Here is a 144179-nt window from a genome sequence, read left to right as displayed (position 1 = left end):
TCTTAATAGAAACCTTCATTTAAAACCTGAACTTTGTGATTATTTGTTATCTTTGTCTATTATTTACATTTGTTTTATGATCTGAAACATTTAAGCGTGACAAATATGCAAAAGAATAGGAAATCCAGAATGGGGCAAATACTTTTTCACACAACTGTATGTAGATTTACACTCTAGTGATGAGCGAACATGCTTGCCACTACTCGGTACTCACCCGAGTATCGCTGTACTCGCCGAGCACCGAGCATTTCTGAGATTATTCGGCGGGAGCATTAGAGTGCCAATCAACATGCAGGGACTGTCTGCCAAGCCCTGTAATTCCACAGCCATCTTTGTTGTATTAGTGACTGGCTGGCCGCACAGCGTCATCAGGTCTATAAGAGACCTGCCGCCACCCTGCTCGTCAGTCACGTCCGGAATCAGACAGTGTAACTATAACTTTTTTAAAAAAAGGCTACAAATATCCTACAAAATACATGAAAAAATTATTAGGTAAAATATCCAGTGCAAAACAGTAGGTTTTTACATATAATAATAGGCAAAAACCCTAGAAGGATTCTAAACCAAAGATTTTATAGCAACCATAAATAAATAAACAAAATGTCTTTGTGCAAAAATACATTCCTATATAACAGCACCATATCAAACTACTGCTACATGGGGTGGGTAAGTATGTTTATACCTGGATAGTTTAAGTAAATGATGGCTATATCAGAGATATTTCTCCTGCCAAAAATTCATTAAATAAATGTTATAATATAATTATACATAATAATTAATTGGCATAGATAAACCACCGGCTATACTGCCATATCCTCCCATGTCCACATGAATAATTTGTCCCAGTAAACAGAGAAATTAGAAAAATTAAAAAAGGACAGACACATATTACCTGAGCCTATAAAGTTCTCATGGACACCATTACACACTGTCTCCCTGCACCCCGACACGCGTTTCGCCCGTGCTTCTTCCACCCCCAGGAACTTGGTAAACAAAACACTGAAATTTTGGGTCCATGACCAGGAAATTCTCCAGTCCTCAGTACCATTGAGAACCTATTGTCAATTCTCAAAAATGGTTGGACAAACAAAAGCACAGAAATTGTGATAACCTCCAAGCACTGATTAGCCAACAATGGGTTGTCATAAGTCAGGATTTGGCCTAGAAGCATCCCAGTATCCAGCATCCCAGGGCAAATTGCAGAAGTCTTTAAAGGTAACCTGTCAGCAGTTTTGTCCGATATAAGATGCGGCAACTGCCTTTTAGGGCTTATCTACAGCATTTTACAGTGCTGTAGGTAAGCCCCCGGTCTGATCTGAAAGATAAGAAAAATACGTTATATTATATTCGGGGGAAAGTACTGCAGTGTGCAGGCACTGGGCCTCTCTGACCTTTACCGGCAAATGTGCACTGCAGTACTCTGCTCTGCCCTCAACAGGATAGATAAGTACACCTGCGCAGGAGCGCAATTCCAGGGAGCCATGAAGCAAGCAGGAGGGTGGCGATCATAAGATGGGAGGCACTGAGACTGAACCTGTGATACCCATTGGATGGAAACCGCCCCCCCCCGGTGAGTATAATAAGTTATTCTTCTTATCTCTCAGGTCGGATTGGGGCTTATCTACAGCATTATAGAATGCTGTGTATATAAGCCCTGAAAGGCGGTAGCCATATCTTATATCGGCCAAAACAGGTGACAGGTTCGCTTTAAAAAATAAGAGTTAAAAACTGTAAATATTGAGTCTGCATAAACTTGATGTAACTGTTTCTAAGAGTTAAAGAATGATGTATAAAATACTTATAATTGTTCTTCAGTATACCATAGACATATTTGGCTAAAAGATTTAAGATTTAAAGATTCTAAAGATTTTTTCCCAATGTCCAAAAATAGCCCTGCGCTGCCGCGAAACGCGCGTCGGGGCACACCACATCTTCCACTGCTTCCCTGCCTTATCCCCCTGGTAAGTTTGGGCACCTTATTAATCCTTAACAGGCTTTGCTGCTATTTTTGGACATTGGGAAATTGTGCAATATGGCTCTATTTATGGAACCTATAATTACTATGGTAGCCACTACACATGCTGATGTTCTCTTTGTATTAGCCTATATGCTTGCTATAATACCGACCACTTGTTGATATTATATGGGGTATTTATGAGGGTATGGGAAACCAGGGTTAGGTTTTCTGCATTTTCACTGATTTTGAAATTTTTTATATTGTTGTCAGTATTTACTAAGTAAAAATCAATTTTATGAATCTACTTTTGAGGACACTATTTGGCTCCTTCTTTTCTCCCTGGTTCTCTAGCTATTCATAATGTAGACTGTTGACAGGTCACTGATCCCTCACTGACCTGCCCCCTTGTTTGCCTAATGAATACCATCACATACTGAATAAAAAAATGCTTCTGCAGGCAGCTGCCGGCCGTGGCACCTGCACTGCAGCATAATCCCATGTTACTGTGCACTTGATCCCTTTTGCAGATTTACTTGAGTGAGGGAAAAAAAGTCATTTTGAAAATGGCAGCTATCTGTTTGTATAGAGATCCGATACCTGCTGTTGCGCAGCTGGTGGCGGTGCCATCTTGCTGGAGAAGAAAAAAGTCCTCCACCAAGATGGCACTGCCCACACATGCGCAATAGCAGCTGTCGGCAATTTTTTAAGAACATGAAAGTTAATATCATTTTTATTATACAATCTTCAGTTTTACTCAAATTAGCTGATACGAAAATGAATACACCCAACATAAAAAAAACAAATCCATTGAGTATTTTGTTTCACTTAGATGGTTTTTTAGGACAGCACCAAGTCTTATAGACATGGAATGAACAAGTTGTCCAAATATTGCAATATCTGTCTTTTTTTTTTTTGCTGTGTCCAGGAATGATCTCTTTTAGAGCCTGGATGCTGGATAGAGGATGATGCTTGACGTGTCTCTTCAAAATTCCCTATAGATGTTTTGGTTGGGTTTGGATCAGGAGACATACTTGGCCACTGAATCACTTTCACCCCGTTCTTCTTCAGGATTGTAACACATGTGTGTTTTGGATCATTCTCGTGTTGGAAAAGTGCACGTCTACCAAGGTCACGGAATGATAGTAGCATCTTCTCTTTTAATATAGGGCAGTAAATCTGTGAATTCATGATGGCATCAATGCAATATAGCTCTCCAACACTAGCAGCACTTATGCAGCTTCACATAAGGACACTGTCACCACCATGTTTCACTGTAGACATCCCAGATTTAGATAAATGAATTTAGAAAAATGCATGGAGCCTATAGTAAAACATGGTGGTGGCAGTGTCATTATGTGACATATGGCCTCCAAACAAAATAATTACAACAATTAACAGTTTACGTCGTTTAGCTGCTTCATAGCCTTCGAAGCCTGAAGCAGTTAGAAGAACTAACAAAAGACTGAACATAAGCACAGTATGTCATTCTGACATTGCTGTATCTTATGTTCAATCAGTATAGTGCTTTTAGTGCTTTTTCAGGTGGGTTCCAGACAGAATACACTTGAAAAACACATAGTGATCACATACCCTAATGGGGTTTTCTTTGATTCTCATATTTTTCTGCATTAATTTGATGTGACAGCAGATGGCCAAATCCTGACAGTGTACATTATGTACACAATCAAGTTTCCCCTCTTGACAGCTTGAGAGGTGATCAGGTGACTGCTAGAATGTGATTCACTGGTGGTCACATTGGATCATTTCTAATTCTCTTTTGTTCTTTTGAAAGAAACAGATGAGAAGCTAATTGTCACATGACCCCCAACTATGCAAATCACATACATTCAAGCGACCAAAAGAACAGAAACCTGACACTGTGCATCATGCACACTGTTATGATTCAGCCATCTGAATCTAAGTTTATGTTCAGCCTGGAAAACTCCTCTAATTTTGACTGCCAAGGACACCTTTAGAGATAGTAATAACAATCAGGCACGCTCGATGCTTTAGGGAGAAAAAAATTCTGACAGGTTGCCGTTATGAAAAAGGTTACTATGTAAAAGAAACAAAGCCTTATTAATACATTTGGTGGTCATATCTTATAACTAGCACTCTTATCCCTCCACAGGCACATCATAAGGTCGTTTTATATTATCTGTCATCTTTTAAAACTGGTGTTGCGTCTGCGCAATACATCTGATTGAACTTTAATAACTGGTTTAATTTATTGAACATTCACTTAGAAATAGGAATTGTGTTACTTGGCTCTCACGTCTGTGCAGCACTGGTTCACACCGTCATCTGACAGCACTTACAAACTGATTTGTGACACCTGAGACATTGCAGATTTGTTTGACATGTGTGAAAGGGAGAGAAGAGATACTTGAGAAATGTATACAGATAGCTTTCAATATATAATATATGTGTGAATCATTGAAAATATGATGTTTATGTATTAGATCATTTTAAGTACACTGGTGTATAGGAATTTTAGGGCGTTGTACCAAACATAACACTTCTGCTAACACAGAAATACCTTTACAGTATTTAAAGAGACACTTTAGGGTCCCGCCTTATTGAGGATGATTTACAACCATATTTGTTAGTCAATTGCTTGATAAAGTTTTCTCACTAATGGTTTAGTTTGTATCCTGTCTGATGATCATTGTATCCTCATTGTAATGTAAAACTCCCTATAGTCTGATTTCCAGGTGAAGCTTGTGGTGGGTTTGAGTTTACCCACAGCCACCATCAGGGCTGGACTGGCCATCTGGCAATTCTGGCAAATGCCAGATGGGCCTGTGTCAACTGTGGGCCTCTCCTTCACTCCAGAGATGTTGTATTTGTTCTATTTAGAATCCTACTATGGGCAGAGATTAACTCCAGTAGTGACCTGACCTCTGCTTCAGCAGCATGGTGACAGTTCTGCTCAGGGGGGTCTGCAGATTATATACTCTTTCATTTCTAGTTACAGGGCCCTGTAGGTTTGAATTTCTTTTTCCCTTAATAATAAAGACTATCATTTAAAAACTGCATTTTATGTTTACTTGTGTTATCTTTGTCTAATATTTAAATTTGTTTGATGATCTGAAATAATTAAGTGACAATCATGCAAAGGAATTAGAAATCAGGAAGAGGGCAAACAATTTTTCACATCCTTGTATCTCGAGAAATCCATAAATCCAAAATTGACCAGTATATATCACATTCATTTCATATAAATTGGGCCTGTGTGCTCTCAAATGCAAGGGCTGAATTTGAGTCCAAGTCCAACACTGGCCACCATTCTGAAGAAGGCAATCTGCAATGTAAGGCACGGAGGAAGAACATTACAGAATCCCGAACTTCTGACAAGGGGAATGCTTTAGGCTATGTGCACACGTATGCAGAAAATTTCTGCATAAAAACAGGACTCCTTCCCAGAAAACGCGCGTTTTTGCTGCGATTTTGCCATGATTTTTGCACATTTTTGCCGCAATTTTTTTTCACGCGTCCCCAGACACATAGAAAATAGCCAGAAATGTGGAATTTACAGCAAAATTAATGAGTGTGCTGCGTTTTTTACCGCAAAGCGTTTTTTTCGCAGAAAAAAATGCATCAATATGCACAAAAAGTGCAAAATGCATTAAAATGAATGAAGCTTCTTTTAAGCATTTTTTTGAGCGGATTTTTTTGCAACTCCGTGGGAAAAACGCGAAAAAAAAACGCAACGTGTGAACACAACCTTATACTAAGAAATATTCATAAGACAATGCAAAGCTAAAGAGCTAAAGTCAATAATTATAGATATTTGCTCCCAGAAAGAAAAGTGTGCAGGGAGATGACCAAAAAAAATTACAATTTTTGAAGAAACTTATTATTCTAGAAGCCTATGTTTAGTTGGAAAAACAATGCGTCACATTTATAACTTTCTCATGGTAAGACTCATTATATTTCATATGATGTCCTCCTTTCTGTACATCAGTCTTCAGTCTGTAGTTGACTGCGGTAGTCACATGTTGTGTCGGGATATCATTGATGAGAAAGTCCAGGGACTTACCTGTGGCCAGAAACAACAGAAATGTAGAGGATATGTAATGTGAGTAGGAGATTCTAACCTGTACAGTATGTGTTTAAACACAAACATGAAAAAATGGTTCCAGTGTCATCAGTATTTTAGATCGGTGTCATCCAGGTGTCCAGTTTTACCATCACTGTGTCATCAGTGCTTTGTATCAGTGTCATCCGGGTGTACGGCTTTACCATCAGTGTGTCATCAGTGTTTTGGACCAGTGTGTCATCCGGGTGTCCAGTTTAACCATCATTGTTGCATCCTTATTTTGGATTAGTGTGTCATCCGGGTGTCCTGTCTTACCTTCAGTGTGTCATCAGTGTTTTTGATCAGTGTATGATCCGGGTGTCTGGTTTTACCATTAGTGTGTCATCAGTGTTTTTGATCAGTGTGTCATCCGGGTGTCCAGTTTTACCTTCAGTGTCATCAGTGTTTTGGATTAGTGTGTCATCCAGGTGTCCTGTCTTACCTTCAGTGTGTCGGTGTTTTGGATCAGTGTGTCATCCAGTTGTCCAGTTTTACCATCAGTGTATCATTAGTGTTTTGGATCAGTGTGTTATCAAATGATCTGTATCTCATCAGTATTTTTCACTACAGTGATGCCATCCGTGTGTTATTCACATAACCATAGACTTATATTGGCTCTTTTCATCTGTGATATTGGAGAAAAATGGACGTGTACTTTGTACAGAAGCTTGGTGCGTGAAAAAACACCAGCAAAATCAGACCAGCGCACGGTCAGCGCACGATCAGCGTATCCAACGCTAAATATAGGATACACTGATCGTATGCAGCCTCATGTGGTCAGAGGAGGAACTGACCGGAGGGGGTGCAGCCGGGGGGCGGGCTTAGCGGCGGCCCTGCACTGCGCCCAAGAACGCTGGTCTGAAACTAGCCTAAGTAAAATAGATTACTTGCATTTTTCCAAAATACGCAGCATAAAAAAATCACTAGAAAATCATCATGGGAACAAAGCCTCAAAGTATATTTTCTAGGAAACACTGCAATTTTTTGGAGTAAGACCTCATTCAAACATTCGTGTTTATACAGAACTAGCTGAAGAGCCCGGCATTGCCTGGGCATAGTAAGTAACTGTGGTTAGTTATAACAAATTATAATGATTATATTGCACATAAATTGTCGCTGTATCTCATCTCTTCCTGTATATAGTATATACCTGTGTGTCATCTCCTCCTGTATATACTGTACTATATACCTGCATGCCATCTCCTCCTGTTTATAGTATGTACCTGTATGTCATCTCCAGGGTCCCTGCCATCTGTACACGGTGGAGGCGCAGTGTACCCGCAGCAAAGAGCATTTCAGTGCGGCGGCTCCTCCCCCTGAGTGTAATACCATTTAGTTAGAAATTGTAAAGAAGGACTAATTTAGGGTGGTTTCACATTAGCGTTTCAGGGCACAGCGACGGCCTGTGCACGGCCGCCGCTAAGCCCCGCCCCTTGCCGAACCTCCTCCGGTAGCTCCGCCTATGGGCGCATGACGCTGCATGCGTCCCCTATCTTTATCACTGGGGACGCAGGCCGTGTGCAGTATGCGTTTGGCAGTGCATGCGTCCTTTTGACGGTGCGCCGACCAGCGCCAAATGCAACCTGTCGCTGCGCCCTGAAACGCTAATGTGAAACAACCCTTAGAGTGGCATTATTTGCAGCTGTATCAGTAAGTTTAAGGCGAACCAGGCATTGTCCGTCTTGTGTTTTCTTGTTTTAATCTGTTTGAATTTTTAAGTTGATGAGATGCTTCATGCCAGACAAAGAAGTTCATGATTCTGGGCATTCCCTGCAGTCTGTCAGAGGGTGATCTGTGTCGGCACAGTAATAAATTGTGCTATTTCCAGCTTTACAGAAGGACTATAACACCATAGAAATGATAAGAATAATAGGCCTCAGTTACCACAACTGTCTACAAGGAAAACTGTTATTCATAGCAACCAATCACAGCTCAGCTTTCATCTTTTAAACAGCTCTGGTGAAATGAAAGATGCTTAGTGATTGGTTGCTATGGGCAATCTAATATATAAAGCTGAATGTGTGTGTGTGTATGTTTGTATGTATGTCCGGGATTGGCATATGCAGCTACAGCCACAAAATTTTGCACAGTCACACGTCTGGACCCCGAGAGCATCATAGGCTATGTTGTGAGGTGAAATTTTAACCCCGCACGTTCCAATTCACCAACAATTTTGCCCCTAGGTACATAATGGTGAAAAAGTGTATGTATGTATTGGCATCTGCACCGCCGTAGCTACAGCCACAAAATTTTGCACAGTCACACATCTGGACCCCGAGAGCATCATAGGCTAAGTTGTGAGGTGAAATTTTAACCCCGCGCATTCCAATTCACCAAACAATTGTACTGTATGTATGTATGTGTGTACAGTCATGGCCAAAAGTTTTGAGAATGACACAAATATTATATTTTCACATGATCTGCTGCCCTCTGGTTTTTATGTGTGTTTGTCAGATGTTTTTATCACATACAGAAATATAATTGCAATCATATTATGAGTAACAAAAGGTTATATTGACAGAATGAGTTAATGCAGCAAGTAAATATTTGCAGTGTTGACCCTTCTTCTTCAGGACCTCAGCAATTCTCCCTGGCATGCTCTCAATCAACTTCTGGATCAAATCCTGACTGATAGCAGTCCATTCTTGCAAAATCAATGCTTTTATTTTGTCTGAATTTGAAGGTTTTTGTTTGTCCACCTGTCTCTTGATGATTGACCACAAGTTCTCAATGGGATTAAGATCTGGGGAGTTTCCAGGCCATGGTCCCAAAATCTCTATGTTTTGTTCCCTGAGCCATTTAGTTATCACCTTTGCTTTATGGCAAGGTGCTCCATCATGTTGAAAAAGGCATTGTTGATCGCCAAACTGCTCTTGGACGGTTGGGAGAAGTTGCTCTTGGAGGACATTCTGGTACCATTCTTTATTCATGGCTGTGTTTTTAGGCAAGACTGAGAGAGAGCCCATTCCCTTGGCTGAGAAGCAACCCCACACATGAATGGTTTCAGGATGCTTGACAGTTGGCATGAGACAAGACTGGTGGTAGCGCTCACCTGGTCTTCTCCGAATAAACCGTTTTCCAGATGTCCCAAACAATCGAAAAGGGGATTCATCAGAGAAAATGACTTTACCCCAGTCCTCAGCAGTCCACTCCCTGTACCTCTTGCAGAATATCAGTCTGTCCATGATGTTTTTTTCTGGAGAGAAGTGGCTTCTTTGCTGCCCTCCTTGAGACCAGGCCTTGCTCCAAGAGTCTCCGCCTCACAGTGCGTGCAGATGCACTCACACCTGCCTGCTGCCATTCCTGAGCAAGCTCTGCACTGCTGGTAGCCCGATCCCGCAGCTGAAACACTTTTAAGAGACGGTCCTGTTGCTTGCTGGTCTTTCTTGGGCGCCCTGGAGCCTTTTTGGCAACAAGGGAACCTCTCTCCTTGAAGTTCTTGATGATGCGATAGATTGTTGACTGAGGTGCAATCTTTCTAGCTGCGATACTCTTCCCTGTTAGGCCATTTTTGTGCAGTGCAATGATGACTGCACATGTTTCTTTCGAGATAACCATGGTTAACAGAAGAGAAACAATGATGCCAAGCACCAGCCTCCTTTTAAAGTGTCCAGTGGTGTCATTCTTACTTAATCATGACAGATTGATCTCCAGCCCTGTCCTCATCAACACCCACACCTGTGTTAATTGAGCAATCACTGAAACGATGTTAGCTGGTCCTTTTAAGGCAGGGCTGCAATGATGTTGAAATGTGTTTTGGGGGATAAAGTTCATTTTCTAGGCAAATATTGACTTTGCAAGTAATTGCTGTTAAGCTGATCACTCTTTATAACATTCTGGAGTATATGCAAATTGCCATTAGAAAAAATGAAGCAGTAGACTTTGTAAAAATTAATATTTGTGTCATTCTCAAAACTTTTGGCCATGACTGTATGTCCGGGATTGGCATCTGCACCATCACAGCTATAGCCACAAAATTTTGCACAGTCACACTTATTCATTCACACTTATTACTAGAGTTGAGCGATACCGTCCGATACTTCAAAGTATCGTATCGGATGGTATCGGCCGATCTTTAAAAAAAGTATCGGTATCGCCGATTCCGATACCGGAAGTCCCATTCAAGTCTATGGGACTTCCGGTATCGGAATAAGAAAAACCCTTTCCTGCCCTTGTACAGCCTCTCTGGGGTCTGTACGGGCCTTTCGGGGGGCTGTGCCGGCCTGCCAGGGGGTCTGTGCAGGCTCCGGTGGTCTGTGCCGGCCTGCCGGGGGTCTGTGCAGGCTCCGGGGGGCTGTGCCGGCCTGCCGGGGGGCTGTGCCGGCCTGCCGGGGGGCTGTGCCGGCTTCGGGGGTCTGTGCAGGCATCGTCCGATGGGACTACAAGTCCCATCGGGCGATGCCTGCTACCATGACAGTGATTGACACATTAGCCAATGATGGGACAGTAGTAGTCCCATCATCCGGCTAATGTGTTAAATGTTAAAAAAAAAAAAAAAAAAAAAAATACTACATACATACTACATACATGCTACATACATACTACATGCTACATACATACTACATACATGCTACATACATACTACATGCATACTACATATATACTACATGCATGCTACATACATACTACATGCTACATACATACCACATACATACTACATACATGCTACATACTACATACATACTACATGCATACTACATGCATGCTACATACATACTACATGCATGCTACATACATACTACATGCATGCTACATACATACTACATACATACCACATACATACTACATACATGCTACATACTACATACATACTACATACATACTACATACATGCTACATACATACTACATACATGCTACATACTACATACATACTACATGCATGCTACATGCATGCCACATACATACTACATACATACTACATGCTACATACATACTACATATATACTACATGCATGCTACATACATACTACATGCTACATACATGCTACATACATGCTACATATATACTACATGCATGCTACATACATACTACATATATACTACATGCATGCTACATACATACTACATGCTACATACATACTACATATATAGTACATGCATGCTACATACATACTACATACTACATACATGCTACATACATGCTACATATATACTACATGCATGCTACATACATACTACATATATACTACATGCATGCTACATACATACTACATGCTACATACATACTACATATATACTACATGCATGCTACATACATACTACATACATGCTACATACATGCTACATATATACTACATGCATGCTACATACATACTACATATATACTACATGCATGCTACATACATACTGCATGCTACATGCATGCTACATACATACTACATACATACTACATGCTACATACATACCACATATATACTACATGCATGCTACATACAATACATTCATACAATACATACATAGACATACAGTACATATAACATAGAGTAACATACTTACCAATACTTGTCACATTGTTCCCCGAAGCCATTGTCTTTTCCGGAATAAATATTAACATAACAAACCACAAAAATACTCACCCACGATCCGAAGCAGTCCACGAGTGTGTCCCACGACGATCTTGGGTAGAGAACTGCAGCATCAGCTGTTGCTGCCGTTCTCTACGGGCTGCAGGAATCCAATGACGGAAGGTAGGTATCCTTCCGCACTGTATTCCTCCGCCACTTAAAAAAAAAAAAGTCCCTAGTCTCACTTTATGCCATTGCTGTGTGGGAATTTCCCACGCAGCAATGGCATAAAGTGAGACTAGGGACTTTTTTTTTTTTTAAGTGGCGGAGGAATACAGTGCGGAAGGATACCTACCTTCCGTCATTGGATTCCTGCAGCCCGTAGAGAACGGCAGCATCATCTGATGCTGCAGTTCTCTACCCAAGATCGTCGTGGGACACACTCGTGGACTGCTTCGGATCGTGGGTGAGTATTTTTGTGGTTTGTTATGTTAATATTTATTCCGGAAAAGACAATGGCTTCGGGGAACAATGTGACAAGTATTGGTAAGTATGTTACTCTATGTTATATGTACTGTATGTCTATGTATGTATTGTATGTATGTAGTATATATGTGGTATGTATGTAGTATGTATGTAGTATGTATGTAGCATGCATGTAGCATGTATGTAGTATGTATGTAGCATGCATGTAGCATGTATGTAGTATGTATGTAGCATGCATGTAGTATATATGTAGCATGTATGTAGCATGTATGTAGTATGTATGTAGCATGCATGTAGTATGTAGTATGTATGTAGCATGCATGTAGTATGTAGTATGTAGTATGTATGTAGTATGTATGTGGTATGTATGTAGCATGTAGTATGTATGTAGTATGTATGTAGTATGTATGTAGTATGTATGTGGTATGTATGTAGCATGTAGTATGTATGTAGCATGCATGTAGTATGTATGTGGTATGTATGTAGCATGTAGTATGTATGTAGCATGCATGTAGCATGTATGTAGCATGCATGTAGTATGTATGTAGCATGCATGTAGTATGTATGTAGTATGTATGTAGTATGTAGTATGTATGTGGTATGTATGTAGCATGTAGTATGTATGTAGCATGCATGTAATATGTATGTAGTATGTATGTAGTATGTATGTGGTATGTATGTAGCATGTAGTATGTATGTAGCATGCATGTAGTATGTAGCATGCATGTAGCATGTAGTATGTATGTAGTATGTAGCATGTATGTAGTATGTATGTGGTATGTATGTAGCATGTAGTATGTATGTAGCATGCATGTAGTATATATGTAGTATGTATGTAGTATGTATGTAGCATGTAGTATGTATGTAGCATGCATGTAGTATGTATGTAGTATGTATGTAGTATGTAGCATGTATGTAGCATGTAGTATGTATGTAGCATGTATGTAGCATGTAGTATGTATGTAGCATGTATGTAGCATGCATGTAGTATGTATGTAGTATGTATGTATGTATGTAGTATGTATGTAGTATGTATGTAGTATGTATGTAGTATGTATGTAGTATGTATGTAGTATGTATGTAGTATGTATGTAGCATGCATGTAGTATGTATGTAGTATTTTTTTTTTTTTTTTTTTTTTAACATTTAACACATTAGCCGGATGATGGGACTACTACTGTCCCATCATTGGCTAATGTGTCAATCACTGTCATGGTAGCAGGCATCGCCCGATGGGACTTGTAGTCCCATCGGACGATGCTTGCACAGACCCCTGGACATCAGCACAGCCCCCCGGCAGGCCGGCACAGCCCCCCGGCAGGCCGGCACAGACCCCCACAGGGTGCACAGCCCCCCGGCAGGCCGGCACAGCCCCCCGGCAGGCCGGTACAGACCCCCACAGGGTGCACAGACCACCGGCAGGCCGGCACAGCCCCCCGGCAGGCCGGTACAGACCCCGGGCAGTCCACACAGCCCCCCGACAGGCCGGCACAGCCCCCCGGCAGGCCGGCAGAGACCCCCGGAAGGCCCGAAATGACGGCGCATCATGATGCGCACACACCGCGCATCATGATGACGTCAGGCTGTCAATCAACTTTGAACTTCCGATGCCGAATTCCGATATTGAAAAAATATCGGAAGTCGGTATCGGAATTCCGATACAGCAAGTATCGGCCGATACCCGATACTTGCGGTATCGGAATGCTCAACACTACTTATTACTCATTTAAGGTGTAATCGATCTGTAAAAAGCTGGAAATAACACAATTTATTACTGTGCCAACACAGACCACCCTCTGACAGACTGCAGGGGGAGCCCAGTATCACACAGGATAGGAATAGATACATGGCTCAGCAGACAGTATCACACAGGAGAGGATTAGGTACACAGCTCAGCAGACATTATCACACAGGATAGGGTTAGATACACAGCTCAGAAACAGGATGTGCCAAAGGAGAGGACATTTTCATTCCAAGAATTCCACTCATTCCATCTGATTTGTTTTTTGATTTTAAATGCCTCCAGTTTCCAGTTCAACTGCTATTTGCAATGTCCATTAACAATGCTCAGGGACAGTCCTTGAAAGTAGTAGGGATCGATTTGCAATCTCCATGCTTTTCTCATGGTCAACTTTACGTGGTCTGTTCAAGAGTTGGAACTGCCAAAGATCTGTTCATCTTTGCACCGAAAGGAAAAACCAAAAATCTTAAATGAGTTGAAAATAAAATACTATCAATACTTGGGTAATCATTTAGCTAATTTGTGTTGCAAATCTGTAGTGTTGAATATATAATGTGAAATGTTATTATGTGCAATATAATCATTATAATTTGTTATAACTAACAACAGTTGGTTACTATGCCCAGGCAACACCGGGCTCTTCAGTTAGTATATAATATTGCCTATAACCTATTGTGGTCAAGAAGAAGTGCCTATGAAATTTATATAATATATATATATATACTAATATTTATATAGATGGTTATATATATTATATATAATATATAAATGTATAAATATCTATATAAATATTAGATTACATATATATATATATATATATATAATATATAAAGCTCAAAGTGTGTATGTGTGTATGTCCGGAATAGGCATCCGCACCGTCGCAGCTACAGCCACAAAATTTGGCACAGTCACACGTCTGGACCCCGAGAGCAACCTAAGCTATGTTGTGAGGCGAAATTTTAACCCCGCGCGTTCCAATTCACCAAACAATTTTGCCCCTATCTACATACTGGGGAAAGTGTGTGCGTATCAAGCCCCGACCTCATTATGATGTCACAATGGTTGCCATGGCGACGCTGATGTCATCATAGGTTGCAAGTCCCGCCGCTCATTATGATGTCATAATGGTTGACTATGGAATGGAGGATGTGTGATGGGTATATGGGCACTGGACTATGGGATGGAGGATATGTGATGGGTATATGGGCACTGGACTATGGGATGGAGGATATGTATGATGGGTATATGGGCACAGGACTATGGGATGGAGGATGTGTGATGGGTATATGGGCACTGGACTATGGGATGGAGGATATGTATGACGGGTATATGGGCACGGGACTATGGGATGGCGGATATGTATGATGGGTATATGGACACTCGACTATGGGATGGCGAATATGTATGATGGGTCTATGGGCATGGGACTATGGGATGGAGGATGTGTGATGGGTATATGGGCATGGGACTATGGGATGGAGGATGTGTGATGGGTATATGGGCACTCGACTATAGGATGGAGGATATGTATGATGGGTATATGGGCATGGGCCTATGGGATGGAGGATGCATGATGGGTATATGGGCACGGGACTATGGGATGGAGGATAATTATAATTTGTTATAACTAACCACAGTTAGTTACTATGCCCGGGCAGCGCCGGGCTCTTCAGCTAATATATATATATATATATATATATATATAATATTTTATTATACGGGGCTTTGCGTGTGGAGTGAGTGTGGCTATGTGTAGTGGGCATGGCTTGATATACACACATACATACAGTACATACAGTTTTATATATACAGTGGGGCAAAAAAGTATTTAGTCAGTCAGCAATAGTGCAAGTTCCACCACTTAAAAAGATGAGAGGCATCTGTAATTTACATCATAGGTAGACCTCAACTATGGGAGACAAACTGAGAAAAAAAAATCCAGAAAATCACATTGTCTGTTTTTTTTTCATTTTATTTGCATATTATGGTGGAAAATAAGTATTTGGTCAGAAACAAGCAATCAAGATTTCTGGCTCTCACAGACCTGTAACTTCTTCTTTAAGAGTCTCCTCTTTCCTCCACTCATTACCTGTAGTAATGGCACCTGTTTAAACTTGTTATCAGTATAAAAAGACACCTGTGCACATCCTCAAACAGTCTGACTCCAAACTCCACTATGGTGAAGACCAAAGAGCTGTCAAAGGACACCAGAAACAAAATTGTAGCCCTGCACCAGGCTGGGAAGACTGAATCTGCAATAGCCAACCAGCTTGGAGTGAAGAAATCAACTGTGGGAGCAATAATTAGAAAATGGAAGACATACAAGACCACTGATAATCTCCCTCGATCTGGTGCTCCACGCAAAATCCCACCCCGTGGGGTCAGAATGATCACAAGAACGGTGAGCAAAAATCCCAGAACCACGCGGGGGGACCTAGCGAATGAACTGCAGAGAGCTGGGACCAATGTAACAAGGCCTACCATAAGTAACACACTACGCCACCATGGACTCAGATCCTGCAGTGCCAGACGTGTCCCACTGCTTAAGCCTGTACATGTCCGGGCCCGTCTGAAGTTTGCTAGAGAGCATTTGGATGATCCAGAGGAGTTTTGGGAGAATGTCCTATGGTCTGATGAAACCAAACTGGAACTGTTTGGTAGAAACACAACTTGTCGTGTTTGGAGGAAAAAGAATACTGAGTTGCATCCATCAAACACCATATCTACTGTAAAGCATGGTGGTGGAAACATCATGCTTTGGGGCTGTTTCTCTGCAAAGGGGCCAGGACGACTGATCCGGGTACATGAAAGAATGAATGGGGCCATGTATCGTGAGATTTTGAGTGCAAACCTCCTTCCATCAGCAAGGGCATTGAAGATGAAACGTGGCTGGGTCTTTCAACATGACAATGATCCAAAGCACACCCCCAGGGCAACGAAGGAGTGGCTTCGTAAGAAGGATTTCAAGGTCCTGGAGTGGCCTAGCCAGTCTCCAGATCTCAACCCTATAGAAAACCTTTGGAGGGAGTTGAAAGTCCGTGTTGCCAAGCGAAAAGCCAAAAACATCACTGCTCTAGAGGAGATCTGCATGGAGGAATGGGCCAACATACCAACAACAGTGTGTGGCAACCTTGTGAAGACTTACAGAAAACGTTTGACCTCTGTCATTGCCAACAAAGGATATATCACAAAGTATTGAGATGAAATTTTGTTTCTGACCAAATACTTATTTTCCACCATAATATGCAAATAAAATGAAAAAAAAAACAGACAATGTGATTTTCTGGATTTTTTTTTCTCAGTTTGTCTCCCATAGTTGAGGTCTACCTATGATGTAAATTACAGACGCCTCTCATCTTTTTAAGTGGTGGAACTTGCACTATTGCTGACTGACTAAATACTTTTTTGCCCCACTGTATATATAGATGGTATCGGTGTCATCAGAATTTTGGATCAGTGTGTGGTCCTTTAGTCCATTTTTACCATCAGTGTTTTTGACGGATATAAATAAATTTCAAAGCTTCACCTATCCTTTACAATGTTTAATACAGACATTTGACAGATGTCATATGGATACTACTCATCTGCTGTACATGGTTTTTCATGGACCCATAGACTTGTATTGGCCGTGTCGCCCGTTCTGCCAGAAAGAAACAGACCTGTCTCCATGAATTTTGCATGGATACACTGTCTGTGAGAAAACACGAACATGTGAATAGCAGCATAGCTTATAATGGGTACATGTTCTATCCCTGAAAAAATATGTATTGAACATGTGCAAGACGGACTGTGAATGAGGTCTAAACCATTAAATGTTGTGTCATGTATCAGATCCCCTCTAAAAATTGCTACTTCACAATACAAAATTCATATCAAATTTAAAGGGTCATCCTGTCCTGTCTACAATACGTACATGCAACACGGACGTCTGAATGAGGAGGAAACCTAAGAGTTATTTTAACTCTTTGTCTAATTTTCTTAGTGATGTCAGGGCCCTGAGTGAATTAAAAATTGGTGCTGTTAACCTATAATTTTCTAATTTTGCTTTAAAAAAAAGCCCCATTACATGTTGTCAACTTGTCAAATGTTTTTTTTCATTTCCAACTTATGAATTCATACATATGCAACAGCCCTGGTATGGGGCCATTCCGTTCACTGTTATCCACCCCCACGCAGTGTCCACAGCCAATTGAATAACCACAGACAACGGGTCTCGGGGATAACAGCTGCTTTACTTCAGCAGAACGGGGAGAAATAACATGGAGTAACAGTAACAGTTCATGTGGGGAATCCACGGCCAATACAGTTCAGGATTGGATTCTGACACAGAATTGAGGTTCTGGAGCTTTAAGAACCTGTATTAGTTAGGAGCAGTACTTGCAGGTAATTATAAGAATCTCAAAGTCTCTTGGTGGCATAAAGGCAGAAGAGGGAATATATGGCAATATTTACAGACCTGAAATCCCATATTCATTTCTTCAGCTGGTCACCGTATGTGCAGAAATATACTTGAAGTAAATAACAGATAATTTGCAGTGAGGTGGGGGACCATCGATTTCCTCAACACGCAGAGCAATAGGTTTTTCTGTACACATTTAGTGCGACCTAATGCTGCAGAAGCATACCTTAAACCGGACAGCGGGGATCCAGGATTAAAAAAAAGGTTAAAAGTCTACAGCCATCTTGGCTGTAGAAGTCAGAGGAAGATCCAAGGCATTAGGCCTGGCTGTAAGTCTTGAGATGAAGAGGATGAACCTCCACGCTTGGAGCCTGGAGGGGGTCAGGAAACCCCTCACATGAGGTCTGCTCTGGGTCACATCTTGAACCAGACTCCACAGGGAACTTTTCAAAACCCTGTCTTGTCTCCACAGAGACTGGAGGTAGCTCCTCCCATTGAACCTTGGTGACAGGGTCACTGACCAATAGGATAACTCTCAATTCTTGTGTCAGATGTCACATTGTGAGATTAATATGTAAATCATCAACATATGAGATTAGTGAGTAATGGATTCATTTAAACCATATAACAGTAAAAGGGATAACTTAGTGGTGAGTTGAAGTGCACAAAAGCTACTCACGGTCCACGGTTACTTAAAGGGACATACCGGGTCACTACACATACACTGTCAGTGTGTGGTACAACAGTCACATATCCATTATTCTGTCTGTTGTATTTTTTGCTTGATTTGTCCAGAACCGGTATATCACCGTCAACTAGTTTTAACATTTTTTTTATTTTCCTTGTTATCTAATAAAGTAATGTGTTTATATTATGCTTTTGGCTACATAGTGCAATTTATTCAATATCAGAGGATGCAAGCATTTAAAACATGAAATCACTTTATAATTATGGTATGTAATATTGGCAGGGTTACATGTCTAGAATATGGTTAAATCTGCGTATTGTGTTTTGCTTATTTCCTTACTTTCTTAAAATTTCATAAAAATGGACTTAAAAGTGCTCATAGACTAGTGAGGAACAAATTGAAGAAATGAAAAGGTGATAATTAAAGAGTCAGCTGATATTATTTATGCAAATAAGTATTCACAGGACACACTAGCAACCAACCATATGATGATTAATTAACTGGTAACTAAGGAATGACTTGAAATCATGGCAAAACAGTAGCTTGTATGCTATAATATATTTTAACACTGCAAAGGAACCAAAGTACTGAAAAAAAAACATAAAAAATGGAACATGTATCTAAAGAATGCAAAAAAACAACCATATAGTACTGTAGTGCAGCAGTATTCACACTGAGCAATGATGAGGCAGTGACCCAGCAAAGTTCAAAACAAAAGTCTTTTTAATGCTCCACTCACAGCAAAATACAGCACACAATATCCTGCGGATCGCAGCATGGAAACATATCCTCCTGATTGCAGCCAATAAACATGCCAGTCCACCTCTGGTTTACAGCCAGGCACATGACAGTCTACCTCCGAGACCTGTTGCCATGGGTGACTGTGTAAGGGGGATAAGATATGATGTCTCTTATGATTCCCTTCCCTCTGACTGTCTTCCAGTTTCTAATGTTTACAGACGTGTTTTTATGATTATTGCCCGCAGTACTGTTACATGTATAACGATGTATTGCCTCTCATTACTTATGGTATTGCCACTTGTGTGTGTTGCCATTGTATAGATAATTGTATATATTCCCTCATGTTTTTGTAAGATAATACTGCAGGTACCGTATATACTCGTGTATAAGCCAACCCGTTAGAGATGAGCGACTTTGACTTTTTCCGGGTCGAGTCGGGTTTCATGAAATCCGACTTTCGCAAAAGTCGGGTCGAACGAAATCGGCTGACTATAGGGAAAAGTCGGAGGCCGACTGAAACACGAAACCCAATGCAAGTTAATGGGGAAACAAAGTCGGCAGGGAGTGGAAGACAGTAAACACACCTACAGTGCCCATTTCAATGCCAAAAACATCAATTCTTATAACTGAAACTTGTCAGCCTTAATTTACTTCCTAATAATAGTTACACATTGAAAACTGGGGGTTATTTGGCTAAAGTTGTGGGGGGGTTGGGCTCGCTACAGGTTTTCGTGTGCCCTGGGCCAAAGAGTGTCAGTGCGCCCCTTTAACACATACCACAACTCATGATGCTCCAATACGCCACAGAAATATAGGTATAGTACAATGACACTGTAACGAGGTCAGCTTACACTGAGACGACTTTTTCTTTAGAATGGACCCTCTGGGTCGTGGAACCCACCCACCTAGGGCGAGCTATGAGGAACCACCCCCTATACAGGGAGTGTCAGGGGCAAGACCAAGGGGGTGAGCCACCACGACTGCTGGCACCAGACGCCCGGCTCAGATAGACACTAGGTACGAGTTTCTGATGACAAGGACGTGCAGGAAACAAGACAGGACAAGACGTAAGTTCAAGGTATCTTCATTAAGACAAATTCAGGATAACATTCATTGCAAAATATGATAACAACCAAACATGGCAAGGTCCGTGTGTGGCACGCCAAGGTCCATGGAATAGTACATGCTAGAAGGCAAGCCTGGATACCGGCAAGGACACGATGACATCGGACTCCGGACAGCTGGCAGGGATCAGGGCATCAGGCTGTAGACTTCATGCTTACGATCTCTGGCGGGGATGGCAGGCTCTGGGAATCCAGCAGGCAAACCAGGATGGATCTCCAGGCATGGTGCGTGCTAGGGAACACACCGAGGTCCAAGGCAAGATTCCAGGCAGGGTGCGTGCTAGAGGCACACCAGGGTCCAGGGCAAGGTGCGAGGCAAGGTGCTTGTGAAGGGAACACGCCAGGTTCAAAGTGCGAAACACGGTGCATGTGTAGGGGACGCACCAGGGTTCGAAGTTCAAGATACAAGACTGGATGCGTGTGTAGAGACATGCCAAGGCACAAGGTACAAGGCAGAGTCCTGCGCATGCAGAGAGACACGCAAGGGTCAGGGTTCAAGGCAGAGTCCTGCGCGTGCAGAGAGGCACACTAGGGTCAGGGTTCAAGGCAGAGTCCTGCGCGTGCAGAGCGACCAACAGTGTCAGTGTTAAAAGCAGAGTCCTGCGCGTGCAGAGGGCACGCCAGGGACAGAGTACAGGCTAGGACCTGTGCGTGCAAGAGGGCATGACAGGGGACATGGCAAGACCTGCGCGTACTTTTACAGAAGCCCTGGGAGGTATGCCATGGGGCAGGCGAGGGCCTGCGCATGCTAAGAGAAGCACGGAGAGCACAGTGCAGAGACAGCGTGGGTGCAAGGAAGCACAGAGAGCACAGCTGGGGCGCTAGCTAGCTGGACGGGCTGCAGCACAAACAGACGGGTAAGACTCCAGCGAACCCGACTGGGGCATAGCAGGCGACACAGCTGTCACTGACCAACTAGCACGGCTGAGGCACAAGCAGGCGGCTCGGCTAGGGCGGGCATGGCTGAGGCACAAGCAGGAGGCTAGGAAGGCCAGGCGCATGCAAAGGGCACACAAAGAAACAAGGCAAGGCAAAGCAAGAAACAAGGCAAGACTAGACGAGAAACAAGGCAAGACAGGGTACGGAACACGAAGCTGAACATAGGCAGAGCCAGGTCAGAGCGAGAACAGAGCTAGCAGCAGAGTGTAGGCCGAAGCCCAGAGCCAGGTCAAGGGAGCACCTTGAGACTAGCGTGGAAATGTGCAAGAGAGCACAATAGGACAGAGTCTAGCAGCGGAGCGTAGGCCGTAGCCCAGAGCCGGGTCAAGGGAGCACCTTGAGACAAGACATGGAAATGTGCAAGAGAGCACCATAGGACAGAGTATGGAAAACCAGGCAGAGACAAGAAACATGAGAAGCACTACAAGGCTCAGAATATCAAAGACCAGACATGGCGAAACAGGCAAGGCAGAGAACAAAGGAAGGACTAAAAGTCCAAGCATGACACGGACAAAACATGGCACGAGAGACAACACAAGACAAGGCATGAGACAGGAGGCAGAGTACAAGCACAGAGCGTGTGGAGAGACGCACTACAGAGCAGAGTGCAGGGGCACAGAATACAGGGAGCGACCGAGCAGACCAAGCAGCCATGCAGGGAAGCAACACGATCCTCAGGTCCCGACCATAGGAAGGGGCGGTCTGATATAGCACCATAGCACCTGCACTTCCGGGTGAGGATCAGGGAAGGACTTCTGGTTCAGATCCTCCAGGATCATAGAGAGCATTGCTAGATCAGACTATGCTGAACCATAGAGAAGGTCACATAATCAGGGGTTCCAGGAATACCTAGAGGATTGCAGAATCAGACAGTGCTTGAACATGGGAAAGGTCACATGATCAGGGGTTCCAGGACTACATAGAGAATTGCAGAATCAGAGCAGAGATGGATGGTTACCTAGCAACGGCGTGCAGCCATGAGGTAAGGCGCACGTGCACACCGCTCCAGGCATCTTGCAGCATGAGACATAACGTGCATGAGAATTCAGTACACGTGCACACCACTCCAGGAGTCATGCAGCATACCAGACATGGCGGGCATGATAGTTCGGTGCACATGCACACTGCTCCAGGGGTCATGCGACATAACAGACATGGCGGGCATGATAGGCATAACGGACATTGTGGGCATGACAGACACATACTTCACTGCTTACATGACATGACTGATCTATTTTAATTGTACAATAGCTCAAAAACAGGACAGTATATTACTCCATACAGTGTTAAGGCCACCACATTGTGCACCATACAGAATAATGAGCCCCATATATTTCTCCATACCAAATAATTAGTCACATATAATGTTCCATACAGTATCTGATGAGCTCCACATAATGCTCCATATATAATGGGCCCCATTTGTAATGCACCAGTGTATAATGTGCCCATTAAATGCTGCTCCAGTGTCTGATCTGCCCCATTTACATTGCTCCAGTACATGATGGGCCTCATGGATGATGCTCCAGTGTATGATGGGCTCCAATAATGCTCCATACATAATGGGCCCCATTTGTAATGCTCGTGTATAATGTGCCCCTTATGCTGCTCCAGTGTCTGATCTGCCCCATTTACAATGCTCCAGTACATGATGGGCCTCATGGATGATGCTCCAGTGTATCATGGGCCCTAATAATGCTCCATATTTAATGGGCCGCATTTGTAATGCTTCAGTGTATAATAGGCCCCTTAGATGCTGCTCCAGTGTCTGATCTGCCTCATTTACATTGCTCCAGTACATGATGGGCCCTATTTTTATTTAAACCAGGCATGGTATGTGAAAAGAGCTCCATGGAGTAATCTGAGGTGTGTGCTTCCACATCCTTCACTTTTCGTGTGGGTGAAGGACACAAGGAAAGTGGTTGCTCCTGACCAGAAGCCTGCAGTTACGACTCAGTGCTTGCATTTTTTACAACTTCAGAAGAGGAGGCGATAGAGCTGGAGGCTGTTTCAGCAATGTAAGCCATAAACAGTTCCAGATACTCTGGCTTTAAAAGCAGTCTACCTACTCCCAGAAAAGGGAGCCGTACAGGCCTTCCAGAGCTACACCATGATGCTGGCTCAACACCTCTTGCCTTAGCTGCTATTGTGTTTTTGGCACTACCAGCAGATGCACCACCACCACCATCAGTACCAGGTGGCTCTCCATGCCCACATCCGTGTCCTCTTCCACCATACTTCCTCATGTTTTTGAAAATGGACCCAAAATACCAGCAGATATATGGTACTGTATCAGAAGCGTACAGCTCTATACAGTCTATGGATACCAATAAATCTCCGTATATATTTCATGAGGCATACACAGACACTCACAGACTCAGTATGGATTACCCACTAAAATAACAAGTTGAAAAAGGGTACAGTATCACCCAATACAAGGTATATATAGTATAGTGTATACATTCTGATTCTCCGTATACATTTCAGGAGGCAGACACAAACGCTCTCAGGCCCAGTATGGATTACACAAGAATATGAAAAGCTGTAAATGGGTTATGTAACACAAGCGTACAGCTGTATACAGTGTTGGGGTCATCTTAAAGTTCCAAATATATTGCCGGAGTAACAGACAGACGTTTACAGGCTCATTATGGATTACACCAGAATCTAAATAGCTAAAAAGGTTACTTGAAAATATTGGTATATATTTCCGTAGTCACCCTCAGACGCTCACTCATTTTGGTTTTGACCATAATAAAAAATGTTTGTGAAAAAGGTCTTGGATAACAAGATAGCAAGTATATATTTTTTAGGGTACAATTGAAATCTCCGTATAAATAGTCCCGTAGTCACTCTCAGACGCTTACACAGTATGGATTTGACCGTAACGCTAAATGTCGAACAAAGGTACTGTATAACAAGATACAAGCTGTATCGAGTATAGTGTAAAAATTTGTTTCTCCAATTCACCGTATATATAGAAGGTGTAACCCACACACGCTCGCTCACTATGGATGATGTAGGGAAGGTGGACTGACAGGCAAACCAGCCTGTAGTGAGAAGCAGAGGTGTAGCGCAGTGTAGGTGTGAAACCGCTAAGATACAGAGAAAGGGTGCAGTGTTTTAGCTTGCCCATTAGAGGGCAGTTGAGAGTTTAGGAGTGGGACTGAATAACTGCCATTGGTCAGAGAAACTGTTAGGTGATGGTGGGCGGAGTTACCAGAACTGGAAGTATAAAAGGCTGAGGGAAGGTTCTGGAAGAGTCAGTCAGCGAAGGGAGCACAGTAAAGAGGAAGTTCTGATGAGGAAATAGAGACAGTGGAAAGGCTCCAGAGAGGACTGACAGTTGAGGCGGTCACAGGGGGGTGGCCCAGAGGACAGTAGCTGCAGACGAAGACGGCCTGGGGCTATCATACAGACGGTGTGCTGAGACTGATGTAGTGCTGTGGTGGTTGGGCCTAGGCCAGCCACAGTGTAAGAGCCACAGAGGACGCCACGATTATAGTTACAAAGGAAGTGACGGTACCGGGGCCTGTGTATAGAGAAATGTGAAACAGCTGTGGTGAATTGCTGTTGTCGACAGAAGGATGGGCACTAAAAACGGACCTGTTCAATACAAACTCTGTCTCAGTCTCGTGTTTGTCTGCGGCAAGAAGAGGGTCCCACCCCCCACAGTTGGTTATCCTACAGATGATACCTTAACACAAATTTTTGAAACAAGGTTCTATATCAGCACATACCAGGTGTGTCCAGTCTAGGGTTAAATTTCCGTCTATACTTCCGGAGTCAGACACAGACACTCACAGGCCCACTATGTATTACACCAGAATTAAAAAAGTAGAAAAAGGGAAAGGTATTCATAGCGTACACCAGTATACAGTGTTGTGGTACTTTTAAATCTTCGTATATATTTCAATCTCAGTAAGCCAGTCAAGAATCTCCGCTACTGGAAACTACATGGATACAAGTATAGACGCAAAGTCCAGTGTTAGCAGAAATTTTGGTATTACTCACCGCGGGAAAACCTCCCGGTAGATGTTGCAGAGGCGATGCAGACCCTCAATTACTGTGTCTGTGGAGAAAGCGAAAAAGGTTCTTTGTGAAGAAAGGATTGCTTTATCGCAGTAGCGAGGATCACATCACCTTTACTCATCTCCATCAAATTGTGATCACAGGGAGAGATGTTCCCATGGTCCTCACTGCCTATCATTATGTGTCTGGTCATTTTGGAGTGCAAAAGACAGAATCCACAGGCCCTAGGCGATTCTATTGGATTGGCATGAGAGGAGACATTGAAAAATGGTGGCAGAAATGTCACACATCTGTGACTATCACAACTGTGAAAGGTGATCTTAAACCACCACTGCATCCGCTTGTAAGTTGACGTCCATTTCAAATGGTAGCCATTGATCATCTGAAGGTAGAGGCCAGCAGGACAGGCCATAGCTACATCTTAACCATCATTGATCAATACACCAAATTTATAGTGGCCGTCCCTGTGAAGGATTTAACTGCCAAGACTACACAGCGGTGGAGCAGGGAGACGTAAGTATTGCAACTTGCAAGTGCTGTGGCCATGACCAAGCGGGGGGGGCACAATCATGGTCGACGGTGCTGGCACAGGGCCCCTCATAGTACGCTGGTGTGTCGGACAGCGAGTGGGCCCTCCCACCGTCTGAGACACTGTATTGTACTATGAGGAGCCCTGTGCCATTGCCGTCGGCCATCATTGGGCCCATCCACCTGTTGAGAGCAACGGCACTTGCCCGGGTGCGCCAGGTCTTGACCCCAGCCATTGGGGGAGGGGTGGGCAGCCAAGTTAGAGAAGTTTAAAAATTGGCATGTGTAGATGTGTTTGCTGGACATTCAGCTGCTGCAAAGGGCATAATTGGGCAAGTCCAAGGAAGAGGAGGAAAAAACCGAGGCACTTTTCTGGTAACCTAAGTGTCATCAGGGGAAGGTGGGACAAAATCCTTTGAAACCCATGCATGGTTCATTTTAATGAAGGTTAGATCATCAACATTTTGGGTCGACAGACGGGTCCTTTTTTATGTCAGGATTGATCCAGCAGCACTGAAGACTCTTTCAGATAATACACGAGCAACAGGGCAAGCGAGCTCCTGTAAGGCAAATTGTGCCAATTCAGGCCAGGCATCCAGTTTAGAGGCCCAATAGTCAAAGGGGAATGACCTGTGAGGGAGAACATTGATATGGGAGGAAAAGTAGTTTGTAACGATAGTTGACAATTGCTGCCTCCTGTCACTTTTAATCGATGCAGTATTAGCAGTCGTGTGAGCGGTACTTGAGAAATCATTCCACAACATGGTCATTAAACCCGTGTCTCCAATGCCACTTCTGCTGTGTGCACCGTGAACACCTCTTCCATTGTGCCCACTATGGCTCGTGGGAGAACCAGTACCGCTGCTGTGTGCTGGGAAAGCCTCAAACAAACGGTTTACCAGAGTTGCTTGTTTGTCTGCCAATATTATCTCTAGGTTCTCCTGTGGCATGATGTTGTATAATTTGCCTTTGTAGCGTGGATCGAGGTTCCTGGCCAGCCAGTAGTCGTCATCCCTCATCATTTTGGCAATGTGGGGGTCCCTTTTTAGGATCCGCAAGGCATAATCGCACATGTGGGCCAATGTTCCAGGTGTCAATGATGCACTGGCAGTGGTGGGTGGAGGAGCAGTTTCTGGCAAATCCACATCCCTACAGTCACGCACAAACACTGTCCCTGACCTTGGAACGCCAACATTTTCTCTTGCCCCCTGAGAAACATCCTCCTGCCCAAAATAATCATCCCCCTCATCCTCATCATCCTCCTCCTCTTCCTCTTCTTCCTCCACCTCATCCAGGACAGTTCCCTGACCAGACAATGGCTGACTGTCATCAAGGCTTCCCTCCTCCTCCTCCGCTGCAAATGCCTGATCCTTAATTTGCTTCAAACTTTGCATGAGCAGATGCATAAGTGGGATGTTCATGCTTCTGATGGCGTCGTCTGCACTTACCAGCTGTGTGCATTCCTCAAAACACTGAAGGACTTTACAGAGGTCTTTCAGCTTTGACCACTGCACACCTGACAATTCCATGTCTTCCCTCAAACTGCCTGCCCGTGTATCCTCCCACCAATGCATTACAGCCTGCCTCTGTTCGCTCAGCCTCTCAACCATGTGCAGGGTGGAGTTCCACCTTGTTGCAACGTCTATGATTAGGCGGTGCTTGGGGAGGTGGAGCAATCGCTGCAGCTTCTGCATACGACTGAAGTGTACGGCCGAGCAACGGATGTGCGAGCACAGTCTTCGCACCTTATGGGGCAGGGATGTTAACTCCGGATAATTATTAAGGAAGCACTGCACCACTAGGTTCAAAGAGTGAGCCAGGCAAGGTATGTGTGTGAGTTTTGAATGGGCAATGGCTGACACAAAATTATGGCCGTTATCACTGACTACCTTGCCTGCCTCAAGATGTAGACCGCCCAGCCATGACTCTGTTTGTCGCTGGAAGTAGTCGGCCAGTACCTCCGCGCTGTGTCTGTTGTCACCTAAAGACATCAACTTTAACACAGCCTGCTGATGCTTACCACTAGCTGTTCGATAGTGGGACACCTCGTGTGCAACACTGCCAGCTGCGGATGGAGTGCTCATGCGACTGCGCTCTGTGGACGAGCTTTCGCTGATAGACGAGGAGGAGGAGCGAAAGCCTACAGCCAACTGTTTCCTATACCGTGGTCTAGGCAGCACTATTCCACCACCGCTGTCCCTAGTGGAGCCTGCATCCACCACATTAACCCAGTGAGCAGTGATGGACACGTAACGGCCCTGACCATGCCTACCGGTCCATGCATCTGTTGTGAGGTGCACCTTTCCACTCACTGACTGTTTTTAGTGCATGGACAATGCGGTCTTTCACATGCCGGTGGAGAGCAGGGATGGCTTTTTGAGAAAAGAAGTGCAGACTGGGTCGGTCATAGCGTGGGACAGCGTAGGCCATGAGGTCGCGGAAAGCTTCGCTTTCAACCAAACGGTAGGGCATCATCTCTAATGAGATTAGTTTGGCAATGTAGGCGTTCAAACACATTGTACGCGGATGAGAGGATGAGTACTTTCTTGTCCTACTTAGAGTGTCTGGTAGGGTGAGCTGGACTGGAGAGCTGCATATGGGGGAAGTAGCGGTGGACCGGATGGAGTGAGAGGGGGTTGGTGATGGTATTGGTGGTGATGGCCTAGATTCAGTGTTGTGTTGCAAAACCATTGTGATTCCCTGAGTGCTTTGGCCTTGCGACGACACCTCCACATTTAGTGCTGGTGGTGTGCTTAATGGTGGCGGTGGTCTTACAGTGGGGGTAGCGATGGAGCGTTGTTGGCTACCTTCAGTCAGAGCAAGTGCACATGTGCTACCTGAGGTTTTGTAGTCCGTCCACGCTTGCAAGTGCATGTTGATTAAATGTCTAAGCATGCAACTGGTATTCAAATTTCTGAGTTGTTTACCTCGGCTAAAGGTCCTTCCGCACTTCTTACAGGTAACCTTTGCCTCATCAGTAGGATTTTGGACAAAGAAGTGCCACACTGCACTCTTCCTACTATGGTAATCATTTTATGACCTTGCACGCTGTGCTTAGTTGACCATCCAGTCAAGCTGTCCTGCAACTCTTTTAGTTTTTGTTCCACGTTTTAGGACAGCTACGGGCCTGCTAGATAACCACTGCTGTGATATCAATGCCTGCTGCGGATCCTTCTCTTTATCTGAACTAATGCCAGCACCACCCTCCTCCCCCAGTGGATGCCAATCCGGGTCCAGAACTGGGTCATCCATCACCTCCTCTTCAAAGTCATCTGCACCTTCCTCTTTACCTTCCTCTGTGTCACCATGTAAGGTGGTATAGTATGTGGGAAGGGGCACCTGGGTTTCATCAGGGTCAGATTCTGGTTCAATAGACTGCGAGGGCAATGTAGTGCTGTGGGTCAATGTACCAGCAGACTCATCTAGCAGTGGCTGTGCATCAGTGCACTCCATGTAAGATTCATCTTGGACTGGGAAATTCAGGATTTGACTGGATAACCCAGGCATGGTATGTGAAAAGAGCTCCATAGAGTAAACTGAAGTGTGGGTGTCACGCCGTTCTGTTTGTATTTGGTTGTCGGCCTGATAATGCATGGGTTTGCTTTAACCCCTTACTCCTTTCCCCCTAATTGAGCTGGGATGCTGCTGGCTGTTACCTGTATGGAGCCTGCTCAGTTCCCTGCTCTGCTGCGTAGCTGCACATGTGTTGTTAGGTCTTTGCTTTGCTGCTTGACCATCCGCATGTGCGGTCCCTGGTTGCCGCTGTGGAAGCTGTCCGCGGGTTGTGAGGTTATTTGCAGCTGGTGCCATGGCCAGGTGCTCTAGGCTGCAGTTCCTGCACTGACTGTGCTGTAATGGTTTCTGTGTGTGCTTAGGGCGTGCGCAGCCACACCTTCCCTGCTTTTATCAGGGTTAGTGTATGTTCTTGAAATGCTGTCCCCAGCCAATTGCTGAGGGACAGCCCCTTTAAGCTGACCCTGCCCTATGGGTGGGGCCAGAGCTACTCAGAAAGCTCCTGGATTTTGCCATGTGTGTCTCGTGTCTGTGGACCTCGTCTGTCTTGGTTATGGTACCAAATTCCCTGCCTTGATTCCTGCTTTGTCCTGTTCCCTCGCCCTGCCCCGGAGGCGGTATATCCGGGTCTGAATCCCTGATCCTGTACCTGTCCTGTAGCTGACCCCGTCTAAATTTGCCCTGGCCTGGAGGTGGTGTATCCAGGCTTGAATCCTTGATCCTGTACCTATCCCGTACCTGACTATGTCTGAACGGTCTGCTGTGTTATGTTCCTGGAATCCCTCTGTGTTTGAAGCCCCGCACCCAGTGACTCTGAGACTCTTGTAACCAGTGTTCCTGCTAAGCATCTACTATCCTGTGCTCTGACTACCATGCGGTGCTAGCTCCATGAAGGCCCAGCAATCCTGCGGTGTTAGCACCATCACGCTTGATTTCCTTCCCAGGTCCTATGCCTGGAGCCTGTCGACCGCAGTCTGGAACCTGATGACCGCTGCCTGGAGCCTGGAGCTGGATGACTGCAGTGGTGCCTGTAGGTCGTGTTGGATGTTCGGAACCAAACGACTCCTGTCTGATGTCTGCTGGTGACTCTAATGTCCTGTGGGTGACCCTGATGTCCTGATGACCTCGTGTGTCCTGATGTCCTGATGACCTCATGTGTCCTGATGACCTCATGTGTCCTGATGACCTTGTGTGTCCTGATGTCCTGATGACCCTGTGTGTCCTGATGTCCTGATGACCTCGTATGTCCTGATGATCTCGTGTGTCCTGATGTCCTGATGACCTCGTGTGTCCTGGTTTTGTCTATGTACTGTGACTTTAAGTAAACTTTACTTTATTTATACATGAAGTTGTGCGGTGTCATCAAGTCCTACGTGTCCTTGTCCACATGCTCAGCTGCCACAGTATCCCGATCGCTGCCCTTCCCTAGTTCGGGTAGGCCCGGGTCCCCCACTGTGGTATAGAGGGTCCATATTGCGCCCCCGGGAGATGCCCGCCCCTCGCCAACGTATATATTATGTTAGTCACAGTCGCTCTCACAGTATGTATTGGACCGTAATCCAACAAGCAGATATACAGAACTGTATCAGAAGTGTACAGCTGTATACGATTTTTGCGCAACTAACAATCTCCGTATATGTATTCACGTAGTGTCATACACACACGCTGACTAGGTATAAAAGTGACTGTAATGCGAACGGCAGATATACAATACTGTTGGAGAATCGGATATCTCTATACGATGTGTGTAAGGAAAAATGTCAAGCTCCGCGTATTTGTATACGGACTGACACATGCTGTCTCTGTCTAGTTTTGACCGTTATCAAACAGCAGATATACGAAACTGTTTGAAAAGCGCACATGACTCTAAGGTGTAGGTCTAGAAAAATGGAAAAACTCATCGTTTTTTTTTTCCAGTGTCACACACACAGGTATTTGTCTGTGCTAGAAGGTGGTACACGGTAGTGTGTGAAGAGCGTACACCGCTAGACGGTGTCTGTATGGAAAATTGTCAAGCTCCCTGTATTTGTATACGGACTGACACACGCTGTCTCTTTCTAGTTTTGACTGTAATCAAACAGCAGATATACGAAACTGTTTGAAAAACGGACACAACTCTAAGGTGTAGGTCTGGAAAAACGGACAAACTCCTTGGCTTTTGCTTCCAGAGTCACACCCAGATAGGTTTTCTCTTAATCTGAAAAGCTGGATAGATCACAAGAAATTCTTCTACATGGCATTAAAATCACACAGTTGAATTACCTGTTCAACATTTTTCAAGATAACTATAGTTTCTTTCATTCTTAGAATGATTCCGACAATATTACTTCTCTGTTTAGCATACTTTTCAGTAGAATGAAGATTCGGAATATAATTTTTAGCTTAAAATCTTATGCAAGAGAGAAAAACCCTAGAATAAAGGTTGGAAAAGTGAAACTTGACTTGATTGTTCAATACTCAATGTGAATGTAAGGGAGATCCAGGACCGTAGCCGAGGACACCGGGACTCTGGTGTCCTGGCTTCTCCTCACAGAAAAATCATGCCCACTAGTCATCATACCTGTGTCTCCGGATTCAGCTCCTACAGAGTCCTCCCTATGCATTGGAAGACCGTTTCCAGGAAAATTCACATCAACTGAGACACAGTCCATCATAACTTCAACAAAGACATACATTGCTTGGTTCATTACACAGCACTTACAAACTCTTAACAGCGTTTACAACAGACTTAATATTACACGGTTCCTTCTCTTTCCCTGCACTGTTTCCACGGTCACTTTGCACGTGCCCTGGTCGGACCATCCCTGACAATTTCTCAGTTTCCTCTCTGTTCAGCTCTGCCACATCCAAACAATCCTCGGTCTGTTTCGCCCCAGACACAAGATCATTAGTTGCTGGAGTCAGTAGCCACTGAGGATTAGCCCTGATCTGATGTACTGCCCTCTGTACTGGCCCCGCTTTTCTAGTGGCCAACGACGCGCCAACTGCACTTTCCTTAACCTTGTGCACATCAGTGTAACAATATACATGTCATACATTATACACTTAACAGTAAATGGTAATACACTTAGATGTGTAGCAGTACCACAACTGAACACTGGTAGTACACCTAAGGGTGTAACAGTACCAGCATAAAGATAAACATATTTTTCTCATCCCCTTACATGAATGTGAAGCATTGTGAGTTACAACTTGTTTTATACCTTTTAAAAGTTGTTGTTTTTGAGTATAGAACTACCTTCAATGTCAGAATACTGCATCAACTAAGGTGGTATGCTATGATTGTGCTATTTGTTGTTAACTTTTAGATAAGAATTTGATGGCTATATCCTAGCTTAAGAGAGATCCATATCACTAATTTATGAAGCATTCAAGAAGGAAAGGAACAATACCATGTGGACTAACGGCCCCCATACAGATTAGACTAAAGTAGGTGAAACGCTATGTTTATTGTACCCCCCAACTCTTTACACTTACAGATGTGAAAAGGATCAAGCAATTTAAATTTAAATTTCTAATCCTTAGTTTTAGGCTTATCTTGTATAGTGCATCCACTAAGACCCAGGTCCAGGTGGATACACAGATGCCGGGTGTTGATGCAACCGGTAAAATGGCATGTGGGGAGTGAGGTCATGGCACACACAGAAGTCTTGGGAGCACGAAGGCGGATGAAATGAAGTCAGCAGGATTAGAAGCAAGTTAAGCACGGTGTGCGCAGGAGGTGGAGTACATAAAACTAGTCTTAAATCTCAATCTGAAGACACAGGTTTGTATCCTAATGGGCCTTAAACAGAATTTTGGAGATGATATCACTGAGCCATGAAAAATCTAACATGGAACAAAACAGAGGGCAGCGGAGCGAGGTGAAGGAAGCCGAACCCAGTACACCTGGGACAGGTGTGTAACACTTATGTTCTCAGTGACAATAAATTAGCACTAGGTGTGTCTGGCAGAAGTTTACTCCCCTCTGCACATTAATGTTTGTGTATGAAGGAGAACTCGACAAATAGCTGTCAGTTGAACAAGATTATTTGTTCAAAAACTACTCAAAAGTTTATGGGCACATTTAGTTGAAGGTGAATGCACTGAGTGCTCTTAATACTTCATAATATGTACAGTGTATATATGTATACACTTTCAGGCAAATATATTATTTTCAAGTTTCCTTTTGAGAAGCTTGCAGCTTTGCAGTCTCCTTAAAGTCTTCTTCCTTCCTGGTTGCTTGGGGAAGTGGACACTACTCCTTGAGTGACAATTCTTGTCTGGAGCTCCATCCTGTTGCAATACATTAATGGTCTTCAGTAGACTGTAGAGATGAGCAACTTTGTCTTTTTTAGGGTCGAGTCGGGTTTCATGAAACCCGACTTTTTCAAAAGTCAAGTCAAACGAAATCGGCCGACTATAGGGAAAAGTCGAAGATCTGACTGAAACACGATACCCAATGCAAGTCAATGGGGAAGCAAAGTCGGCATTGAGTGGAGGAGAGTAAACACACCTACAGTGCCCATTTCAGTGCCAACAACATCAATTCTTATTACTTAACCTTGTCAACCTCTAGTTACTTTATAATAAGAGTTATGCATTGAAAACTGGAGGTTATTTGGCTAAAGTTGTGGGGGGGTAGGGCTGGCTCCAGGTTTTCATGTGCCCTGGGCCAAAGAGTGTCAGTGCGCCCCTTTAACACATACCACAATTCATGATGCTCCGATGCGGCACAGAAATAAAGGTATAGTACAATGAAAAATACTTCACTTCTTACATGACATGACTGATATCTATTTTAAATTCTACAATAGCTCAAAAAACGGACAGTATATTACTCCACACAGCATTATGGCCACCACATGGTGTGCCATACAGAATAATGAGCCCCATATATTTCTCCATACAGAATAATTGGTCCCATATAATGTTCCATACAGTATATAATGAGCTCCATATAATGCTACAGTATATGATGGTCTCCATGGATGATGCTCCAGTGTGTTATGGGCCCAAATAATGCTCCATATATAATGGGCCCCATTTCTAATGCTCCAGTGTATAATGGGCCCTGTAAATGCTGCTCTAGTGTCTGATGTCCCCCATTTGGAATGCTCCAGTATATGATGGGCCTCATGGATGATGCTCCAGTGTCTTATGGGCCCAAATAATGCTCCATATATAATCTGCCCCATTTTGAAAGCTGCAGTATATGATGGGCCCCATGGATGATGCTCCAGTGTCTTATGGGCCCAAATAATGCTCCATATATAATGTGCCCCATTTAGAATGAACTCAGGCATGGTATGTGAAAAGAGCTCCATGGAGTAATCTGAAGTGTGGGCTGCGACATCCTTCACTTTTGGTGGGGGTGAAGGATCCAAGGAAAGGGGTTGCTCCTGACCAGAAGCCTGCACTGACAACTCAGTGCTTTCATTTTTTGAAACTTCAGAAGAGGAGGTGATAGAGCTGGAGGCTGTTTCAGCAATGTAAGCCAAAACCAGTTCCTGATGCTCCGGCTTTAAAAGCACTTTACCTACTCCCAGAAAAGGGAGCCTTACAGACCTTCCGTAGCCAGACCATGACGCAGGCTCATCACCTCCTGCCTTAGCTGCTATTGTGCATTTGGCACTACCAGCAGATGCACCACCACCACCATCAGTACCAGCTGGCCCCCCATGCCCACGTCCGCAGCCTCTTCCACTATACTTACTAATTTTTGTTAAAATGTACCCAAAATGCCAGCAGATATATGGTACTGTATCAGAAGCATACAGATCTATACAGTCTAGGGATAATTGTAAATCTCCATATATATTTCATGAGTCATACACAGATGCTCACAGGCTCAGTATGAATTACACAATAATCTAAAAAGTTGAAAAAGGGTACAGTACCACCAGATACAAGGTATATATAGTATAGTTTAAACATTCTGAATCTCCGTATATATTTCAGGAGACAGACACAAACGCTCTCAGGCCCAGTATGGATTAGACAAGAATATAAAAAGCTGTAAATGGGTAATGTATCACAAGCGTACAGCTGTATACAGTGTTGGTGTAATTTTTAAATCTACATATATATTTAATGAGTAACACACAGACTCTCACAGGCTCAGTATGGATCACACCATAATATAAAAAGAAGATCCACAAGAAATAATCACACATGTGGGCCAATGTTCCAGGTGTCAATGATGCACTTAGCGTGGTGGGTGGAGGAGGACTTTCTGGCTCAAAGGGTACTGTATCAGATACAAGGTATATATAGTTTAGTGAAAGTAGAAAAAATATCCGTATGTATTTCAGGAGGCAGACACAGACGCTCTCAGGCCCAGTATGGATTCGACAAGAATATAGAAATTTGACAAAGGGTACAGTATCAGCAGATAATAGGTATATATAGTATAGTTTAAGCATTCTAAATCTCACTATATATTTGAGGAGGCAGACACAGATGCTCTCAGGCCCAGTATGGATTACACCACAATATAAAAAGCAGTAAAAGGGTAATGGATCAGAAGCGTACAGCTGTATACAGTATAGGGGGCATTGTAAATCTCCGTATATATTTCCATAGTCAGAAACAGACTCTCACTGTCTCAGTATGGATTATACCAGAATATAAAAAGCAGTAAATGGGTAATGTATCACAAGCGTACAGCTGTATACAGTGTTAGTGTAACCTTAAATCTCCAAATATATTGCTGGAGTAACAGACAGATGTTCACAGGCTCATTATGGAATACACCAGAATCTAAATAGCAAAAAAGGGTACTGTATCTGAAGCGTAGAGCTGTGTACAGTGTTGGGCAAATTTGAAAACTCGGTATATATTTCCGGAGTCACCCTCAGACGCTCACTCAGTCTGGATTTGACCATAATACAAAATGTTGAAAAAAGGTACTGGATTACAAGATAGCAAGTATAAATATTATAGGGTACAATTTAAATCTCTTTATAGATATTCCCCTAGTCACCCTCAGGCGCTCACTCGGAATGGATTTGACCGTAATACTAAATGTCGAACAAAGGTAATGTATAACAAGATAGAAGCTGTATATAGTATAGGGTAAAATTTTTATCTCCGTATATATAGAAGGAGTAAACCACACACGCTCACTCAGTATGGATTATACCGTAATAAAAAATTTAGAACAAAGGTACTGTATCAGCAGATACCAGGTGTATCCAGTCTAGGGGTAATTGTAAATTTCCATCTATATTTCCGGAGTCAGACACAGACACTCACAGGCTCAGTATGGATTACACCAGAATATAAAAAGTAAAAAAAGGGAAATGTATTCGAAGCGTACACCAGTATACATTGTTGGGGTACTTTTAAATCTTCGTGTATATTTCAGTCTCAGTAAGCCAGTCCAGACTCTCCACTACTGGAAACTAGATGGATACAAATACAGACGGAAAGTCGAGTGTTTGCAGAAATTTGGGAATTACTAATCACGGGAAAACCTCCCAGTAGATTTCGCAGAGGTGATGCTGACCCTCAATTACTTTGTCTGTGGAGACAGCAAAATGGTTATTTGTGAAGAAAGGATTGCTGTATCGCAGTAGCGTGGATCCCATCACCGCTACTCGTCTCCATCAAATTGTGATCACTAGTGTTGAGCATTCCGATACCGCAAGTATCGGGTATCGGCCGATACTTGCTGTATCGGAATTCCGATACCGACTTCCGATATTTTTTCAATATCGGAAGTCGGCATCGGAATCGGAAGTTCAAAGTTGATTGACAGCCGAAATGACGTCATCATGATGCGCGGTGTGTGCGCATCATGATGCGCCGTCATTTCGGGCCTTCCGGGGGTCTCTGCCGGCCTGCCGGGGGGCTGTGTGGACTGTCCGGGGTCTGTACCGGCCTGCCGGGGGGCTGTGCCGGCCTGCCGGTGGTCTGTGCACCCTGTGGGGGTCTGTACCGGCCTGCCGGGGGGCTGTGCCGGCCTGCCGGTGGTCTGTGCACCCTGTGGGGGTCTGTACCGGCCTGCCGGGGGGCTGTGCCGGCCTGCCGGGGGGCTGTGCTGATGTCTGGGGGTCTGTGCAAGCATCGTCCGATGGGACTATAAGTCCCATCTGGCGATGCCTGCTACCATGACAGTGATTGACACATTAGCCAATGATGGGACAGTAGTAGTCCCATCATCCGGCTAATGTGTTAAATGTTAAAAAAAAAATAAAAAAATACTACATGCATGCTACATACATACTACATGCTACATACATACTACATATATACTACATGCATGCTACATACATACTGCATGCTACATACATACTACATACATACTACATATATACTACATACATACTACATGCATGCTACATACATACTACATACATACTACATACATACTACATACATACCACATATATACTACATACATACTACATGCATGCTACATACATACTACATACATACTACATACATACTACATGCATGCTACATACATAACACATATATACTACATGCATGCTACATACATACTACATGCTACATACATACTACATATATACTACATACATACTACATGCATGCTACATACATACTACATGCTACATACATACTACATGCTACATACATACCACATATATACTACATACATACTACATGCATGCTACATGCTACATACATACCACATACATACTACATACATACTACATACATACTACATGCATGCTACATGCATGCTACATGCTACATACATAACACATATATACTACATGCATGCTACATACATACTACATGCTACATACATACCACATACATACTACATACATACTACATACATACTACATGCATGCTACATACATACTACATGCTACATACATACTACATATATACTACATGCATGCTACATACATACTACATGCTACATACATACTACATATATACTACATACATACTACATACATACTACATACATGCTACATACATACTGCATGCTACATACATACTACATACTACATACATACTACATACATACCACATATATACTACATACATACTACATGCATGCTACATACATACCACATACATACTACATGCATGCTACATACATAACACATATATACTACATGCATGCTACATACATACTACATGCTACATACATACCACATACATACTACATACATACTACATGCATGCTACATACATACTACATGCTACATACATACTACATATATACTACATGCATGCTACATACATACTACATGCTACATACATACTATATATATACTACATACATACTACATACATACTACATGCATGCTACATACATACCACATACATACCACATACATACTACATACATACTACCTGCTACATGCTACATACATACTACATATATACTACATGCATGCTACATACCGTACATACTGCATGCTACATGCATGCTACATACATACTACATACATACTACATGCTACATACATACCACATATATACTACATACATACTACATACAATACATTCATACAATACATACATAGACATACAGTACATATAACATAGAGTAACATACTTACCAATACTTGTCACATTGTTCCCCGAAGCCATTGTCTTTTACGGAATAAATATTAACATAACAAACCACAAAAATACTCACCCACGATCCGAAGCAGTCCACGAGTGTGTCCCACGACGATCTTGGGTAGAGAACTGCAGCATCAGCTGATGCTGCCGTTCTCTACGGGCTGCAGGAATCCACTTAAAAAAAAAAAAGTCCCTAGTCTCACTTTATGCCATTGCTGTGTGGGAATTTCCCACGCAGCAATGGCATAAAGTGAGACTAGGGACTTTTTTTTTTTTAAGTGGCGGAGGAATACAGTGCAGAAGGATACCTACCTTCCGTCATTGGATTCCTGCAGCCCGTAGAGAACGGCAGCATCAGCTGATGCTGCAGTTCTCTACCCAAGATCGTCGTGGGACACACTCGTGGACTGCTTCGGATCGTGGGTGAGTATTTTTGTGGTTTGTTATGTTAATATTTATTCCGTAAAAGACAATGGCTTCGGGGAACAATGTGACAAGTATTGGTAAGTATGTTACTCTATGTTATATATACTGTATGTCTATGTATGTATTGTATGAATGTATTGTATGTAGTATGTATGTAGTATATATGTGGTATTTATGTAGCATGTAGTATGTATGTAGCATGCATGTAGCATGCAGTATGTATGTAGCATGCATGTAGTATATATGTAGTATGTATGTGGTATGTATGTAGCATGTAGTATGTATGTAGCATGCATGTAGTATGTATGTAGTATGTATGTAGCATGCATGTAGTATATATGTAGTATGTATGTAGTATGTATGTAGCATGCATGTAGTATATATGTAGTATGTATGTAGCATGTAGTATGTATGTAGCATGCATGTAGTATGTATGTAGTATGTATGTAGTATATATGTGGTATGTATGTAGCATGTAGTATGTATGTAGCATGCAGTATGTATGTAGTATGTATGTAGTATATATGTAGTATGTATGTAGCATATATGTAGTATGTATGTAGCATGTAGTATGTATGTAGCATGCAGTATGTATGTAGCATGCATGTAGTATATATGTAGTATGTATGTAGCATATATGTAGTATGTATGTAGCATGTAGTATATATGTAGTATGCATGTTGCATGCATGTAGTATATATGTAGTATGTATGTTGCATGTAGTATATATGTAGTATGCATGTTGCATGCATGTAGTATATATGTAGTATGTATGTTGCATGTAGTATATATGTAGTATGAATGTAGCATGTATGTAGTATGAATGTAGTATGCATGTTGTATGTATGTAGCATGTATGTAGCATGTAATTTTTTTTTTTTTTTTTTTTTTACATTCAACACATTAGCCGGATGATGGGACTACTACTGTCCCATCATTGGCTAATGTGTCAATCACTGTCATGGTAGCAGGCATCGCCCGATGGGACTTGTAGTCCCATCGGACGATGCCTGCACAGACCCCCGAAGCCTGCAAAGACCACCGGCAGGCCGGCCCAGCCCCCCGGCAGGCCGGCACAGCCCACCGGAGCCTGCACAGACCACCGGCAGGCCGGTACAGCCCCCCCGGCAGGCCGGCACAGACCACCGGAGCCTGCACAGACCCCCCGGCAGGCTGGCACAGCCCCCCGGCAGCCCGGCACAGACCACCGGAGCCTGCACAGACCCCCCGGCAGGCCGGCACAGCCCCCCGAAAGGCCCGTACAGACCCCAGAGAGGCTGTACAAGGCAAAAACAGGGTTTTTCTTATTCCGATACCGGAAGTCCCATAGACTTGAATGGGACTTCCGGTATCGGAATCGGCGATACCGATACTTTTTTTTAAGATCGGCCGATCCATTCTGATCCGATACTTTGAAGTATCGGATGGTATCGCTCAACTCTAGTGATCACAAGGAGAGATGTAGACATGGTCCTCACTGCCTATCATGATGTGTCTGGTCACTTTGGAGTGTAAAAGACAGAAGCCACGGGCCATAGGCAATTCTATTGGATTGGCATGAGAGGAGACATTGAAAAATGGTGGCAGGAATGTCACATGTCTGTGACTAGGAAAACTGTGAAAGGTGATCATAAAGCACCACTGCATCCGATTGTGAGTTGATGTCCATTACAAGTCTTATCAGGACAGGCCATAGCTACATCTTAACCATCATCAATCAGTTCACCAAATTTGTAGTGGCCATCCCTGTGAAGGATTTAACTGCCCAGACTACACAGCGGTGGAGCAGGGAGAGGAACGTATTGCAACTTGCAAGTGCTGTGGCCATGGGCAAGCAGGGGGGGCCCACTCATGGGTGACGGTACTGGCACAGGGCCCCTCATAGTACGCAGGTGTGTCTGACGGTGAGTGGGCCCCCCACCATCAGAGACACTGTATTGTGCTATGAGAGACCTTGTGCCAGTGCCATCGGCCAAGAGTGGGCCCACCCACCTGTTCAGAGCAATGGCACTTGGCCGGGTGCGCCAGATGGTGACCCCGGGGGGGCAGCCCAGTTAGGGAGGTTACAAAAATTGCATATGTTGATGTGTAGGCTGTACATTCAGCAGCTGCAAATGGAGGAATTGGACAAGTCCAAGGAAGAGGAGGACAAACGCGAGCCAATTTTCTGGCAACCTATGTGTCATCAGGGGAAGGTGGGACAAAATCCTTTGAAACCCATGCATGGTTCATTTTAATGAAGGTTAGATCATCAACATTTTGGGTCGACAGACGGGTCCTTTTTTCTGTCAGGATTGATCCAGCAGCACTGAAGACTCTTTCAGATAGCACACTAGCAGCAGGGAAAGAAAGCTCCTGTAAGGCATATTGTGCCAATTCAGGCCAGGTGTCCAGTTTACAGGCCCAATATTCAAAGGGGAATGACCTGTGAGGGAGAAAATCGATATGGGAGGAAAAGTAGTTTGTAACCATAGTTGACAACTGCTATCTAATTTAAAGGGTTAATTTAGCCCTCCCTAAATGGCTCCCTCGATAGCTGGCGCCTAACGTGGGTCCCCCGAATAGGGACGCCTCTGCCCCCGGAGGACAACAAGACAAAGGACCCTCAGAGCGGACACAGGTGCTGGAAAATTGGGACTGATCATCCCCCACAACAACCACGGTAAGTTGGCAGTTATACTGTTCAGACTGGCCATTGGTGTGGTTTTCCTGTGTCTGTTGCTGTAAAGAGGATCTGAGGTTTGTCCTTGATGGTGGGGTGATTCATGGGTGGAATCATATAGAAGTGCAGTCCCATTGGGGGCCCAGTGCTCGAACCGTACCTCATAAGGGACCGACACCCCGGATTGACCAGTGATTGTGGCTCTCTTTATAGTCAAAATATCCTGAAATCCTGATCACTGTTAGTATCGGGCGTGGTGATGTAATCGAAGATTGGGTAGGATACATAATGCAATAATATATATATATATATATATATATATATATAACCAGAGGTGTCTGGAGGGATAGTCTGAGACGCCCTCCTCCTTTCACTGAGTACCGCATTGAATTTTGGACATCCCAGAGGGGGATTATTGACCCAGTTGAACAGAGACTGATACGGCTGCCAGTACTATGCACAACTGAAGTAAGGATATTTAGCTCTAAATGAGAGAATCCGTGGAAAAGAAGAATTTTGTGGCTTGGCACATGAATTGTGTGATGAAGGTGTTAGGAAGAACAGAGGAATTGAATTCTAATAGTTTCTGTTACTGCTATGTTGAAGAAGAAAAATTGTCTATTATGACAGGGACTGGAAGTTTTGTGGTACAGGAAAGAATTGTGGAAGTGATTAAAGAAGACACTGAGATCGAGACTAATGTGTCAGGCAGACAAATAGTTAAGTATGATTTGAAACAAGAAGTTTCCCTGCTAGATGATAAGGTCCCTCCCCAGGAAACCAAGCCTCTCCTCCCGACTGTAAGCTCTGTGCCCCTTAACCCTAAAGCACCAATATGTCCTGGACTACCAAAGCAGCCCCCACCCTATGATCCTGCCAGGTGGATCTGTGCTGTATGTGGTGTTACTAATCCTCAGTGGAGAGAGGTCTGTTACAATTGTACAAGGAGACCGGGAGAAGCAGCCCCCACCTTTCCTTTGTTAAACACTGACGGTACCTATTATCATCTGTCGCCAGCCTCAGTCCCTGCTATGCCTAATATTGTTAGTGGTTAGGAGTATACTCCCTTCACCCCATCCCAAATAGGCACTCTTTGCAATCCATTACCCAATCCAGAGACTTCCTCCATGGCTTTCTACAGGCAAATGGCAGCAAATCGAGAGATTTATTCCACTCCCCGAAGAGATCTATTACACATACTTCGAGTAAAAGCTGGGGAGGGGTAATTTCCAATTACTGAGGGTGGCATAATGTATAATGTGAATCTGGATGGGGGAAGCTATGAGAGTGGTGTTGATTTCTACAATGCTTTAAAGGTTTGGGCACAAGATAGACTATCGGACCATGCTACCTCTCTCACAGATGTCACACAGGACAAGGGGGAGACTGCGAGAAGTTCTATGGGCGTCTTATGGTAGTATTTAGAGATCTGGGATTCTCACTGTATAATAAAGCCCATACACATCTTTTTGTGGCAGCTTTGATGTCTGGTCTTAAACCCGAATTGCAAGAGGCAATAATGTCAGTTAGACCTGACGTCGAGAATTCCACTCCGGATGATGCATTGAAAGTAATAAAAAGTTTTCAGAAGAATTTAGCCCATTCTGCAGCAGCAGGGAAACAGAAAAATAAACCAACAGCGGCTGCCCTAACAGCAGCCCCCACCATCACGCCCAGCACGGCTGCGAGTACACAGCCAGTCCCTTATCAGTGGAGCACACAGCAAATTCTGGCCCCCCTCAGACTTCAGCTCCCTACTCTCCTAATCCTATGACAAAGAACCTTACTCCCCAGATCCACCGTGCCAATTCTCGTCTGCAATGCTGGTGCTGTGGCCGACTCGGTCACTTTCAGAGAGACTGTCACACTCCCGCTGATAGATGCTAGCCTCAAGTTCCCTCTTACAATCGTAATCTAAATACTGGGAACCCTAGAGGATACCCTGGTTACGGACAGCCCCAAAATCCTGATAATTGTCCATACTGAAGGGGTGGCCAACCAGGGTCTGCTATTACAATGTCCTCCACCAAACCTGGGGCATGCTCATCCATCACGCTCCCTGTAGGGGACACCCTTGTTAAGTTCCTGGTAGACACTGGGGCAGCCAATTCTATAATCAAATCATTAGATGTACATACGGATATCCCTATTCAATTCTCAGATCAAGAGCTTGTTTTAATTGGAGTAGATCGCAGACCCAATTAATATACTTTTACAAAACCCATCCCTGTGGAACCATTCCCCGAGGTTACTGCTCAGTTTGTAATCTCTCCCACATGTCCAGTAAACTTACTGGGGGCAGATTTATTATCACAGTTCCGCTCCAGAATACAATTTCAAAATGATGGTCAGATGGTTCTCACATTACATAATTCCCATGTAGATGAAGACAGTGAGGAAATCTGTATTTTGCATGCCTTTCCCACAGTTATGCCACAAGGGGCCCAAAACAGTCCCAACCAGTTTGCAAAAAAATATGAGCGAGTGTCTTTTGCCATTGCCACCACTATTAGCCTCCTCAAGCATCTGGCAGCACTGAACTGTCGGGTTTCGGCCTCGAGACTTCAGTTCTGCCTTGGTCAAGTGATATTCTTGGGTCACTGTCTCCTTCAGGGTGCCAGACACCATGCAGAAGAAAGAAAAATAGCTGTCAGCTCCCTTCCTTTCCCAAAAGATGAAACTGAACTCCAGCGTTTTCTTGAACTATGCACTTATTGTTGTCAGTGGATACCAGATGCATCCCGCATAATGCAACCTCTTTACAATGCCTTGAAAGACGGTATAATGAATTATAAGGAAAGATGGCAGTGATGAGGATTACCTCCAATATGATTGTTCCCAATTTCTGATAGAAGAAACAGCTACTCCACCAAATGCTAGTGAGAATCCACTTCCAAATCCTGTATCTGTTATACATGGATGGTTCAAGATATGCTGACGAGTTTGGTAGATTCCACACGGGATACGCTGTTACCACAGAGGACACTGTAGTGCACGCAGCTGGTCTCCTGCCCTCACAGTCAGCACAAGAAGCAGACCTCCAGTTTCTGTCTACTGCATGTATTTTGGCCAAGAACAGAATGGCTAATATATACACGGACTCACGGTATGCATTTGGTATTGCTCACGATCTTGGGGCTCTATGGGCCAATCGAGGGTTTATTACTACTGCCGGAAACCCAGTGAAAAATGCTGAAGCTGTTAAAACCCTCATGGACTCGATCAAATTACCTACTCAGGTGGCTATTATCAAAGTTAAAGCGCACGGTCCTAGGAACAGTCCACAGACTGTTGGCAATGCATTTGCAGATATGCAAGCAAAAGCCGCCGCTCTTTACCCGTTGAACCAACCATACCAACAATGGTGACCACACGCTCTCAGCGTAAACAGTTGCAAGAAGCATTGACCCTACAAGAACCTGATGATCTACAACAAACTGAAGTTCTCTGTCGGACCCCGCGAGATCGCTTAATGACGATGCAGAGAATGTCTGCAATGGAAGACTGATGGGGCACGAATGGATAATGGTCTCTGGAAAAAGGACCAACTCGTGTGTCTCCCTAAGCGGATGTACCCTGCTATTGCCATATGGGCCTACATATCGATGTAAGAATCAGGTCCTCGCCCTGGTGCAAAAATTCTACTGGGCCCCCGGGAATTTCCACAGTTTTGCCAGCGCTCAACCGTGCCTGTAATATTTGTCAGACTTGTAATCCCGGTCAACTTCAATGTGTACTCCTGAAGCATCTTGCTAAGCCCGACTATCCTTTCCAAAGGCTCCAGGTGGACCATATCACGTTGCCTAAGTCTGGAAGGTATGAATACTGTTTGGTTGTTGTTGACATGTTCTCCAGTTGGCCAGGAGCATTCCCTGTTACCAACATGACCGCAAAAACCACAGCGAAGAAACTGGTGATGGAAGTCATATGCAGATATGGGGTTCCAGAAGTTGTTGAAAGTGATCGAGGTCTGGCCTTTTCTTCTCATGTGTACCAAGAAGTTCTGACAATGCTTGGATTCACTGTAGCCCTCCATACTCCGTATCACCCACAATCCAGTGGGAAAGTTGAGAGGTTGAACGGCACACTGAAGGGACAATTGACCAAAATAATGCAGGAGACTACGGCTCCATGGCAAGCGCTCTTACCCATCGTACTATACCACGTCCGAACTACCCCTATTGCAAAACATGGCCTGTCCCCATATGAGATATTGTTTGGCACTAAGCCCCCAATTGCAAATTTCCAGCCTCAGTAGTTATCAGAAGAAACTGACCGTGCTGTTCAATATGTTATTCAGCTTAGTAAAAATCTTGCTAACACCCATGCTCTAGTTTCTTCTTCTCTTCCAGATTCAGCAGAAACCGATACCTGTCATAACCTGAAGCCTGGTGATTTGGTAGTCGTGAAAAGGCATGTCAGAAAGCACGGACTAGAACCCTTGTATGACGGTAAGCCAATAGCAAATAAAGGGGGCATAATGTTTTGGTTTTTTGCATTTTCCATATTATTATTGGTAGAAATTAAAAGTTAAAGTTAGAAGATATTCAAAGACTCAGAGATCAATACAATAAAGATAATGATTGTAATAAGGACAGTTGGTGGTCAGACACTTTCTCTTTTCTCAATCCAGCCAATTGGTTTAAGGGAATTGGGGGCTGGATAGCTGGGATCTTACAAAGCTTGTTGCATATTGATGCCTGTATCCTTGTTGTATATGTGATACTAAAACTTGCTTTTTTCGTGTATTTCTGTATGTATTAGGAAATTCTGCACTAAGACAGCTAATGATGATACCAAAGGCGTCGTTGCCCCTGCTCTTCTCTGCATCGATCTCAAAAGGCTGCTTGATGAAGATGTTGAAGCCAAGCGCATGGCTACCTACAAAAGATCTCCACCACCGTCATCAAAAATTTGTTATTCGTGAATTACAGTATACAGGGGGGATGGGTGCGCCGTGACAGCCATGACTGGTAACACGGCATCAGTCATGTGAAGACCAGTACCCCTCAAGCTGTTAGCTTGAGATAGCAGCTCTGATGCTGTATATGTGTTAAAAAAAATTATCTAGGGGGGATTGTGAAGGGCTAAAACTAAAGTCAAAGCTGAAGTTTCATTTTCTCCATTCTCTGAAGGTTTCGTTTCTCCATTTTTGTTGCTTTAAGATAAATTTTTTGTAATTGGGATGAAAAGTTCAGACTGTCATGAAACCAGACTGTTCCTCATCAGGTACAAGATAAGGACCCGGGGGTGTACTACTCTGATGAATATGCCATTACACTACTTTCTATGTTATTTGAATACGGACATATACGTATGTACTTTCCGGTTTTCTTGCAATATTATTGGCTTATAAAGTGAAGCATTACCATGATGCTATTGGTAGTTGAGAACTTTGCTTAATTAACAAAATATTACAAAAGAAGTGACTAAAATAAACGGGTTTAGCGATCTCTTTGGATCGTCCCATACAGAGACACGTCTCCATTTGGTCATTTGAGTTGCTAGCAACACTCTGTGGAATAATTTTGAAATCGCTGGATCAACTGTGAAGGGTTAATTTAGCCCTCCCTAAATAGCTCCCTCGACAGCGTTGTGTAATTTGCCTTTATAGCGTGGATCGAGGATGCTGGCCAACCAGTAGTCTTCATCCTTTATCATTTTGGCAATGCGGGGGTCCCTTTCTAGGATCCGCAAGGCATGATCACACATGTGGGCCAATGTTCCAGGTGTCAATGATGCACTGGCAGTGGTGGGTGGAGGAGCAGTTTCTGGCAAATCCACATCCCTCCTGTCACGCACAAACCCTGTACCTGACCTTGCCACGCCAACATTTTCTCTTGCCCCCTGAGAAGCATCCTCCTCCCCAAAATAATCATCCCCCTTATCCTCCTCCTCCTCTTCCTCTTCTTCCTCCACCTCATCCAGGACAGTTCCCTGACCAGACAATGGCTGACTGTCATCAAGGCTTCCCTCCTCCTCCTCCTGTTCCTCCTCCGCTGCAGATGCCTGATCGTTAATGTGCATGAAGCTTTGCATGAGCAGACACATAAGTGGGATTCTCATGCTTATGATGGCATCGTCTGCGCTTACCAGCCATGTGCATTCCTCAAAACACTGAAGGACTTTACAGAGGTCTTTCAGCTTTGACCACTGCACACCCGACAACTCCATGTCTGCCCTCAAACTTCCTGCCCCTGTATCCTCCCACAAATGCATTACAGCCTGCCTCTGTTCGCACAGCCTCTCAACCATGTGCAGGGTGGAATTCCACCTTGTTGCAACGTCTATGATTAGGCGGTGCTTGGGGAGGTGGAGCAATCACTGCAGCTTCTGTATACGACTGGAGTGTACGGGCGAGCGACGGATGTGCGAGCACAGTCTTCGCACCTTATGGAGCAGGGCTCTTAACTCTGGATAATTATCTAGGAAGCACTGCACCACCAGGTTCAAAGTGTGAGCCAGGCAAGGTATGTGTGTGAGTTTTGCAAGGGCTATGGCTGCCACAAAATTCCGGCTGTTATCACTGACTACCTGGCCTGGCTCAAGATGTAGACTTCCCAGCCATGACTCAGTTTGTCGTTGCAAGTAGTCGGCCAGTACCTCCACGGTGTGTCTGTTGTCGCCCAAAGACATCATCTTTAAAACAGCTTGCTGCCGCTTACTACTAGCTGTTCGATAGTGAGACACCTCATGTGCAACACTGACAGCTGTGGATGGAGTGCTCGTGCGACTGCGCTCTGTGGATGAGCTTTCGCTTCGGGAGGAGGAGGAGGGTCAAACGCCTACACCCAACTGTTTCCTATACCGTGGGCTAGGCACAACTGTTCCACCGTCACTGTCACCCGGGGGGCCTGCATCCACCACATTAACCAAGTGCGCAGTGATGGATACGTAACGGCCCTGGCGATGCCTACTGGACCATGTATCTGTTGTGAGGTGCACCTTTCCACTCACTGATTATGTGAGTGAATGGACAATGCGGTCTTTCACAAGCAGATGGAAGGCAGGGATAGCTTTTCAAGAAAAGAAGTGCCGACTGGGTAGGTCATAGCGTGGGACAGCATAGGCCATGAGCTTTCGGAAAGCTTTGCTTTCAAACAAACGGAAGGGCATCATCTCTAATGAGATCAGTTTGGCAATGTAGGCATTCAAAGCCAGTGTACGCGGATGAGAGAATGAGTACTTTCTTGTCCTACTCAGAGTGTCTGCTAGGGTGAGCTGGATTTGAGAGCTGCATATGGGGGAACTAGTGGTGGACCGGACGGACTGAAAGGGGTTTGGTGATGGTGATGGTGTTGGTGGTGATGGCTTAGATTCAGTGTTTCATTGCAAAACCATTGTGATTCCCTGACTGCTTTGGCCTTACGACGATACCTGAACATTTATTGCTGGTGGTGTGCTTACCGGTGGTGGTGGTCTTACAGTGGGGGAAGCGAAGTGTTGCTGGCTACCTTCAGTCAGAGCAGGTGCACATGTGGTACCTGAGGTTTTGTAGTCCGTCCACGCTTGCAAGTGCATGGTGGTTAAATGTCTAAGCATGCAACTGGTATTCAATTTTATGAGATTTTTCCCTCAGCTAAAGGTCCTTCAGCACTTCTTACAGATAACCTTTGCCTCATCAGTAGGATTTTGGACTAATAAGTGCCACACTGCACTCTTCCTACTATGGTATAAATTTTCAGGGCTTGCACGCTGTGCTAATTTGACCGTGTGGCCAAGCTGTCCTGCAACTCTTTTGTTTTTTCTTCCACATTTTTGGACAGCTATGGGCCTGCCAGATAACCGCTGCTGCGATGTCGATGCCTGCTGCGGATCCTTCTCCTCATCTGAACTATTGCCAGCGGCACCCTCTTCCCCCAATGGATGCCAATCTGGGTCAACAACTGGGTTATCCATCACCTCCTCTTCAATTTCATCTGCACCTTCCTCTGTGTCGTCATGAAAGGTGGTATAGTATGCGGGAAGGGGCACCTGAGTTTCATCAGGGTCAGATTCTGGATCAGTAGACTGCGAGGGCAATGTAGTGCTGTGGGTCAATGTACCAGCAGAATCATCTAGCGGTGGCTGTGCATCAGTGCACTCCATGTCAGATTCATCTTGACTGGGGAATTCAGGATTTGACTGGATAACCCAGGCATGGTATATGAAAAGAGCTCCATGGAGTAATCTGGTGTGGGCTGCCGCATCCTTCACTTTTGGTGGGGGTGTAGGACACAAGGAAAGGTGTTTTTCCTGACCAGAACCCTGCACTGATGACTCAGTGGTAGCAGGTTTTGAAAGTTCAGAAGAGGAGGCGATAGAGCTGGTGGCTGTTTCGGCAATGGAAGCCAAAACCTGTTCCTGATGTTCCGGCTTTAAAAGCGGTTTTCCTACTCCCAGAAAAGGGAACCTTACAGGCCTTCTTGTGCCAGACGATGACGCAGGCTCAACACCTCCTGCCTTAGCTGCTATTGTGCTTTTGGCATAACCAACAGATGCAACACCACCACCATCAGTACTAGCTGCCCCCCCCGCCCACGTTCGCAGCCTCTTCCACCACACTTCCTCATGTTTGTGAAAATGTAACAAAAATACCAGCAGATATATGGTACTGTATGAGGAGCGTACAGCTGTATAAGGTGTAGGAAAAAATTTAAATCTCTGTATATATTTCCTTAGTCACAGATGCTCTCCCAGTATGTATTTGACCATAATCCAACTAGCAGATATACGGTACTGTATCAGAAGCGGACAGCTCTATACGGTGTATGTTTGGAAAAATAAAAATCTCCGTCTATTTTCTTACAGAGTCACACCCAGATAGCATGTATTTGTCCGTGATATCAGCCGGTACACGGTAGTGTGTGAGGAGCGTACAGCTCTATACGGTGTATGTATGGAAAATTTTAAATCTCAACAGCTGATATACGATACTGTTAGAGAAGCGGACAGCTCTATACGGTGTATGGAAAAATGGAAATGTCCGTCTATGTATTTACAGACTCACACACACATGCTGTCTCTGTATAGATTGGACCGTAATCCAAACAGCAGATATACGATACTGTTTGAGAAGCGGACAGCTGTATATGGTGTATGTATGGAAAATTTTAAATCTCCGTCTGTTTTTTTACGGAGTCAACAGCAGATATACGATACTGTTAGAGAAGCGGACAGCTCTATACAGTGTATGGAAAAATGGAAATGTCCGTCTATGTATTTACGGACTCACACACACACACGCACTGTCTCTGTATAGACTGGACCGTAATCCAAACAGCAGATATACAATACTGTTTGAGAAGCAGACAGCTCTATATGGTGTATTTATGGAAAATTTTAAATCTCCGTCTGTTTTTTTACGGAGTCAAACACAGATAGCATGTATTTGTCCATGATACCAGCTGGAACACGGTAGTGTGTGAGGAGCGTACAGCTCTATACGGTGTATGTATGGAAAAATGAAAATCTACATCTATTTTTTTTCCGTAGTCACACACAAACGCTGTCTCAGTATGGATTTTACCGTAATCTAAACAGCAGATATACGGTACTGTATCAGAAGCGGACAGCTCTATACGGTGTATGTATGGAAAAATGAAAATCTCTGTCTATCCTTTTATGGAGTCACACACAGATAGCATGTATTTGTCCGTGATACCAGCCGGTACACGGTAGTATGTGAGGAGCGTACAGCTCTATACGGTGTATGTATGGAAATTTGTAAATCTCCATCTAATTTTTTCCGGAGTCACGCACACATGCTGTCTCTGTCTAGATTTGACCGTAATAAAACAGCAGATATATGATACTGCTTCACAAGCGGACAGCTCTATATGGTGTATGGAAATGTCCGTATATGTATTTATGGAGTCTCACACACACAAGCTGTCTCTGTATAGATTTGACCGTGATTAAACAACAGATATACGATACTGTTTGAGAAGCGGACAGCTCTATACAGTGCATGTGTGGAAAATTTAAAATATCCATCTATTTTTTTACGGAGTCACACACACACACGCTGTCTCTGTATAGATTTGACCATAATCAAACAGCAGATATACGATACTGTTTGACAAGCAGACAGCTCTATACGGTGTATGTATGGAAAATTTTAAATCTCCATCTATTTTTTTACAGAGTCACACACACACGCTGTCTCTGTATAGATTGAACCGTAATCCAAACAGCAGATATACGATACTGTTTGAGAAGCGGACAGCTGTATATGATGTATGTATGGAAAATTTTAAATCTCCGTGTTAGCGTGGGTAGTCTGGAGCCGGAAACTCCAGGAGTGGACCCTCTGGACCGTGGCACCGAGGGGCCCCGGGCGAGCTGCTAGGTGGAACCGACCCCTATACAAGGACCGTTAGGAGCAGGCCCAGGGGTTCGAGTACCACGGTAGCCGGTACCAAGAGGGGCGGCTCAGGATGGACCGGAGTAGGACTGTGGGACAGAAGTATAGATGACGGAACAGGAACACTGGAGGCAGGACTGGAGTAGGACGGCAGGACTGGAGTAGGATGGAACAGGAACACTGGAGGCAGGACTGGAGTAGGACGGCAGGACTGGAGCGGGATGGAACAGGAACACTGGAGGCAGGACTGGAGTAGGACGGAACAGGAACACTGGAGGCAGGACTGGAGTAGGATGGAACAGGAACACTGGAGACAGGACCGAGAGGCTGCTGCGGAGAGCAGGCAAGAACAGAACTGCAGGAGCTGAGAGCACACGATGCAGCGAGGCCAGTGTGCTTGGAAACACAACAATCAGGCACCTCCCACAGGGGGAAGCGGCCTGATATGCTCCTGTCTGGTCTGCCATTGGTCAGGGAGGTGCTTCCGGGTCAGGGCATAGCCGGAGCACAAGAAGCAGGAGGGAGGCGCGGCCGCGGCCTATGGCGCATGCGCATTGCATGCAGGGATGCCGCCGACCGCGCACCTGCCGGAGGCGACCTCCGTGGATGTCGGGCGGCGGGAGGCTGAGGCGTGAGAGCGATGGCCGGGTGAGTACAAAGGGACGGTGTAACAGTACCCCCTCCCCTAAGCTGCCCTCCCCGGACACTAGCAAGAAATCTTTTGAGGATACGGGGAGCATTGATATTCTCCCGAGGCTCCCAGGATCTCTCCTCAGGACCAAAGCCCTTCCAGTCAACAAGGAAAAATGTCCTACCTCTAACCCTCTTCATGGCGATAATGTCCTCCACTTCAAAGACATCATCGGCACCCACCGGCTGAGCACCGGAATCAGGCAAGGAATGGAAGCGATTCAGCACCACAGGTTTCAGGAGAGAGACATGGAAGGTGTTCGGGACCCGGAGCGAAGCAGGCAACCTCAATTTGTAGGCGACTTCATTGATACGTCCAAGAATTTCAAACGAACTGATGTAGCGTGGCCCCAACTTGTAAGAAGGCAGTTTCAACCGGATGAATTTGGATGAGAGCCAGACCTTGTCCCCAACACGATAGGGTGGAGGATCCAATCTCTTCTTGTTGGCAAAATTCTTCATCCGATCAGCGGATTTCTTGAGTGACGTGTTGGTCTCGGCCCAGATCTTGGAAAATTCGGAGGACAAAGTGTTGGCCGCGGGTACCTCGGAGGCAGGAGTTATCGGAAGAGGAACACCAGGATGTCTGCCGAACACAATGAAAAACGGAGACTTGGCCGAGGACTCACCGGAATGATTGTTGTAAGCGAACTCTGCCCAGGGAAGTAAGTCAACCCAATCGCTCTGGTGGGCGTTGGAGAAATGACGTAGGTACCCAGTCAACGTCTGGTTGGTGCGCTCCACCTGCCCGTTGGACTGTGGATGGTAGGCTGAGGAGAAGTCAAGGGAAATGTTCATGAGCTTACAAAGCGATCGCCAGAACTTGGAGGTAAACTGAACCCCTCGGTCCGACACAATGTGTTGAGGTAGTCCATGGAGTCTGAAGATTTGGTGGACAAAGACTTTAGCCAGCTCCAGAGCCGAGGGGAGACCGGGCAGAGGGACGAAGTGGGCCATCTTGGAAAAACGATCCACCACCAAGATGACTGTGCAGCCAGAAGAACAGGGCAGGTCGGTGATGAAATCCATGGCAATGTTTTCCCAAGGGACCGCAGGAATGGGCAATGGCAGCAACAAGCCGGACGGAGGTCTTCGTGGCACTCTGTTTTTTGCACAGGATGGACAAGAGGCCACAAAATCGAGTACATCTTGGCGAATTGTAGGCCACCAATAGTGACGCGAGATAAGATCCAGGGTCTTCTTGATCCCGGCATGGCCAGCCAGTTTGGAGGAGTGCCCCCATAGGAGGACTTTTCGCTTGAGGTTCTCAGGCACAAGCGTTTTGCCAGGAGGAGGAGCAAGCCAGTTCATTGGAGCCACTGTGATGATCCTAGTGGGGTCAATGATATGCGAGGGTTCCTCCGTGGTTTCGTGTGGCTGAAAGACCCTGGACAGAGCGTCGGCTTTGGTATTTTTGTTGCCAGGACGGAAACGGAGCTCAAAGTCAAATCGGGTGAAAAACAAGGACCATCTGGCCTGACGAGGGTTAAGTCTCTGGGCAGACTGGAGATAGGCCAGATTCTTGTGATCCGAGAAGATGACAAAGGGATGGACAGCTCCTTCCAGGAGGTGACGCCACTCCTCCAAAGCCAACTTGATGGCCAGGAGTTCCCGGTCGCCGATCGAGTAGTTACACTCGGATGGAGAAAAGGCCTTCGAGAAAAAGCCACAAGGGTGCAGACGACCGGAGGCGGATCTCTGGGACAATACTGCCCCGGCACCTGTCGAGGAAGTGTCCACCTCGAGTACAAAAGGTTGGTTGCTCTCGGGGCGATGCAGAACCGGAGCTGTGGAGAAGGCCCGTTTTAGGGTCAGGAAGGCCTCTTCAGCCTCCGGAGGCCAATCCTTGGGAGTAGCCCCTTTACGGGTGAGAGCAGAAATAGGTCTTGTGATGGCGGAAAAGTGAGAGATGAATTGCCGGTAATAATTGGCGAATCCGAGAAATCGTTGAATTGCCCTTATTCCAACGGGGCGAGGCCACTTGAGAATGGCAGACAGCTTCTCGGGATCCATCCTTAGTCCAGCGTCGGAGATAATGTATCCCAGAAACGGCAGGGAGATCTGTTCAAAGAGACATTTCTCAATCTTCGCATACAGGTGGTTCTCCCGAAGACGCTGTAACACCAAGCGGACACTCTTTCTGTGGGACAAGATATCTGGTGAGAAGACGAGGATGTCGTCCAAGTATATGACCACACAAGAGTACAAGAGGTCCCGGAAGATCTCGTTGACAAACTCTTGAAACACCGCAGGAGCATTGCAGAGGCCAAAGGGCATGACCAGGTACTCGTAATGGCCGTCTCGAGTGTTGAAGACCGTCTTCCACTCGTCTCCAGCCCGGATGCGGACCAGATTATAGGCTCCTCTGAGGTCCAGCTTGGAGAAGACCCGGGCTCCTCTAAGACGATCAAACAGCTTCGGAATGAGTGGAAGAGGGTACCTGTTCTTAATGGTAATTTCATTCAGACCCCTATAGTCAATGCACGGCCGTAAAGCTCCGTCCTTCTTTTTGATGAAGAAAAACCCGGCTCCCGCGGGTGACGAGGATTTCCGTATAAAACCTTTGGCGAGGTTCTCTCGAATGTATTCGGACATAGCTGTGGTCTCAGTGGGAGACAGGGGGTAGATTCTGCCCCTGGGGGAGTTGAACCAGGAACAAGTTCAATTGGGCAGTCAAAAGGCTGGTGTGGAGGAAGGACCTCCGCTTCCTTCTTATCAAAGACATCGGTGTAGGAACTGTAGGCTGGAGGAAGACCCGGAAGGTCTGGGAGCGGCCGAGGAGCGGCCACCAGGTGGACAGGAATCAGACAGCGAGCTTGGCACGGGTGCCCCCAGCGGAGTATCTCCCCAGAAGACCAATCGAGGACAGGCTGATGAGTCCTTAACCATGGGAGACCGAGTAGAATGGCATGGGAGAGCTTAGGCAAAACGTAAAAGGCTATCTTCTCTCGATGTAAGGCACCAACTTGCAACTCCACTTCCTCAGTGACCAAGGTGACGGTCACCTGTAGCGGTTTGCCATCCACCGCGGCAATCTGGAGAGGGTTAGATAGGGCCACCACGGGAATTTGGTATTTGTCCACCTCTTCTGGCCGAATGAAATTACCTGCCGAACCCAAATCCACGTAGGCCACCTCGGACCCACGTCTCTCCCCTGAAACCAGAAGCACAGAAATAGTAAGAGGTTGAGAGGAACCATCGTCCCCTAGGGAGGCCTCTCTTACCTGACCTAGGCGGAGGAGTTTCCCTGTCTCTTAGGACAGGTGCGGATATAGTGCGATGAAGCTCCGCAATAGCGGCACAGACCTTGTGCCCGCCTCTCTTGCTGACGCAACTCGGTCAAGTTGAGATGGTCAATCTGCATGGGCTCGACTGACCGATGACTGGCAGAATGGATGAAAAAGGGGGCTGGCCTGGTGGATCTCCTCTCTCTCTCTGACTCCCGAGCGCGCTCCTGGAAGCGTAGGTCAATGCGGGTAGCCAGCGAAATAAGGTCCTCTAAGGAGTTCGGGGTCTCTCGACCTGCGAGTTCATCTTTTATTCTACCTGAAAGACCGCGCCAGAACGCCCCTACCAAAGCCGTGTTATTCCAGCCGAGCTCGGAGGAGATAGTGCGAAAGCGAATAGCGTACTGACCGACCGTGAGAGAACCCTGATGTAGATTAAAGAGTGATTCAGTGAGGACAGCTAACCGACCCGGCTCATCGAAGACCCTGCGAAAAGTATCCAAGAAAACCGGAAGACTCGAGACAAAGGGATCGCCACGTTCCCAGAGGGGATTCAACCAGGACAGGGCCTCTCCCTCCAGATGGGACATAATGAAGGCTACTTTGGCCCGGTCAGAGGGATATTGCTGCGGCAACCATTCAAAGTGGAGACTACACTGATTTAAGAACCCCCTGCAGAGCTTAGGATCCCCAGTGAAGCGAGGCGGTTTGGCGAGGCGGGGTGTTGGGAGAGCTGTAGGAGCAGGGGGAGGAGTCAGAGCTGCGGCGGCAGAACATAGGGCCGACAGGCGGCTATCAAAGGAGGCCATGTGAGATAAAATATGGGCTTGGGTCTCTTTTTGCTGGACCAGCTCCTGTTGAAGACTGGTCAGTAACGTGGCAGTTCCAGGATCGGTCACCTGCAGGGCCGACAAACGAATGTCCATGGACTTCATGATGGACATAATGCATCCCTGATTCTCCCGCAGGAAGAGTAACTCTTTCTGGGTGGGAGCTGTGGTACCGGCGGGATCCATGGCCTGATTGTACTTTTAGCGTGGGTAGTCTGGAGCCAGGAACACTGGAGGCAGGACTGGAGTAGGACGGAACAGGAACACTGGAGGCAGGACTGGAGTAGGATGGAACAGGAACACTGGAGACAGGACCGAGAGGCTGCTGCGGAGAGCAGGCAAGAACAGAACTGCAGGAGCTGAGAGCACACGATGCAGCGAGGCCAGTGTGCTTGGAAACACAACAATCAGGCACCTCCCACAGGGGGAAGCGGCCTGATATGCTCCTGTCTGGTCTGCCATTGGTCAGGGAGGTGCTTCCGGGTCAGGGCATAGCCGGAGCACAAGAAGCAGGAGGGAGGCGCGGCCGCGGCCTATGGCGCATGCGCATTTCATGCAGGGACGCCGCCGACCGCGCACCTGCCGGAGGCGACTTCCGTGGATGTCGAGCGGCGGGAGGCTGCGGCGTGAGAGCGATGGCCGGGTGAGTACAAAGGGACGGTGTAACACTCCGTCTGTTTTTTACGGAGTCAACAGTAGATATACGATACTGTTAGAGAAGCGGACAGCTCTATACGGTGTATGGAAAAATGGAAATGTCCGTCTATGTATTTACGGACTCATACACACACACGCACTGTCTCTGTATAGATTTGACCATAATCAGACAACAGATATACGATACTGTTTGAAAAGCGGACAGCTTTATACGGTGTATGTATGGAAAATGTAAAATCGCCGTCTATTTTTTTACGGAGTCACACACAGATAGCATCTATATGTCCGTGATACCAGCCGGTACACGGCAGTGTGTGAGGAGCGTACACCACTATACGGTGTGTGAAAAAATGAACGCTCTGTAACTGTGCAGAAAATCAGAATAAAAGGTTTTTTGCTTTTAAAAAAGCAGTCTGCACAGCAGTTTGCACACAGCAATGCAGCTATCAGGTAGCCTTATAAGGCAGCCTAATAACCACCAACGCTGCTGCACACAAAAAATCCTCCCCTGTCACTGCACACTAACTGTACAGTTGAAATCGCTATCAGAAGAAGCACAGTTTTTTTTTCTTTGTTGTCTAACTCTCTCCCTATTGAGAATCAGAGGCAGCAACCTCTCCCTATGCTAAGATCGGCAGAAGTAAAATGGCGGTCGGCGGTCAGGGCTTTTATAGCCACTGTGACGCCACACAAAGCAAGCCAATCACACGAATGCCCTTCTCTAAGATGGTGGTGGCTGCTGCCGATGTCATCGCGTTGCCCACAGTGTGTGTCCTTGATGATTGGCTGAGAAAAGGCGCTGAAGCATTATGGGAAACGTGACTTTGGTGCACGGGTCGGCGACCTCATGGCCGACCTCACGCTGTGGTCAGGTTTTGATTGGCGAAACCCGACTTTAGCGAAAGTTGGCGACTTATGAATTTGACCTATTGTTCTGTTTCGCCATTATTTATGTATCATTGTATTCCGTGTGTAGCAATTAAGGCAGATTATGCCCCTCAAAAAAGTCTAGCAAATAAGACAACAGAGCAGAAAATCTATGGTAGGAGAGGCAAAGTAGATATATAAAAGGTATTAAAACTATATAGTTACCTTAATATATACATACACATACTATATATTATCTATACACATACATACATAGACACTATATATTGTTATTATCTACTATATAATCATCTAATTCTGTCTGTCTGTAATGGAAATCCCACGTTGCTGATTGGTCGTGCCCAGCCGGGTGCAACCAATCAGCGACACGCGGAGTCCGGCCGCGAATTGACGCGGCATTCGAACAACGCACGCCACCGCTACCGACGGTTACCGCGGGTCATATCCTGCTGCATGGAGTTCAGCAGCGACGCAGCCATGAGATGAGCGGCGCGGATGGTACCCAGGGTCCGGAGGAGAGGAGACTCTACTACAGGCCCTGGGTACCATAAACCTGTAAAAAATAGAATCAAAATAAAAAATAGTGATATACTCACCTTCCGACGGCCTCCGGACTCTTTCTCTCCTCTCACCATGCGCCTGGCATCTTCTTTGCATGAAAGACCGCTGATGATGTCGCGCTCTCTCCGTCATCTCCGGTCCTTCATGCTAAGCATTACTAGGACCGGAAGATGCCGTGAGCGTGAAGAGGAGATCGGGGGCCGTCGGAAGGTGAGAATAACCTTTTTTTTTAACTTTTATTATTTTTTACATTCTTTTACTATTGATGCTGTAAAAAGTTGATCACAATTGTCAAACACTATGCTTGACAAGTGTGACCAATCTGTCCCACATTACAAGCGATGCTTCAAATCGCTTGGAATGCACTTGAATTCAACACGTGAAAATCGCTGTGAGATCGCCGATCGTGGTGGATCGTCCTGAACCATCTTTTGAACGTCGGTCTCCCGCTGGCCATATTCTAGAATACCCAATGTGTTAGAATCGGGCCACCATCTAGTGTATGTATGTTATATATATATACATATATATATTTTTTTCCCCCCTGTGTATATTTTTCCAATATACACAAGGGAAATAAAAATGCAGTGGTTAGTGCAGTTCTCCTAATCCTGGCTCTCACTTTCCTTAGCTATCTGCTTGTACAAATGCACTCTTGTCTTTATATATCTTGTCTCTATAAGTAAAAGCAGTGTACACTTCGGAGCAAACCCTGACAGACCATTAATGTATTGCAACAGGATGGAGCTCCAGACATGAATTGTCACTCAAGGAGTAGTGTCCACTCCCCCAAGCATCCAGGATGTAAGAAGACTTTAAGGATACTGCAAAGCTGCAAGCTGCTCAAGAGGCCACTTGAAAATACCCCTTTTATATAGATTAGGAATAATATAAATTACTAAGTATTACAAGATATTGACTACATCATAATGGAGGCCAACCATGATATTGTTCTACATGCTCATCGACGATCCTCTAAGCGCAAAGTCACTTAAAACCCCAAAATGTCAGTGAGTATTTAACTGATATCAAAAAGATTTATAAAACGAGAAACATCACATTCAATAACATAGAAAACACAAGTAGCTCAACCAAATAATATACAGTAGATACGGAAAGTATTCAGACCCTTTTAAATTTTGCACACTTTGCTTCATTGCAGCCATTAGATAAATTCAAAAAATTATTTTTTTCTCATTAATGTACATTCTGCATCCCATCTTGACTGAAAAAAAAACAAATGCAGAAATTTTTGCAAAAAAACTGAAATGTGACATTGTCATATGTATTCAGACCCTTTGCTCAGACACTCATATTTAAGTCACATGCTGTCCATTTCCTCATGATCGTCCTTGAGATGGTTCTACTCCTTCAATGCGATTAAACAAAGTGAAAAATTTAAAGGGGGTCTGCATACTTTCCGTACCCACAGTATATGCCATCAAACATCTATGTGTACTGGTAAGGCGCCACATCTTCCTTTTCCTGTTCTGACCCACTGCTAAGATCTGCAGTGGCCGTGGGTAACGTGGGTAATAACGACTTAATGTTATGTTACTGCCAAGTTGTCCAGGCCTATAGCCCATGTTGACTATTGGGCACCCTGGCCCCGTCTGACTAAACCACCCTTCCTCACTAACCTTACTCTCGGCAGCCACTACTACAATTAACACTCTAAGAACCTACTATAAGGCCCCACTAGTATACCCCCACCTATATATGCTATGAGTGCACTCCTCTAATGTCCCAATAAAGGATGCACTAACTTTCCCTAAATGTACAAACACAAATGACACAAAATATACCGTTTATACTCATGTATAAGCTGAGATTTTCAGCCCATTTTTTGGGCTGAAAGTCCCCCTCTCGGCTTATACGTGAGTCATATACCAGGGGGTCGGCGGGGCAGGGGGAGCGGGAGTGTCCGGTCATATTTACCCCCCTGGTGTGGTATCTGCAGAACCCCCTGCTTCTCCTGGTCTGAGGCTCCTTCCTTCAGCGGTCACGTGGTACCACTCATTAAGGTCATGAAAATGCGCATATTTATGACTTTAATGAGCGGTACCACCTGACCGCTGAAGGAAGGTGCCTGAGACCGGGAGAAGCGGGGTTGCAGAGACTGCCCCAGGAGGGAGTAAGTATACGTTATATTCACCTGTCCCCGTACCATCACTGCGGCCGCTCTGTCCTCTCCGCGTCCTCTGTCTGTGACATTCAGGTCAGAGGGCACAGTGATGTAGTTAGTGCCCGCCGCGCCCTCTGCCTGAATGACACTAACAGAGGGATCCAGAAGAGACAGAGTGGGTGCAGCGATGGACAGGGGACAGGTGAATATCGCAGGTGCCGGGGCCCTAAACCACCTGCTCAGGACACCAGCACCTGGCCTCCAGCGACGAGATGTATATCATTCTTTTTTTATTTGCAGCAGCAGCATATGGGGCCATAATCTATAGAGCAGCATATGGGGGCATAATCTATGGAGCAGCATATGGGGGCATAATCTATAGAGTTTCTTATGGGGGCATAATCTATGGAGCATCTTCTGGGGGCATAATCTATGGAGCATCTTATGGGGCAGCATATGGGTGTATAATCTATGGAGCATCTCATGGGGCAGCATATGGAGCATTTTATGGAGCTTTTTATGGGGGCATAATCTATGGAGCATTTTATGGAGCATCTTATGGGAGCATAATCTATGGAGCATCTTATGGGGCATTTTCTATGGAGCATCTTATGGGGCCATAACCTTTATGGAGCAGCATATGGGGCATATTATTCTATGGAGCATCTTATGGGGCCATTATTAACCTTTGTGCAGCATTATATGGGGTGTATTTTGTATGGAGCATCTTATGGGGCCATCATGAACTGTATGGAGCATTATATGGGGTTCCTGATTCAATATCGATATTCAAAAACATTTAACCTACTGATGTCTCAATTAATTTTACTTTTTTTGGTATCTATTTTTATTTTTGAAATTTACCAGTAGCTGCTGCATTTTCCACCCTAGGCTTATACTCGAGTCAATAAGTTTTCCCATTTTTTGTGGCAAAATTAGGGGGTCGGCTTATACACGGGTCATAGAGTTGAGCGAAACAGGTTGGTCAGATTCAAAAATTGCCGACTTTCGCCAAAGTTGGGCTTCGCCGATCGAAACCCGACCCTAGTGTGAGGTCGGCCATGAGGTCGCCGATCAGCGCGCCAAAGTCGCTTTTCAAATGATGCTTTCAGCGCCTTTTCTCACCCAATGATGGAGGACACTCACTGTGGGCAACATGATGACATGCGCAGCGGCCAGCAATATCTTAGAGAAGGGCATTGAAGTGATTGGCTGGCTTTGTGTGGCGTCACAGTGGGTATAAAAGGCTGTGAACGCCGACCGCCATCTTACTTCTGCTGATCTTACAATAGGGAGAGGTGCTGCTGCTGATTCTGAACAGGAAGAGCGTTAGGCAGGGAAGAAGAAAAAAAAAATGCTTCTGCTGATAGCGCTTTTCACTGTACAGTTAGTGTGCAGTGAAAGGGGAGGATTTTTGTTGTGTGCAGCAGCGCTGGTGGTGATTAGGCTGCCTTTTAAGGCTACCTACTAGCTGCATTGCTGTGTGCACACTGCTGTTCAAACTGCTTTTTTCAAAGCACTCCAAATTTTATTATTTTGTCCCGGTGAGTTACCGAGCATTCATTTTTTCACACACCGTCTAGCGGTGTATGCTCCTCACACACTACCATGTACCGGCTGGTATCACGGACAAATAGAAGCTATACAGTATCACCTTCTTTATTAGATGAGGCAATATCTTCAAGGCTCATGAATGTAAGTTGAGTTCATACCATTACCATGAATGATAAAAAAATAACAGCTATTTCTCTACAAATTTCACAACTTAGTTCTTAAACTTTCTTGTTATTTTTCATAGGTTTGCTTATACTATGCTATATACTATGCTAAATATCAAAAATTCATAAAAAAACAACTTTTGTCAATTTAAAACTGGTGATTTATATTTTTCTTTAGTAAATAATTATTTATCCAAATCCATGTAGAGAAAAATGGACCGCACTCTTCAGACTGGTGAGGAAATGCTGCTATTTTATTGGCACATACAATATATATTGGCTGGAGGAGTGATAGCAGGAGTGAGCAGAAAGCTGACAATGGCCGTTTCGCTCTGCACCAGAGCTTCAGACTCTGGTGCAGAGCGAAACAGCCATTGTCAGCTTTCTGTTCACTCCTGCTATCACTCCCCCGGCCAATATGTATTGTATGTGCCAATAAAATAGCAGCGTTTCCTCACCAGCCTGAAGAGTGCGGTCCATTTTTCTCTACATGGATTTGGACATTGCTGTGATTTTCCAGGACGTGCACCTGTGGCTGCAAGCAAGCTTATAACCGACAACAGCGCACAAGTTGACCTTCTTACGGTAACAGCGGTGCCATCCGCTTTTTTCTCTTTTATGAAATAGTCATAAATAATTATCTGTAGACTGATAGGTAATTTTTCTTGTTAAGTAAAACAATTTACAACACTTTATGAAAGTACACAACTTGGTTCTGAATGATGAGACAACCCAAATTCCAAAGTTCGGGGCTCATACAGGACACTTAGTGTCCGGTACCAAACCCCGAACACAGACATTTTACCGGATGTCCAGTTTACAGTTAGAGTTAGATGCCTAATAAAGTTTGCTGAAAGGCTACAGTGCAGCCAAATCAACAAGACTTTCGGCTGTGGGCACTATCTGAGACATCACAGTCATGCCAAGTATGGAATCATAGAATCATAGAATGGTAGAGTTGGAAGAGACCTCCTTTGTCATCTAGTCCAACCCCCTGCTCAAAGCAGGATTCACTAAATCATCCCAGACAGATGTCTGTCCTGCCTCTGTTTGAAGACTTCCATGGAAGGAGAACTCACCACCTGTCGTGGCAGCCTGTTCCACTCATTGATCATCCACACTGTCAAAACATTTTTTCTAATAGCTAATCTGGGTCTCCTCCCAATCAGTTTCATCCCATTGCTTCTAGTCTTTCCTTGGACATGGCGGTGAATGGCCGGCGTACCATGTAACTCAGACTGTGTAAATGTTGGATCACGAGTGCTGCCTCCAATCTGCTCTGATTAGTGTAGCAACAGGATGCAGCTGGAGTGACGGACAGAATTAGACTTCGAACTCTGGAAAAAAAAGCCACTTTTTGTACTCTGTTTGTGTCTTAGTGGGAGTGCTATGCCAAAAAGTCACTGTGTGTACTCGGCACCCATACCTTTGGGAGTACTGTGCCTTCAAACATCTGTGTGTACTCTGCACCCATATATGTGGGAGTACTGTGAAAAACGTCCATGTGTTTACTATGTACCCCCACCTGTGGGAGTACTGTGACAAAATGCCTCTGTGTGTTTTCTGTACTCTTGCCTGATGAAGTACTGTGCCTTTAAGCGACTATGTGTACTCTGCACCCCCAACTGAGGGAGCACTATGCCTTTAAGCCTCTGTGTGTACTCTGCAATCCTTTCTGTTGGAGTACTATGCTTTTATGCCTCTGTGTGTACTTTGCAACCCCTCCTGTGGGGGTACTGTGTCTTTAAGCCTCTGTGTGAACTCGGCAAACCCGCCCATGAGAATACTGTGTCTTTAAGTCTCTGTGTCTACTCTGCAACCTGGCCTGTGGCAGTACTGTTCCAAAAAGAATCTGTTCTCTGCAGCTGTGCCTGTATGAGTAGTGTGCTTAAAAAATAAATCTACTCTGCAGCTGTCTCTTTGCCATTTGTGGGCCAAAAAGATTATTTTACTGTACCACTGCGTCTATACGAGTAGTATGCCGAAAGAATAAGTTTGCTCTGTAGCCGTTTCTTTGCCATTTGTGGACCAAACAATTTTCCTTTATCACTGTGTCTGTACAAGTAGTATGCCTGCAAGCCCTGTGCCTAAAAAATACTGTATATACTCGTGTATAAGCCGACCCGTGTATAAGCCAACCCCCCTAAATTTGCCACAAAAAAATGGGAAAACTTATTGACTCGTGTATAAGCCTAGGATGGAAAATGCAGCAGCTACTGGTAAATTTCAAAAATAAAAATACATATCAATAAAAGTAAAATTAATTGAGACATCAGTAGGTTAAATGTTTTTGAATATCCATATTGAATCCGGAGCCACATATAATGCTCCATACAGTTCATGATGGTCCCATAAGATGCACCATACAAAATACGCCATGTATAATGCTGCACAAAGGTTAATGAAGCTCCCATAAGATGCTCCATGGATTATAATGCCCCATATGCTGCTCCATAAAGATTATGGCCCCATAAGATATTCCAGAGATTATACCCCCATAAAATGTTCCATAGATTATGCCCCATATGCTGCTCCATAAAGATTATGGCCCCATAAGATATTCCAGAGATTATACCCCCATAAAATGTTCCATAGATTATGCCCCATATGCTGCTCCATAAAGATTATGGCCCCATAAGATATTCCAGAGATTAGACCCCCATAAAATGTTCCATAGATTATGCCCCATATGCTGCTCCATAAAGATTATGGCCCCATAAGATATTCCAGAGATTATACCCCCATAAAATGTTCCATAGATTATGCCCCATATGCTGCTCCATAGATTATGCCCCCATATGCTGCTCCATAGATTATGCTCCCATATGCTGCTCCATAGATTACGCCCTCATATGCTGCTCCATAATTATGCCCCCATATGCTGCTCCATAGATTATGCCCCCATATTCTGCTCCATAATTATGCCCCCATATGCTGCTCCATAGTTTTGTGCCCCCATATGCTGCTCCATAGTTTATGCCCCCATATGATGCTCCTTAGTTTATTCCCCCATTTGCTGCTCCAAATTTATGCCCCATATGCCCCCATATGCTGCTCCATAATTATGCCCCCATATGCTGCTCCATAATGTATGCCCCCATATGCTGCTCCATAGATTATGCCCCAATATGCTGCTCCATAATTATGCCCCCATATATTGCTGCTGCTGCCGCTGCAAATAAAATAAAGAAAATGACATACTTACCTCTCGCCGCTGGGGGCCCGGTGCCGGTTTCCTGAGTAGGCGGGGACAGGTGCTGGTGTCACCGCTGGCTCAGGACCTTGGAACTGGCGATATTTATCGATCCCCGCTCCATGGCTGCGCGTCGCTCTGTCTGCCAGGTCCCTCTGTCAGTGACGTTCAGGCAGAGGGCATGGCGCCCACTAACTACGTCACCGCACCCTCTGACCTGAACATCACAGACAGAGGACACGGAGGAGAGGGCAGAGCAGCTCGCAGCAATCGACCGGGAACAGGTGAATATAGCTTACACTTACCCCCTCCTGGCGCAGTCTCTGCAGCCCCCCTGCTTCTCCCAGTCTCAGGCTTTTTCCTTCAAAGGTCACATGGTACCGCTCATTAAAGTCATAAATATGCGCATATTCATGACTTTAATGAGCCAGTACCATGTGACCGCTGAAAGAAGGAGCCTGAGACCAGGAGAAGCAGGGGGGCTGCAGAGACCACACCGGGGGGTAAGTATGACCTGACACCCCCGCTTCCCCTTCCCCGCCGACCCCCTGGTACATGACTTGCGTATAAGCCGAGAGGGGGACTTCCAGTCCAAAAAAATTGGCTGAAAGTCTCGGCTTATACCCGAGTATATACGGTAATTCTACTCTGCAGCCATCTTTTTACGAGTGGTGTGCCTAAGAAGAAATCTACTCTGCTGTCATCTCTTTACCATTTGTGGGCCAAAAAAATAATTTTACTGTACTGCTGTATCTGTATGAATAGTGTGCCTAAAAGATAATTATAACCTGAGGACATCTCTTTGCCATTTGTAGGCCAAAAAAATAATTCTACTTTTTGACTGTGACTATACGAGTAGTGTGCCTAAAAAATAAATTTACTTTGCAGCCATCTCTTTGCCGTTTATGGGCCAAAAAAAATAATTTTATTGAACCGCTGTGTCTGTATGCGTAGTTTTACCTAAAAAATAAATCTACTCTGCAGCCATCTCTTTGCCATTTGTGGACCAAGCAAATAATTTTACACTGTACATATACACTCACTGGCCACTTTATTAGGTACACCATGCTAGTAACGGGTTGGACCCCCTTTTGCCTTCAAAACTGCCTCAATTCTTCGTGGCAGAGATTCAACAAGGTGCTGGAAGCATTCCTCAGAGATTTTGGACCATATTGACATGATGGCATCACACAGTTGGCGCAGATTTGTCGGCTGCACATCCCTGATGCGAATCTCCCGTTCCACCACATCCCAAAGATGCTCTATTGGATTGAGATCTGGTGACTGAGGAGGCCATTTGAGTACAGTGAACTCATTGTCATGTTCAAGAAACCAATCTGAGATGATTCGAGCTTTATGACATGGCGCATTATCCTGCTGAAAGTAGCCATCAGATGTTGGGTACATTGTGGTCATAAAGGGATGGACATGGTCAGCAACAATACTCAGGTAGGCTGTGGCGTTGCAACGATGCTCAATTGGTACCAAGGGGCCCAAAGAGTGCCAAGAAAAAATTCCCCACACCATGACACCACCACCACCAGCCTGAACCGTTGATACAAGGCTGGATGGATCCATGCTTTCATGTTGTTTACGCCAAATTCTGACCCTACCATCCGAATGTCGCAGCAGAAATCGAGACTCATCAGACCAGGCAACGTTTTTCCAATCTTCTACTGTCCAATTTCGATGAGCTTGTGCAAATTGTAGCCTCAGTTTCCTGTTCTTAGCTGAGAGGAGTGGTACCCAGTGTGGTCTTCTGCTGCTGTAGCCCATCTGCCTCAAAGTTCGACGCACTGTGCGTTCAGAGATGCTCTTCTGCCTACCTTGGTTGTAACGGGTGGCAATTTGAGTCACTGTTGCCTTTCTATCAGCTCGAACCAGTATGCCCATTCTCCTCTGACCTCTGGCATCAACAAGGCATTTCCGGCCACAGAACTGCCGCTCACTGGATTTTTTTTCTTTTTCGGACCATTCTCTGTAAACCCTAGAGATGGTTGTGCGTGAAAATCCCAATAGATCAGCAGTTTCTGAAATACTCAGACCAGCCCTTCTGGCACCAACAATCATGCCACGTTCAAAGGCACTCAAATCACCTTTCTTCCCCATACTGATGCTCGGTTTGAACTGCAGGAGATTGTCTTGACCATGTCTACATGCCTAAATGCACTGAGTTGCCGCCATGTGATTGGCTGATTAGAAATTAAGTCTTAACACACAGTTGGACAGGTGTACCTAATAAAGTGGCCAGTGAGTGTATGTCTATATGAGTAGTGTGCCTAAAAAATAAATTTACTCTGCAGCCATTTCTTTGGCATTTCAGAGCCAAAAAAATAATTTTACTGTACCGCTATGTTTGTACGAATAGTGTGCCTAAAAATAATTCTATTCTGCAGCCCTCTTTTTGTGAGTAGTGTGCCTAAAAATAATTTTACTCTGCAGCCATGTCTTTGCCATTTGTGGGCCAAACAAATAATTTTAATATACTGCTGTCTAGACGAGTAATGTGCCTAAAAAGTAATTCTACTCTCCAGCCGTCTCTTTGCAATTTGTGGGCCAAACAAATAATTTTTACTCTACTGCTGTCTAGACGAGTAGTGTGCCTAAAATATAATTTTATTCTGCAGCTGTCTTTTTGCAATTTGTGGGCCAAACAAATAATTTTACTCTACTGCTGTATAGACGAGTAGTGTGCCTAAAATATAATTTTATTCTGCAGATGTCTTTTTACAATTAGAGTACCTAAAAAATAAATCTACTCTGCAGCCATCGCTTTGCCGTTTGTAGGCCCAAAAAATAATTTAAATGTACTGCTGTTTCTATACGAGTAGTGTGCCTAAAAAAAAATAAATGTACTCTGAAACCGTCTCTTTGCCATTTGAGGGCAAAAAAATAAATTTACTGTACTGCTGTGTCTGTATGAGTAGTGAGCCTAAAAAACATTATTCTACTCTGCAACCATTTTTTTATTTTTTTTGCAAGTAGAGTGCCTAAAAAATAAATCTACTCTGCATCCGTTCTGCACATGTGCTTTCTTGAGCAGGGGGACCTTGCGGGCACTGCAGGATTTAAAACCTTTACGGCATAATGTGTTACCAATGTTTTTTTGGTGACTGTAGACCAAGCTGAATTGAGATCATTAAATGGAATCTGTCACCTCAATTTGGCTGGCTATTTAAATGCCTTGTGTCCGGTCTGATGGGTGGTGTTTCGTCTCCTTTCCTCCACCCCATCCTTCCCTTTTTGGGAATTTAAGTAGTTGTCCTCCATAGTCGGCGCATGCGCAATGCAATCTTGCCTCGTGCATGCGCAGTATGCTTTGCCCAACTGCGGGCAAAGCCAAAAATCATAGTGCATAGAAGTCTGACCAGGACTAACTGCCTACTGGAACGCTAGCCCTATTAGTGTTTTTAGTGGATCCCTCCTTACCCAGCACTTTGTCATTTTTTTAACAGTGGATATCATCCCTGCACCGGCTCTAAATACAGCCACAAAGACCATTATAGAGAGTCTATCAGGATTTACACCTGGGTAGCATAACAAATCTAGCACAAGTAAGTGCATATGTACCTCAGGAACTGGGACTGAATATCAATGTTGTGGTCACTGTTAAGTAATTGAAATTCTCTTCATATTTAGTATTTTATCATTGATAAAGGGAACACTCTGAAGAGAATATAAACATTAAGATACAACCAGTGAGTATGGTGGACATGCAGGGAGTGGTGTGACCTTTTGTATGTTTTATTGGTACTTTAATATATCATTGTTCCAATAGCATCATCAGCTATCAAAAACGAGATCTCTACCATCAGATAACCTTCAAACTACTTGCCACGTAGACATCTCAACTTACACAGAATATTCTACAACAATTTCATTTTTAAGTAAGTACGTATAACTGCTGTTAAGATTTCCCCCCCCCTTTTTTGTATACATCTGCTCAGCATAGCGCGGTGAATCACACAATTATTGATTCGTTCAGACTTTATAACAGGAGCCGACACAGTCCTGTCTCTTCACCAGCTGCATCTGAGTTTTTAATTGGATAGGTAGCGCCCGTGTTTACTTTACCGTAATTATAGGTCTTTAATCTTGTTCCTGACATCCTTATAAAGCTCTTTGGTCTTGCCCATGCTGTAGAGGTTAGAGTCTGACTGATTAACCGAGTCAGTGGACAGGAGTCTTTTATAAAGGTGACTATCTAAGACAGCTGTCTTTAATGTAGGTAATGAATTGACTAGGAGCATCTAACTGGTTTGTAGGAGCCAGAACTCTTAATGGTTGGTAGGGAATCAAATATTTATTTCTCACAAAATGCAAATAAATTTATATAATTTATACAATGGAATTATGTGAATTTTATTTTTGATGTTCTATCCTTCAATGTTAAAATTACCTACGCTTAAAATTATAGACTGTTCATGTCTTTGTCAATGGGCAAACATACAAAATCAGCAAGGGATCAAATAATTATTCCATTCACTGTATATACACGTGGTCAAAATAAATTGTTGGTACCTCACCTTAAATGACAGAAAAACCCACAATGGTCACAGAAATAACATGAATCTGACAAAAGTAATAATAAATCAAAAATCTATGAAAATGAATAAGTAAAAGTCAGACTTTTATTTTTTTTACAATTCTGTGGAAGCATGGTTGAAAAGCAAACTCATGAAATAGGCCTGAACAGAAATGATGGTACCCCTGAAAATAATGTGACAAAAGGGACATGTTAAATCAAGGTGTGTCCACTAATTAGCATCACAGGTGTCTACAATCTTGGACTCAGTGAGTGGGCCTGTATAGAGGGCTACAGATACTCACTGTGCTGTTTGGTGACATGGTGTGTATCACACTCAACATGGACCAGAGGAAGCAATGGGAAGAGTTGTCTCAGGAAATTAGAAAGAAAATGATAGACAAATATGTTAAAGGTAAAAGATGTAAGACCATCTCCAAGCAGCTTGATATTCCTGTGACTACAGTTGCACATATTATTTATTCACGAAATTGCCCACAAATTCAGTGACACCATGAATAACCTGGTATGTACCATAACCACTTATGACTTATTCACTAATTGGATCCACAATGAAAATTAGGCTCCAAAAGATATGGTACTAAAATATGATTTTTAATAAACAATATAAAAACATGTATAAAAAGAGAGGTGTATATCCATATGAAAAGAGGAACACACAAAGGCCATAGAGTATCCTACAGCACTGCCAAAATAAGAGGTAAAAGGTATGACCCAATATACAAGATATGCAAATTGATCAGCACTGTGCAGAACAAGGCATGAGTAAATACAATGCAGTGTGGCAAAGATAGCTAATTACTACTGTGCAAACCAATGCAATCCCTCAAAAGCTAGTTATTATGCCCCATCAATAGCCTCATTGATTAATGATAAATGCAGGTGTGTGTTAGAGCTTCACACACCGGAGCTGCTCATGCATATACAAGGCTGCTATTGCAGCATGCCAATTAGATTAACAAGAGTATGAGCATTGCAGACTGTGACATCCTCTCACACCCTTCATCAACACAAAGAGTTAAGCACAATGCTTATTCATGAAATGAACAATAGGGTTATCATACCTAACAATTGCATGTGGAATCCCCCGGGCGTCCCTCTGCCCCGACGCGCGTTTCGATGCCACTTCTTCTGGAGGTGCGGGCAGGCAGGAGGTGTGGCGGTTTAAATAGTTAACATCCTCCTACGGCCACAATATCAGACCGAGTGCCCAATGCTACTAACGTGCATTGTCAAAGTGACGTGACTGCAGAAAGGTAATTATCATGCACATATTGCATGTTGCACATATTATTCAGAAATTTAAGCTCCATGGGACTGTAGCCAACATCTGTGGCCGTGGCCGCAGGAGGAAAATTGATGACAAATCAAAGAGACAGTTAATACAAATGGTAACAAAAGAGCCCAGAAAAACTTCTAAACAAATTAAAGGTGAACTTCAAGCTCAAAGAACATCAGTGTCAGATCGCACCATCTGTCATTGTATGAGCCAAAGTGGACTTCATAGGAGATGACCAAGGAGAACACCATTCTTGAAAAAAAAAACATAAAAAAGCCAGACTGGAAGTTGCCAAACAACATGTTAACAAGCCACAAAGCTTCTGGGAGAATGTCCTATGGACAGATGAGATAAAAATGGAACTTTTTGGCAAGACTCATCAGCTCTATGTTCAAAGACGGAAAAATGAAGCATATCAAGAAAAGAACACTGTCTCTACTGTGAAACATGGAGGAGGCTCTGTTATATTCTGGGGATGTTTTGCTGCCTCTGGCACAGGGTGTCTACAATCTGTTAGACGGTGAAAGATAATGAAGAAAACGGTCCAGCTCAGAAAGATAACATCCAAGATGTTTATTCAAATATCCATAAAATATGAAAAAATATTGTGCAGAGTACAAAACCCAACCGGAAAACCGAAGGGAAGGTTGCAGCAGAGAAACTGAACGCGTTTCGAACTAGACGTTCTTAGACTCAGTATGTCTCCAGGAAAAGGGTGTGAGAATATAACTAGTACACATAGGTGGCACTAATTAATTAAGTACACATGTGAAACATAAAAAGACAATTAGAACCACCATATAAAACTAATAAAATTAATTATACAGTATGAGTTCTTTCTTTAAATTAAATCCAGTGGGAACACATGAGTCCAAAAGGAGTATCCACAAAGCTTCTTTATCTCGTAATTGTTTTTCTCTGTTACCTCCATGTGGATGTCTTTTAACCTGTTCAATAGCAAAAACATTAAAAAACGACAGTTCCCTATTATGTAGAGCAATAAAGGGTTTGGAGGCATTGGAAATATAGCGTATGGTAGGATTTATAATATCGTAAATATGCTCTCGAATGCGTTCTTTTAATTTCCTGATGGTAGAGCCCACATACTTCAAATTACATTGTTTGCATTCGATGACATATACCACATGATCTGTATTACTATTCAGAAAATCATTAAAGGGGTTGTCCGGGCTTTTCACATAATCTCAGTACATATCTGGGCTGCAGAATGGTGACAATAAGTAATTTACCTTCTGTCACCAGTTTGCAGGGTTTTCTAGATATCACTCTCTTGCTTCTGAGCAGAACGTCCAAGGGGGGGTGTTCTGGCATTGAAATGAGAACTGGTGTAGTTTCCTCCTACTCTACTAAAAACCTGCCCTCTATAGCAACAACCCCACCCTCCATAGCAACAGGCCCTCCACATCTACATGAACAAGCCCTCCTCACACAGTAACAAATCCTCCCCCTCTAGCAGCCTCAGTGCAGAGAGCAGAACCACCAAGCTGCTCCTCCCCCAGACACACACTGAACAGTGATCTATGGAAAGTGAAACTCTAGTGAGGAGGGAAAATCGTCCTGTATTCTGGGCCACTCCATGATTACAATACATAAGTCACTCATTATCAGTGATTCCTTCCCTCAGTGTCCCAGGCTGCTGGCAGTGATGGGGCTTGGGCTGGCAGTGATGGGGCTCAGCTGCTGGCAGCAGTGAGAACAGACTGTGCGATGGCCAGTGATGGGGGTCTGCAGCTTCTAATCTGTACAGGGGATGGCAGTCACTGATGTAATCTGTTCTGTGACAAAGCCTCTGCTGTGTGAATGAGACAGCTCTGTGTCACTGATGTCTTCACACAGCAGCAGATTTGGTGCAGTGTATGTGTGAGCATGTCTATTTGGTATACAGCCTGCAGCAGCCATCTATTCTGTATACAGCTTGCAGCAGCCATCTATTGTGTATACAGCCTGCAGCAGACATCTATTGTGTATACAGCCTGCAGCAGTCGTCTATTGGGTATACAGCCTGCAGCAGTCTCTATAGTGTATACAGCCAGCAACAATCTATATTGTGTGTGTATGTGTAATATATATATACTAGCTGAAGAGCCCGGCGCTGCCCGGGCATAGTAACTAACTGTGGTTAGTTATAGCAAATTATAATTATCCTCCATCCCATAGTCCCGTGCCCATATACCCATCATACATATCCACGATCCTATAGGCCCGTGCCCATATACCCATCATACATATCCTCCATCCCATAGTCGAGTGCCCATATACCCATCACACATCCTCCATCCCATAGTCGAGTGCCCATATACCCATCACACATCCTCCATCCCATAGTCCCATGCCCATATACCCATCATACATATTCGCCATCCCATAGTCGAGTGCCCATATACCCATCACACATCCTTCATCTCGTAGTCCCATGCCCATATACCCATCATACATATCCTCCATCCCATAGTCCCGTGACCATATACCCATCATACATATCCGCCATCCCATAGTCCCGTGCCCATATACCCATCATACATATCCTCCATCCCATAGTCCAGTGCCCATATACCCGTCACACATCCTCCATCCCATAGTCAACCATTATGACATCATAATGAGCGGCGGGGCTTGCAACCTATGATGACATCAGCGTCGCCATGGCAACCATTATGACATCATAATGAGGGGCGGGGCTTGATACACACACACTTTTTCCCCATTATGTAGATAGGGGCATAATTGTTTGGTGAATTGGAATGCGCGGGGTTAAAATTTCGCCTCACAACATAGCTTAGGATGCTCTCGGGGTCCAGACGTGTGACTGTGCCAAATTTTGTGACTGTAGCTGCAACGGTGCGGATGCCAATCCCGGATATACACACATACATACACACACTTGAGCTTTACATATTAGATTATGCTGGAATGAAGGCAGAGCTGGAGTGGAGGATGGGCGGCATCTCCAGGGGACCTGAATATGTTGTCATTAAGGGACCCTGAAATTTCGAGTGTCAGCCCTGCAGGGATGAGAGCATAGATGGAAGAAGACATCAAGGTGGAGAGAGCACAGAGGGGGGAAGACAGCACAGGGGAAGAGCACACAGGGGGAGACAGCACATAGGAGAGCACATGAGGGGAGAAGACAGCACAGGAAGAAGAGAGAGCAGACAGGGTGAAAGACAGCTCCAAAGAGCTCACCCCATCGTGACATCACTGCCCTCCTGATGCAATAGCATCGGACCCACATCTAGTATATATATTATACACATATATCTACTATAGACTTGCATTAGGTGCTATATATAGTTTTCATTACACAATATACAATTATCTACAAGGAGTATGGCATGGGACATGTAAATGCCCTATCTATTACCATTGTGGATGTGATGTACAGTAAATTGTGCTGCTTTCACAAATACAGGATCACTGCTGTGTTCTTTCCAATGCTGGAATGATGATAAAGATGAGTGCTAGTGCAGTTTACTGACAGCCAATGAGTGGGTAGTGGGTGGTGCTGGTCACTGGAGCTTGGTAGGAGCTTGGTGGAGCTTCACACATACACTGCACCAAATCTGCTGCTGTGTGAAGACATCAGTGACACAGAGCTGTCTCATTCACACAGCAGAGACTTTGTCACAGAACAGATTACATCAGTGACTGCCATCCCCTCTGCAGATTAGAAGCTGCAGACCCCCATCACTGGCCATCACACAGTCTGTTCTCACTGCTGCCAGCAGCTGAGCCCCATCACTGCCAGCCCAAGCCCCATCACTGCCAGCAGCCTGGGACACTGAGAGAAGGAATCACTGATAATGAGTGACTTATGTATTGTAATCATGGAGTGGCCCAGAATACAGGATGATTTTCCCTCCTCACTAGAGTTTCACTTTCCATAGATCACTGTTCAGTGTGTGCCTGGGGGAGGAGCAGCTGGGTGGTTCTGCTCTCTGCACTGAGGCTGCTAGAGGGGGAGGATTTGTTACTGTGTGAGGAGGGCTTGTTCATGTGGACCTGGAGGGCCTGTTGCTATGGAGGGTGGGGTTGTTGCTATAGAGGGCAGGTTTTTAGTAGCGTAGGAGGAAACAACCAGTTCTCATTTCAATGCCAGAACACACCCCCCCTTGGACGTTCTGATCAGAAGCAAGAGAGTGATATCTAGAAAACAAAACAAAATAAACCAGCGGCGCTAATGTATTGATATTGATTCAGCTGCAAGTAAAAATACCTACACCACAAGGGAAAAAATTAAACAATAAATAATATTCGTGCTATGAATCAATAAGGAACAAATAAATTCCTGTATTGCTGGTACAGTTGATTCATGAATATTAGATGTTTGAAAGATAAAAATGGAGTTTGCTTGAACAAGCTACAAAAAAGAAGGGACAGTCATTTTAGGCAAGATAATAAAGAACTAATTCACCCAGTATAATAAAAAAGTGTTAAGGTTGTGATCCAATAATTTTAAAACAGCTACTACTGGTATTACAGTGCTGCCATGGATAAAATCAAATAAATGGACCATATACACTATAGTGATTCAAAATTAAGTGGCTCTAAATGTGTGCCAAATTAATCTAACATAAATATATCAAGTACCTAAAGGAGGAGTGCAGTTAAAATGACTGAGATTCACTACTAGATGGATACTGGTGACATGTACTTAGCTTGGGGAGAATCCTGGCTATTAGAAATGTGCAGGTAAGTCCCAGAGCTATGTTCTGGCCGGTAACAGGCTCGATATATAGCCAAAAGTCCAGTGCTCCTCAAAGACGGGCTGTGTTAGTGTGGGAGAGTAGATGAATGCGCTGGACGCCCACCGGACTGAGCGGTGTCAGATGACAGCAACCGCGCTAGCCGCGTTCCAAGATGCAGGCACTAACGCAGCCCACGTGGGAATCGTCTTTGAGGAGCACTGGACTTTTGGCTATATATCGAGCCTGTTACCAGCCGGAACAGAGCTCTGCACATTTCTAATAGCCAGGATTCTCCCCAAGCTAAGTACATGCCACCAGTATCCATCTAGTGGAGAATCTCAGTCATTTTAACCGCACTCCTCCTTTAGGTACTTGATATATTTATGTTAGATTAATTTGGCACACATTTAGAGCCACTTAATTTTGAATCACTATAGTGTATATGGTCCATTTATTTGATTTTATCCACGGCAGCACTGTAATACCAGTAGTAGCTGTTTTAAAATTATTGGATCGCAAGTTCGCAACCTTAACACTTTTTTTTATTATACTGGGTGAATTAGTTCTTTATTATCTTGCCTAAAATGGCGGTCCCTTCTTTTTTGTAGTTTGTTCAAGCGAACTCCATTTTTATCTTTCAAACATCTAATATTCATGAATCAACTGTACCAGCAATACAGGAATTTATTTGTTCTTTATTGATTCATAGCGCAAGTATTATTTGTATTATTGATATCTAGTAAACCCTGCAAATTGGTGACAGAAGGTAAATTACTTATTGTCACCATTCTGCAGCCCAGATATGCACTGAGATTATGTGAAAAGCCCGGACAACCCCTTTAATAAAGAAAACTTTGTTAGTAAAGCAGTTGGAAAAGGACAGCGTTTTCGTAGAATGAGAACAAATTTTACATGGAAAGTGACCATCTATAAAAACATTTAGTTGATAGCCTTTTCACTTTGGTGCGTTTATTGGACCTAAGAAGACTTGGTGACAAAAAAATTGCCACGTGTGGGACCCCTTCCAGAAAAAATTTGGATCCCATTTTCAAGAATTTTATCCATGGTGCTGTCTCTTCAAAGTATATTTAGATTGCGAGACACTATACCTGAAATAGACTTGAAAAAAGTACTGTGAGTAAGCACTAAAGTAGGACTATTTTTAGGAAAACTAGAATTAGCGCTATTAACCTTTGTGGAAGGAATCGCCTTCTGTGAAATCGGTTCACAATTAATAAGAGAGTCACGTGGCTTTCCTTCTATGATTTTAAGCGCTCTCTCAAGAGACCACCTGGGGTAATTGTGTATTTTAATCTATTTTGGATGCAGATACTTTCCTGTTCGTAGGAAAGAGAATCACTGCAATTGTGTTTTGCCCGAATAAACTCGCCAACAGGAATTGATTTGATAGTATGTGCAGGGTGAAAACTATCCGCATGCTGAATAGTGTTTCCTGCAGTTTTTTCCGATAAGTATAGCTGACAATGTACAGGAGGGTATTCCTTCCAAACACAAATTCAAAAAACACATGGTTTTACTGTCAACTGAATAAGTGAATTTCAGATTAAATGGAGTGGAATTTAAATAATCAATAAAAAAGCATGCTTGATCCAAATCTCCTTTCCAGATCAGCAACAGATCGTCTATGAATCTGGAATAGTATTGAATTGAATCTGCAAAAGGGTTGATAATAATAAAAATGTATAACTCCTCCCACCACGCCATGACAAGGTTTGCAACAGAAGGGGAGAATTTCGCCCCCATAGAAACACCTGAGTTCTGCAAAAAAAAATCTGTTGTTAAAGAAAAAATAATTGTGGGTAAGAAAAACTTAGAACCTCCAAAATAAAATCATACAATTCAGAGGTAAAATGACCATAATTTTGTAAATGAAATTTAATGGTTGTTAAAGCAACACAATGAGGTATACTGGTGTGGAGCGCAGTTACATCACAACTAAGCTAAGACCAAGAATTTTCCCAGGTGATATTATGGAACAGTTTTAAAACATCACTGGAATCTTTTAAGAAACCAGGTGTGCGCCGAACCAAAGGCTGAAGAATGGAATCTAACCATTGTCCCAGGTGTTCGCCGAGCGAGCCAATACCCGAGACAATGGGGAGCATAGGAGGGGGAAAGATTTGTTTATGTGTCTTTGGCAAAGCATGTAAAATAGGAATAACCGGTTTAGCAACAAAAAGAAAATCCGCCTGCTTAGAAGAAAAAAAAACCCTAGAAACACCAGTATAAATAATAATTTTACAATCCTGCAAAAAATGTGAAGTTGGATCACGGTTGAGTTTAGAATAGATATCATCTATCGCTAACATATCGTCAATAGCAGAAACATAATCATTAGTATTCATGACCACTATTGAGCTCCCTTTACCGGACATCTTGATGGTTATATCCCAACTGGCTTTTAAAGCTTCAAGTGCCTCTTTTTCTGATGTAGATAAATTAGATTTAAAAGGGACTGGATGTTCTGCTATTTCTTTAATGCCCCTCTCAATACTTTCTTGAAAGCAATCCATAGCTTCAGTCCGAGTATTTACCAGATAAATAGGATTCTTAATGCATAAGGTGAATGAAGAGTTAATGGATTCAGTAGTGTCCACAGTGGCATCCAAATCAGTAAGATATATGTCATGATCTCAGTGCGGGTTTGACTCGCACACGTGGGGTTAATGTCTGGAACCAGTGCTGATAACTGGCATTTCTGGGATTAAAGGTTGTGATCCCAGTGCAGGCTTACCTGCACACCTGGGGCTATGATTGTGGCCTCTCCCTGGTTCTGGCAGAGGCTTCTTATAGCCTCAGGATGCTCCCATCCCCGTCAGTTATACTTTCGCCCTTGGCATTGTGTGGTGACCCCTGATTGTGTTTGTGCTGTGTTCTGGTTGCTTGATTCTCTGTTTACGACTCGGTCTGTTCTCTGGATATTGCTTTGGATTCTGCTTGGTACCTTCTATGTCTGTTTGGTTTTTACTTCTGCTTGGCCCTGACTATCCGTTCTGTCTCATCCCTGGTACTTTACTGATATCTCTGTGTATGACCTCTGTTTTGCCTGACTCTGAGTATTTCTATATAGTGTCCTGCCATCTCTGAAAGCAAACGCTAAGCCCCGCCCCCTTGCAGTCACAGGTCCGTAGGTCCTGACTGCATGCTAAACTTCAGCATCCACAGGTCCTGTGTATCTGTACTTTCCCGCTGTACCTGACCCTGGGCCCCCCTACAGTGCAGGTGAGACCCTGCTCAGCGGAGGCTGCACGCCGGCGCTGACAGGATCCTGACAATATAACAAGCTGCATTGCTCCTGAAAATCTTTGTTAGAAAAGTAATTACTTTCTGGAAAAACATTTGAAGAAGAAAAATTAGAGTCCTCACTTTCAAAAAAATGTTTGCGGACCGTAAGGTCTCTCACAAACTTGTTGATGTCCTTTAAAGTTGAAAAAACATCCAACCGGGAGTGAGTAGGAACAAAATTCAGACCACGGGAAAGGAGTTTGGTTTCTGCATCCGAAAGGACGATTGAAGACAAATTAACAATATTTAATGTTTGCTCTTGTTTAAGCTCCTCAATCTGTTTTTGAAAAATACCAACTAGAGTTGAGCAACTTTTGTTTTTTTAGGGTCGAGTTTCGTTTCGTGAAACCCGACTTTTCCAAAAGTCGGGTCGAGCAAGATCGGCCGATTATAGGGAAAAGTCGGGGTCGTCCCGAAACAAGAAACCCAATGTAAGTCAATGGGGAATAAAAGTCGGCAGTGAGAGGAGGACAGGAAACACACCTACAGTGCCCATTTGAATGCCAAAAGCATCAATTCTTCTTACTTAAGCTTGTCAACCTTAATTAACTTCATAATACAAGTTACGCACTGAAAAATGTGGGTTATTTGGCTAAAGTTGTGGGGGGGTAGGGCTGGCTCCAGGTTTTCATGTGCCCTGGGCCAAAGAGCGCCCCTTTTTCTCATATTCCACAACTCATCATGCTCCGATACGGCAGAGAAATAGCGGTATAGTACAATGAAAAATACTTCACTTTTTACATCTCATGACGAGGCCCATCTATTTCTCCATACAGAATCATTGGTCCCATATAATGTTTGAAACAGTATATGATGAGATCCACATAATGCTACAGTATATGTTGGTCCCCATGGATGAAGCTCCACTGTCTTATGGGTCCAAATAATGCTCCAAACATAATGGGCCCCATTTCTAATGCTCTAGTGTATAATGGGCCCTGTAAATGCTGCTCCAGTGTCTGATGTCCACCTTTGGAATGTTCCAGTGTATGGTGGGCCCCATCTATCATTCTCCAGAGTATAGTGCTCCCCAAAAATTGCTGTCCCAACATTGAAAACAATCAAATAAGTCTCCTCGCTGGGGAATCCCTGTACTAGTCTGGACTCCTCGTCGTCCCCATCTTCCATCTCACTGCACAGTATTTCAACCTTGCAAGTGCTGTGATCCTGAGCAAGCAGGGGGGGGCCACTCGTTGGCGACGGCACTGACACAGGGCCCCTGATAGTACGGTGGTGTGTCTGATGGTGGATGGGCCGAACCTGCACTTTCATCTGCAGCTTCCTCTTTGTCACCGTGTAAGATGGAACTGTATATGGGATGGGTAACCTGAGTTTCATCAGGGTCAGATTCAGGCCGTGTAGCGTGCGAGGGGAATGTAGTGGTCTGGGTCAATGTACCAGCAGATTCATCGAGCAGTGGCTGGGCATCAGTGCACTTGTGTCGCCCCCAGGAGTACAGTCGCCACAGTGGCATTACCTTCCTCCTAGGGAGTGTGATGTCATGCTTGGGAGCAACGAAGGATCTCTCTAGCAGGTTAACTGATTGGGCGGCGTTATTCCCACGAGTCATGACCCTCCAAACAGCGTTCATGAAGGCAAAGTGTTTGTTTTACGTGGGCAGTATGGTCGCAAAGCTGAACCTTAAAGGAATGTCCAGAAGGGCACCACCAGGAGTGGAACCTACGGTTAAATTCGACTCCACCTGGGAAATCTCAACCATGCCAGCTACAGAACAGATGCACACATTGCAAGCTTAATTCCGTTAACGAACGAGACTCCGTCATGCCCCGCGGTCCGAGTCCGGCTTACTAGAGGGACACGTGAGGCTCTGGCACATGAGATTGGCCAATAACTGGTGGGTCATGCCCTTACATGTCCGTGGCTGCATGTGCACTACACTGAAAAGCCAGCGTTTGTCGCTTACAGGTGCAGATAACCCGCTGAACAACGTTAGTGATGGGGATCACTGATTACAATTATTACCCGCGAACGATGATTTCCCAGTAAGTGCAGGTCAACCGCAGTTCCGGAATTAAGCCTAACCGTCATTCCTGAAAAAATGAAAAACTTACGTGTGCAAACCACAGGTGCTGTAGCTTGCTTAACAGCTCGCCAGCCGTTCTCACGCCCAGTATGGATTACACGTGATTGCACAAAGGTGAGAAAGGGTACCGTATCCACGGATAACATGTATGGATAGCGTACACATTCAAAATATATGTCTATACATCAGGAGGCAGGCTCAGACGGTGTTAGGCCCAGTATGGCTTGCACGTGATTGCACAAAGGTGAGAAAGGGTACCGTATCCCCGGATAACATGTATGGATAGCGTACACATTCAAAATATATGTCTATACATCAGGAGGCAGGCTCAGACGGTGTTAGGCCCAGTATGGCTTGCACGTGATTGCAAAAAGGTGAGAAAGGGTACCGTATCCCCGGATAACATGTATGGATAGCGTACACATTCAAAATATATGTCTATACATCAGGAGGCAGGCTCAGACGGTGTCAGGCACAGTATGGATTTGACGGCCCAGACTACACAGCGGAGGAGCAGGGAGAGGTAAAGATTGCAAATGTTGGGGCCCTGCCCAAGCAAGGGGGGCCCACTCGTGGGCGTCGGTACTGGCACTGGGCCCCTCATAGTACGGCGGTGTGTCTGACGGCGGGTGTGCACCACCACCGTCAGAGACACTTGATTGCACTATGAGGGACCCTGTGCCAGTGCCCGCGCCCAAGAGTCGGCCTACCCACGTGTCCAGGGCAACGGCACTCGCACGGTGTCGTGCGCTAGGTGGTGACCCCGGCCATGGGGGGGAGGCAGCACAGTTAGGGAGTTTTAGATAGTGGCATATGTTGATGTTGGACATTCAGCTGATGCAAAAGGCGAAATAGGTCAAGTCCCAGGAAGAGGTGGACCAAAGCAAGCCATTTTTCTGTCACCCTATGTGTCATCAGGGGAAGGTGGGACAAAATCCTTGGAAACCCATGCATGGTTCATTTTAATGAAGGTTAGATCATCCACATTTTGGGTTGACAGACGGGTCCTTTTTTCTGTCAGGATTGATCCAGCTGCACTGAAGACTCTTTCCGATAGCACACTTGCAGCTGGGCAAGCGAGCTCCTGTAAGGCATATTGTGCCAATTCAGGCCAGGTGTCCAGTTTAGTGGCCCAATAGTCAAAGGGGAATGACCTGTGTGGGAGAACATCGATATGGGAGGAAAAGTAGTTTGTAACCATAGTTGACAACTGCTGTCTCCTGTCACTTTCCATCGATGCAGTATTACCAGTTGTGTGAGCGGTCCGTGAAAAATCAGTCCACAACATTGTCATGAAACCCCTGTCTCCAACGCCACTTCTGCTGTGTGCACCATGAACACCTCTGCCAAGCTGCCCCCGGCCCGTACGGCTCGTGTGAGAACCATCACCGCTGCTGTGTGCTGGGAATGCCTCAAGCAACCGATTTACCAGAGTTGCTTGTTTATTAGCCAATATTAGGTCAAGGTTCTCCTGTGGCATGATGTTTTGTAATTTGCCTTTATAGCGTGGATCCAGGATGCTGGCCAACCAGTAGTCGTCATCGTTCATCATTTTGGCAATGCGGGGGTCCCTTTTTAGGATCTGCAAGGCATAATCTGACATGTGGGCCAATGTTCCCGGTGTCAATGATGCACTGCGTGTGCTGGGTGGAGGAGCACTTTCTGGCAAATCCACATCCCTCCAGTCACGCACAAACCCTGTACCAGACCTTGCCACGCCAACATTTTCACTTGCCCCACGAGATGCATCCTCCTCCCCTAAGTAATCATCCCCATCATCATCATCCTCCTCCTCTCCACCTCGTCCAGGAGAGGTCCCTGAGCAGACAATGGCTGAATGTCATCAAGGATTCCCTCCTCAACTTCCTCCTCATCAACATTGGCTGCAGACGCCTGCTCCTTAAGGTGCGTCAAAGTTTGCATGAGCAGACGCATAAGTGGGATGCTCATGCTTAGGATGGCGTCGTCTGCGCTTACCAGCCGTGTGCATTCCTCAAAACACTGAAGGACTTTACAGAGGTCTTTCAGCTTCGACCACTGCACACCTGTCAACTCCATGTCTGCTCTCAAAGTGCCTGGCCGTGTATCCTCCCACAAATGCATTATGGCCTGCCTCTGCTCGCACAGCCGCTCCACCATGTGCAGGGTGGAGTTCCACCTTGTTGCAATGTCGATAATGAGGCGGTGGTTGGGAAGGTGGAGCAATCGCTGCAGCTTCTGCATACGAACGGAGTGTACAGGCGACCGGCGGATGTGCGCGCACAGTCTTCGCACCTTCTGGAGCAGGGCTGTTACCTTCGGATAATTTTTGAGGAAGCACTGCACCACCAGGTTCAAGGTGTGAGCCAAGCAAGGTATGTGGCTGAGTTTTGAAAGGGCTATGGCTGCCACAAAATTACGGCTGTTATCACTAACTACCTTGCCTGCCTCAAGATGTACACTGCCCAGCCATGACTCAGTTTGTCGCTTCAAGTACTCGGCCAGCACCTCGGCGGTGTGTCTGTCGCCCAAACACATCATCTGCAACACAGCCTGCTGACGCTTTCCACTAGCTGCTCGATAGGGGGACACCTCGAGTGCAACAGTGGCAGCTGCAGATGGAGTGCTCGTACGACTGCGCTCTGTGGACGAGCTTTCGCTTCTGGAGGAGGAGGAGGAGGGTCGAACGCCTACAGCCAACTGTTTCCTATACCGTGGGCTAGGCAGCACTGTCCCACCACCGCTGTCCCCTGTGGACCCTGCATCCACCACATTAACCCAGTGCACAGTGATGGACACGTAACGGCCCTGGCCATGCCGACTGGACCATGCATCAGTTGTGAGGTGCACCTTTCCACTCACTGACTGCTTGAGTGCATGGACAATGCGGTCTTTTACATGATGGTGGAGGGCTGGGATGGCTTTGCGAGAGAAGAAGTGGCGACTGGGTAGGTCATAGCGTGGTACTGCATAGGCCATGAGTTCGCGGAAAGCTGCGCTTTCCACCAACCGATAGGGCATCATCTCAAACGAGATTAGTTTGGCAATGTGGGCGTTCAAACCCAGTGTACGCAGATGAGAGACTGAGTACTTTCTTGACCTACTCATAGTGTCTGGGAGGGTGAGCTGGACTTGAGAGCTGCATATGGTGGAAGTAGCGGTGGACAGGGCGGACTGAGAGAGGGTTGATGATGGTGATGGAGTTGGTGTTCTTTCTGATGGCCTAGATTCAGTATTTCGTTGATATAACAGTGGGATTCCCTAACTGCTGTGGCCTTGCAACGACACCTCAACATTTGCTGCTGTGCTAACCGGTGGGCTTACAGTGGGGGAAACAATGTAGCGTTGTTGACTACCTTCTTTGTGATCAGTTGCACATGTGGCACTTGAGGTTTGGTGTTGTGTCCACGCTTGCAAGTGCATGGTGGTTAAATGTCTAAGCATGCAACTGGTATTCAAATTTTTCAGATTTTTCCCTCGGCTAAAGGTCTTTGCGCACTTCTTACAGATAACCTTGGCCTGATCATGAGGATTTTGTTCAAAAAAGTGCCACACTGCACTCTTCCTACTTTGGCAGACATTTTGCGGCCTAGCACGCTGTGATCTTTTGAACCTCTGGACAAGCTGTCCAGCAACTCTTTTGATTTTTGGAACCTGTCTTTGGAGTGCTCTGGGCCTGCCAGATAACAGCTGTTGCGATGTCGATGTCTGCTGTGGATGCTCCTCCTCATCTGAGCTATTGGAAGCAGCACCCTCTTCCCCCAATGGATGCCAATCTGGGTCAACAACTGGGTCATCCATCACCTCCTCTTCAATGTCATGTGCACCTTCCTCTGTGTCACCGTGTATGGTGGTATAGTGTGCGGGAAGGGGCACCTGAGTCTCATCAGGGTCAGAATCTGGCTCTGTACACTGCGAGGACAATGTAGTGCTCTGAGTGAATGTACCAGCAGAATCATCTATCAGCGGCTGTGCATCAGCGCACTCCATGTCAGATTCATCTTGGCCTGGGTAATTCACCATTTCACTTGATGGGATGAAACTGAATGGGAAGAGACACAGATTAGATATTAGAAAAAACTTTTTGACAGTTAGAGTGATCAATGAGTGGAACAGGCTGCCACGAGAAGTGGTGAGTTCTCCTTCAATGGAAGTCTTCAAACAGAGGCTGGACAGACATCTGACTGGGATGATTTAGCGAATCCTGCTTTGAGCAGGGGGTTGGACCAGATGGCCCAGGAGGTCCCTTCCAACTCTACGATTCTATGATTCTATGATTCTATGATTGATAATCCAGGCATGGCATGTGAAAACAGCTCCATGGAATAATCAGTAGTATGGCCTGCGTCATCCTTCAATCTTGGTTGGGATGAAGGACACAAGGAAAGGTGTGGTTCATGAACATGAGCCTCCAATGACGACTCAGTGCTTTTATTTTGTACAACTTCAGAAGAGGAGGCGATAGAGCTGGAGGCTGAGTCAGCAATGTAAGACAAAACTTTTTCCTGAAGCTCTGGCTTTAAAAGCGGTTTGCCAACTCCTAGAAAACTAAGCCTTCGAGGCCTTGTGGAGCCAGACGATGACGCAGGCTCAACACCTCCTGCATTCAGTCCTATTTTGCTTTTGCCACTACCATCAGATCCACCACCAACACCATCATTACCAGCTGCCAACCCCCGCCCAATTCCATGGCCTTTTCAACCAGCCTTCCTCATTTTTGGTAGAAATGTAGACAAAATCCAACAAACTATATAGTAATGTAAAACAAGGAATAAGGTGTCTATAGGACAGGGGAGATTTTGAATTTCTGCAGACACTTGTAGACACTGGACACTTTTGGATTGTGTGAGGCCCACTGAATATCAGAGCGCTATGTCACAGGCTCGATGGCACAGGTGTGAAAAAAGTGACTACAGGATAAGGGAGATTTTGAATTTCTGCAGACACTAGTGGACATTGGACACTTTTGGATTGTGTGAGGCCCACTGAATATCAGAGCGCTATGTCACAGGCTCGATGGCACAGGTGTGAAAAAAGTGACTACAGGATAAGGGAGATTTTGAATTTCTGCAGACACTAGTGGACACTGGACACTTTTGGATTGTGTGAGGCCCACTGAATATCAGAGCGCTATGTCACAGGCTCGATGGCACAGGTGTGAAAAAAGTGACTACAGGATAAGGGAGATTTTGAATTTCTGCAGACACTAGTGGACACTGGACACTTTTGGATTGTGTGAGGCCCACTGAAAATCAGAGCGCTATGTCACAGGCTCGATGGCACAGGTGTGAAAAAAGTGACTACAGGATAAGGGAGATTTTGAATTTCTGCAGACACTAGTGGACACTGGACAATTTTGGATTGTGTGAGGCCCACTGAATATCAGAGCGCTATGTCACAGGCTTGATGGCACAGGTGTGAAAAAAGTGACTACACGATAAGGGAGATTTTGAATTTCTGCAGACACTAGTGGACACTGGACACTTTTGGATTGTGTGAGGCCCACTGAATATCAGAGCGCTATGTCACAGGCTCGATGGCACAGGTGTGAAAAAAGTGACTACACGATAGGGGAGATTTTGAATTTCTGCAGACACTAGTGGACACTGGACACTTTGGATTGTGTGAGGCCCACTGAATATCAGAGCGCTATGTCACAGGCTCGATGGCACAGGTGTGAAAAAAGTGACTACAGGATAAGGGAGATTTTGAATTTCTGCAGACACTAGTGGACACTGGACACTTTTGGATTGTGTGAGGCCCACTGAATATCAGAGCGCTATGTCACAGGCTCGATGGCACAGGTGTGAAAAAAGTGACTACAGGATAAGGGAGATTTTGAATTTCTGCAGACACTAGTGGACACTGGACACTTTTGGATTGTGTGAGGCCCACTGAATATCAGAGCGCTATGTCACAGGCTCGATGGCACAGGTGTGAAAAAAGTGACTACAGGATAAGGGAGATTTTGAATTTCTGCAGACACTAGTGGACACTGGACACTTTTGGATTGTGTGAGGCCCACTGAATATCAGAGCGCTATGTCACAGGCTCGATGGCACAGGTGTGAAAAAAGTGACTACAGGATAAGGGAGATTTTGAATTTCTGCAGACACTGCAGACACTAGTGGACACTGGACACTTTTGGATTGTGTGAGGCCCACTGAATATCAGAGCGCTATGTCACAGGCTTGATGGCACAGGTGTGAAAAAAGTGACTACACGATAAGGAAGATTTTGAATTTCTGCAGACACTAGTGGACACTGGACACTTTTGGATTGTGTGAGGCCCACTGAATATCAGAGCGCTATGTCACAGGCTCGATGGCACAGGTGTGAAAAAAGTGACTACAGGATAAAGGAGATTTTGAATTTCTGCACACAATAGTGGACACTGGACACTTTTGGATTGTGTGAGGCCCACTGAATATCAGAGCGCTATGTCACAGGCTCGGTGGCACAGGTGTGAAAAAAGTGACTACAGGATAAGGGAGATTTTGACTTTCTGCAGACACTAGTGGACACTGGACACTTTTGGATTGTGTGAGGCCCACTGAATATCAGAGCGCTATGTCACAGGCTCGATGGCACAGGTGTGAAAAAAGTGACTACAGGATAAGGGAGATTTTGAATTTCTGCAGACACTAGTGGACACTGGACACTTTTGGATTGTGTGAGGCCCACTGAATATCAGAGCGCTATGTCACAGGCTCGATGGCACAGGTGTGAAAAAAGTGACTACAGAATAAGGGAGATTTTGAATTTCTGCAGACACTAGTGGACACTGGACACTTTTGGATTGTGTGAGGCCCACTGACTATCAGAGCGCTATGTCACAGGCTCGATGGCACAGGTGTGAAAAAAGTGACTACAGGATAAGGGAGATTTTGAATTTCTGCAGACACTAGTGGACACTGGACACTTTTGGATTGTGTGAGGCCCACTGAATATTAGAGCGCTATGTCACAGGCTCGATGGCACAGGTGTGAAAAAAGTGACTACAGGATAAGGGAGATTTTGAATTTCTGCAGACACTAGTGGACACTGGACACTTTTGGATTGTGTGAGGCCCACTGAATATCAGAGCGCTATGTCACAGGCTCGATGGCACAGGTGTGAAAAAAGTGACTACAGGATAAGGGAGATTTTGAATTTCTGCAGACACTAGTGGACACTGGACACTTTTGGATTGTGTGAGGCCCACTGAATATCAGAGCGCTATGTCACAGGCTCGATGGCACAGGTGTGAAAAAAGTGACTGCAGGATAAGGGAGATTTTGAATTTCTGCAGACACTAGTGGACACTGGACACTCTTGGATTGTGTGAGGCCCACTGAATATCAGAGCGCTATGTCACAGGCTCGATGGCACAGGTGTGAAAAAAGTGACTGCAGGATAAGGGAGATTTTGAATTTCTGCAGACACTAGTGGACACTGGACACTTTTGAATTGTGTGAGGCCCACTGAATATCAGAGCGCTATGTCACAGGCTCGATGGCACAGGTGTGAAAAAAGTGACTACAGGATAAGGGAGATTTTGAATTTCTGCAGACACTAGTGGACACTGGACACTTTTGGATTGTGTGAGGCCCACTGAATATCAGAGCGCTATGTCACAGGCTCGATGGCACAGGTGTGAAAAAAGTGACTACAGGATAAGGGAGATTTTGAATTTCTGCAGACACTAGTGGACACTGGACACTTTTGGATTGTGTGAGGCCCACTGAATATCAGAGCGCTATGTCACAGGCTCGATGGCACAGGTGTGTAAAAAGTAACTACAGGATAAGGGAGATTTTGAATTTCTGCAGACACTAGTGGACACTGGACACTTTTGGATTGTGTGAGGCCCACTGAATATCAGAGCGCTATGTCACAGGCTTGATGGCACAGATGTGAAAAAAGTGACTACAGGATAAGGGAGATTTTGAATTTCTGCAGACACTAGTGGACACTGGACACTTTTGGATTGTGTGAGGCCCACTGACGCTGTATGGTGTGAAAAAATGCACGCTCAGTACCTCAGCAGGACAAAAAAAAAATGGGATTGCTTTTAAAAAAACAGTTTGCAGAGCAGTGGGTAAACAGCAATGCAGCTGTCAGGAAGCCTTAGAAGGCAGCCTAACAACCAACACCGCTGATCCACCACAATATATCCTCCCCTTGCACTGCACACGCAGTGACTGGTGTGTTGTACAGGCAAAATCGCTAGCAGCAGAAGCAGGTTTTTTTTCTTCTTCCCTGCCTAACGCTCTCCCTACAGAATCAGCAACCTCTCCCTATGCCAAGATCGGCAGAAGTAAGATGGCGGTCGGCGTGCACGCCCTTTTTTTAACCCCTGTGACGCCCACCAAAGCAAGCCAATCACTTGCATGCCCTTCTGAAAGATGGTGGTGACCCCTGCCTATGTCATCACGTTGCCCACAGTGTCCGTGGATCCTGATTGGCTGAAAAAGAGCGCAAAACAAACTTTTGAAACGCGACTTTGGCGCGTAAGTCGCCGACCTCGTGGCCGACCTCATCCTAGGGTCGGGTTTCGTTTCATGAAATCCGACTTTGCCAAAAGTCAGCGACTTTTGAAATTTTTCGACCCGTTTCGCTCAACTCTAATACCGACACTTTTGCGGTGTTTCCTCCCTGCCCTCCTTGACCGTTTTTTTAATTGTGTCTGCGTGGTCGACAATAATAGTTGGATTGAGCTTGTGTACTAATATTTCTATTATCATGATCCGATAAGGAAGAAAAATCCTGTAAATTTTCAGTAGACACATCAGATGAATCCGGATCAGAGGAGGAGAAGGTAACTTGATTTTTCTGAGGGAAAAAAAGTGCGGGTTCGTTTTTTCAAAATAGATTTAGGGAAAGAACCAGGTCTCTCCCATCTGCCCCATTCATAAATTTGATTATTTGCATAATCGAAAGCATCTCTATTAAATTTCTTCTTTTTTAGATTTATGACAGAATCCTCAAGAGATTGAACTTTAGTTTTCATCTCTTGCTGGAAAACTTGGTAGGAGTCACCCACCATAAATGATTTCAGGGCAGTAGATTTGGAATCAATATCAGACTGGATTTTAGAAAGTTCCCGAGCTTCATATTTGATTATTAACTCCATTAATTTCAAAGAGCAATTAGATAAAATATTATTCCACACTGAAACAAAAATTTCATTGTACACAGTGGTAGGAATCTTTTTGATTCTCAAACCTCTTGGAACCAAACTTGGAAGTATAAAGGGTGAGCTGAACATTTTCTCTTTGCACATTTTGTCTACAATCTGTGCAGGGTACAATGAATTATCAAGACTATCCAGGGGTTCAAGAGAGAAATGTGCTGCCCAGTGTAAGAACGCTTGGTCTCATGGGTCTTGCAACAAGATAATGACCCAAAACACACAGCTAGAAACACCCAAGAATGGTTAAGAGGAAAACATTGGACTATTCTGAAGTGGCCTTCTATGAGCCCTGACCTAAATCCTATTAAGCACCTTTGAAAAGAAGTGAAACATGCTGTCTATAAAAGGCAACCTTCAAACACGAGATTACTGGGTCAGTTTGCTCTTGAGGAGTGGGCCAAAATATCTGTCAAGAGGTGCAGAAGCCTCATTGAAAGTTACAAGAATCGTTTGATTGCAGTGATTGCCTTAAAAAGTTGTGCAACAAAATATTCAGTTAATTGTACCATCATTTATGTCCAGGGCTATTTGATGAGTTTTATTTTTAAAAAATTGATGCATGGTTGAAAAGCAATGTCTGACTTTCATTTGTTCATTTTCATAGTTTTTTTATTTATTTTTACTTTTGTCAGATTCAAGTTATTTCTGTCACCATTGTGGCCTTTTCTGTCATTAAACGAGGGATACCAACAATTTTGATCTTGTGTGTGTATCATAGGTAGACCATAACTATGAGAGTCAAAATGAGAAAACATATCCAGATAATTACCTTGTCTGATTTGGCAAGATTTCTTTTTCAAGTTATGGTGGAAAATAAGTATTTGGTCACCTAAAAACATGCAAGATTTCTGGCTCTCATAGACCTGTAACTTCTTCTTTAAGAGGCTCCTCTGTCCTCCACTCATTACCTGTAGTAATGGCAAGTGTTTGAACTTGTTATAAGTATAAAAAACACCTGTCCACAACCTCAAATGGTCACACCCCAAACTCCACTCTGGTGAAGACCAAAGAGCTGTCGAAGGACATGAGAAACAAAATTGTAGCCCTGCACCAGGCTGGGAAGACAGAATATGCAATAGGCAAGCAGCTTGGTATGATGAAATCAACTGTGGGAGCAATAATAAGAAAATGGATGACATACAAGACCACTGGTAATCTCCTCAATCTGGGGCTCCACGCAAGATCTCACCCCGTGGGGTCAAAGTGATCACAAGAATGGTGCGCAATAACCCAGAACCACATGGGGGGACTTAGTGAATGAACTGTATAGAGCTGGGACCACTGTAACCAAGGCTACCATCAGTAACACACTACGCCTCCAGGGACTCAGATCCTGCAGTGCCAGACGTGTGTCCCCCTGCTTAAGCAAGTACATGTCCAGGCCTGTCTGTCCTAGAGAGCATTTGGATTATTCAGAGGAGTATTGGAAGAATGTCATATGGCCTGATGAAACCAAAGTAGAACTGTTTGGTAGAAACAAAATTCGGTGTATTTGGAGGAGACAGAATGCTGAGTTGCATCCAAAGAACACCATACCTACTGTGAAGCATGGGGGTGGCAACATCATGCTTTTGGGCTGTTTCTCTGCAAAGGGACCAGGACGACTTATCTTTGTACATGAAAGAATGAATGCGGCCATGTATTGTGAGATTTTGAGTGCAAACCTCCTTCCATCAGCAAGGGAATTGAAGATGAAACGTGGATGGGTATTTCAGCATGATAATGATCCCAAGCAAACTGCCAGATCAATGAAGGAGTGGCTTTGTAAGAAGTATATGAAGGTCCTGGAGTGGCCTAGCAAGTCTTCAGATCTCAACCCCATAGAAAACCTTTGGAGGGATTTGAAAGTCCGTGTTGCCCAGCGACAGGCCCACAACATCACTGCTCTAGAGGAGATCTGCATGGAGGAATGGGCCAACATACCACCAATAGTGGGTGCCAACCTTGTGAAGACTTACAGAAAACGCTTGACCTCTGTCATTGCTAACAAAGGATATATGACAAAATATTTAGATGAACTTTTGTTAATGACCAAATGCTTATTTTCCACCATAATTTGAAAAATTAATCTTGCGAAATCAGACAAGGCGATTTTCTGAATTTGTGTTCTCATTTTGACTATCATACTTGTGGTCTACTTATGATGTCAATTACAGGTCTCTCTCATCTTTTTATGTGGGAGAACTTGCACAGTTGGTGGCTGACTAAATACTTTTTTTTCCCCCACTCTGCGTGTGTGTGTGTGTGTGTGTGTATATATATATATATATATGTACAGGTACAGTGTATATATATATATATATATACCCACTCAGTGCTTTGAACAGTATTCATTGTCACCTTGTCACTTGTGATCAGAGCTGGCAAGAGATCACATTGTCAGTCTGCGATGAGGGGAGTGCAAAGTGACAATACCCTACTTGGCATCAGATGGAATTGACAACAGATGCATGCTCAGTAGAGCGGGGACCAGCCCAGCCTCTGAAATGAAGATATCTGATGATGATCCGTTTTAGGGTGGTGTCAGAGGCCATGGCAGTGACCGCAGTCTCTGTACCCTGATGACGACTCATTTGCATATCACAGAATGTACTGAAATTCTCAAAGTATCATCACAAAGAAAGTAGTAAAAAAAATATTAGAGCAATCAGAGTAGTAAGGGAAGGATAGGGAATTTTTACTTAAAAGTATGTTTGAAAAAAATTGAATTTATGGAATTAAATAGAGATTTAGAAATAAAATAAAATTTAGTTTCATACCACCTTTTTAACCTAGGCTATGTAGTCTATGTACTCACTCCATAACAAAATATAGCTTCTTTCATTTTGCTATCTCACTAGTATGGTTTTCATGGTAGAACACTTCCTCAAATGGTTTGGTTTCAATTATGTACACAATAAAGGCGCCTTGAATGCTAAAACTGAATGAACTTTAAAAAATAGTGGTTTGTTGTCATTTATGCGCTTTGGGTAACCACAAATTTACATGAAATACAGTAAAACAGTCTCAGTGGATGTTATTTCATAATTACAGAAGCTAATGTTATGAATTTGTGAAATCCAATTTCTATTTTTACCTTTTACAGTCAGGTGAGTGCATTTTATGGCAATCATATTAATATTCCTTTATCTGCTGACATTGCAAAATAGATCCGGTTTTAGATTCAGTTCAAGTAGGTGATGACATGCTGCAAAGATGTAAAGTATAGAATGACACTTGTGAAATAAAACTTGTAAAAAAAAGGGTGAGGGTTTCTTGCTTTCTAAGATAACGTGATATACCTAAACAAATTAATGATACCATAACATTTCTAACAATATTATTTACCAAGATCTATCATTTATACTATTTATATTAAAGTACAAAATTATGTGATATTAATTGCCTAGATGTGTCTTGGTGCCTTTATGCATGCATTTTTAGCTATTATGTAGAGCTTGTTCACTGTAGCCATTTGTGGTGCAGAGGGTACTCTACTTTTCCATGAGATCTGAAGCTTAAAACAGTGGTTAACCACATTTGGCCAAGCACATTGGTCAAGTTTACCTGGCACATGGGTAGCATGCACATAAATCATATGATATTTAGCAATGGGTAGGCTGATTTTAGCCACAAGATTTCCAGCGCCATGGGTTTTAATAAGTCTACCTAAAATGTAGGAAACAGCAATTGCCAAAAGACCACAACACAAGTAGATGGGCCAATAGCACAACATTTAGTTGCCATAATAGTTTGTTTTATAACATTTATATAGTATAGCACGCTGAGTGCTTAATCTTTTTAGCGTTCTTTCATTTTAAATTGGAAGACTGTACAAAAAGGTTGGCAACTTTTGGCCCAGATATTCTCCTACAAAGCTCCTACACTGGTTAATTGGTCCCCCACCTTGGGTAGAATGAAGTCTGAACTTACTTGTGATCTGTCCTGGAGAAAGACTAGCCCACCTGTAAAAAGACTTTTTTATATAGTTAAAAATAATTTTTTATTATATAAAAAATAATAAATAAAAAATAAAATATAAACACAATATTTATTAATAAAATGCCTTTATTGCAATATTGGCATGACATATAGTGCATAAAATACACAATTACTATAGCGATTTAAATATGGAAAAAAGGAAAAAATCCTATCCATAATAAGGCTTAGTTAATAAACCAGGTAAAGAATCATAAAATAACATACAAAAAAACGTGAAAAATTGTAAATATATATATGATGCTTAATATATCATAGTGAAATTAGTGCACATATAAGACCACATATAATTATTAATGTGACATTACCACAAAATAACAAGTGCTGTGTAGAAAAATGATAATAAATATACCTGTAAGCCTGAATGCGCTATGTAAAGAGTGCTAGAACGCGCCCCGACGCGCGTTTCGGAAATTGATCTCCTTCGTCAGGGGAAGCACTTGGGATTCGCGGCGGATACTGCGTCCACACTCTACAAACCACCACGCAGTGGGACGGCTTCATGTGCCTCCTCACAGGATTGGTCTATCTCACAAAGCCCAGTCACTAAGAATCTCACAGTACAATATATCGTACATTGATGAAGGTCCTAGACCGAAACGTCTGTGTATGTATGTACTGTTGTATAATTAAAAATCACCTTTCTGCATCAGAAACCTTTGGTGTGTGCCAAGTTTATATATATTTAATATTGCAATAAAGGTATTTTATTAATAAATATTGTGTTTATATTTTATTTTTTATTTATTATTTTTTATATAATAAAAAATTCTTTTTAACTATATAAAAAAATCTTTTTATTGTCCCTCCCTACGGGATTTTGTTCCAACCATCTGTGAGTTACATCTCTTTTACGTACACCGGATGGTCTGCCATCCTTTTTTCTTGGAGGGGATCGGTTCAAACATATTTTGTGAATGTATACATGATTTTATTAACTCACATTATTTATTTCAAATTTGATAGGTTTGAATTTTGATTTTCTCTATTTTATTTTAGCCCACCTGTAAGTAGAGAGAAGTTTGGCTCACCTAAAAGCGATAAGGATATGGAGTCTGCAGACGGAAGCATTGCAGCTTGGGTCTGCGTCTGCAAGAAGTACTGTTGCAGAAAAGGGGACTTGTGCCTGCTTTAAAGGGTTCATCAGTTGAATAAGTGAAATCTAATTCCCTGGGAGAAAGCAATGTACTGACACACCAGAGTAGTCTTGAGCTTGGTGTGTAGATTTGTGCCTCTGCAGAGCCAACATAGCAGAAGATACTGAAGTGTAAGTACAGCTGATGAGAGGGATGGGCTGTGTGCCAAGTGACAATGCTCAGGGCTCCAGTCACTGCCAAATTACCATGTGTCACTACCAAATTACCCTAGGTAAAAGTCAACGGGTAGACAGTCGCACTCAGAATTGAATGTCACTTGCATCAGAGTCATTAAAGGAATTATTATGATTTTTATTTATTTTTTTCAATAAATCAAGAAAAGTGAAAAAACACCGCAAACAGAGATCAGATTGCAAACATGAGTATTACACGGTTACGTTTCAACCTATACCTAGGTCTTTCTCAAACCATACTCAATAGGAGTGTCAAGGTATATGGAAAGAGGACAATTTTTCAGAGTCCCAAAGTAAGGGCTGTGGCAAGAGAGCGACAGGGACTCTGATGCAAGTGACATTCAATTTTGAGTGCGACTGTCTACCCGTTGACTTTTACCTGTGGTATATCCACGTTCAGTCAGCACCTCCTCCTACAGCACGAGTGCGTGTCTTTATTTTTTCTACTACCAAATTACCCTGGCAGAAGTGAAGCTGAAGAAGAAATCAGCAGATGCAGTACTGTTGTGAGGTGTGGCCACAGAAATGTGCCTCGTGGAAAATAGGATCCACAGCCAGAGTTGAAACAAGAGGAAGTGCAGTGTTGAAGTTGAGAACCCTTCTTCCATTTTTGAGGGATGTCATCCATAAACCTCTGGAAATCCTGGTTCCCCTGACACAACGCATCCCACATGCCCCAGTGCGCACGCGACTGAGGTGCAAAAATCCGGAAATCAAAGTTCTGTTAGAATCTGTTTAGTTTGTGACTATCCGCCATTTTCTTGTAGTGTTCTGGCTGCTGGTCTTTTTCCTCTGGTGCTGGGTTTGTCTTTGTTCAGGTGATTGTATCACCCTTTATTAACCTGCACCTGTCTCCCAGTCCTTGCTGGACAACAGTGTTAATCCGCTTGAGTTCTGGCTTGGAGCTTTGCCTTCTGTGTATTTAATTAGTGCAGTGCTGGAACCTCTGGTTCTGCTAGTCTTAGTTTCTGTTTTCAGTTTTTGTTTCTGCAGCCTTCTTTTTGTGTTCTATTAGGAGGCTACCCGTTTTTGTACCCAGTCCTTAGATCTTGCAGGGACCTCCTTCCTTAACCTAGGATCGTCAGTGGGTCTATTCGCAAGGAATGGGTCGCCCACTCCATCATAGGGTATCAACCTAGTCATAGTGCAGGGTCAGTTTTCCCCCTTCTTCCCCAGTCCTGTGCTGCAGACCCATAACAAGTTCCCTGGCTCGCACTACTGTCACTGCACCCGCACCTCCATGTGTTGTAGTGTGCAAGCGCAAACTGCAAGACAACTGGAAGTCATAATTCCTGTCACGACTGCGGCCGCAGACGCGGCCCAGCAGGCACCTCCACGCCGACGGCGAGGGGCAGGCATCCCCTGGGGACGCAATGTGGGAAGGGCAGTGACCGGGATACTGTGGCAGCTGAGCATGTGGACAAAGAAGACATGTAGGACTTGATGACACCGCACAACTTCAGGTATAAATAAAGTAATGTTTACTTAAAGTAAAGTCACAGTACATAGACAAAACAGGGCTAAACCAGGCTCCTGATTCCACACCTCACAGAAGGGTACCACCCAGTGAGCCCCAAGGCACCATCGGATCACCGAGGTACTCATAAGCGGGATATCGGGACACAGGCAGGACGTCAGGACACACGAGGTCATCAGGACATCAGGACACACAAGGTCATCAGGACACACGAGGTCATCAAGACACAGGCAGGACATCAGGGTACACGAGGTCATCAGGACATCAGGGTCACCCACAGGACATCAGAGTCACCGGCAGACATCAGACGGGAGTCGTTTGGTTCCGGACATCCAACACGACCTACAGACATCATTGCAGTCATCAAGCTCCAGGCTCCAGGCAACGGTTATCAGGTTCCAGACTGGGGTCGTCAGGCTCCGGGCATAGGACCTAGGAAGGAACTCAAGTGTGATGGTGCTAACACCGCAGGATTGCTGGGCCTGCATGGAGCTAGCACCGCATGGTAGTCAGAGCAATGGATAGTAGATGCTCAGCAGGAACACCGGTTACAAGAGTCTCAGATTCACTGGGTGCGGGGCTCCAAACACAGAACATAACACAGCAGACAGTTCAGACATGGTCAGGTACAGGATAGGTACAGGATCAAGGATTCAAGCCTGGATACACCGCCTCCAGGGTAGGGCGAATTTAGACAGGGGGTACAGGACAGGTACAGGATCAAGGATTCAGGCCTGGATATACCGCCTCTGGGGCAGGGCGAGGGAACAGGATAGGTTCAGGATCAAAGATTCAGGCCCGGATATACCGCCTCTGGGGCAGGGCGAGGGTACAGGACAAAGCAGGAATCAAGGCAGGGACTTTGATACCATAACCGAGACAGACGAGGTCCAGAGACACAGACATGAAACACACATGGCAAAGTCCAGAAGCTTTGTGAGCTGTGAGTAGCTCTGGCCCCGCCCATAGGGCAGGGTAAGTTTATAAAGGGGCTGCCCCTCAGCAATTGACTGGGGACAGCATTTCAAGTACACACACTAACCCTGATAAAAGCAGGGAAGGTGTGGCTGCGCACGCCCTAAGCACACACAGAAACCATTGCAGTACAATCAGTGCCGGAACTGCAGCTTAGGGCACCTGGCATTGCCTGCAAGGCCAGACACACGTGGAAAGTCATGCACCAGCTGCAAATGACCTCACAACCCGCGGACAGCTTCCACAGCGGCGACCAGGGACCGCACATGCAGATGGTCAAGCAGCAGAGCAAAGACCTAACACCACATGTGCACCTACGCAGCAGAGCTGGGAACTGAGCAGGCTCCTTACAGGTAACAGCCAGCAGTATCCCAGCTCAATCAGGGGGAAAGGAGTAAGGGGTTAAAGCAAACACATGCATTGTCACGCCGATAAGCAGATACAGGCAGAACGGCGTGACAATTCCCAGGCCCATAGCCCATGAATGCGCAGAGAATTTATATTAATGTCGAAAGGGAACAAATAAATGCCATGGTTATGTTACAATGAGGTGTTGTGATTATATCAAATCGCGCATACATAAAGGAAAAAGGGGGGCGCCATGTTGTGAAAGAATATTAACCCTGGAGAGAAATAAATTCTAAACATTAAGCTGTCCAACACAGCATCAGAATACAGATAGTACAGTACGGATTTATATTTAGAACAATGTTGCTTTTTGAAAAAAGAAGGTAAGTATCCCAATATTATTCCTACACAATGGTAAATGCTCAATTCTGAGCCACATCACAGTGTTTGTTTGATCAAACATATATGAACATATTTTTTTACTGGCAGCCCCCATTTAGGTTATATGACCAATACTATCAATGAGATTACTGTTCATAAAGGTTGCAGTAGAGGATTGCAATTTTGCATATAGACAGAGATAGATGAAGGAACATGCCGCTAAAATATAGTACTGTGACAAAGTGCAAAAATAGTATAGTATGATGCAATCAAAATGAATATTGTAGTGAGCATTGAACAGTTAACACACATTAAAGTAGTGAAAGGACATATTGTCCTTATACAGAAAGTATCCAGGAAAAAATCCAGGAAAAATAGCCATGGGTCCCAATTACTCAGAATTATTGTATGGCGACAGATAACAATGCTGATTCAAATGCCCCAAAAAATTAAAAAACAAATGGGAGTGAGTGGAAAAAGTGCCAGTAGCGTCTATGCTACCTATATCTGCTTATAAAACCCAGTATATAGCAATTCTTCATTTAACCCACCGAAGTAGTGGGTAAACAATATAATAATAAATATAATAATAATACATTTTATTTCTATAGCGCCGACATATTCCGCAGCACTTTACATTTCAGAGGGGATTTCTACAGACAATAGACATTACAGCATAACAATAATCACATAGATTATAACAAATACCAAAAGGAATGAGGGCCCTGCTCGCAAGCTTACAATCTATGAGGAAAAAGGGAGGCATGAAAGGTGGGTGGTAACAATTGCCCTGATTGTTTGGACCAGCCATAATGTTAAGTGTAACAGTACAGACACAGAGGGCTAATGGATGCATAAAGCATGTGGGAACATGATGCGGGGAACCTGGTTATGGTAAAACTTTTGGCTGTGCCACCCAGGGATAGATTAGGTTAATGTGTTGAGGCGGTAGGCCAGTCTGAATAAATGAGTTTTCAGGGCACGCTTAAACTTGTTGGGATTGGGGACTAATCGTATTGACCTGGGAAGTGCATTCCAAAAAATTAGGGCAGCACATGTAAAGTCTTTGAGACGGGAGTGGGAGGTTCTGATTGTTGAGGATGCTAACCTCATGTCATCAGTAGAACGGAGGGCATGGGTAGGGTGGTATACTGAAACAAGGGAGGAGATGTAGGGTGGTGCTGAGCCATGGAGAGCTTTGTGGGTGAGGGTAATAAGTTTGTACTGGATTCTGGAGTGGATGGGTAGCCAGTGTAATGACTGGCACAAGGTAGAGGCATCGGTGTAACGATTGGCGAGGAATATGATCCTGGCTGCAGCATTCAAGACAGATTGGAGAGGGGAGAGTTTGGTAAGAGGGAGACCGATTAGAAGAGAGATACAATAGTCGAGACGAGAATGAATAAGAGAAACAGTAAGAGTTTTTGCGGAGTCAAAAGTAAGAAAAGGTCGAACTCTAGAAATGTTTTTGAGGTGCAGATGACAAGAGCGAGCCAGTGATTGAATGTGGGGGGCAAAGGAAAGCTCGGAGTCAAGTATGACCCCAAGACAGTGGGCATGTTGCTGGGGAGTAATAGTGGAACCACACACGGAAATGGCAATGTCGGGTATAGATACATTAGTAGAGGGAGGAAACACAAGGAGTTCAGTCTTTGACAAGTTCAGTTTCAGATATAGTGAGGACATAATGTTAGACACAGCATTTAGACAATCGCCGGTGTTTTCTAGAAAGGCAGAAAGGCTGGCATGATGTCAGGAGAAGAAGCGTATAATTGGGTGTCATCAGCATAGAGATGGTACTGGAAACCAAATCTACTGATTGTTTGACCAATAGGGGCAGTGTACAAGGAGAAGAGGAGGGGGCCTAGAACTGATCCTTGAGGAACCCCAACAGTAATGAGAAGGTGAGAGGAGGAGGAACCGGCAAAAGATACAGTAAAGGAGCGGTCAGAGAGATAGGAGGAGAACCAGGAGAGAACGGTGTCCTTGAGGCCAATGGAACAGAGCATAGTGAGGAGGAGCTGATGATCCACAGTGTCGAATGCTGCAGAGAGATCCAAGAGAATTAGCATGGAGTAATGACCATTTGATTTAGCTGTTAGCAGATCATCCACCCCCTTGATATTGGATTTTCACTGCCTCAATTCCCATGACATGGTACTACCAGCATGATATTCGAGGAAGTGTGGTGCCACTGAGGACAGCTTCTTGCCCTTAGACTATTTTCTCACTCTTGAAATACTGGAAATATGTTGCTGTGTTCCATGTTGTAACGCCTGAGTAGTTTGGCCCACATACAATTTGGAGCAGCTACAAATCAGAGTATAAACAATGTTCGGGACCGACAGCTAATGAACCCATGTGATCATACTTGCATAAAAGAGTTTGAGAAAAAAACCTCTTTTTCCACATTAATGAAAAGGCATACTGAGCAACTACCACAGGAAAAAGAGCTAGAGATTCTGCTACCCGTATTAAGTCTACGGGTGGCCCTTCTAAAGTGGCTGTTGGTCAAATGATCTTTAAGATTTCTTGCTCTGTTTGCTATTATTCTTGGATTACAGGAAATGAATGGAATAAGTTTTGGTTCTCTGACCAAGATGTCCCAACTTTTCTCCAAAATCTTATAGACGTCTCCCCACTGGTTATTGTATGTTATCAAATTAATTGTATGTGATGGTGTGCCCCCTTTCGGCTTAGACATTGCATCAATCACAATTAAGAGTGTATTCAAAAGCTCTCAAAATGACTTTGCTCAGATAGTTCCTAGCCTTAAATCTCTGTGAGGTTACTTGATTGGGCACAAAATTCCTCAAAGGAGCGATAGTTCCTCCTAAAATGTACAAATTGTCCCTTGGGGATGCCATTTTGCTGATGGGTAGGCTGGAAGCTGGAATAATGGAGTATACTATTGGTTGCCATCTTCTTGCAGTGCAGTGAGGTTGAAATATGACCGCCGTTTTCAAGATTTTGAGGTCTTAAAAATCAACCGTGATGTCCAAGAGAGTTGTGAGTTTAATGTTCCAAGGGCTGGCATTAAGATGGTCAATGAATGAATTACAATCCTTAAATCATACCTTTCGACAGAAAAAAGATGTCATCAATGAAACAATACCATTTCAAGACATATGTTCTAAATGCCAAAAGTTTCCGTACGCGTTTCCTCCCACCAGCCCATATACAGGTCAGCATATGATAGTGCACTTCTGGCCCCCATTGCCTTACTGGACACTTGTCTGTAAAAAGTCCAATCAAAAGTAAAATAGCTCTTTTCCAGGATGAATCTCTATAAATCAACGATGAATGAATCGTGCTTTCTGTCTCTTGTAGATCCAAGAAGTGCATAATGGCATTTATCCTCAGGTCATGCTTGATGTTGGTATAAAGAGCTTCCATGTCCAAGGTGATGAGGATGGTGTTGTCCGGTATTGTTAGAGTGTCCAATTGTTGTATGAGATGTGAAGAAACTCTTAAGTAGATCCCTGAAGTATAAACAATTGGTTACAAAAGATAATCCAAATAAATACACAGACGTTCGTACAAACCCCCTATCTCCAGAAAGATTGGCCTACCTGGTGGCGTTTCTAGGGATTTGTGGATTTTTGCTAATAGATAGAATGTAGGCACCACAGGATGAGCAGTAAACAGAAAATTCTTTTTTTTTTATTAAGAACGCCCTATTGTTCAGCCGTCACAAGTAGTCTATCCATTTGGGTTTTAACCGCTTCCTTACATTGGACGTACTATTCCGTCCATGTGACCTGGACCTAAGTTCCATGGACGGAATAGTACGTCTAACGCGATCAGCGGTGCTCACTGGGTGAGCGCCGTTGATCGCAGCCGGGTGTCAGCTGATTATCACAGCTGACACCTGGCACTATGTGCGAGGGGCGGTTATGGACCACCCCCGGTACGCTGCGATCAAACATGATCTCAGTGTACGGGGGGCACAGGAAAGAATCGAGCAGGGAGGGGGCCCCCTGCGTGCTTACCTGGAACCTCGGAACAGCGCAATGTGATTGCACTCTTCCGAGGGCATCCTCCCTGCAGGCCCCCGGATCCAGTATTGCCACGGGGGCCTTCGGGGTCCTGCAGGGAGGCGGCTTTCTCAGTGCCTGCTGAGAGCAGGCGCTGAGAAAGCCTCAGTGTTTGTCAAATAGCTGATCTGACACAGTGCACTGCAAAATGTCAGATCAGCGATCTGACACTACACAGTGATGTCCTCACTTGGGACAATATAATAAAGTAAAAAAATATCCTAAATAAATAAATAAAAATAGCGTTGGCTCAACACCTTACTTGCCAAACACCACAGGTGGCGTCACGAACTATTCTACTAAACTTTAACATCATTGACATCACCGCCATTGATATTGGGCGCCCAGGGCCACGGACCGGGTCACCGCTGCTGTGACACATTCCCACCTTAACACCGGCCCGGTACCGAGTACCCCGCTGCCCTGGGTGTGCGAGGGCAACTCAATTTTTGGTGTCACGAACAGGATGACGAGACCCGATGCCATCGGGTTCTGTGTGCCTTGGATTTACAACTTTTGAAAATGTGCAGAAGACCAATTTTAATAGACTGTAAAATGGACATTAGAAATGGCCGCTGGCTTGGAGAAGAAGGGCGTGAAGAGATGGGAGGTCCTAAGAAAAGACCGCAAAGAGTCTTGGGCCTTCCCTGCCTGAATTACTATGTGACAGATGCATGGCCCACCCCCCGAGGGGTTCGTATACTGGCTTGGTATGGAGGTGCGGGAAGAAGACGCCGCCCCCGGAAGGAGGGGCAGAGAAAGCCAGTGGCAAGCAGAAGGGCAGAGCAAGAGGAAGAACGCCAGAACGCCATTTTGGAGAGTGAGGGAAAGAGGCCTGCCGAGAGCGGGGAAGTGCAAACGCCCGGCGCCATGGCTGACGGCTCCAAACCGAACTCCGGAATGAACCGCCAGCAATTAGAAGATGACATCGCTGAAATGACTACCCATCTGCAGCTGCGAAGAGAAGCGCTGGAGAAGCTGAGACGGCAGCGCGCCCCGGCAGGGCCTACACCAGCGGTACCACCCTCTCCATCGGTACCCGCTGCTACCGCACTGGACTGTCCCCGGGTGGCGCTGACATACACATCCACTTTGACTGTGGGGTTGATCACCACCAGCCCGGAGAAGTTACCGGAGGACCCGGGAGTGGAAGCATAGCTCCCGCTTGGACTTGGCACGGCTGCGCCGGTCCCCATAGAGACCCCTGTGGATCCAGAACCCGCAACTGCTCCTTCATCATCTGCACCGGAGCCGAGACCGCACCACCGGGAACTCCCAGGTATATACACCGGCCTTCCTAATGGGTTGATGGGGAGGAGGAGGAGGACCATGCTGGTGGGGGTACGGTTGGAGCCAGCGCGCCCGATCTGACATCTACAGGCCAGAAGGGGGTTTGGATCGTTTTGGGATGGTGATCTCGAGGTTCCTTCACTGCCAAGTCCCCAGGCAGTGGCTTGTCAGAGCCGGCAAGCTGCAGAGGCCCAAGGAGCTAGACCTCGTACCAGAACAGCGGAACCACTTATCGAGGGAGAACAGTTGATGGGTATGGAGATACTTCATGGGTTCCATTTGCCACAACGGGACGAAGATACCACCTCTGAGAACAATTCCAGTTCAGCTTCCAGAACCACAGGAGGGGATCAGCACTAGGAATTACACTTTACAATTTACTAAATCTCGTTACCCAGGAGGGTTTTGTTTGCGCCAGTTGTGCCTTGTTTTGCTATCATGTTTTTACGGTAGCACTTTTGTTGCCTGCTTCTGATTGGCAGTGTTTTTCTACAAATGGAACTGTGGAGATCATGAACGCTGTATGATCCAAAACTTTCTTGTAAATAGTTTGCACCTCTTTAGGTGCCCTTTCTTGGTTTTACATATAAAGACACTTTGCGAAGATAATGTTTTTGCATGGACACTTTTTGAAGAATGATGTCTACCTCAAGGGACACTGCAAGAAATCCCAGCTGGGAGCAGTGTTCAGCACCTTACAAGAATTTTGAATGTTTTATGATAACGTATTTGATCATGTTGTGTCTTGTGAAAAGTAAATGTCTTTTAGAGAATATTTGATACAGAGAATTAGGAAAGTTTTGAGATAGAATGTGAGAATTGAATAAAGACTGAAGAATTGAAAGTGACAGGTGACAGGCCAAGTACAGATGGTCAGTGTCTTGTGTCCAGTAGAAAGAGAGAGAAAGAATAATTGCACTTTGAACTAGGAATTGCACTTAATTAAATTTTTGATCTTAAGATAGGAAGTTAGCCTGTTTGTAACGTTTAAGAAATGTGCCTCCTACACTAGAAAGATTAGATAAGTATTGTTAAACGGCATGTAAAATTTTTGTGTGTTCCTGTATTGTACCTTTTGTTGTCTTACAGCCCACGGACGTGCTGTGTTTAACGGGGGGGTATGTGGCGCCCCTGAGGCTTCAGTCGCCACAGAGGTACTGCACCTTCTCCTAAGGTGTAGTGCCCCACCATCTAGGTAAGGTGGGAACTCCTGACCATGCTCCACACCTGCATTCCACACACAGGATACTTCAGTGGGGCCACCTAACTGCTTCAGGCTGGGGGTTAGCAGAGCACCCCTCGTGGAACCCTGCTTCGTAACACGAGATGTGCTGGGAGGCGGGTGGAGTGAGATGATATAAAAGAGTGGGAAGAGTGAAAGTTAGGGGTTAGTTGGTTAGAGGAGAGAGAAGAGAGAAGATGGGTGTCTGAGGGACGTGATGCAGCAGGTCCCAGTGATCTGGGCTGCTGACATGAGAAAGACCAGAGAAAGAGACTGATAAGATTGCTAACCTAACCTTCCATAAGAGAGATAGAACAGATCGGAACGAAGGAGAATAGAAGGACGGTGGGAAGCTGGTTGAAGAAAGATAGAGAACCCTTCCAGTCCAGAGAGCGCAAAGGCCGGGGCCCGGTCCCCGAGGTTGATTGGATCTTTATGTCCGGCAACAGACACCGGAAGAGTAGTGAGCCGCTAACGCCTTGCTTCCATCATAGACTTGGGACACAATAGCAACTGAATAGAGAGCCGGGACGCAGTGAGGAGTCCCCGAAGCAGGCTACAGCTGTCTGTCATACAAGTAAAGACTAGGAACAACTAGAGAGAGGCATTCCAGGGTAACTTAGTACTGGAGTGCTTCGCACCAAAGGCGCATTTGAGGAGTCGTTCAGTAAGGTACATATTGATGGAGTGTGGAAGGGAGAATCCTATCCTGCCTGGAGGTTGGCTGGAGCCCGGACCTGGAGAACACAGTACGGAGGCAGGCAGTTGTGTGAACTGCAAACTGTGAGTAAAGCTTTGGAACCGCATACTCGGGTGTCCTCCAGTTATTCCCGCACCACTACACCTGGGTACCAGCCTCCTTACCATTCTGCGCCTCTCCTCATCTATTGCACCTACACTGCCCTGGGACTACAGCTCCGCCTGTGGGGAGCTACACCATCTTTGCTGCACCACACCATCAGTCCCAGCAGATCTGCATGCAGCGTTGGCTCAACATCTTACTTGCCAAACACCATGGGTGGCGTCACAAACTATTCTACTAAACTTTAACACCATTAACATCACCGCCATTGATATTGGGCGCCCAGGGCCACGGACCGGGTCACCGCTGCTGTGACACATTCCCGCCTTGACACCGTCCCGGTACCGAGTACCCCGCTGCCCTGGGTGCGCGAGGGCGACCCACACATATTTAGTATCGCCGCATCCGGAATGACCAGCCCTATAAAACTGTCCCACTAGTTTACCCCTTTAGTGAATCCATTCAAAAAAAGGCAAAAAACAATGCTTTATCATCATACCGCCGAACAAAAAGTACAATAACACGAGATCAAAAAGACAGATATAAATAACAATGGTACCACTGAAAATGTCATCTTGTCCCACAAAAAAACAAGCTGCCATACAACGTCATCAGCAAAAAATAAAAAAGTTATAGCTTGCAGAATAAAGCGATGCAAAAATAATTTTTTTTTTATATATAAAATTGTTTTTATTGTAAAAAAGCGCCTAAACATAAAAAAATATAAATGAGGTATCGCTGTAATCGTACTGACCCAAAGAATAAAACCGTTTTATCAATTTTACCACACACGGAACGGTGTAAACACACCCCCCAAAAGAAATTCATGAAATGCTGTTTTTTGCTCATTCTGCATCCCAAAAATCGGAATAAAAAGCGATCAAAAAATGTCACGTGCCCGAAAATGTTACCAATAAAAGCATCAACTCATCCCAAAAAAAATAAGGCCTCACAAGTCTCTGTAGGTCAAAATCTGGAAAAATTATAGATCTCAAAATGTGGTGATGCAAAAAACTATTTTTACAATAAAAAGAGTCTTTTAGCTTGTGACAGCTACCAAACATAAAAACCCACCTTAAATAGTAAATCAAACCTCCCTTTATTACCCCCTTAGTTAGGGAAAAATAATAAAATTAGAAAAAATGTATTTATTTCCATTTACCCATTAGAGTTAGGGCTAGGGTTAGAGCTTTGATTAGGGTTAAGAGTGTGTTGGGGTTAGGGTTGGAGTTAGAACTGTGGGATTTATACTGTTTAGGCACATCAGGGGCTTTCCAAACACAACATGGCGTCTGATCTCAATTCCAGCCAATTCTGCGTTGAAAAAGTCAAACTGTGCTTCTTCCCTTTCCAAGCTCTGCCATGCACCCAAACAGTGGTTTACCCCCAAATATGGGGTATCAGGGTACTCAGGACAAATTGCACAACACCTTTTACGGTCCAATTTCTCCTGTTACCCTTGGGAAAATAAAAAATTGGGGGCAAAAATATCAGTTTTGTGAAAAAAAATGATATTTTTTTTAGCTTTATGGCTCTACGTTAAAAACTTCTGTGAAACACTTGGGGGTTCAAAATGTTGACCCCACATCTATATAAGTTTCTTGGGGTGACTAGTTTCCAAAATGGGGTCACATTTGGGGGGTTTCCACTGTTTAGGCACATCAGGGGCTCTCTAAACGTGACATGACACCTGCAGACCGTTCCATCAAAGTCTGCATTCCAAAAAGTCACTACTTCCCTTCCGAGCCCCAACGTGTGCCCATACAGTAGTTTTCTCCCACATATGGGTTATCAGCGTACTCAGGACAAATTGGACAACAACTTTTGGGGTCCAATTTCTCCTGTTACCCTTGGGAAAATAAAAAAAATTGGGACTAAACGATCATGTTTGTGGAAAAAATATGATTTTTTTTATTTTCACGCCTGGGCGTTATAAATTCTGTGAATCCCTTAGGGGTTCAAAGTTCTCACCACACATCTAGATAAGTTCCTTGGGGGGTCTAGTTTCCAAAATGGGGTCACTTGTGGGTGGTTTCCATTGTTTAGGCACATCAGGGGCTCTCCAAATGCGATATTGTGTCAAGCCAATTCTGTGTTGAAAAAGTCAAACGGCGCTCATTCCCTTCCGAGCGCTGCAATGCGCCCAAACAGTGGTTTACCCTCACATATGTGGTATCAGCATGCTCAGGACAAATTGCCCAATAACTTTTGCTGTCCAATTTCTCCTGCTACCCTTGCTAAAATAAAAATTGGGGGTGAAAAATTCATTTTTGTGAAAAAAATATGATTTTTTAATTTTATGGCTGTACGTTTTAAACTGATGTGAATCCCTTGGGTGTTCAAAGTGCTCACCACACATCTAGATAAGTTCCTTGATGGGTCTAGTTTCCAAAATGGTGTCATTCATGGGGGGTTTCCACTGTTTAAGCACATCAGGGGCTCTCCAAACGTGACATGACGTCCGATCTCAATTCCAGCCAATTTTCCGCTGAAAAAGTCAAACGGTGCTCCTTCTCTTTTGCGCTCTGCCATGCACCGAAACAGTGGTTCTCCCCCACATATCAGGTATCAGGACAAATTGCACAATAACTTTTGCAGTCCAATTTCTCCTGTTACCCTTGGTAAAATAAAAAAATGGATCTTAAGTAATTTTTTTGTGAAAAATTTAAATGCTAATTTTTTTTAAACATTCAAAAAATTCCTGTGAAGCACCTGAAGGGTTGTTAAACTTCTTGAATGTGGTTTTGAGTACCGCCAGGGGTGCAGTTTTTAGAATGGTGTCACTTTTGGGCATTTTCTCTCATATAGACCCCACAAAGTGACTTCAAATGTGATGTGGTCCCTAAAAAAATGGTGTTGTAAAAATGAGAAATCGCTGGTCAAATCTTAACCCTTATAACTTCCTAACAAAAAAATTTTGGTTCCAAAACTGTGCTAATGTAAAGTAGACATGTGGGAAATGTTACTTATTAATTTTTTTTGTGTGACTTATCTCTGTGGTTTAAGGGCATAAAAATTCAAAGTTGGAAAATTGTGAAATTTTAAAACTTTTCATCAAATTTCCATTTTTTCACAAATAAACACAAGGTATATGAATGAAATTTTACCACTAACATGAAGTACATTATGTTACAAGAAATAGAATGTCAGAATCACCAGGATCCATGGAAGTGTTCCAGAGTTATTACCTCAAAAAGGGACAGTGGTCAGAATTGTAAAAATTGGCCTGGTCATTAACGTGCAAACCACACTTGGGAGTAAAGGGGTTAAATACTGGTGTTGGATCCAAGGGGAGTACCTAGTAATGAAAAATGTTTAAAAGTTGTTGTTTTACCTCTGCAGTGTACATATCCTTAAAGGGAACCTGTCATCAGGATTGTGCACAGTAACCTACAGACAATGTCAGGTCGGCGCAGTTATACTGATAAAAATGATATCTGGATTGATGAATGAAATCCATCTTGTGGTTGTTGTTTAATCTTTATTTTCAGTTTTGAGGTAAGGATATGCTCGTGCCCAGGGGCAGCCTCTTGGGGGACTTCATGTGGTGCCCTGCTTAGGTATTCGTGATGCAGACTGATGACCGACTGGCACCTGCCTACAGAAGGGTTTTATTTTTTTTCTTCAATATGGACAGATTTATTATGCAAACTAGTGAGCAGGTCACTGAGGAATCACTGACTTGTCGACAGTCTGCTTTATGAATACCTAAGCAGAACCCCATACATGAAACCCCCTCCACCCCCGCCGCGGCACACAAACATATGATTAACTGAAAATATAGATTAAAAAAGAACCACAAGATGGATTTCATCAACAAAGGTATCATTGTAATCAGTATAACAGCACCAACCTGACACTGTGTAGGTTTCTGTGCATAATCCTGCTGACAGGTTCCTTTTAAGCCATATGACCCATATGACAATGTTGCCCAATTTGTCTGCCTCCTTTATGATGAATGAGTCAGTCATTCAGTTTAAGCATGTGAAGAGCATTTTTGTCATCCTTAGTTAGATTGTTACATCTATTATCCAATTTTAGTTCCCGATCTCTCTACTGACCGTATAAAAAAATATGTGATTTACAGAAAAACGTGAGGTGTGTGTAGCCTGTGATGGCAGCCTACCCAAGAACCTTCTTCGCTTAGCTTGTCCTTCTATATTTTCCTAAAGAAACTCTAACAGGTCACGGAATACCTGTCTTTCATCGTCTTTCATCATCCGGTAACTTGTCTACTAGCAATGGTTGATGGTAAAATAGCCTAAATGCCAATTACCTGCAGAAAAGGTATAGATCTTTAGTAAGTTCAAATTTATGATAGGGGAGAAAGAGAGGCCCTTTGACAACAATGATTTCTCCTCAACTGAAAGATGATAGGAGGAAGGGTTAATAATCTGTAACTCATCAAGTAAGGGGTTTGAAAATCTCACTCTGTTCTTGTATTAGCATCTCCTGGTGGTTCATCTTGTGTCCCTCTTATACATAGGGGACCAATCCTTGAATCTCCTCACACTTTCTTTGGTGTTTTAATGTATTTTTAAAAATCTTTATTATTAAGATGATCCCTGTGTATGCATACTTCTTTGCCTTTGTTTTTGCTTCATAACTATTTGGTATGCATTTGGTTGATCCCTATATCATTGGGTGATGCCCACTATAAATTTATCTTCTAAGAAAGCTTAACAAAGGGAGTACTTTTCACCTCTAACCAGAAGCACACAAAAGGCTTACATGTTTCATTTCTCTGACACAGAGGTTTATTTCCTTGCAGACTCTCACAGATATGAATCAACTTTTCAATTCACCCTATAATAAGAAAGTACATACAATTTTATATACCTCAATTTATTATCAAATATAACACTAGTTGGCGTAAAAAGGACTTTGAAATAGTAAAACATAGTTCTGTTTGCAGGTTTCATTATGCAAATGACTCATTTGAAACCTCATTGCAAAACAGGAAAGTACTGGCAAATCCGAGAAGCAAAAATTGTGTCTTTTGATTGATCAAAACTACAATGGATATAATTATGAGTTCTGTGTATTCCTTGGGTGTGCTCTCTTTCCACCTTTCCTGCCTTCATCACAATTGATGGACTGCTGTGTATGCTAGTGAACATCAACCAGCCATCAATTACCAATAAGTGGGACAGAGGAAGAACTCTCCTCGTCAACACACCGGGATCGTAGCTATGTGTCCAGTGCTCATTTTGATAATACCTTATAGACAAATGGCTCAGTAATTTTGATGTTTTGGCTTATCTGAGAGCTGCCTTAGTCTGTACATAGTGATTGTGCCAAGTACTGCTCATACAGAGAGGTGAGGGGTCCACACTTGCACAGGGGCCCACCGGAGGATTCTCCTGTTCTCCAGTGGGCCAGCCCAAGCCTGACCTGTCTCCATACTCTTCTGCCATTACATAAGATAGCAGTCTGATGACCAGCCCAACAATTTCATTTTGTCAATGAGATGCAAATTATTTACTCCAACCATGTTTGTTTCTAAAAGGAGTGATTCCAATAACTTTGATTTATTGCACTTACATAAAGCCATCATATTCCACAGCGTTTTTCAAACATTCTTATTACTGTCCCCATTGGGGCTCACCATCTAAGTTCTGTCATGGCTCAGGACGGGATTTATCTGTCCTTGGCTTGTTGGGGTTAACTCTGCATGGCCTCCCTTTGGTTTGGGGAGTTCTATTTTAACCCACTCTGATGCTGGCTCTTTGTCAGTGATACTTCCGTTCTCAGCTGAGTAGCTGACCTGAGTGACTTTAGTGTAAACCTCTTGCTCTTCTGTGTGCTTGTACTGTGTATGATTCAGCATGTCCCTCGTTTTGTGTCTGCCTTGTGATTCTGTACTTCTGATATTTCTCCAGTTCTGACCTTTTGGCTAAGTTCTCTGACTTCCCCCTGTCTGTGCCCTTGGTTACTGCATTCCTGTCTGGTTTCTAACTTCGGCTTGTATTGCACCGTACTGCTGCCTCATCCCTAGGACACTGCGCTACCCTCTGGTTACTGAATTCAGCTAGTCTGACCTCACTCCCGGCGCCGCCGGCTCCCGCTTTCGTTTTCTCTCTCGTACGGGAGTTAGCTCCACCTACAGCCACTCCCCTGGTGGTCACGTGTCTCAGGTTCTGCTCTCATGCGACTCGCACTCAGCAGCGGCCGCATGCTCTGACTCAAGATTGCTGCCTCCCTCCTTAACCCCCCTGGTGTTCATTACAAGTTCCCTATCAGCATGTCTTTGGCATGTAGAAGGAAACTTGAGTACCCAGATCAAACCCATTTTTTACGGAATTTTTTACTCACATACAATATATCTGTTTTTGCAATGTTAAATATTGTACAGAGTCGTCACAGAAAACTGTGCTAAATAGTGGTAAATAATGAAAAATACATTTATAAGCAAGGATTACGTTTCAATTATTCCATTTTTATTTCAGCTTGGCTCTAAAATTCACATTACTACAGCATCACTGTTTGCAAAAACGAAACATATGTTTGCATGTTTTAATTTCACTTCTGTAAGGTCAGATTGCGCATGTTTTTTAACTATTTGGCTTGGAACGTCCTGTGATCCTCGGGGAATATAAAACACTAGATGTTGTGTGAATAATTGTAATCAATTAATTCACATTTTTGTAAATAACGCCCTTTGCTCGCTGCAGATGGAGCAAACCATATGTGCTTGCTTTGTAAATAGTTGCACTGCAATAATTCATATTTTGTGAGCCCATACGGCATTCAGCATGTTCTTCCGAAAACAGTATGTTATCTCATGTTAATTTGTTCAGTAGTTTCTACACTTGGCTGGCAAAGACAGCTCACTGATGTCTCAATAATCGTGGCTAAAGCAAATATTTTTAGCAGATTAGTAGCAATTCTCTGTTGCTGTTTAAAACAATCAGCAAATCTGTTCTTGTTTTCTTTTTTGTGCCAAATATGTTAGAAATTCATCAAGAGAACTATTCATTGAAACTGTATAAAGCGGTGTGAAACAGTAAAAATGTTGTGACACTACTCTTAAAGAAGCACTCCTCCTCCCATCAAAGTTATTATCCTCTAAATATATTGCCATCATCATATTATATATCACTGTGTAATTACAATTGCTCATTTTGCCTTTCTAACCAGTAAATTCAACTCTGCTCTATGTAGAAACAAGAAGTCTATTGTAACTGAACGAATCATTCCCCTCTTCGACTCCTGACCCAGCTGCTTCGCTCCTCCACCCTGCCAGGGAGTTTTGCAGTGACTCATAACTCATACAGGGAAAATAGACTTCCTTTATCTACATTGAGCTTAGGATTCAGCTAGTCAGTTTTTAATCATGTGATGTCATAGACCTAATGAAAAATAAAAGAATCAAATGGGTAGAAAGGCAAAATGAGCAATTGTAAGTGCACAATGCTACGTATATGATGTGATTGCAATTATTAACCCCTTCATGACGGGGGTATTTTCAGTTTTACATTCTCATTTTTTGCTCCCCTTCTTCCCAGAGCAATATTTTTTAATTTTTCCATCAATATGGCCATGTAATTGCTTGTTTTTTTGCGGGACGAGTTGGCTTTAACATATCGTGCACTGGAAAACGGGAAACAAATTCCACTTGTGGTGAAATTGCAAAAACAGTGCAATCCCACAGTTGTTTTTTGTTTAGCTTTTTTACTAGGTTCACTAAATGCTAAAAGTGACCTACCATTATGATTCTCCAGGTCATTGTAAGTTCATAGACACCAAACATGTGTAGGTTCTTTTTTATCTAAGTGGTGCAAAAATTCCATACTTTGTTACAAAAAAAATTGCTCCATTTTCCGATACCCGTAGCGGCTCCACTTTCCATGATCTTGGGTCGGGTGAGGGCATAATTTTGCCCACTAAGCTGACGTTTTTAATGATACCATTTTGGTGCAGATATGATCTTTTAATCACCATTATTGCAATGTCGCAGCAACCAAAAAAACGTAATTCTAGCATTTTGACTTTTTTTCTCGTTACGCCGTTTAGCGATCAGGTTAATCCTTTTTTTTATAGATCGGGCGATTCTGAACACGGCAATACCAAATGTGTGTATGTTCGATTTATTGTTTTATTTTGAATGGGGTGAAAGGGGGATGATTTGGACTTTTATATTTTATTTTTTTTTATTTTTTTATATTTTTTAAAACATTTTTTTTTACTTTTGGCATGCTTCAACACTCTTCATGGGAAGCTGCCATAACCCGATCTGCTCTGCTGCATAAAGGCAATGATCAGATCACCTGTATGTAGCAGACTACCTCACTTGCCATGATCGCAATGCCATGATCCAGCTGACATGTGCTGGAAAAAATGTGGGCTCACATCAAAGAGGAAGTGTTCGATATTGCCATAAATTTACATCCGGTGTCGGAAAGGGGATAAGAGGATAAAAAATTTGAGGGGAGGAGTGCTTCTTTAATCACTGAATTCAGGTTTTTCATTCAGTCCTTTTTCGACAGGAGCATAAAATCAGCCACTTAGCCATTCCGTCTATGTTTAGAAATATAATTGAGCAAAAAAAATTTGTTGGTAGTCTGTGGCTGGTGATGCAGAGCGCTTCCAGTCCAAGTGATTCTGAGATCATTTTTCCATGACACCTTCTAACCTAGCCTTTTTCTCCTCTGATGTGATCGCACATCAGAGGAGAGAGAAATGACGTCCCCTGATTTCCCCCCAGTACCTCCGGTGTCCATGGACCCTCCTGCATCCCCTTGTGATGTACCCCGGCTGGTGGCTTCTTCCAGGAAGAAAATGGTGGACGCATATGCAGTGCGCCTGCCGAGATCTGCGGGCCACACACAGCAACAATAAGAAATTTTTCCTATTGATTCATTTTGATCACTGTAATAAACCCTTATCAAAGTGATCAAAATAAAAAAATAGTAAATCAAACCCCCATTTATCACCCCCTTAGTTAGGTTAAAAAAATGTATTTACTTCCATTTTTTCCGTTAGGGTTGGGCTAAAGTTAGGGTTGGGCTAAAGTTAGGGTTAGGGTTGGGCTAGGGTTAGGGTTGATCTAAAGATAGGGTTGAGCTAGGGTTAGGGTTGTGGTTATGGTTTGGAATATGATTAAGGTTGGGATTAGGGTTAGGGATGTGTTTAGGTACATCAGGCGTCTCTAAATGTGACATGGCGCCACCATTGATTCCAGCCAATTTTGTGTTCAAAAAGTCACACGGTGCCTCCCTTCTGAGCCGTGCCATGCGTCCAGTGGCTTTTCCCCACATATGGGGTATTGGTGTACTCAGAAGAAATTGCACAACAAATTTTGTGGTCCATTTTCTCCTGATACCCTTGTGAAAATAAAAAAAAATTGGTTCCAAAGAAATTTTTTGGTTAAAATAGTAAAATGTTCATTTTCTTTCTTTCACATTGCTTTAGTTCTAGTGAAGCACCTGATGGGTTAATAAACTTTTTGACTGTGGTTTTGTGCACCTTGAGGGGTGCAGTTTTTAGAATGGTGTCACTTTTGGGTATTTTCTGTCATATTGACCCCCCCAAACTCACTTCAAATATGAGGTGGTTCCTAAAGATATGGTTTTGTAAATTTTGTTGGAATAATGAGAAATCGTTGGTCAACTTTTAACCTTTATAACGTCCTAACAAAAAAATTATGTTTCTAAAATTGTGCTGATGTAAAGTTAACATGTTGGAAATGTTATTTATTAACTATTTTGTGTGACACCACTCTCTGATTTAAGGGCACAAAAATTAAACGCTTGAAAATTACAAAATTTTCCAAATTTTTGTCAAATTTCCATTTTTTTCATAAATAAGCGCAAGTTATATCGAATAAATTTTACCACTAACATGAAGTACAATATGTCACAAAAAACAATCTCAGAATCAGCGGGATACGTTGAAGCATTCCAGAGCTATGACCTAAAGTGACAGTGGTCAGAATTGTAAAAATTAGCTAGGTCATTAAGTACGAAATTGGCTCTATCACTAAGAAGTTAATGCTGATATCTTTAGAATGAGATATCATAAGCACTCCTGAAGTTGTCATGTGTAGGTGGCCCAATACTTTTCTCTATATACCGTACATAGATACAGTATGTACATAAAACCACATACAAGCACTTAACCCCTTCACTACTTGCCGATTTTACTCTTTTTGTTTTGGTTTGTTCTTTGTGGGGCGAGTTTTACTTTTGAACAACACCATTCATTTTACCATATAGCGTACTGGAAACCAGGGGAAAAAATTCCAATTACGTTGAAATTGCAAAACAAAGTTCTATTTCAGAGTTGGTTTTTGGGTTTTATATTTACCATGTTCATTATATGGTAAAACTGACTCGGCAATATGATTCTCCAGATCATTATGAGTATGCAGATACTAAACTGTGAAGGATGGGGGGATTTAATGGCAGTTTACAACATTCCTAAAAGCATGTGTAGCCATAACAGCAAACTTTGTTCAGCAGGTGTCCCAGCCACACTAGCTAGTATTCAAGCTCCTACAGGAAGACCTCCAGTGGCGCCCATGCGGTGTAATTGCTTTGTTCAGGCAGCTAGGATTTCATAAGGAGAATATGGACTTATCATACATCATAGTTACACAATGGTTACATTTTCAAGATCTCTAGAATGAGACGAACTCTTTCCAGGGTCTCAATATTTTCTAGCACTCCAGGGTGGAGAACTATGTAGAATGGCTAGAAGGGGCCAGGTAGCAAAGCTGTGTTTGGTCTCAACTCATAGGAGGAGCCCAGCCGGACCCTATGGCACCAAAACCATGTCCATTAAGGAGTCATGAACCATCTTAGGTTTTGGGCTTTTTAGCTTCTAGATGTGAGGATTTAGGTCCAGCCCAGGGGGCAGGAGGGGAGTGCCCCAAGGGGTTAAAGGCTCTTGTAAAGCATGGCCTATTGCTTTTTTCCAAAGAGGTCACGACAAAATATCATGTGAAAAGAAGTCAAGGAGAAGAGGGGACCATCAGCCTTCCATGTTGCAGCCCCTCCCCCACAAGCCAGGCCTTTCATCTGACTGTTAACTGACTCTTATCTTCTGCATACTTTTAACTATCACTATTTGTATTTGCAGATCTGACCACTGAATATGTACAGTTGTGGCCAAAAGTATTGACACCCCTGCAATTTTGTCAGCTAATACTCAGTTTCTTCCTGAAAATGATTGCAAACACAAATTCTTTGGTATTATTATCTTCATTTAATTTGTCTTAAATGAAAAAACAAAAAAGAGAATGAAGCAAAAAGCAAAACATTGATCATTTCACACAAAACTCCAAAAATGGGCCAGACAAAAGTATTGGCACCCTCAGCCTAATACTTGGTTGCACAACCTTTAGCCAAAATAACTGCGACCAACTGCTTCCGGTAACCATCAATGAGTTTCTTACAATGCTCTGCTGGAATTTTAGTCCATTCTTCTTTGGCAAACTGCTCCAGGTCCCTGATATTAGAAGGGTGCATTCTCCAAACTGCCATTTTTAGATCTCTCCACAGATGTTCTATGGGATTCAGGTCTGGACTCATTGCTGGCCACCTTAGAAGTCTCCAGTGCTTTCTCTCAAACCATTTTCTAGTGCTTTTTGAAGTGTGTTTTGGGTCATTGTTCTGCTGGAAGACCCATGACCTCTGAGGGAGACCCAGCTTTCTCACACTGGGCCCTACATTATGCTGCAAAATTTGTTGGTAGTCTTCAGACTTCATAATGCCATGCACACGGTCAAGCAGTCCAGTGCCCGAGGCAGCAAAGCAACCCTAAAACATCAGGGAACCTCCGCCATGTCTAACTGTAGGGACCGTGTTCTTTTCTTTGAATGCCTCTTTTTTCTCCTGTAAACTCTATGTTGATGCCCAAAAAGCTCTACTTTTGTCTCATCTGACCAGAGAACATTCTTCCAAAATGTTTTAGGCTTTTTCAGGTAAGTTTTGGCAAACTCCAGCCTGGCTTTTTTATGTCCCGGGGTAAGAAGTGGGGTCTTCCTGGGTCTCCTACCATACAGTCCCTTTTCATTCAGATGCCGACGGATAGCACGGGTTGACACTGTTGTACCCTCGGACTGCAGGGCACCTTAAATTTGTTTGGATGTTAGTCGAGGTTCTTTATCCAACATCCGCACAATCTTGCGTTGAAATCTCTTGTCAACTTTTCTTTTCCGTCCACATCTAGGGAGGTTTGCCACAGTGCCATGGGCTTTAAACTTCTTGATGACACTGTGCACGGTAGACACAGGAACATTCAGGTCTTTGGAGATGGACTTGTAGCCTTGAGATTGCTCATGCTTCCTCACAATTTGGTTTCTCAAGTCCTCATATAGTTCTTTGGTCTTCTTTCTTTTCTCCATGCTCAATGTGGTACACACAAGGACACAGGACAGAGGTTGAGTCAACTTTAATCCATGTCAACTGGCTGCAAGTGTGATTTAGTTATTGCCAACACCTGTTAGGTGCCACAGGTAAGTTACAGGTGCTGTTAATTACACAAATTAGAGAAGCATCACATGATTTTTCGAACAGTGCCAATACTTTTGTCCACCCTCTTTTTTGTTTGGTGTGGAATTATATCCAATTTGGCTTTAGGACAATTCTTTTTGTGTTTTTTCATTTAAGAAAAATTAAAAGAAGATAATAATACCAAAGAATTTGTGTTTGCAATCATTTTCAGGAAGAAACTGAGTATTATCTGACAAAATTGGAGAGGTGTCAATACTTTTGGCCACAACTGTATAAGCATTGTGTATATAGTGTTTTGTCTAGTATGCCCTTAAGTTGATTAAATATATCATTTAACCTTGGGCTGCTCTTTTATCTCGATCCACGAATCCACAGGTCCATTTCTCGGCTGAACTTTCCATGCTACCAGTGCTGGTTTCTGGCCTGATATAATCCATTAATGGATCGGGCTTATACTGTATCTAGCTAAACTGGTGGCAGTCCTACCAGGCTGACCAGGTGCTGTTTCACTGGTGCTAGTGAAAGGGGCCTCTCAGCCTAGCAGAGTTGTGAACAATTGTGGTGCCAAGTCAGTGACTGAGTGGGTCACGACCGCTCACTCCCCATGCCTCCCTGGGCCCGTGTGGACAAGGGGTGTCTGTGTAAAACTTTGCCAAGCTGACCTTATGTGTCTCAGAGAGTGGAGAACATCACATTTGTGCAAGTGTGAAGACCTTTTTTTATTTAGGTAGTAAAAACAGATAGGAAATTTGTACAAAAAAAAATTTTGGTTTTCTCACCATCTACCGAGACCCTTAGCATTTCAATTTTCAATTTAAATTTTCTGTATATGGGGCTGGGTGAGGGCTTATATTTTTTTTGTTTTTAAATTCGTTTATTAACCAAGAAAAAAAAAACAACTTGTACACATATGCATACACCAAAATAATACAACTGCATTTTGTCAAAATAATTATGGGAAAATAACAATTCGCACCTTAAATTGTTTATACAATTTTAGTTTTACAGGTCTATGAGCTGCTGCTGAGATAATGGATTGTTAAACAGGCAAACAGAAGCATTGTTAAGCTCTATATCTTTTGAAAGTACATATCACAAAGGCACTACAAATCTAATTAAACTACAACTATACCTAAAGGCCCTTTTACATTTAGGGATGCACCAGCGATCCGACCAGCGATCCGACCCAGTCAGGATCGCTGGTGCATCGCTAAATGATCGCTAGTGAGCTTTCATACAGAAAGACCTCACAGCGATGCAGCAGCGACGCAGCGCACGATACTTACCATTTACACACAGCGATCCAGACGTCCTCCCGCCCGCCTCCACGCGTCGCTCGTCGTCACAGCAGGAAGTCTCAGCAGGAAGCGCCCGACGAGAAATGGAGCCGGACATTCTCACGCGATCAGCGATGGACAGCGGGGGAGCCGGTCGCTGGTAAGTATCACACATAGCGATATCGCTAGCAATATCGCTATAACGTCACAAAACCAGTGACGTTTTAGCGATATTGCTAGCGATATCGCTTAGTGTAAAACCCCCTTAACACGCTGCCAAGTACATTACACAATATTAAAAAAAATTTATGTGATGCCATAAATATATCTCAATGTATTTCAACTAAAGCAGTCACGGTGGTACCGAAACTCCAGTCCCCGATATAGTGAGATGAGGGGAATTCCATCTGTCCCAGATTTTGTCATATTTCCCTAAACAGCCCCTGTTTTGATAAAGTGTTCGTTCATAAGGATTTACCGAATTTACCAGGTCAATCCAGGCTCTGAGAGAGGGATGTGACCCTCCCATCCAACGTAGCGCCAACACCTTCCTAGCCCAAAAAAAGTGTCTCCCATAGAAAAATCCTAATATAGTGTAACCATGTCTCTTCGTGTAACACCCTAAATAAACAAACTAATGGACTGAGTGGAACAGGGATTTGCACTAATGATGTTAACAACAAAGTTACTTCAGACCAGTATGAAAGGACAATGGGGCATCCCCACACCATATGCACAAAGTTTGCTTCCATTATACGACACCTCAAACATTCCGAGGACTAGAAATGACCCATTTTGAAAAGTCGTGATGGAGTTAGATATAACTGGTGTACGATATATAATTGAATCATTCTATTATTAATAGATGGAGATACTTTAGTTGAAGATTCAAGAATTTCCTCCCTATCCTCAGCCTGAGCATCGGGAATGAATCTTCCCATTTCCCCTTAATCGTCGTTATAGCAGTCAGTTCCTGCAGACAACATGTACGTATAAAGACTAGAGATTAGGCCCTGAGGGCCTTGGGATTTAAGGATTCCTATTAGAGGGAGAGATGAGATAGCTTGGGTCATACATTAATAACGTAAGTGTGACTGGACAGCTGATCGGAGTTGAAGATATCGAAAGAATTGGGATCTAGGGATATTATATTTATATTGGATTTATTCAAAAGACATTAGGATATTACCTTCGCATAAGTCTAATCAAAGATACATTATGTGAGATCCAAAAGCCAGCTTCGGGTGGTCCAAGAGCACCAGAAAATAGTTATTGTTCCATAGCGGCTTTTTAGCTACAGTACCCTCAAAGTGGATGACTTTTTTTACCTGTCTCTATACCGACCTCACCAAATGAAGTTGTAAGGTTTTCAGTCTCTTTTGACATGTTTTTTGAAACTCCGTTTTTCCGTCGGCCATTTTGCTTTCTGTCTTGCTGCAGCTATCTTGCCCTCAGTTAGTATGGAGTTTCCAGCTTTCATGTTCCCACCCTGATTCTCTCCCTCTTGCCTCTTAAGCAGCCTCAGCTGAGCAATCAGTGCTTCAGAATCAAGTCTGCAGTTAGCCTGTGACCTGGCTCCTGGAAGCCTTGGACTTGGTACTCCAGCCATCTGCTGATGATGATGAACTTTGCAACACTTGTGGACACTGGAAACCTGTTGCCTGCTAAATCCACAGTTGCAAGGAAAGTAACAGAGAGACCATGAACCTGTTATGGAAGTTCTGCTGTGCTTAAAGTTTACTCTTGCCTGCTGTATCTCCTGCCTTTGTATCTGCAAACTGTGTGAACCCTTTTGCTTATTTGCATGAAGTAATACAAGTCCTTCCTAATCACATCTGTGTCTCCTGTGTTTTCCTCGCACCCAAGCACAAGACGCTATATGAATCGTACACAGTACATCACAGAAGTAGGGGTAACAATCGAGGGGCATTAAGTTTGTCTATTTCTACAAAACCTAATGGGCAGCCAATCTCTCTGCAGCATGGATAAGATGATGTTCCGAGTTAGGTAAATTAGTATCCGGCATCCATTTACTTAAAGCTTTAATCTGTCCTGCCAGATAGTATAAATAAAAATCAGGCAATGTTGCTCCCCCCATCCGCCTTAGACCTCTGTAAAGTGGATAATTTAAGCTTAGGTCTAGATTTCACCCATATAAAGGACGTGGTCAGGGAGTTCAGATTGGTGAAAACCAATTTAGGAACCAACACTGCACTATGCTGGAGGGAGTAGCTAAGTTTGGGAAGTAGAATGGAATCATTTTAATTAGATTAATACAGCTGGCAACGAGTGTTGAGCGATACCGTTCGATACCCAAAAATATCGTATCGGATGGTATCGCCCGATACGAAAAAAATATCGGGTATCGCCGATTCCGATACCGGAAGTCCCATTCAAGTCAATGGGACTTCCGGTATCGGAATTAAAAAAAGGCCTTTATTTCCTTGTTGGCTAATTCTACATAATTGAAAACAAATAAGAATCATGTAGAATGTATTGTGGGAGGTGGAGGAGACATTAAAAGCATAGTGGTTTATTCAAATCACATGGCATAGCATTAATTCCAATTTTTTTTTTCAAGACGTTCGGAGTTAAAAAGATATTGACTATGTTAACTTTTTTATATTTAGTCAGATATGTATGTTTCACAACTTCCATGCTCTTCACCTTCTTTTGTACTTCTCCCACACTTTCTCCTTCATGATCCGCAGCAGTAGCATTTTTTTCATCAACTTTTTCTTCACCTTATTCAGCTTCTTCTTCACCTTCTTCCCATTAATTTTTGTTTTCCATTCTTCATATTCTTCTTATTCAGCTATTATTAATTTTCATATGCTATTTCTTCATCTTCTTCCTATTCTTCTTTTTCTTCATTTTCTTATGGCGACAGGCATTCCTGTAGTACTTATCTATAAAAGTTATAAGATTACACCTTACGTTCTGCCTGTCACAAAAGATTTACAACAGGATTTGTCCGCGTTCAGTTTGGCCTGCAGCAGCAGGCATTTTCCAGGGGCACCACGAGGAGGAACGGACTCACCCCCATTTACTGCTTAGTCTTCTTCTGCTTATAATTTTGATTTCTTCTATGCTGATTTTTTGTCTTATGCTTAATGTTCTTCTGCTTTCTGTTCTTCTGCTTTTGCTTCTTCTGCATCTTGTTCTTCTGTCTTTTGTTCTGTATCTTGGTGGTTGTCTTCATGCGAGAACCAGCTTACAGTACTGGAACCCGTAGTGGCAGCAGAAGGAACAATAGCCAATGGCACTACTGAGGAACAGCTGACGGTGCTGGACCCCGGTTACTATGCAGGAGGTCAGGGCCGCCATCAGGGCATGACAGCCCTTACTGCTGTATGGGGCCCGATGAACATCAGTACAGAAGGGGGCCCGCAGATCAGGGGCCCCTCTCCTGTGCTGCCAGTCATCGGGCCCCAAGTGCTGTGCATCATAGGGGCGCCGGGCAGGCACCAAGTGTGCGCTGCGATCGGGCCTGCAGCGCACACATCAGCAGAGCCGCCACAGCGCCCGACATCGAAAGATAGAGAAGAGCGGAAGGACCTGTGGTGACATCATCATTATCACAGGCCTTCAGCATTGATCAGATCCGCCCCCTGATCACATGACGATGACGTCACCACAGGTCCTTTCAGCTCACGCAGCAGCAGCTCCATCTTCAGCGCAGGAGCGAGGTCAGGTAAGAAGAAAGTTTTCATTTTTGAAAGGGGCAATATGTATCCATGGCAGAATGGAGACACGGGGGCAGGATTGGAGACACACAGGGGCAAATATGGAGACGGGGCAGGATTGGAGTCACACAGGGGCAAATATGGAGACAGGGGGCACGATTGGAGACACAGGGGCAAATATGGAGACTGGGGGAAGGATTGGAGTCACACAGGGGCAAATATGGAGACAGGGGGCAGGATTGGAGACACGGGAAAATATGGAGACAGGGGGCAGGATTGGAGTCACACAGGGGCAAATATGGAGACGGGGCAGGATTGGAGTCACACGGGCAAATATGGAGACGGGGCAGGATTGGAGACATACAGGGGCAAATATGGAGACAGCGGGTAGGATTGTAGTCTCACAGGGGCAAATATGGAGACAGGGGGCAGGATTGGAGACACAGGGGCAAATATGGAGACAGGGGGCAGGATTGGAGTCACACATGGGGCAAATATGGAGACAGCGGGCAGGATTGTAGTCACGCAGGGGCAAATATGGAGACGGGGCAGGATTGGAGACACGGGCAAATATGGAGACGGGGCAGGATTGGAGTCACACAGGGGCAAATATGGAGACGGGGCAGGATTGGAGACACACAGGGGCAAATATGGAGACGGGGCAGGATTGGAGACATACAGGGGCAAATATGGAGACAGCGGGCAGGATTGTAGTCACACAGGGGCAAATATGGAGACAGGGGGCAGGATTGGAGACACAGGGGCAAATATGGAGACGGGGCAGGATTGGAGTCACACGGGCAAATATGGAGACAGCGTGTAGGATTGTAGTCTCACAGGGGCAAATATGGAGACAGGGGGCAGGATTGTAGTCACACAGGGGCAAATGTGGAGACGGGGCAGGATTGGAGTCACACAGGGGCAAATGTGGAGATGGGGCAGGATTGAAGTCACACAGGGGCAAATGTGGAGACAGCGGGCAGGATTGTAGTCACACAGGGGCAAATATGGAGACAGGGGGCAGGATTGGAGACACACAGGGGCAAATATGGAGACAGCGGGCAGGATTGTAGTCACACGGGCAAATATGGAGACGGGGCAGGATTGGAGACACGGGCAAATATGGAGACAGGGGGCAGGATTGGAGTCACACGGGCAAATATGGAGACGGGGCAGGATTGGAGACACATAGGGGCAAATATGGAGACAGCGGGCAGGATTGTAGTCACACAGGGACAAATGTGGAGACGGGGCAGGATTGGAGTCACACAGGGGCAAATGTGGAGATGGGGTAGAATTGAAGTCACACAGGGGCAAATGTGGAGACGGGGCAGGATTGGAGTCACACGGGCAAATATGGAGACAGGTGGCAGGATTGGAGTCACACAGGGGCAAATGTGGAGACGGGGCAGGATTGAAGTCACACAGGGGCAAATGTGGAGACGGGGCAGGATTGGAGTCACACAGGGGCAAATGTGAAGACAGGGGGCAGGATTGGAGTCACACAGGGGCAAATATAGAGACAGGGGGCAGGATTGGAGACACACAGGGGCAAATATGGAGACAGGGGGCAGGATTGGAGACACACAGGGGCAAATATGGAGACAGGGCGCAGGATTGGAGACACACAGGGGCAAATATGGAGACAGGGGGCAGGATTAGAGGCACACAGGGCCAAATATGTAGACACGGGGCAAAATGCAAGACATGGGGGTAGAATGCAGACATGGGGGCAAAATGCAAGACATGGAGGCAGAATGCAGACATGGGGGCAAAATGCAAGACATGGAGGCAGAATGCAGACATGGAGGCAGAATGCAGACATGGGGGCAGAATGCAGACAAGGGGACAGAATGCAAGACATGGGGGCAGAATGCAAGACATGGCGGAATGCAGACATGGGTGCAGAATGCACACATGATGGGGGCAGAATGCAGACATGGGGGCAGAATGCAAGACATGGGGGCAGGCAGAATATGACAGTGAGACACAGGAGGGGGCTGAATGTGACAGTGAGACATGGGGCAGAAAGGACATGGGGCAGAATGTGAGACATGAGGGCAGAATGCAAGATATGGGGACAGAATGCAGACATGGGGGCAGAATGTGACAGTAAGACACAGGGGGGGCAGAATGGGACATTGAGACACAGGAGGGGCAGAATGTGAGACATGGGGGCAGAATGTGACAGTGAGACACAGGAGGGGGCAGAATGTGACAGTGAGACACAGGAGGGGGCAGAATGTGAGACATGGGGCAGAATGTTACAGTGAGACACAGGATGGGGCAGAATATGACAGTGAGACACAGAAGGGGGCAGAATGCGAGACACGGGGGCAGAATGTGAGACACGGGGGCAGAATGGACATGGGGGCATAATGTGACAGTAAGACACAAGAGGGGGCAGAATGTGACAGTGAGACACAGGAGGGTGCAGAATGTGACAGTAAAACGAAAAAAGTGGTTTGGTACCATGTTAGCAAGTAGAAAAAAATATATAAAGTGCTCTCAGTGAGAGAAACAAAATAGGAATCTTGTGGGTATGATACCTTTTAATGGCTAACAAATAATAGTGAATGTTGTTACAAAGCAAGCTTTCGGGACTGCTTATGTCCCTTCATCAGGCTGATATGACAAAATATTTGAAGAAACCTTATTTATATACAGTTTAAAGCACAACATTTCAATAAACAAACAATGAGCTTGAAGAGAGAATCCTTAATTAGGTAAGATCAGATAGGTAGTATGAAAAGTTCTGAAGATCAAAGGGCTACTTGGAGTAGATAGCTCAGATATGGTAATGGGTCATAAAACCTTCTGACAAATTGAGTCCTGTGTGAATAGAATCAAAGATAGTAATGAATTTATGCTCCCACACTCTCGGAAAAGGCAATTTTAAATCGCAGACACATCGGAGGGGCAGAATGTGACAGTGAGACACAGGAGGGGGGAGAATGTGAGACAGGGTACAGGATGGGAGACACATGGTGCAGGATCATGGGGCAGGATGGATAAGATGTAGACAGATGGGGCAGGATCTGGAGATCATGTGGGGGCAGAATGGATACTCCTGAGGGCAGGATGAGAGAAAATATGGCTGGAGCCAGGATGGGGGATATTATTACCATAGGGGCTAATTAAGGGATATTATTACTGCAGTGATGTATTTATTTCATTTTTTTGAGGATACTGTTTTAAATGGGGGGAGGTTCTGTTACTGTGCAGAGCGACACTATGTCGCCTTTTTTTCTTCTTCATCTGGTGTAGTGTAGAAGTTGGGAAAAAAATTAAGTAATGTGTTCTGCAAGTGGAGCTCTAGATAACTGTGTTATTTCCTCCAGAGACAAGCCCTGGCTGGAAGACGTGATGGCGATCTGTGCTGGATGAAAGCTGAAAAGCAAAGATGAAGGACTTCACCTAGAGACATCACTGGTGAGTTTGTGTTACCTGTACAATGACACTATACACTATATACAGAGTGCCTTTGTACAATGTCACCAGTGATCACCTGTATTACCTGTACACTGACACTATATACAGAGGTCCTGTGCATAATGTCACCAGTGATCACTGTATTACCTGTACACTGACACTATATACAGAGTTCCTGTGTATAATGTCACTGGTGATCACTGTATTACCTGTACACACACTACATACTAAGTACAGATCTCCTGTGTATAATGGCACTTATGGTGATAGTAATATGTTTTTTTATTAATGATCAGTATTGTAGTATTCAGTCACCATGTGCTGGTAATATGTGGTCTGGTCATGGTGCGGTGGTATTTGTCCCTTGTATGTGCTATTATTCTGTCACTGGTGGTAATATGTGGCCTGGACATGGTATGGCTGTATTTGTTCCCTGTATGTGGTATTATTGGTCACCATGTGGTGGTAATATGGTGTCTGAGCATGGTGTGGTGGTATTTGTCCCTTTGGATGTGATATTATTGGTCATTTTAAAAATTGAAAAATAAATAAAAAAATATACCTAAATTGTATTGGATATTTTAGCAAATGTTTAGTAGGTTAGAGTAGAATAGGGCTCAGCCAAAAGAGTCTACCTAGTGGTGGCAGATTTAAAAAATCTTTTGGTCATAACAAGAGCTGCTGGCTATGTGTGTGATCTGGAGATGGGAACTGTTAATGTGTGATTGATGAGAAGTGGAATTTTTCTAATAGAGAGCGGTGGGGCTGTGGACAGTTTGAGGGGTGGAGCCTGGGTGGAGTCTCAAGGGGGCCCAAAAATTTTGCCAGTATGGGGCCCCAAAATTCCTAGTGGCAGCCCTGCAGGAGGTACCTGTGCTAGAAAGCACTACCAAGGACCAGCTGACAGTGCTGGACCTCGGATCCCGAGATGGAGGCACCTAGGCCAAAGGCTGTGGCGAGAACCAGCAGACAGTGCTGGCACCCGGATGGGTAGCAGAAGGAACAAGAGCCAATGGCACTACCGAGGACCAACTGACGGTGCTGGACCACGGTTACTAAGCAGAAGGTACCTGTGCTAAAAAGCACTACCAAGGACCAGCTGACGGTGCTGGACCTCGGATACCGAGATGGAGGCACCTAGGCCAAAGGCTGTGGCGAGAACCAGCAGACAGTGCTGGCACCCGGATGGGTAGCAGAAGGAACAAGAGCCAATGGCACTACCAAGGACCAGCTAACGGTGCTGGACCTCGGATACCGAGATGGAGGCACCTAGGCCAAAGGCTGTGGCGAGAACCAGCAGACAGTGCTGGCACCCGGATGGGTAGCAGAAGGAACAAGAGCCAATGGCACTACCGAGTACCAACTGACGGTGCTGGACCACGGTTACTAAGCAGAAGGTACCTGTGCTAAAAAGCACTACCAAGGACCAGCTGACGGTGCTGGACCTCGGATACCGAGTTGGAGGCACCTAGGCCAAAGGCTGTGGTGAGAACCAGCAGACAGTGCTGGCACCCGGATGGGTAGCAGAAGGAACAAGAGCCAATGGCACTACCGAGGACCAACTGACGGTGCTGGACCACGGTTACTAAGCAGAAGGTACCTGTGCTAAAAAGCACTACCAAGGACCAGCTGACAGTGCTGGACCTCGGATACCGAGATGGAGGCACCTAGGCCAAAGGCTGTGGCGAGAACCAGCAGACAGTGCTGGCACCCGGATGGGTAGCAGAAGGAACAAGAGCCAATGGCACTACCGAGGACTGACGGTGCTGGACCACGGTTACTAAGCAGAAGGTACCTGTGCTAAAAAGCACTACCAAGGACCAGCTGACGGTGCTGGACCTCGGATACTGAGATGGAGGCACCTAGGCCAAAGGATCTGGCGAGAACCAGCAGACAGTGCTGGAACCCGGGTGGGTAGCAGAAGGTACCCATTGAAAGCAAAGTAGCCAGGCCGCAAGCCGGCCGCAGTTACCGAAACCCACAGTCCTACAGGGGGTCCCTGTCCCATTGGCACTACGGATCCAGCCTTCAGTGCCAGTTCCCGCAGCCCACATAGGAGTCACCTAAACTGCAGGCACCGTAGAGTCGGCTAACCCGGCCGCAAGACGACAGGACAACGGATTGGTGGCATAGTGACCTTGACACTACCCAGAAACAGCAGGCGTGCTGGAACCAGGCTGGGCAACAGGGAGTCCCCGTGCCAAAGACACTGCCGAGAACCAGCTGACGGTGCTGGAACCCAGATGGGTATCAAAAGCTACAAGAGCCAATGGCACTACCGAGAAACAGCTGACGGTGCTGGACCACGGTTACTAGGCAGGAGGTACCTGTGCTAGAAAGCACTACCAAGGACCAGCTGACAGTGCTGGACCTCGGATACCGAGATGGAGGCACCTAGGCCAAAGGCTCTGGTGAGAACCAGCAGACAGTGCTGGAACCCGGGTGGGTAGCAGAAGGTACCCATTGAAAGCAAAGTAGCCAGGCCGCAAGCCGGCCGCAGTTACCGAAACCCACAGTCCTACAGGGGGTCCCTGTCCCATTGGCACTACGGATCCAGCCTTCAGTGCCAGTTCCCGCAGCCCACATAGGAGTCACCTAAACTGCAGGCACCGTAGAGTCGGCTAACCTGGCCACAAGACGACAGGACAACGTATTGGTGGCATAGTGACCTTGACACTACCCGGAAACAGCAGGCGTGCTGGAACCAGGCTGGGCAACAGGGAGTCCCCGTGCCAAAGACACTGCCGAGAACCAGCTGACGGTGCTGGAACCCAGATGGGTATCAAAAGCTACAAGAGCCAATGGCACTACCGAGGAACAGCTGACGGTGCTGGACCACGGTTACTAGGCAGGAGGTACCTGTGCTAGAAAGCACTTCCAAGGACCAGCTGACGGTGCTGGACCTCGGATACCGAGATCGAGGCACCTAGGCCAAAGGCTGTGGCGAGAACCAGCAGACAGTGCTGGCACCCGGATGGGTAGCAGAAGGAACAAGAGCCAATGGCACTACCAAGGACCAACTGACGGTGCTGGACCACGGTTACTAAGCAGAAGGTACCTGTGTTAAAAAGCACTACCAAGGACCAGCTGACGGTGCTGGACCTCGGATACCGAGATGGAGGCACCTAGGCCAAAGGCTCTGGCGAGAACCAGCAGACAGTGCTGGAACCCGGGTGGGTAGCAGAAGGTACCCATTGAAGCAAAGTAGCCAGGCCGCAAGCCGGCCGCAGTTACCGAAACCCACAGTCCTACAGGGGGTCCATGTCCCATTGGCACTACGGATCCAGCCTTCAGTGCCAGTTCCCGCACCCCACATAGGAGTCACCTAAACTGCAGGCACCGTAGAGTCGGCTAACCCGGCCGCAAGACGACAGGACAACGGATTGGTGGCATAGTGACCTTGACACTACCCGGAAACAGCAGGCGTGCTGGAACCAGGCTGGGCAACAGGGAGTCCCCGAGCCAAAGACACTGCCGAGAACCAGCTGACGGTGCTGGAACCCAGATGGGTATCAAAAGCTACAAGAACCAATGGCACTACCGACGAACAGCTGACGGTGCTGGACCACGGTTACTAGGCAGGAGGTACCTGTGCTAGAAAGCACTACCAAGGACCAGCTGACGGTGCTGGACCTCGGATACCGAGATGGAGGCACCTAGGCCAAAGGCTGTGGCGAGAACCAGCAGACAGTGCTGGAACCCGGGTGGGTAGCAGAAGGTACCCATTGAAAGCAAAGTAGCCAGGCCACAAGCCGGCCGCAGTTACCGAAACCCACAGTCCTACAGGGGGTTCATGTCCCATTGGCACTACGGATCCAGCCTTTAGTGCCAGTTCACGCAGCCCACATAGGAGTCACCTAAACTGCAGGCACCGTAGAGTCGGCTAACCTGGCCGCAAGACGACAGGACAACGGATTGGTGGCATAGTGACCTTGACACTACCCGGAAACAGCAGGCGTGCTGGAACCAGGCTGGGCAACAGGGAGTCCCCGTGCCAAAGACACTGCCGAGAACCAGCTGACGGTGCTGGAACCCAGATGGGTATCAAAAGCTACAAGAGCCAATGGCACTACCGAGGAACAGCTGACAGTGCTGGACCACGGTTACTAGGCAGGAGGTACCTGTGCTAGAAAGCACTACCAAGGACCAGCTGACGGTGCTGGACCTCGGATACTGAGATGGAGGCACCTAGGCCAAAGGATCTGGCGAGAACCAGCAGACAGTGCTGGAACCCGGGTGGGTAGCAGAAGGTACCCATTGAAAGCAAAGTAGCCAGGCCGCAAGCCGGCCGCAGTTACCGAAACCCACAGTCCTACAGGGGGTCCCTGTCCCATTGGCACTATGGATCCAGCCTTCAGTGCCAGTTCCCGCATAGGAGTCACCTAAACTGCAGGCACCGTAGAGTCGGCTAACCCGGCCGCAAGACGACAGGACAACGGATTGGTGGCATAGTGACCTTGACACTACCCGGAAACAGCAGGCGTGCTGGAACCAGGCTGAGCAACAGGGAGTCCCCGTGCCAAAGACACTGCCGAGAACCAGCTGACGGTGCTGGAACCCAGATGGGTATCAAAAACTACAAGAGCCAATGGCACTACCGAGGAACAGCTGACGGTGCTGGACCACGGTTACTAGGCAGGAGGTACCTGTGCTAGAAAGCACTACCAAGGACCAGCTGACGGTGCTGGACCTCAGATACCGAGATGGAGGCACCTAGGCCAAAGGCTCTGGCGAGAACCAGCAGACAGTGCTGGAACTCGGGTGGGTAGCAGAAGGTACCCATTGAAAGCAAAGTAGCCAGGCCGCAAGCCGGCCGCAGTTACCGAAACCCACAGTCCTACAGGGGGTCCCTGTCCCATTGGCACTACGGATCCAGCCTTCAGTGCCAGTTCCCGCAGCCCACATAGGAGTCACCTAAACTGCAGGCACCGTAAAGTCGGCTAACCCGGCCGCAAGATGACAGGACAACGGATTGGTGGCATAGTGACCTTGACACTACCCGGAAACAGCAGGCGTGCTGGAACCAGGCTGGGCAACAGGGAGTCCCCGTGCCAAAGACACTGCCGAGCACCAACTGGCGTTGTTGGAGCCCAGGGACAATCATGGTGTAGGCCGAGGCCTACTTGGTGGTAGTTTTAGATTGTTTGTAGGCTACAACAGACTGTCAACGTGCTCCAATTAGGTATCTGTCTCCACTCTGTTTCCAGGATTTCACGTGACCACCAACACCGCCAGTTTATGCGTACAGTAGCCGTCTGCCCAATCCACACGTGTTGCTGTGTTACTGGGATTCTGTAATGTCAGCAGATTCCCTGATGTGTGTCTGCCACTGTCTCCTGCTCTGTCCACCTTCCCACCGCTTGCAGTGGGAAGGTGGACAGCGCAGAAGACAGTGGCGGACACATATTGGGGGATCTGCTGATGTTACAGAACCCCAGTAACACAGGAACACGTGTGGAATGCGTGGACGGCTACTGTGAGCAGGAACTGGCGGTGTTGGAGGTCAGGGGAAATACTAGAGACAGAGTGGAGACAGAGGCCAAATCAGAGAATGTTTAAATCTGAAGTAGTTACAATTTGGAGGCAGCAGCAGTTTGCCCTCCACACAGCAGGGGATCAGCTGACGTTACTGAACCCCACTTTCACATGAACGAGTGTGTTTTTCTGTGTGGACAGCACTTCTGAGCACCAACTAGCGTTGTTGGAACCCAGGGACAATCATGGTGCAGGCCGAGGCCTACTAGGAGCCAGGTGTAAAGCAGAGGTATTTTGACTTTGGAAGGAGCAGGACACTTTGCCCTCCACACAGCAGGGGATCAGCTGACGTTACTGACCCCCACTTTCACATGAACGAGTGTGTTTTTCTGTATGGACGGCACTTCCGAGCAACAACTGACGATGTTGGAGCCCAGGGATAGTCATTTTGTAGGCTGAGGCATACTTGGAGGCAGTTTAAGATAAGACGTTGTTTGAATTTGGAGGTAGTAGCAGTTTGCCCTCCACACAGCAGGGGATCAGCTGACGTTACTGAACCCCACTTTCACATGAACGAGTGTTTTTCTGTGTGGACAGCACTTCCGAGCACCAACTAGCATTGTTGGAACCCAGGGACAATCATGGTGCAGGCCGAGGCCTACTAGGAGCGAGGTGTAAAGCAGAGGTATTTTGACTTTGGAGGGAGCAGGACACTTTGCCCTCCACACAGCAGGGGATCAGCTGACGTTACTGACCCCCACTTTCACATGAACGAGTGTGTTTTTCTGTGTGGACAGCACTTCCGAGCACCAACTAGCGTTGTTGGAGCCCAGGGAGAACCAGGGTGCAGGCCGAGGCCTACTTGGTGGCAGTTTTAGATTGTTTGTAGGCTACAACAGACTGTCAACGTGCTCCAATTAGGCATCTGTCTCCACTCTGTTTCCAGGATTTCACGTGACCACCAACTCCGCCAGTTTATGCGTACAGTAGCCGTCTGCCCAATCCACACGTGTTCCTGTGTTACTGGTGTTCTGTAATGTCAGCAGATCCCCTGATGTTTGTCTGCCAATGTCTCCTGCTCTGTCCACATTCCCACCACTTGCAGTGGGAAGGTGGACAGCGCAGGAGACAGTGGCGGACACACATTGGGGGATCTGCTGACGTAACAGAACCCCAGTATCACAGGAACACGTGTGGAATGCGTGGACGGCAACTGTGAGCAGGAACTGGCGGTGTTGGAGGTCAGGGGAAATACTAGAGACAGAGTGGAGACAGAGGCCAAATCAGAGAATGTTTAAATCTGAAGTAGTTACAATTTGGAGGCAGCAGCAGTTTGCCCTCCACACAGCAGGGGATCAGCTGACGTTACTGAACCCCACTTTCACATGAACGAGTGTGTTTTTCTGTGTGGACAGCACTTCCGAGCACCAACTAGCATTGTTGGAACCCAGGGACAATCATGGTGCAGGCCGAGGCCTACTAGGAGTGAGGTGTAAAGCAGAGGTATTTTGACTTTGGAGGGAGCAGGACACTTTGCCCTCCACACAGCAGGGGATCAGCTGATGTTACTGACCCCCACTTTCACATGAACGAGTGTGTTTTTCTGTGTGGACAGCACTTCTGAGCACCAACTAGCGTTGTTGGAACCCAGGGACAATCATGGTGCAGGCTGAGGCCTACTAGGAGCGAGGTGTAAAGCAGAGGTATTTTGACTTTGGAAGGAGCAGGACACTTTGCCCTCCACACAGCAGGGGATCAGCTGACGTTACTGACCCCCACTTTCACATGAACGAGTGTGTTTTTCTGTGTGGACAGCACTTCCGAGCACCAACTAGCGTTGTTGGAGCCCAGGGAGAACCAGGGTGCAGGCCGAGGCCTACTTGGTGGCAGTTTTAGATTGTTTGTAGGCTACAACAGACTGTCAACGTGCTCCAATTAGTCATCTGTCTCCACTCTGTTTCCAGGATTTCACGTGACTACCAACACCGCCAGTTTATGCGTACTGTCGCCGTCTGCCCAATCCACTCGTGTTCCTGTGTTACTGGTGTTCTGTAATGTCAGCAGATACCCTGATGTTTGTCTGCCAATGTCTCCTGCTCTGTCCACATTCCCACCACTTGCAGTGGGAAGGTGGACAGCGCAGGAGACAGTGGCGGACACACATTGGGGGATCTGCTGACGTAACAGAACCCCAGTAACACAGGAACATGTGTGGAATGCGTGGACGGCAACTGTGAGCAGGAACTGGCGGTGTTGGAGGTCAGGGGAAATACTAGAGACAGAGTGGAGACAGAGGCCAAATCAGAGAATGTTTAAATCTGAAGTAGTTACAATTTGGAGGCAGCAGCAGTTTGCCCTCCACACAGCAGGGGATCAGCTGACGTTACCGAACCCCACTTACACATGAGCGAGTGTTTTGTCTGTGCGGACAGCACTTCCGAGCACCAACTGGCGTTGTCGGAGCCCAGGGAAAATGAGGTAGTAGGCCAAGGCCTACTTGGAGCCAGGTGTAAATCTGAGGTTGTTTGACTGTGGAGGGAGCAGGACACTTTGCCATACACACAGCAGGGGATCAGCTGACGTTACCGAACCCCACTTACACATGAGCGAGTGTTTTGTCTGTGCGGACAGCACTTCTGAGCACCAACTGGCGGTGTCGGAGCCCAGGGAAAATCAGGTAGTAGGCCGAGGCCTACTTGGTGGCAGTTTGCGATTGTTTCTAGACTACTACTAACTGTCAACGTACTCCAATTAGGCCTCTGTCTTCACTCTGTTTCGAGTATTTCCGCTGGCTTCCAACCACGCCAGTTGCTGCTCTGAAATGCCGTCTGCACAACCCACACTTGTTCCTGTGTTACTGGGGTTCTGTAACAGCAGCTTCTCCCTAGAGGTGAGTCAGGCAATGTCTCCTGCTCTGTCCACATTTCCACTACAAGTAGTGGGAATGTAGACAAAGCAGGAGACATTGCCATGCTCAACTCTGGAGATGAGCAGATGTTACAGGACCCAGGTACCACAGGATCAAGTGTGGATTGTGCAGACGGCACTTGAGAGCAGAAACAGGCAGTGTTGTAGGCCGGAGGAAATACTCAAAACAGAGTGGAGACAGAGGGAAAATCAGAGAACATATTAAATCAGAGGTAGTCAGAAGTTGTAGGCAGCAGGAGAGTTTGCCGTACACACAGCAGGGGATCAGCTGACGTTACCGAACCCCACTTACACATGAGCGAGTGTTTTGTCTGTGCAGACAGCACTTCCGAGCACCAACTGGCGTTGTCGGAGCCCAGGGAAAATGAGGTAGTAGGCCGAGGCCTACTTGGAGCCAGGTGTAAATCTGAGGTTGTTTGACTGTGGAGGGAGCAGGACACTTTGCCATACACACAGCAGGGGATCAGCTGATGTTACCGAACCCCACTTACACATGAGCGAGTGTTTTGTCTGTGCGGACAGCACTTCTGAGCACCAACTGGCGGTGTCGGAGCCCAGGGAAAATCAGGTAGTAGGCCGAGGCCTACTTGGTGGCAGTTTGCGATTGTTTCTAGACTACTACTAACTGTCAACGTACTCCAATTAGGCCTCTGTCTTCACTCTGTTTCGAGTATTTCCGCTGGCTTCCAACCACGCTAGTTGCTGCTCTGAAATGCCGTCTGCACAACCCACACTTGTTCCTGTGTTACTGGGGTTCTGTAACAGCAGCTTCTCCCTAGAGGTGAGTCAGGCAATGTCTCCTGCTCTGTCCACATTTCCACTACAAGTAGTGGGAATGTAGACAAAGCAGGAGACATTGCCGTGCTCAACTCTGGAGATGAGCAGATGTTACAGGACCCAGGTACCACAGGATCAAGTGTGGATTGTGCAGACGGCACTTGAGAGCAGAAACAGGCGGTGTTGTAGGCCGGAGGAAATACTCAAAACAGAGTGGAGACAGAGGGCAAATCAGAGAACATATTAAATCAGAGGTAGTCAGAAGTTGTAGGTAGCAGGAGAGTTTGCCGTACACACAGCAGGGGATCAGCTGACGTTACCGAACCCCACTTACACATGAGCGAGTGTTTTGTCTGTGCGGACAGCACTTCCGAGCACCAACTGGCGTTGTCGGAGCCCAGGGAAAATGAGGTAGTAGGCCGAGGCCTACTTGGAGCCAGGTGTAAATCTGAGGTTGTTTGACTGTGGAGGGAGCAGGACACTTTGCCATACACACAGCAGGGGATCAGCTGACGTTACCGAACCCCACTTACACATGAGCGAGTGTTTTGTCTGTGCGGACAGCACTTCTGAGCACCAACTGGCGGTGTCGGAGCCCAGGGAAAATCAGGTAGTAGGCCGAGGCCTACTTGGTGGCAGTTTGCGATTGTTTCTAGACTACTACTAACTGTCAACGTACTCCAATTAGGCCTCTGTCTTCACTCTGTTTCGAGTATTTCCGCTGGCTTCCAACCATGCTAGTTGCTGCTCTGAAATGCCATCTGCACAACCCACACTTGTTCCTGTGTTACTGGGGTTCTGTAACAGCAGCTTCTCCCTAGAGGTGAGTCAGGCAATGTCTCCTGCTCTGTCCACATTTCCACTACAAGTAGTGGGAATGTAGACAAAGCAGGAGACATTGCCGTGCTCAACTCTGGAGATGAGCAGATGTTACAGGACCCAGGTACCACAGGATCAAGTGTGGATTGTGCAGACGGCACTTGAGAGCAGAAACAGGCGGTGTTGTAGGCCGGAGGAAATACTCAAAACAGAGTGGAGACAGAGGGCAAATCAGAGAACATATTAAATCAGAGGTAGTCAGAAGTTGTAGGCAGCAGGAGAGTTTGCCGTACACACAGCAGGGGATCAGCTGACGTTATCGAACCCCACTTACACATGAGCGAGTGTTTTGTCTGTGCGGACAGCACTTCTGAGCAATAACGGGCGTTGCTGTAGCCCAGGAAATAAAGTTCAGGTCATAGAAACATGAACACAACAGGAGACCTGGATCCTGTTGCCAGCCAATTATTTATTCTGGAAGAGGACTGGCAAATTCAGGTGAGATCCAGGCCTTGTTCATTTTCACAAAAGTAAGCCTGTCAACATTATCGGCGGATAGTCATGTGCGACGGTCTGTTACCACACCACCTGCAGCACTAAAGACACGTTCCGATAATACACTGGCAGCAGGGCAAGCCAGCACCTCCAATGCATACTGGCTAAGCTCTGGCCATGTATCCAGCTTAGAGACCCAATACTTGAACGGGGAAGAGCCGTCTGGGAGAACACTAACAGGGCACGACAAGTAGTCTGTCACCATCTGACGGAAACGTTGCCTCCTGCTGACTGGAGCCGTCTGTGATGGTGTAGCCGTTTGTGGCGGTCCCACAAAACTTTTCCACATTTGGCCCATACTGGCCTTGCCTTGTCCTGCGGCACTGCCTCTGCTACCTCTTTGTGCAGAGCTTCCTCCACTGCCTCTACCCACATGGCTGCTTTGAAAAGCACTACCAGCAACACTTGTGGGGGGAATGGAGAAAATGATGGCCTGCACAAGTGTTTCTTGGTACTCCCGCATTTTTCGCTCCCGGTTCAACTGTGGTATGAGGCTTTGTAAGTTGTCCCGGTAGCGAGGATCTAGGAGGGTGTACACCCAATAATCAGCCGTGTGGAGAATGTTGGCGATGCGGCGGTCATTTAACAAGCACTGCAGCATGAAATCAACCATGTGCTGCAGACTGCCAACTGGACCGGAAACGCTGTCCCCAGCTTGAGGCAACATCTCTGCCTGCTCAGCATCACCCCGCCCTCGCTGTACACACTGACTACTAGAGCCTTGTGTACCTCCCTCCTCTGGAGAGATGTGTTCCTCCTCCTCCATTGACTCCTCGTCATCCTCCTCACTAAGTGTCCCCTGCCTGGGCCTTTGTGTGGAAGCACGTTGCGCAGACTTGCCAGAAACAGATGGCATTTCTGACTGCTCATCCTCGACCTCTTCAAAAACCTCCTCACTTAGTGCTTGTAAGGTTTTTTGAAACAGACAGATGAGGGGGACAGTCATGCTGATTAGTGCATCATCTGCACTGGCCATCCGCGTGGAGTCATCGAAGGCACGCAAAACTTGGCAGATGTCCCTCATAGTGGCCCACTCAGTGGTGGTGAAGTGTGTCCGGCGCACAGTGCGACTTGTTTGCGCCTGATGCAGCTGGTACTCCATTACTGCTGCCTGCTGCTCACACAACCGCTCCAACATATGTAACGTTGAATTCCACCTGGTGGGGAGGTCACATATGATGCGATGTTCTGGCAGGCGGAATCGGCGTTGCAGAGATGCAATGCGCGATCTTGCCATGTTGGAACGCCGCAAGTGAGCACACTCTAGGCGAACCTTGTGCAGCAGTGCATCAAGATCCGGATAGTCCCTCAGAAAGCTCTGCACGACCAAATTGAGCACGTGTGCCAGACATGGTATGTGAGTGAGGTTGCCTAGGCCCAGAGCTGCCACTAGATTTCAGCCATTGTCACTCACTACCAAACCTGGCTGGAGATTCGCTGGCACAAACCACACATCGCTCTCCTGCTTGATGGCATTCCAGAGCTCCTGTGCTGTGTGGCTCCGATTCCCCAAAGAAATTAATTTAAGGACGGCCTGTTGATGTTTGGCCACACCTGTGCTCATATCTGGGCTAACAGGCTCACGCAGTGCTGATTCCGAGGAACTAGAGTAGGAGGAGGACTCAATATGTACAGACTGCATTCCTGCAATCCTTGGAGTTGGCAGAATACGTACAGAGCCACTCTCCAGATCTGTATCCGGCTCCACAACATTGACCCAATGGGCAGTGAGGGAAAGGTATCGTCCCTGTCCATGGCTACTGGTCCACGCATCGGTGGTCAGGTGGACCTTGCTACTGACGGCATTTAGTAGCGCATTTTTAATTTTTCCCTCCACATGCTTTTGCAGGGCAGGGACAGCTTGCCTGCTGAAATAAAAGCGGCTGGGCACATTGTATTGTGGAACTGCCAATGACATAAAGTTCCGGAATGTGTCAGTCTCCACCAGCCTGAATGACAGCATCTCAAGGGCCAGTAGTTTGGCAATGCCGGCATTCAGAGCCAGTGCTCGGGGATGATTTGCCAAGTATGGCCGCTTTTTCTCCCATGCCTGTGCTACCGATTGCTGGTGAGTGGCCTGGGAGGGTGCTGATGACTGCGAACGTGGTTCAGTGGGTGGAATTTCACTGGGTCTCTGGACAACAGTGGCAGTGGTTCTTCCATGGCGTTCCAGTGAGGAAGCCGAACCAGCTGTGTGTGAGCTGGAGGAAGAGGCCCCAACACGAGCTGAAGAGGTGGTAGGTGCTGCTGAAGGTTGGCCTACATCTTCAGTGTGTCTGTGTAACTCCACCTCGTACTTGGTACGCACATGTTTCCACATATTTGTGGTATTGAGGTTGCTCACATTTTTCCCTCATTTCACTTTCTGATGACACAGCTTGCATTTGACAAAGCAAATGTCATCTGCAACTGTGTCAAAAAAAGACCACGCACTGCAAGTCCTGGGAGCGCCCGTTTTGTGTTTTGGAAGAGGATTGCTCCTCACGGGTGCCAAAGTGGAGGCTACAGGCAACCAAGTCTGCCCCCGCCCTCTCCCTCCTCTTTTGGCCGTTCGGGGAATCTCTTCCTCAGAGCTGCTCCCACCACCTTCCCGTGGCTGACGCCATGATGGGTCAAGGACCTCATCATCTCCACTCCCCTCTTCAAGCACCGGCTGGTCCTGGGTTGTCTCGCCAGCACCGTACGCACCAGAAATTGGCAACTGAGTCTCATCATCATCTGATGCATACTGAGGTGTGCTGACCATAGGCACTGGCCCACCCGCCTCTTCAGATTCAGAGGGACAAAGCAGTTGCGCATCACTGCATACTCCCTCTTCTTCACGCTCTAGAATGCTGCTTGGCTGGCCACCTCTTTCCAAGCCAACAGATTCTGAGAACAGAAGTAAAGATTGAGATGGCTCCTGTCCAGGGCTCTCAGACTGCCTGGGCAATTTGGCAGGTGGTGAAGAGAAAGATGGTTGCTCTTCAGTGCTCTGGCCTTGGGAGGATGCGGAAGTCATTGAAGTGGATGCGTTAGCTGCCATCCATCCGACAACGGCTTCAATTTGTTCGTCACGCAGCAGTGGGGTACGGCGAGGTCCTACAAAGCTGCGCATGAAGGACTGTTGCCTGGTAAAAGTGGGGGATGCCGGGTCACTGGTGGCAGCAGCAGATACCGAATCCCCACGTCCTCTCCCTGCTGAATCCCCCCATCCTCTCCTGCTGAAACTCCACGGCCATGACCACGTGCCTTACTCCCTGCCTTCTTCATCTTGGTAGACTGATAAAGATAGGCAGAAAAGTAAAAAAGGGGTGGCTTAGTGTTCTTATTCCTGAACACCTTCTAACCAGTATAAGAAACACTAATTTGGCTAAGAGTGTGTGTACTACACTTTAATATGATCTAATGTGGCCTAGACAACTGTAAAGTGGAGTGTTTGGTGAACTTTATTTCCTTTTTTTTTTTGGGTGGGGGGAAAGGAAAGGATGTGACCAAAGTTTGAAAGCTATAGTATCACAAACTTTTTGGAGCGATTACAGTGCAGGAAGCTAACCTACAATGCAATTGATGAGGCTCCAACAAATAGGGTGATACTAGCCTGGCTGGCCCTGAAGGGCACAAGCCAGCAAAAAGGCTCCTCTATCTAATCCTATATAGTGTTTGCAACCAACCAATGACAATGGATGCGGTTGGAAGCACACAAATATAGGAGCAAAAATCTGGCTAAATTTGCTGCAGAAAAAGGACTATGTATGAGGCAGTGACGCACGCTGAGCGGACTACAGCTAGCGGTGGCTGTAGAACACACTGCAACGTGAGCTGCACTCACACACAGAGAGACCTATCAGACAGCCAAAAACAGTGCAGAGAAATGGGCTATAGCACTGAAAGGCTGCTGAAAGGCTCCGCTGTCCACTCCTTTAGTGTTTGCAACCAACGTATATGGATACGTATGGAAGCACACTATACAGGAGAAAAAAAAAGCAGCAATAAAAGAAAAATGTGTATGAGGCAGAGACACACGCTGGCCGGCCTACAAGCAGACGTGCCTGCAGGACACACTACACAGCGTGGGTCTGCACTCACACAGCCCTTGCAGACAGCTGTGAAAACAGCGCTGCTAGGGAAAAGCAAGCTACAGTGGTGGTTTATGTAGCCTGGATAAAGCACAATATTGTTTTTAGAATCGCTATTTCTAACTGTCCCTCACAGTCTTCAACAGCAGCCTGTCCCTAACTGAATTCACAGCAGAGTGACCAGAAATGGCGGCTGCAGCGCTTTTTATAGTGCATCATGACATCATTTCAGCAGCCAATCACAGCCATGCCAGTAGTTAACATGCCTACATGCCTAACAGGATATGCCCACACTTCTGAGGATCCCCATTGGCTGAATCAAATCGAGCGGGCTCCTAGCATTATGGGAACTTCCAATTCCGGTATTCGATATGAAAAAAGTATCGGAACTAAGTATCGGAATTCCGATACAGCTAATATCGGCCGATACCCGATACTTGCGGTATCGGAACGCTCAACACTACTGGCAACAGATAGCAGAAGTTTACTCCAAGAGGCAAATTTGAGTTTGAAGAGTTCCAGTAATGGAAGGATATTAAGTTGTAAGTCAAGTACACTGCTTTTAGATATGTTAATTCCTAAATATTTAAAATGAGACACTATAGGCAATAAGGACAAAGAATTAAGATGGGTCACAGAGCCGTGAGAGAGGGGCAAGAGCGGATTTATTCTAATTGATATATAGGCCGGAGTATTTACTAAATTTATCTATGGTAGTAATCACATGTGTCAACGTTTTGTCTGTTTTATCCATAAACACCACCATGTCGTCAGCGTATAAACCAATAGTGTCTAGACTATCTGCTAAATTTATACCTCTAATACTCGGCAAGGACCTCATACGTATTGCTAACGCTTATATAGCAAGGGCAAAAGGGCGGGGAGAGGGGACACCCCTGGTGCGTTCCCCTAGATAGAGAAAAGGATTCTGATATGGAGTTATTTATGATTATACGAGCTTTAGGTTTTGCATATATTACACCAATTCACTTTTGGAATTTAGCACCAAAACCATATCTTTGTAAACATGCAGACAAGAAAGACCATTCAAGAGAATCGAAGGCTTTAGCTGCAACTAGCAACGCCAGGGCCCAGTTAGTATCCGATACCAGAGAGCTATATTGAACCACCGACTGGACCAGCCTGATATTGATAGAGGTGCTTTTGCCAGGCATGAAACCTGTTTCGGCTGGGTGTATAAGATCCAATATAACTGAGTTTAATCTAGTGGCCAGAATCTTAGTGAAA

The sequence above is a fragment of the Dendrobates tinctorius genome, unplaced genomic scaffold (genome assembly GCF_039654945.1).
Source record: "Dendrobates tinctorius isolate UK_male_01 unplaced genomic scaffold, ASM3965494v1 ptg000005l, whole genome shotgun sequence".
Taxonomy (NCBI): Eukaryota; Metazoa; Chordata; class Amphibia; order Anura; family Dendrobatidae; genus Dendrobates; species Dendrobates tinctorius.
Note: the sequence above shows the minus strand (reverse complement) of the source record.